The 144,179-nt window shown below is 35.9% G+C and overlaps 3 protein-coding genes and 2 long non-coding RNA genes across 6 annotated transcripts; 3 read left to right on the plus strand and 2 right to left on the minus strand.

Moving 5' to 3' along the window:
* Positions 1 to 7,341: 7,341 nt before the first annotated feature.
* On the minus strand, positions 7,342 to 28,027 carry LOC100369536 (tRNA (carboxymethyluridine(34)-5-O)-methyltransferase alkbh8-like). Its single transcript, XM_085498080.1, has 11 exons — positions 27,822 to 28,027; positions 18,815 to 19,061; positions 17,967 to 18,107; positions 16,777 to 16,980; positions 16,626 to 16,696; positions 13,661 to 13,767; positions 12,415 to 12,536; positions 10,866 to 11,084; positions 10,352 to 10,398; positions 9,095 to 9,244; positions 7,342 to 8,519 (listed from the first exon to the last, which is right to left on the minus strand). The coding sequence occupies exons 1-11, from the start codon at positions 27,966 to 27,968 to the stop codon at positions 7,791 to 7,793; spliced, it is 2,184 nt and encodes a 727-aa protein (XP_085354206.1). The 5' UTR covers positions 27,969 to 28,027; the 3' UTR covers positions 7,342 to 7,790.
* Positions 28,002 to 101,041, plus strand: LOC100372106 (THO complex subunit 2-like). Of its 2 annotated transcripts, none has more exons than XM_085498078.1 (39): positions 28,002 to 28,090; positions 34,447 to 34,511; positions 35,096 to 35,187; positions 45,269 to 45,320; positions 45,435 to 45,514; positions 55,611 to 55,732; positions 58,148 to 58,281; positions 58,395 to 58,555; positions 58,858 to 58,953; positions 60,775 to 60,918; positions 61,320 to 61,492; positions 64,750 to 64,945; positions 65,035 to 65,073; positions 67,230 to 67,360; positions 67,744 to 67,930; positions 68,143 to 68,236; positions 70,490 to 70,570; positions 70,767 to 70,863; positions 73,652 to 73,769; positions 74,274 to 74,453; positions 74,905 to 75,069; positions 75,411 to 75,571; positions 76,109 to 76,235; positions 76,591 to 76,747; positions 78,785 to 78,942; positions 80,258 to 80,386; positions 80,593 to 80,724; positions 83,392 to 83,460; positions 83,974 to 84,089; positions 84,369 to 84,447; positions 85,152 to 85,305; positions 91,668 to 91,797; positions 93,915 to 94,240; positions 94,405 to 94,460; positions 96,211 to 96,249; positions 97,717 to 97,897; positions 98,089 to 98,303; positions 99,241 to 99,344; positions 99,453 to 101,041. In XM_085498078.1, exons 1-39 carry the CDS (start codon positions 28,026 to 28,028, stop codon positions 99,481 to 99,483), a joined length of 4,836 nt encoding a protein of 1,611 aa, XP_085354204.1. In that variant the 5' UTR covers positions 28,002 to 28,025; the 3' UTR covers positions 99,484 to 101,041. The 2 variants fall into 2 exon arrangements, with proteins under 2 accessions (XP_085354204.1, XP_085354205.1); XM_085498079.1 differs by having other exon boundaries at positions 76,591 to 76,732.
* LOC146747360 (uncharacterized) lies at positions 32,284 to 33,710 on the plus strand. Its single transcript, XR_014929212.1, has 2 exons — positions 32,284 to 32,376; positions 33,418 to 33,710. It is a non-coding gene; the product is annotated as an uncharacterized LOC146747360 (long non-coding RNA).
* Positions 101,042 to 113,009: 11,968 nt separating the features above from the next.
* LOC100372254 (uncharacterized) lies at positions 113,010 to 139,554 on the plus strand. The gene is made up of 16 exons (XM_085498081.1): positions 113,010 to 113,192; positions 120,826 to 120,996; positions 122,919 to 123,047; positions 123,823 to 125,280; positions 125,546 to 125,675; positions 126,794 to 126,953; positions 127,214 to 127,319; positions 127,858 to 127,960; positions 128,637 to 128,771; positions 130,706 to 130,815; positions 130,971 to 131,214; positions 132,258 to 132,463; positions 136,726 to 136,834; positions 136,993 to 137,123; positions 137,433 to 137,542; positions 139,367 to 139,554. The coding sequence occupies exons 2-16, from the start codon at positions 120,833 to 120,835 to the stop codon at positions 139,537 to 139,539; spliced, it is 3,468 nt and encodes a 1,155-aa protein (XP_085354207.1). The 5' UTR covers positions 113,010 to 113,192; positions 120,826 to 120,832; the 3' UTR covers positions 139,540 to 139,554.
* LOC144352617 (uncharacterized) lies at positions 118,693 to 119,588 on the minus strand. The gene is made up of 2 exons (XR_014929213.1): positions 119,366 to 119,588; positions 118,693 to 118,871 (listed from the first exon to the last, which is right to left on the minus strand). It is a non-coding gene; the product is annotated as an uncharacterized LOC144352617 (long non-coding RNA).
* Positions 139,555 to 144,179: the final 4,625 nt, after the last annotated feature.

The raw sequence follows: 144,179 nt of genomic DNA on the forward strand, positions 1-144,179 counted from the left end.
TTCCCACAATGACTTCTTTTATTCCAATCACCATTTGGAGATTTGGCGAGTTCATTAAAGACAAGCTTTTTATGTTTTGAATATCTCTTCAAAGTTCGAGGAAAGATCAAACGTCTTTCCAACAAGACAACGACGCTGCTTCGTGGAAGAGAAGAAAAATTATTAGTTACAACACCTGCTGGGCTTCATTTTTTGAATTAAAGAAAGTTTACATTTCATAATGCATAACCTGGCTCTGGAAAATATATCGCTGTTTTTTTTAATTAAATATTTAATATTTTACCATAATAATGCCGCTGACTCTTGACTACAGTGCCACATCGATGGCTTGCTTATTCGTTATGATAAATACCGTTCTGACACTTTTTAAACTCATTCATAACAAGTGGCCTTCATACTGTATTATCGCGACCTAAAAGGGGGAAAGATCGGGTAATGTAGTCAATGTTCTCGGGGGAACGTCTTTAGTTGCCCCAGGGCGTTAGTCATTGTCATAGGACGCGCGCCGGCGTGTTCCATCAACTATCAACCAATCACGCAGAACGACGCGCGCGAACAAGGAGTGAATGAGTGACGTAACAAAACAACATTGTACTAGTCATCAGCAATAATGTCATTGTTTATAATACAACCCATGTCACTCAATCTTAACAACATTACAATTTCGTAACCCAAGTAATCAAGACACAACCTAACGAAGTCTGCCGTATCTTATAACTCAAGCACTTTAGACATACAACCGTAATCTGACAATGTTGTTCACAATTGGTATAATGGTGGCACACTTCTGGACGAAGAAATCAAAGACAACTTTTGATTTCGGAAGTTTGTCGATTGAGAGAGATCTCCAAAGGTTCGTATGAAGCCTCGTATTTGTCCTGACCGTATTAAACAAACTGATCAATATTGTGAATGTGACCACATTTATTTGTTCATATTCGCTTCCAATTACAGATAATGTCAAACTTTGTTGAAAACAGCTTATGCCTATCTAACGGGAACTGTGTGACATCATCAACATATTCAATAATACATACACCCATGTACTTGAGACTAACTTCTACAATTCAAAATACAAAGCCTGTCTTTTTGGATGATTTGTATTTTGAGATTTAAGACATTTCTCTCATTGTATGTTATTATTTTCACGTATTTAGAATGGCCGACTACATCATCAAAACACAAGAGACGAGAGCTTCTAACGATTCTAATAAAGGGGAGAAAAATCCAGTCGATGCTTTCTCGTCTGTTGCGACGCACGAACACGAGATCTCGTCTGTTACGACGCACGAACACGAGATGTCGTCTGCTACGACCCACGAACACGATATATCACAAGTATAACGTACAATGATGTGAATTCGCGTATAATAAGCGATAAAGAAACACGAAGACAGTCGACGACAGTTAAACAGTCGACGGCGAGGGATGCGACTATGGAAGTCTTTCGCGAAGATACCATGAAACCGAAGGCCCCGACGGTGGTGACCTTCGAGGTGTTGACGTTGTCCATCAACAAGTTAGAATATAATTTGATGAAAGGTTTACAACCACGGACAAAACGAACACATTAGTTATTTTAATGAAGAGAAACATTTGTTTACAAGTGTATTTTGAAACGATTGTACAAAACAATTATTTAAATAAATAAATTAATACATTAAGTGAAAAAGAATTTCAGTAGTTCAGATCAGTAATTTATACAACCATGTACACAGGGTAACTCAAATTGTTGTATACGAAGAGTACCACTGTAAAACACTTTATTTTAGCTGGAAATAATTTTCGATAACAAGACATTTTAGCTGTTTTGTATGAAATTCATGAAACGTATTTTCACTGATTTATTCTTTCAGCGACAATTGCGAAAATAAATTCCAAGTGAAAATAAAGTAATTTACATTAGTACACTGTAATTAGGTGGTTTGTCCACAGTGGTGATGTGTGTAAGAGGTCATCATAGAGGGTACGACATTCCATCGCAACTCACACAAGAACACGTGGCATATCGCATATCTCACACCTGATGCCAACCCAGAATTCAGAAAATGTGCATATTTTATGAAACTCTAAGAAAACCCCTGTACATTGAATGTGGGTTATCTCGTGAGTGTCTGCACAAACCTTTTATGTATTTTGTCACACGTAAGAGATCTGTATTAACCAAATTGAGCAAGCGATACAACAATACTTTCATTGAATTGTGTATTGGCGATTATAGTTAGTAGATATTTACGAATATTCGTAAACTTTCAAATATGAGCTGGGTGCCTAAAACAGAAACCAAAAAACAAACATTCTTGGCATTTTTAAGCTGGACACCTAACTATGTTCATAAAACTATGCATACAACCTACTAACACGAGATCGGAACTAGTGTATTGAAGCCATGCAACTAGTGAAGTGGAAACTTGGCTACTTATATCTATAATCATTGCTGTTATTATTACAGGAATTTGCAAAATGTCCATAAAATCAGCGTTAGTCATTGTCATAAGACGCGCGCCGGCGTGTTCCAACAACTATCAACCAATCACGCAGAACGACGCGCGCGAACAAGGAGTGAATGAGTGACGTAACCAAACAAAATGTTGTTTGGTTGTACTAGTCATCAGCAATAATGTCATTGTTTATAATACAACCCATGTCACTCAATCTTAACATTACAATTTCGTAACCCAAGTAATCAAGACACAACCTAACGAAGTCTGCCGTATCTTATAACTCAAGCACTTTAGACATACAGCCGTAATCTGACAATGTTGTTCACAATTGGTATAATGGTGGCACACTTCTGGACGAAGAAATCAAAGACAACTTTTGATTTCGGAAGTTTGTCGATTGAGAGAGATCTCCAAAGGTTCGTATGAAGCCTCGTATTTGTCCTGACCGTACTAAACAAACTGGTCAATATTGTGAATGTGACCACATTTATTTGTTCATATTCGCTTCCAATTACAGATAATGTCAAACTTTGTTGAAAACAGCTTATGCCTATCTAACGGGAACTGTGTGACATCATCGACATATTCAGTAATACATACACCCATGTACTTGAGACTAACTTCTACAATTCAAAATACAAAGCCTGTCTTTTTGGATGATTTGTATTTTGAGATTTAAGACATTTCTCTCATTGTATGTTATTATTTTCACGTATTTAGAATGGCCGACTACATCATCAAAACACAAGAGACGAGAGCTTCTAACGATTCTAATAAAGGGGAGAAAAATCCAGTCGATGCTTTCTCGTCTGTTGCGACGCACGATCACGAGATCTCGTCTGTTACGACGCACGAACACGAGATGTCGTCTGCTACGACCCACGAACACGATATATCACAAGTATAACGTACAATGATGTGAATTCGCGTATAATAAGCGATAAAGAAACACGAAGACAGTCGACGACAGTCGACGGCGAGGGATGTGATTATGGAAGTCTTTCGCGAAGATACCATGAAACCGAAGGCCCCGACGGTGGTGACCTTCGAGGTGTTGACGTTGTCCATTAACAAGTTAGAATATAATTTGATGAAAGGTTTACAACCACGGACAAAACGAACACATTAGTTATTTTAATGAAGAGAAACATTTGTTTACAAGTGTATTTTGAAACGATTGTACAAAACAATTATTTAAATAAATAAATTAATACATTAAGTGAAAAAGAATTTCAGTAGTTCAGATCAGTAATTTATACAACCATGTACACAGGGTAACTCAAATTGTTGTATACGAAGAGTACTACTGTAAAACACTTTATTTTAGCTGGAAATAATTTTCGATATCAAGACATTTTAGCTGTTTTGTATGAAATTCATGAAACGTATTTTCACTGATTCATTCTTTCAGCGACAATTGCGAAAATAAATTCCAAGTGAAAATAAAGTAATTTACATTAGTAGTGTACTGTAATTAGGTGGTTTGTCCACAGTGGTGATGTGTGTAAGAGGTCATCATAGAGGGTACGACATTCCATCGCAACTCACACAAGAACACGTGGCATATCGCATATCTCACACCTGATGCCAACCCAGAATTCAGAAAATGTGCATATTTTATGAAACTCTAAGAAAACCCCTGTACATTGAATGTGGGTTATCTCGTGAGTGTCTGCACAAACCTTTTATGTATTTTGTCACACGTAAGAGATCTGTATTAACCAAATTGAGCAAGCGATACAACAATACTTTCATTGAATTGTGTATTGGCGATTATAGTTAGTAGATATTTACGAATATTCGTAAACTTTCAAATATGAGCTGGGTGCCTAAAACAGAAACCAAAAAACAAACATTCTTGGCATTTTTAAGCTGGACACCTAACTATGTTCATAAAACTATGCATACAACCTACTAACACGAGATCGGAACTAGTGTATTGAAGCCATGCAACTAGTGAAGTGGAAACTTGGCTACTTATATCTATAATCATTGCTGTTATTATTACAGGAATTTGCAAAATGTCCATAAAATCAGCGTTAGTCATTGTCATAAGACGCGCGCCGGCGTGTTCCAACAACTATCAACCAATCACGCAGAACGACGCGCGCGAACAAGGAGTGAATGAGTGACGTAACAAAACAACATTGTACTAGTCATCAGCAATAATGTCATTGTTTATAATACAACCCATGTCACTCAATCTTAACAACATTACAATTTCGTAACCCAAGTAATCAAGACACAACCTAACGAAGTCTGCCGTATCTTATAACTCAAGCACTTTAGACATACAACCGTAATCTGACAATGTTGTTCACAATTGGTATAATGGTGGCACACTTCTGGACGAAGAAATCAAAGACAACTTTTGATTTCGGAAGTTTGTCGATTGAGAGAGATCTCCAAAGGTTCGTATGAAGCCTCGTATTTGTCCTGACCGTATTAAACAAACTGGTCAATATTGTGAATGTGACCACATTTATTTGTTCATATTCGCTTCCAATTACAGATAATGTCAAACTTTGTTGAAAACAGCTTATGCCTATCTAACGGGAACTGTGTGACATCATCGACATATTCAGTAATACATACACCCATGTACTTGAGACTAACTTCTACAATTCAAAATACAAAGCCTGTCTTTTTGGATGATTTGTATTTTGAGATTTAAGACATTTCTCTCATTGTATGTTATTATTTTCACGCATTTAGAATGGCCGACTACATCATCAAAACACAAGAGACGAGAGCTTCTAACGATTCTAATAAAGGGGAGAAAAATCCAGTCGATGCTTTCTCGTCTGTTGCGACGCACGAACACGAGATCTCGTCTGTTACGACGCACGAACACGAGATGTCGTCTGCTACGACCCACGAACACGATATATCACAAGTATAACGTACAATGATGTGAATTCGCGTATAATAAGCGATAAAGAAACACGAAGACAGTCGACGACAGTTAAACAGTCGACGGCGAGGGATGCGACTATGGAAGTCTTTCGCGAAGATACCATGAAACCGAAGGCCCCGACGGTGGTGACCTTCGAGGTGTTGACGTTGTCCATCAACAAGTTAGAATATAATTTGATGAAAGGTTTACAACCACGGACAAAACGAACACATTAGTTATTTTAATGAAGAGAAACATTTGTTTACAAGTGTATTTTGAAACGATTGTACAAAACAATTATTTAAATAAATAAATTAATACATTAAGTGAAAAAGAATTTCAGTAGTTCAGATCAGTAATTTATACAACCATGTACACAGGGTAACTCAAATTGTTGTATACGAAGAGTACTACTGTAAAACACTTTATTTTAGCTGGAAATAATTTTCGATAACAAGACATTTTAGCTGTTTTGTATGAAATTCATGAAACGTATTTTCACTGATTTATTCTTTCAGCGACAATTGCGAAAATAAATTCCAAGTGAAAATAAAGTAATTTACATTAGTAGTGTACTATAATTAGGTGGTTTGTCCACAGTGGTGATGTGTGTAAGAGGTCATCATAGAGGGTACGACATTCCATCGCAACTCACACAAGAACACGTGGCATATCGCATATCTCACACCTGATGCCAACCCAGAAAATGTGCATATTTTATGAAACTCTAAGAAAACCCCTGTACATTGAATGTGGGTTATCTCGTGAGTGTCTGCACAAACCTTTTATGTATTTTGTCACACGTAAGAGATCTGTATTAACCAAATTGAGCAAGCGATACAACAATACTTTCATTGAATTGTGTATTGGCGATTATAGTTAGTAGATATTTACGAATATTCGTAAACTTTCAAATATGAGCTGGGTGCCTAAAACAGAAACCAAAAAACAAACATTCTTGGCATTTTTAAGCTGGACACCTAACTATGTTCATAAAACTATGCATACAACCTACTAACACGAGATCGGAACTAGTGTATTGAAGCCATGCAACTAGTGAAGTGGAAACTTGGCTACTTATATCTATAATCATTGCTGTTATTATTACAGGAATTTGCAAAAAGTCCATAAAATCAGCGTTAGTCATTGTCATAAGACGCGCGCCGGCGTGTTCCAACAACTATCAACCAATCTGACATTTTAATATGCTGACCAATTCTGACATTTTAACACGCTGACCAATTCTGACATTTTAACATGCTGACCAATTCTGACATTTTAACATGCTGGCCAATTCTGACATTTTAACACGCTGGCCAATTCTGACATTTTAACATGCTGGCCAATTTTGACATTTCAATATGCTGGCCAATTCTGACATTTTAACAGGCTCACAAATTCTGAAATTTTAACACGCTAATAATTTCAAGAGATTTTTTGACCGATTATGAAAACTTTATGCCCAATTTTCGTCTTGTGACCCTAAGATTTCCCAGATGACCTTGACATTGCACTAGACTTTTTTCGTGTAATGGTTGATATGCCTGGCAACATTCATTATTATAATGTTACATTTTCTGACATTACAAAATTGTGTCATATTTTGTGCCGTGCCGTGCCATAACTGTAATGAACGTTTATCACAGAACCAAATGTTTTTTTCTAATTACTTATATATCTTCCAAACATAAGGGTGCAACAGGAAACCCCATCCAGAAAATTTGCAATTAGATCTATTAACACTCAATTGGCAAAATAGCAATGTTTTCCATTAATCAGTAGAATGTTAAATTACATGTGAGCTACTCAGATCAATTTGAACCAAAGTATCTATGTCATCTGTCTTTTTTATCGTTCATGAATATATAGAAGTGCAAATACAACACTTAGTGTGGTTGATAAACTCCAAACTTGTATTAATACACAATAACCGTGTATGAATTCAAAAAGACTATATTGACAATATCCGCTACTCAGTATTCAAATAAAATGGAGATATCATAATTGTAATCACTTTTAATGAAAATATATGCATTACATGGTGAGTTATAGGAAAATTCAGCAGTTTTTAGAAAATATATTATTAAGGCACAGATTAGGAAAATATAGGTACACAAAGGAAGTGATTCTTTTCAACTGGTAAGTGACATTCACATACATTTTATTTTAAATTACTGTGTCTACACATTTGATCAAACTTGCAGTCAAAATGGACAAAAACCTACACAACTTTATTTATTGTCGTCTTTATTGAATCGTATCATTCTGTGCAGTACAACAATGAATTCTTACATTCACACTGAGAGTACACTTTCTTAAGTGAATCATTCATTGTAGGTAGTAGGTAAATCTTACAATTCTATATAAATATCATTATAAATTTGACACCAAATCAGGAATTTTGGAGACTCAAAATGTAAATCATTAATATGCACACCATGAGAGAATGTTCATTCTTTTTTTATAATAACACACCAATTTCCCTCGTCATAATAGCCTTCAACTATCCGCACACCGCTGCATTCTTGACACAGACTTTCTAACTCGCCTTCTTTGTAGACGTGATAAAATCTATGAAAGACTGTCTTAGTGCACACATTCTCAGCGACACTCTGATCTTTGCTTGATGCATTTTCTTCTCCAATATTGTTTCTCTTTCCATTTTTTGATTTCAAATGCCACGGCACCAGCAGGTCTTGTTTCGCAAAAGCGGTTCTGTTAACATGAACTGATAATGTATTGGATGAATATATTGAGTCTTTAATTGGTTCTGCTCTTCTTGCTCTATTTGTCTGCTCATTATCCTTAGCAGACTGAGTATCGTTCTGGATCTGTGAATCATCTTTTGAATTCTTTTGACAGGAAGATGAATTCTCGCCACCTCCGATGCAACACTCATCTGGCTCAATACTCTTACATAAACATGCATCATGTCCCTCTTTTGTCTTATTTCCAATACTATTTTTGGCTACCACAGCAACAGGATCATCACCGTGTGCTGTAAGTTTTCTGTGATGAAGGTTTTCTCCTAAGTCACCAGACATCTCATGTTTACTCTCTTTTAGATATTTGGATTTTATTCGATTTCGTTCCTGCTCCATGGCCCACACATAAATCAATGCATGTCCACCATAGCTGAGAATTCTTACAATCTCACTCACAGCTTTCTTCCTCCTTTCCTGAAAATAAAAGACAATATAATCAATCATCAATATAACATCAGAATCCTGTATGAAGCATTGTTTGGTGGCAGTGTTCAGTGCTTTGAGTGAATATGCAAGTTTTCACATGTCCACAGAAGGTGTCAATCATAGATTTATACATGTTGACATGTTGCTGCTTGTTAGAATACATGACTTGTGACATATGCAAAAAACAGTACAGAGATTTGAGATGTAGATCATATGATTTTTAAATTGATGTGATGTTTTTATTAATATTAAATATTTGGTTGAAATTAAAATATATATAGACCAACCATCTTGGAATTTAAAAAAAATAAAAACAAAAATTCACTTTCAAAAGGAACAATGTTTAGAATATGTAGAATATTAAATTCATACTGTAACTATTCCAGCTGAATACAATACATTTGCTTCATACTATTGATTAGTTAGCTTTGTTAGAATTTATTTTTTTCAGTTTGGAAAAAATGGCAACAAAAGTTCTCAATAAAACTACACAATATCTTCCATATCCCCCAATCTTTTTGTTGATAAGTGGTCATTTCTAAAAAAATCACTGCACACATTACCTGTGTTGAAAGATGGTGTATTACCGCTATAGAAATAACAGCGTCACAACTATTATCCCGTATTGGTACGGACAAAGCATCGCATGTAAACGCTTCATAATCTCTTTGTCTACAAATTTCCACTAGATTAGAACTTCTATCACAGCCAATCTGAAAGTAAACGTTATTCAAGTCGTTAATTCAAGTTCTCACTTTATAATAGTAGCGTTCACACACAGCTCCTTAGCATGTGCTAAGAAAACTAAGTACGGATTAAATCTGACCTGTTTTTAAGACTCGGCCTAGAGCCTTAGCACAGGATAACGAAGCATGGGTAAACGCTTAGCATGGGCTGAATGCCCAAAACTCTGTTGTATTCAATGTTCATTTGAAATATTTTCTATTATTTAGGCCATTTCCGACATGGCAATCAAAGGGAACACACGTAGAGAAATTTTTCTTATACGATTTAGGACTGTGGGGGCTGAATGATCAGCAGTAGGAGGCCAACTCACAGGGCTAGTGCAGGTAATTATAATTATATAGTAAGTATCAAACTGTAAGAAATCATATTAGAAGGAATCGTTAGGGTGCTCTAGTTGACAACACTGCATTCTTGCCAAGTATTCTGTACTCAGACCAATTTCCAGGTCCCTATTATAATAAGAAAACTTAGCACGGGCAAAGTACGGATTAATCTGGCCCATCTTGTCCAGAGCCTTAGCATGGGCTAACAAATCATGGGTCATCATTGGCTAAACACTTTTCTATTATATTCATAACTATTCATTTCGGTATGCCATTTTTGTTTATTATTAATAAGTTTTGGCGTTTCTTAGACCGTGCTAACCATTGTTCCCTCCCTTGCGTGAACCCAATTGGGTCCATTCGATAAGCAAACATATGATATTAGCTTAAGTCTTAGCCCGTACTTTGTGTAGACTGAACACTACAATTATATGCACTAAATATTGTTTGTGTCCATACAGGGATATGTGATGAAGATCTAAATTTGATGGAATTTCATTTACATATCATTAATCCGGTATTACACCAGAGAATGACATGATCGCTCATTAGCAACCAAGGGATAGTTCAATTTTGGAAATAGGAATGAGTGAGTATATCACCGTATATACATTATAAACAGCCTGGAATTTTCTCAAGATATTGGGATCATCTAACACTTAGCTCAAACTCAAATGGGATCTTCATTCATATCACACATGTTCTATGTCCTTAATATTTATCCTTGGTGAAACATATAAATTGACTTACTTGAAATATAGATGTATTGATCCCCAAATATTTACCATTTCCACAGCCTGTTAAACAATATATACACAGGACTTTATGTCAAAAACTATTACACATACATGAATTACAAAAATGTACAAAAGGGTTTATTTGTTTGGCAGAAACAATAAGTACAGAAATGGTATTAGGCATTCTAGAGCTTTGAAGAAGCATTTTGTGGAGGCCATCTACAGGCTTAAAGCAGAAAGGGTCAATACTGCCAAATGACCAATGTTCTTGAGATAATAATGTAACAAGATTTATTCACAGTCGCACATGATGCATGTTAGTCGGACACAGAGTCCTGCTTTTTCTTCTCTGCAGATGTATTATATAGTTTAAAAATGTTGAATAAGTTCTGAGAATCCCTTCAACTTAAGTAGTAATAAGTTAGTTGTAAAAATCATGCGTTTGATTGAGAAAAGAACTAAACAAACAAACAAACAGACAAACAGACAAACAAAGCAAGCAACAAAGAAATCATAATAATACGCACCAATGTCAGCAAAAATCGATCCATTTGGTAATTGGTTTATAAACTTAGTAACTTTAGGCCACTGTGAATGTCTGGTGTCACTAAAATGTGTAGCAATGGTTTCATACACTTTATGTACATGTTCTGCCTCTAAAGCCGAGGCTTGGTCATCAGATTTAGGCAATAACCTCTCTTTTTCCTTCATTTCCTTTTGTTGAGAGTCGCACTGTGCGGGAAAATCTATAAAAATCAAGATAGAGAGAATTACATTGAAAATGACACTTACCATAGAATTCACCAAATGATTCAAAGGTGTGCTACGGTGTGCTACCATTAAAACATGCAAAAAATTGATCACAGTAAATCATTCAAAAAATATTGTTTGATGATTCACATACATGCACTTCTTTCATATTTAATGTTTTTATAGCAAAGAAGGAAAGAAAACGTATGCAAAAGCAGCCATTTTAGAACATTTTCCGTAGAATTCCATGTAAACACATTAATTTCCATGGATAACTTGTACTATAATATTCAAGAAAATTCTTCCTCATAACCCTACATATAATTTTTTGACCATATATTTTTACTTCAGAATTCTGGATAATACAGTACTCAACCCCTCTTGCTGGATTTCAAAAATTTTTGAGTATATATTTTTTAATGGTAACAAACTACCCTAATATAAAGTGTTAAAAAGAATCCCGGATATGAAGATAATGTATTAACTGTAATTGTTAATTTTCCAATTTGTATTAAATACAAAGTCCATCAGTATGGTACTGTAAAAGTCCTAATATAAACCGCATATGTAATAATAACCGCACTTCCAATTCCGGCTTCAGGGTTAAATAATTCTTAACAAAAATTTAAAACATGAAAAGTACCTCATACTTACTGCACCCCCAATTAAACAAGACTGTGACTGACTACATTGTTGGTCCAAAACGGCATTACTAGTATTCCTAATCTTAATCAATCGTTTTGACCACATGCCCAAAAAATATTCACAGCTAGCGATTGTTCAGCGGTGATAAGATGTCACATACTGAAACAGTTTTTGTTCTGGCGGCAACCTTTGACAATACACCTAATGAGTACGTCCATGTTTCGTAAGTTTTCAACAATAAGCCGGTATTAATGTAAAAGTGTTAAATTCTCCTCAGTTCATCTTTTGAAAAAAAACTTATTTCTTGATTCGAAAAAAAATCATGCCGTTTTCCCATTCTGTCACAATAAACATCATACTCTTGAATAGGCGTCAATGACTACGGTAAAACTTAAATTATACTCTATTTTAGGTATCAGGAATGATGGAAAATATTCTTTTAAAAATGTTGAAAAAATGCCCCAATTTCTTGGTCCCATTTTATTTTTTTTTTAAAAACCAAAACTGCCGTTTAACAGCCCAGGGCAAATTTACGGCAGAATCCGGTACTATAAAAATGTTAAGATTGTTACACGAACATGTCGATGCTATGTCATCATTCTTTATGTTTCAATAAAAGTGATGTCATCATGTTTTTGTATTTCAGTGAAAGTAATGTTATTATTCATGATGTTGACCTACCACAATCACAAGGTGCATGTCTTATAGCACGAAATGTAAATGATGTTCTCAGTGTCCGTTTGGTTAAAGTCAGTCCAGTGTCTGTATCAGCTGGAGCCACGTCATGCTTCCTTGGTGTTATCCTAAACATAGTAAATGAAAAAACCTTAAAATTATAATAAGTCAATGTAAATTTTAACAAGTCATGCATGGCACAGTCCCTGTTAGTTATCAAATTTAAGATGTATAGTTTTGTTTATAGTAATATAGCTGGAATATAAACATGTCAGGAATATGATTATGATGATTTTTTAACATTAAAATGATTGACATTTGTATCTGATCAACAATCTAGTACTTGTCCATATTGAGAGATATTGTGTATTATTATAATAACATAGAATTGTATCAATGATACATATCTTTTTATATTGCATATTTTGGCCAATGTAATACAGCAATTGTATATTTTTATAAAATTGTTTAGTCTTTCCTTTTTCTGGTTTATTTAGATATCACATTCCTGAAACGAGGACATGCTTTCAGCCTTATATATTATTATCGGTATTATTATTAATTTGTGAAAAAATTGAAAAAGAGGAAAATATCATACATACCATATTTGAGAAAAAATATATAAATCAATACACTAGAGTATCTGTGGCATACACATATAATTCACAATCTAGGAGGAAGTGAATTTCATTCTAGCATGTAATCTTTTCTTCCTCTTCCACGCTTTTACCTAATTTGATTTTCAAATTATGGTTACAATTTTGTCAAAATTCCTCTCATGTTGTAGTCTTTTTTTTCATGCAGGCATTTTCCCAAAGTCTGTTTTTATTAATCTGAAAGTTGGTAATTTGTTTCCCTCATTTTGACAGATATTTATTTATTCCTTCCTTCCAGGACTATTTATATTCAATCATTTTTTAGTAGATTGATATATTTTCTATCTTGTACTATGAACACAACAAACCCATTTCCTTTATTTTTACAAACATTTATAAATTTTATTGACAGTTGAATCCAACCTGCCAATCAATGCACAGTGACATTATTTGTAATTGTTCCAATGTTATTCTAAAATTTGAATTATTTCACTTTGAATTGTGAAATATTTATTAAAATAAACGGGACGGGACAGGATGGGATCATTTCTAACCAAGATTTTTTCAAAATTGTGTTGCCAGTTTGTATTATATTGATACATACATTTACAATAAAAGCAATAAATTGTTTTCTGACAGCGTGTTTATGTACATACCCATGTGTCCATAGATATCTACTTTCTCCTGTCATAACCAGTAAACTCCTCTGTGGAACTAACACTGGTATATGCTGTCCATTAGGATGCTTAAAATCCATAATAACCTGACGGAAAAGGAAAAAAGTCATTTCTCATTTTCCTAAATATATAGAAAGATACAGAACGATATGAGTCATTATCAAGTGTCATAGTGTAGCAAAGTGTTGGGTTCAACTGTTGAAAATGATGAATGAACAGATTCAACAGGTGTCATCCTGGGCTAGTCTAGGGTTGTGTTTAACCCTGGGATGAGATGTGTGTGAACATTTCTGGGTTAAAACAATGTACTGTAATGTCAATCCAATGGTAGGTGAATACAGGTAGGTAATGTAAACTAATGCAATATATACATGTATCCTTGCATTGAAATAGCCCTCTATTGTATCCTTGCATTGAAATAGCCATCTATTGTATCCTTGCATTGAAATAGCCATCTATTGTATCCTTGCATTGATATAGCCCTCTATTGTATCCTTGCATTGAAATAGCCATCTATTGTATCCTTGCATTGAAATAGCCATCTATTATATCTTTGCATTGATATAGCCCTCTATTGTATCCTTGCATTGAAATAGCCATCTATTGTATCTTTGCATTGATATAGCCCTCTATTGTATCCTTGCATTGATATAGCCCTCTATTGTATCCTTGCATTGATATAGCCCTCTATTGTATCCTTGCATTGAAATAGCCCTCTATTGTATCCTTGCATTGAAATAGCCATCTATTATATCTTTGCATTGATATAGCCCTCTATTGTATCCTTGCATTGATATAGCCATCTATTGTATCCTTGCATTGAAATAGCCCTCTATTGTATCCTTGCATTGAAATAGCCATCTATTATATCTTTGCATTGATATAGCCATCTATTGTATTCTTGCATATATAGCCCTCCATTGTATCCTTGCATTGAAATAGCCCTCTATTGTATCCTTGCATTGAAATAGCCATCTATTGTATCTTTGCATTGTTATAGCTCTCTATTGTATCCTTGCATTGAAATAGCCCTCTATAGTATCCTTGCATTGATATAGCCATCTATTGTATCTTTGCATTGTTATAGCTCTCTATTGTATCCTTGCATTGAAATAGCCCTCTATTGTATCCTTGCATTGAAATAGCCATCTATTATATCTTTGCATTGATATAGCCCTCTATTGTATCCTTGCATTGATATAGCCCTCTATTGTATCCTTGCATTGATATAGCCCTCTATTGTATCCTTGCATTGAAATAGCCCTCTATTGTATCCTTGCATTGATATAGCCATCTATTGTATCCTTGCATTGATATAGCCATCTATTGTATCCTTGCATTGATATAGCCCTCTATTGTATCCTTGCATTGATATAGCCATCTATTGTATCCTTGCATTGAAATAGCCCTCTATTGTATCCTTGCATTGATACAGCCCTCTATTGTATCCTTGCATTGAAATAGCCCTCTATTGTATCCTTGCATTGAAATAGCCCTCTATTGTATCCTTGCATTGATACAGCCCTCTATTGTATCCTTGCATTGAAATAGCCCTCTATTGTATCCTTGCATTGTTATAGCCCTCTATTGTATCCTTGCATTGTTATAGCCATCTATTGTATCCTTGCATTGATATAGCCCTCTATTGTATCCTTGCATTGATATAGCCCTCTATTGTATCCTTGCATTGATATAGCCCTCTATTGTATCCTTGCATTGATATAGCCCTCTATTGTGTCCTTGCATTGATATAGCCATCTATTGCATCTTTGCATTGTTATAGCTCTCTATTGTATCCTTGCATTGAAATAGCCCTCTATTGTATCCTTGCATTGATATAGCCATCTATTGTATCCTTGCATTGAAATAGCCCTCTATTGTATCCTTGCATTGATATAGCCATCTATTGTATCCTTGCATTGATATAGCCATCTATTGTATCCTTGCATTGATATAGCCATCTATCGTATCCTTGCATTGATATAGCCATCTATTGTATCCTTGCATTGATATAGCCATCTATTGTATCCTTGCATTGATAGAGCCATCTATTGTATCCTTGCATTGATATAGCCATCTATTGTATCCTTGCATTGAAATAGCCCTCTATTGTATCCTTGCATTGATATAGCCATCTATTGTATCCTTGCATTGATATAGCCATCTATTGTATCCTTGCATTGATATAGCCATCTATCGTATCCTTGCATTGATATAGCCATCTATTGTATCCTTGCATTGATATAGACCTCTATTGTATCCTTGCATTGACATAGCCCTCTATTGTATTCTTGCATTGATATAGCCATCTATTGTATCCTTGCATTGATATAGCCCTCTATTGTATCCTTGCACTGATATAGCCCTCTATTGTATCCTTGCATTGATATAGCCCTCTATTGTATCCTTGCATTGATATAGCCCTCTATTGACCAACATGTGTGGCTATATATTTGATCACATATAAAGACTTTGTTTTGACTAGGACTGTTGCATTGTTTGACCAGCCATTAGAATAGTGCTGGTAATTCATGATTAAATGTTACTAGTAACTTCTATGGTTATACCTTCATAATGAGCATCAAATGATAATAACCTTTGCAGTCACTGATCATTGAAATTTACGAATGAATGTGTAATGTCACTTTGTAACTGGAGTACTGACAGATGGCGGACACCCAACCACCCAGTTACTTACATGTAATAGATTCTAGAATCTATTTAGATTTCTGTTTTTCTGATTCTATGATAAACTCTAGACAGTGGCCGAGACAAAACATGAGTTTGTGTATGTTACTGTGACAGTGAGTCGATTCACAAAGTTAACAGTAGTTTTTTATTTGATTTATATTATTTGATATTGTGCATGTTTTCTATCAAAACACCTTCTTGTATCAGAATGAATCCTTGTAATAATTGTGTTGTAGACAGTAGGCATACTCACATTAGAGCCAAGACTCAGAGATATAATCTCACCTTCAAAGGCAGAATGGGTATCAATATGAGGAGGAATTCCTGAAATTGAAATAAAAACAGTTGTAAAAATTATTTTCATGATCAAAATGGTGCTACACGACAATAATATGGTATGGTACCTTGTCCTGGTTGGTATTGATTCACTGTTATTTGATTAGGCCCGTGCTGTATATTTTGAGTAGCCATGATGTCATCGATAATCTTCCTCAAGGCTGCAGGTATCCCATCATGCAATGGTTTATCCTTGTCTACATTGTTGTTATCATATCGGAATTCATACCCATAATGCTTCACTTGTCTGTGCTTTAGAGTTTTTGGTGCAACTGGCAAAATAAATGAGATCAAAGAAAGCTTACAAAAAACTACCATGTGCTGAGAGTATTGAATATTAAAAATTAATTCAAGATTTAATATTAGCCTTTCAAACAAGAAGCCTGGCAACTGATATTGGTTTGCTATTTGAGATGTACAACATGAAAACAATGTGATCCAGAGTGGTGAAGTTTATAATACTTGATTGATAAGTTTGATTTCTCAAAGTATTGAAGGCATGACATACAAATGTAGAATACTGTATTTACTAGTTTCATTAAAACCTGATGAGTGATCCTCAAGTTTTCTGTGAAGAACCTGTAAATTAGTTAATTTATGCAAATTAGATGATTAGTAAGCACAAAATTTAACTCTAAACTAAACATGTATATGACTTATCCTTGAGCATATATGTACCAAGCTTCATTGAATTTAATGGGTGGTTGAAATATTGATGGAATAATTAATATGCGAGTAAGGCAATTAATATACATGAATTTTAATCCAAAACTAATTACCATGTTTCATTAAAATCTGTTAAGTGGTACTTGAGAAGCAAGTGAAAATGCTAAAAATTGGCTAATTAATATGCAAATGAGGTAAATAACATGCACAGATTTAAAACAAAAACTAATCAGGTCTGAGCAAATTTTAAATTTCATTAAAGCGGGGGAGTTGTGACCTGTGTATGCGTCAGATGGCCATAGTGTGTCATTGTTTACAAACAAGCGTCCCCCCCCCTGAGCCTTTGCGTTTTAGTGTGTGTTGTTATCGTCGCTTGTGACTCAATTCCCGCATGTGCAGGTGATGACCCTCCTGCTTTAAAATTGATAATTAGTTCTTGAGTTATAAGTGGAACAGACACACACACAGACACAATAGCCACAAAGACTCTCATTGTGTGCTTCACATACAGGAGTAAAAAATAAAGTATTTAGCAAACTATCATCTTGTCAAAATGGCTTAAATGATTAAAATAAAAATGAGATGAGCTAACCATTTCCTGCTTCACTCAGCATCTCTTCATTCCAATCAATATTTCTCAACAACATGTCTTCCATCTCTGCATCTATAAAGTCTTTAACAAGTACAAGCCCTGGTGGAAGGTTGTCATTACTTTGTAAGTTTTCCTTTGGTACTGAAGTTGAAGAATAACGATATGTGAAAATATTAACAGGTCAAAGGTAAACACATTTTCAAGATTATGATAGTTTGTTTTTCATGAATCTGGAATGTTATAAAAACTACAATCTGGAATTTTCAAGGAGAATGTTCCGCCAAAGCACTCCACTATCACCTTGAAGTATTTCGTTAGGACTATGTGGATGTGACAGTGCCCTCACAGTTTAGAATCAGCTTATCAACAGCCAATCAGATTGCTTCTTTCATCAATGTGCTTGGCCAAGCTTTAAAAAACAAATATGGCTGCACACAGTGGAAGCTGTAATGGCTTGGATGTCGAGGCAATACAGTGAAGATATCAAGACATCACTGATATTTAGTGTGATGTGTTCGTTGTTAGTTGCCTTGCAACCATTGAGTTAGGTAATAGTATTGTCACCACTGTTGAGAATTATGGAGGAGCAGGTGTTATACCTCAAGAGCTCATAATGCAACATATATCGACAGAAATGAAGCTGATGGTGAAGAAATCAGAAATTGAAAAATCCAAGTACATTTTGGCAGTCATTTGTAACAAAGCCTTCTATAAGTTAAGAAAGGAGTTGCCACACAGGGATGGGGAGGGAGGATTGTCCAAACAGAACAACAACATAAAGGACAAATTTATTTCATACACTATCAGTCAAATAGCAAACTTCTTGGCTTCAAAGAAACAAAACGTACCTTCCTTCAGAAATGACAAATACAAAGTGATATTTTCAGTTGACATTTCTGTGGGACGTGTCAACACTGTACCATTGATAAGAGCAATAGCTGTTTCTGCATCTTTAATTTCTTGGAAGCATACAAATGCATATGGCTTTCTTGGAGGCATAGCAATGCTAGTAACCTTCCCGTGGACAAAGAAAAGTTGCTGCAGTTCCTCTCTCTGCACTCCATTTCCTAAGCCTCCATTTGCTACAAGTAGACTCTGCAAAATAAAAATTTATGTGATAATCCATCAGTTCTATTTGCTTTACACTGACATACAATAAGCTGCCAATTTTTAAAAGTACTTTCAAAACAAAATAGACATATCACATAGACGAGATAATCTTACTTGGGGCCAGGGGGGAAAACATTTTTGCCTCGTCTCATGGAAAACTGATGTGATTTTACATTTTAATACATGTATTTTTATGATTATTAAATATCTCATCAACATGATCCACGTTCATTGTTCAATATTTATCAAATACATGTTCTGAATACATGCATTAAAAAAGTAACATATCTATTGATTTAGATTGACAAAAGCATTCTTTTGTGTGTATTATACCAAATGGTCTAAGTCATGATTGCCCTGGCAGAAAAGCTTATTATAGCGAGCACAGCTTTGGTTGTTTGCGAGGCAAGCTCTATAGATAACATGTGTATATAGAAAGTATGGAATAAATGTATATACCCTAAGAGTTAGAAAACAGTGCACTTCCCGTCAATGGGCAGCGCCATTTTGTTTGATCACTTATAGTGTTTCGGGTCATTTTTATCAAAGGTGACACAAGAATCATGTGTGGTGCCATCTTGAATCCTGCTGAACTAATGACTCAATTTCTGCAGTTCATGCTTACTCGCCAGGCAATTCCTCAATCTCCATCGCAGAGTTCATGTATCTGCCACTATGCGATCTTATCTCTTTGATTCGTGATTGTGTCTTAGTGGTACTACTTTCAAAGATGCCCATCAAAACCTGCAGGTGTTCGTTTTTTTAACCTGACTAAATGTGTTCACAATGTTTGTAGATTCTGTAGAGCATGGTTTGCCATCAACACCATGAAGTGCTTTCAGTTGTTTATATTTCTTCACCTGGGAATCAGCAGGGTGGTCAGCTTGAAGTACAAAGTAGCACCATAGTAACCGTGTTATTCCGTGGGCAGGACTACTGAAGACGTACCTACACTATATGCAATTTTTTTTAAATTATGCTAATTTATTCAGGACGTAGCAGTTTCTGTGCTCATGAATATTCATTGATTTGTGGGTCAATATATATTATTTTTGGGGGAAGAGTTAGAAAGGGGCATTAGCAATCCTTAGGGGGTCAATACAAAAGAAGGGACCCATTTGGAGAGCAGCATTGATCTTCGTGTCTGTTGTTGCACGTGACCTGCAGCTGTCAACTGTGTTCGTACTTCGACGACTTCAACTGGCTTCCATGTGAGGTAGTATGCTTATGTTTTGTTTTTCTGACTTGAGTTCTTGATATACAGAAGTTGCTGTTTATGTTTTTAACGTCTCTTTCATACCTTGTCTTGTAGAAGTGTCCTGTCCGTGATTTGAACTTGCAATCTTTGAGTTCCCAGCGAACTGTCCACTGTACCACGAATGTCTTCACAAAAGTGATAGCATTCAAAAATCGTGCTAACTGTACTGGATTCAAACCAGCCATCTCTCACATTGCCTACATTGTACATATCCACTGAACCATATGGGTAGTCATGCAAATGAATGATTTGTTTTCAGATTTAGCTTTATTGCAAATTAGTGTTTGCCAGAAAAGACTGGCAGGCATAGGAATTGACCCGTGGACGACTAGACAACCCACAAGACCACAATGGATTGATTAGATGTGTTTGCTTTTGATAAGACTATATAGTATGTATATATATAGAAATACAACATATTTCTATTATTGAGTTACAATTGTCCAAAAAATTGCCAATTTGGTGTTTTTTACTGTGTAAACTATATGCATGCCATAACCCGTTAATGTACATCTTGCCAATTGGGTGTTTGCCATTTGCATTGCCCATACCTGACTCGACCCTAACCCTAATGCCAAGACACGTTCCTGTTAATAATTGCTCAATAATGATACTCTGTTGTGCACTGTCTGCGGGTAAGTTGCATTGATGTCAACTGATTAAACAAGTCGCATTTAAGTAATTTCCACTATTAACAAGTGGTTAAATTGTGAGAATAAATGTGTGGACAAATATTTGAGATTTATTTTGGTGTAGACAACTCTCGTTTAATTAATTTACACCATTACAAGTTGCTAAATTGAGAGAATAAATGTCTCAACAAATATTTAATACTTAGTTTGGTGAAAACAACTCGCGTTTGTTTAATTCCCATAATTACAGGTTGTTAAATTGAGAGAATAAATGTGCGGACAAATATTTTAGACTTATTTTGGTGTAGACAGCTCTCGTTTAATTATTTTACACCATTACAAGTTGTTAAATTAAGAGAATAAATGTGCGGACAAATATTTTAGACTTATTTTGGTGTAGACAGCTCTCGTTTGATTAATTCCCACAATTACAAGTTGTTAAATTGAGAGAATAAATGTCTGGACAAATATTTGAGACTTATTTTGGTGTAGACAACTCTCATTTAATAATTTTAAACCATTACAAGTTGTTAAATTGAGAGAATAAATGTGTGGACAAGTATTTAATACTTAGTTTGGTGTAGACAGCTCTCGCTTAATTATTTTACACCATTACAAGTTGTTAAATTGAGAGAATAAATGTATGGACTAACATTTGAGACTTATTTTGGTGTAAACAACTTGCGTTTAAGGTAGCGGGACTATTATTTGCATACTTGATTTCATCTTCCAGTTGTGACTAAATGACTACAAATAGACCCAGGAAAGTATATATTTTCAGAATCGCCAGACTTCAAACTTTTCACAAGTGTATTTTGCATGCCCGTATCTGCATTCTACGACGTGTTACTCAATCAAAGGTGAAAAATTACTTTTTCTGTAAAAAAAATAATTACGCATTTATGCTGGCGATAAGAAGTATTTTTTTCACTTTTCCTAGTTGTTCAATAATCAGGTAATGTGAATGTGTCTGGTCAGTTTTATTCAAGCAACGTGTTTTAAAAAAATAGTGTGTTGAATTTCAATTACTGTTTTAGTCGCATTGCCCCCAACTCAAACCATAACTCGTTGGTAAATAATCGATGCAATAGTTTGTCTGGACACATTCAAGTTCCTCTCACTGTCACCTTAAAGCTGTGAAAATTTGGTGTTAATCCGACGACAATAAATATACGTTATTTTTTGTTAAAGACCTTGTATTTTGAAAAACATAAACTCCTAGAAAACGTCCATGAAGTAACAGCAAAGATTTTCAAGCTTGTTTATCGGCACAATCAATTTGTTTTCCCATCAAGGTCTGTTTTAACATGTGTAGGGACATCCAAATGTGTAAGGCTATTGGAAACCAAAAAAATAAAGGAATGGGATAGCTATAATTGGATAAATTCGGCATATGAAAACACCAAAATCAATGATTTTTTTTCAGTGGCTGTGTGACCTTGTGTCTAAAGCATTCACATGCAAATGACTAATCTGTGAAACAAACAGGGGTGGAGACAAACCACTCAAATGTTTGGAAACACTCATTGTGTGTCAGATAGCTACTGATAACACATCCTAACATTGCATTGTCTTGAGTTTATCTTTGAAACTTATAGGCACACAGATTAAACCTGTGTTGCTGATTTTGGAAAACACTACTGAGGCTGCCTTGCTTCCCTTCAGAAAATCAACATTTTAACCAACTTACATGACATTCTATGTTATGTTGACTTTATCACATGAAAGTTTATAGTGCATTTCATCAATTAATAAATAAATGTGAAAATCGTAATTTTCAACACAAATAATATTCTCGCTACCTTAATTTACTTCCACCAATTACAAATTGTTAAATTGAGAGAATAAATGTGTGGACAAATATTTGAAACTTATTTTGGTGTAGACAACTCTTGTTTGATTAATTCCAACAATTACAAGTTCTTAAATTGAGAGAATGAATGTATGAACAAATATTATATTTGTGAGTAAATACCTGTTGTTTCATTAATTTCCACCTCTACAAGGTTGTTAAATTGAGAGAATAAATGTGTCGACAAATATTTGATATTATTTAGGTGTAAGAACTTGTGTTTGACTAACTTCCACCATTGCAAGTTGTTAAAATAATGAAATAAATATACTGGTATCATTGGATATTTGATTTAATTGTGAAACTTTCTAACAAAATGTTAACTGCTGACTTCGAACCCTCAATCAACAAATCCGCAGACACAGTATAAATTCCACAACACCACAGAAGATATTCGTCTGTTACCTGAATTGTTTTCGTAATATAGGGAACACCATCGACACTTCAACAAAACTTACCTTGACTTGGGTCTTGTTTATCTCTTGTCACAATCTGGAAACTGTTGAACAAATTGCGCGTCGTCCAGTTTAAGACGCAAGTTATTTTATTATTCATTCAGTTTTGCATGGTGGAGTTTTGTGAGGTTTATTATTTTTTCGCGCCGTTCTTTGTTTACTTATTACGGTTTGAGGGATTTCAGTTCATTTGATTTACGTTTTTACGGTAGCTCTGAGCGGGACTCGAACCCACTGTCTTTTCAAGCTAATTTGTTTTATTTTGATGGCATGCTTGTGTACTACGCCACGACATTGGTCATTGAGCGGTGTTCATTTTTCTAACTACTCCAGTGTTCCGATGAGTTGAACGGGAAAGCCAAAACGATTGCTGGTTTCTGATTGCTTCGGTTCTGGTGAGTGTGTATCCAGTGTGATTCGAACCCATGTAGTTTGTATTGGGCGTTTTTTTTTATTTCCCATGTTGGCTACGCCATAATATGCAACCACTTCCCCGTTTTATTGTGATTTTGAGAGTGTTTAATGATGTCTTCCTCACCTGTCACGCCATGACCCAGTTTCAACCACACGGCCATTTTGCAACAAAGTGCGTGACCCTCGGCGTGACCCGACTGACTATATGACCATTCTGTTCAACTGTTAAGCTAGGATTTATTACCGTTATTATCATTATAATGTAACATGATTTGTTTTACCTTATGTGTAATGTCTTAAGTATCTTTATTGTAAATTTGTATATACCAATTCGTATATACCGAGGAAACGACCACGATTGAAGGTCATGTATTTTGTGACGTCACCAATTCGTGTGTAGGTACGGCTTCTAGAACTGTGCCAAGGAAAATGGCATTGCCCTCTACATATTAGAAACTAGAGGTTCGTTGTACGATCGTAAACAGAAAAGCACCCCATCTCAGCCGTGTAGAGAATACCGGGGCAGAGCTCCAGAAGGAGTACCTACACTTTATGCAAATTTTTTTAAAATTATGCTAATTTATTCATGACGTAGCAGTTTCTGTGCTCATGAATATTCATTAATTTGTGGGTCATTACATTTTAAAAGGGGCGATATATTATTTTTGGGGGAAGAGTTAGAAAGGGGGATTAGCAATCCTTAGGGGGTCAATACAAAAGAAGGGACCCATTTGGAGAGCAGCCATGCTCCTCGTGTCTGTTGTTGCACGTGACCTACAGCTGTCAACTGTGTTCGTTCTTCGACTGTGTTCGTTCTTCGACGACTTCGGCTGGCTTCCACGTGGGGTAGTATTCTTGTGTTCTGTTTTCCTGACTTGAGTTTTTGAATCCGCTGTTTATGATTTTAACGTCTTTCATGTCTTTTGTAGGAGTGTCCAATCCGTGATTCGAACTTGCGATCTTTGAGTTCCCAGCGTACTGTCTTGTCCACTGTACCCCGAGTGTCTTCACACAGGAGTTAGGATTTAAGTCCTATTCATAGGACACTGTCTTCACTAGCATTCAAAAATCTAACTAAACATACTGGATTCGAACCAGCGATCGCTCACATTGCTGACATAGTACAAATCAAGTGAGCTATGTGGGTAGTCATGCAAATTAAATAATTTGTTGTCATATTTAGCTTTATTGCCAAATGGTGTTTGCGAAAACAAGATGGGAAGGCAAGGGAATTGAACCCAGGTCCTCCTGGTCACTATGTAGAGAACTGACCCACAAGACCACAATGGATTGACTGGATGTATTTGCATTTGATAAGACTATATAGTGTGTATATATATAGAAATACAACATATTTCTATTATTGAGTTACAATTGTCCAAAAAATTGCCAATTTTGTGTTTTTACTTGTGTAAACTATATGCATGCCATAACCCGTTAGTGTACATCTTGCCAATTGGGTGTTTGCCATTTGAGTTGCCCATACCTGACCCGACCCTAACCCTAATGCCAAGACACGTTCCTGTTAATAATTCCGTTGCCCATACCTGACCCGACCCTTACCCTAATGCCAAGACACGTTCCTGTTTATAATTGCTCAACAATGATACTCTGTTGTGCACTGTCTGCGGGTAAGTTGCATTGATGTCAACTGATTAAACAAGTCGCGTTTAAGTAATTTCCACTATTAACAAGTGGTTAAATTGTGACAATAAATGTGTGGACAAATATTTGAGATTAATTTTGGTGTAGACAACTCTCGTTTAATTATTTTACACCATTACAAGTTGTTAAATTGAGAGAATAAATGTCTCAACAAATATTTAATACTTAGTTTGATGTAAACAACTCACGTTTGATTAATTCCCACAATTACAGGTTGTTAAATTGAAAGAATAAATGTGCGGACAAATATTTTAGACTTATTTTGGTGTAGACAGCTCTCGTTTAATTATTTTACACCATTACAAGTTGTTAAATTGAGAGAATAAATGTGTGGACAAATATTTTAGACTTATTTTGGTGTAGACAGCTCTCGTTTAATTGTTTTACACCATTACAAGTTGTTAAATTGAGAGAATAAGTGTGCAGACAAATATTTTAGACTTATTTTGGTGTAGACAGCTCTCGTTTGATTAATTCCCACAATTACAAGTTGTTAAATTGAGAGAATAAATGTGCGGACAAATATTTTAGACTTATTTTGGTGTAGACAGCTCTCGTTTAATTATTTTACACCATTACAAGTTGTTAAATTGAGAGAATAAATGTGCGGACAAATATTTTAGACTTATTTTGGTGTAGACAGCTCTCGTTTGATTAATTCCCACAATTACAAGTTGTTAAATTGAGAGAATAAATGTGCGGACAAATATTTTAGACTTATTTTGGTGTAGACAGCTCTCGTTTAATTATTTTACACCATTACAAGTTGTTAAATTGAGAGAATAAATGTGCGGACAAATATTTTAGACTTATTTTGGTGTAGACAGCTCTCGTTTAATTATTTTACACCATTACAAGTTGTTAAATTGAGAGAATAAATGTGCGGACAAATATTTTAGACTTATTTTGGTGTAGACAACTCTCGTTTAATTATTTTACACCATTACAAGTTGTTAAATTGAGAGAATAAATGTATGGACAAGTATTTGAAACTTATTTTGGTGTAGACAACTCTCATTTGATTAATTCCAACAATTACAAGTTCTTAAATTGACAGAATGAATGTATGGACAAATATTGACCATTATATTTGTGAGTAAATACCTGTTGTTTAATTAATTTCCACCTCTACAAGGTTGAGAGAATAAATGTGTCGACAAATATTTGATACTTATTTAGGTGTAAGAACTCGTGTTTGACCAACTTCCACCATTGCAAGTTGTTAAAATAATGAAATAAATATACTGGTATCATTGGATATTTGATTTAATTGTGAAACTTTCTAACAAAACGTTAACTGCTGGCTTCGAACCCTCAATCAACAATTCCGCAGACACGGTATAAATTCAACAACACCACAGAAGATATTCGTCTGTTGCCTGAATTGTTTTCGTAATATAGGGAACGCCATCGACACTTTAACAAAACTTACCTTGACTTGGGTCTTGTTTATCTCTTGTCACAATCTGGAAACTGTTGAACAAATTGCGCGTCGTCCAGTTTAAGACGTTAGTTATTTTATTATTTATTCATTCAGTTTTGTATGGTGCAGTTTTGTGAGGTTTATTATTTTTTGCGACGTTCTTTGTTTACTTGTTTACGGTTTGAGAGATTTCAGTTTATTTGATTTACGTTTTTACGGTAGCTCTGAGCGGGACTCGAACCCACTGTCTTTTCAAGCTAATTTTGTTTTATTTTGATGGCACGCTTGTGTACCACGCCACGACGTTGGTCGTTAAGTGGTGTTCATTTTTCTAACTACTCTAGTGTTCCGATGAGTTGAACGGAAAAGCCAAAACGATTGCTGGTTTCTGATTGCTTCGGTTCTGGTGAGTGTGTATCTAGTGTGATTCGAACCCATGTCGTTTGTATTGGGCGTTTTTTTATTTCCCATGGTAGCTACGCCGTAATATGCAACCACTTCCCCGTTTTATTGTGATTTTGAGTGTTTAATGATGTCTTCCTCACCCGTCACGCCATGACCCAGTTTCAACCACACGGCCATTTTGCAACACAGTTCGTGACCCTCGGCGTCACCCGACTGACTATATGAGCGTTCTCTTCAACTGTTAAGCTAGGATTTATTACCGTTATTATCATTATATTGTCACGTGATTTGTTTTACCTTATGTGTAATGTCTTAAGTATCTTTATTGTAATTTGTATATACCAATTCGTATATACCGAGGAAACGACCCCGATTGAAGGTCATGTATTTTATGACGTCACCAATTCGTGTGTAGGTACTGCTTCTAGATCTGTGCCAATACCGGTACCATGTATTTGTGTGTGTGCGATCGCCTATACCTATACATGTCAGTAGTGCGTCCCTTAAACGCAGCGCTATACGTGGGCCACAGTGGTAGTGCTACCCCCCCCCCCCCCCAACCACTCCACTGATTGATCTACTTTTTACAATGTGTGGCGAAATACAATGAAATTGAAAGCTTTCAATTACTATATTCCTACCTGTGTTGGAGTCGCAGAGACATGTATGCCTTCGTGTTTGAGCAGCATATGATGCGATCTGAGTTGCTTCCGTTGTATTTTTTTCAGTTGGGATTTGCTCAAACCCCTGGTCGGCGTCGATCTTGACGAGTCTGTGGGCGCAGCCATTTTGATTAACAATGCACCCTGGGATCGAAATCCGGGTACTTAGTCCGTGTTTGCAAGATGGCGGCTCTGTGTGTTACCGCAGACAGCTGCAGAAATTGGGAGAAACGCGGCAAGCACGATTTGTAAGTAAATTGATTTTAGATATTTATGAAATTTTCGCTTATTGTGAAATTTGACAAATCGGAAGTTTCATTTCCAAACGAGTCGATTGTGGCGTTTGATCGAAATGCGACTTTCTCTTTTGGGTCAGTCACCGGTCATGCCACTCTGTATCACGTTTTATGGTTTCGTCACATGCAACACATGTCGTTGTGTGTTTTGTATGAGTGTTCGTTGCAGGACAGCCATCGCGAACTAACCACAAAGTGATCACAGACGCCAGTCTTGTTCAGATATAACGGAATAAAATTTTGAAATCGATTAATGACGATGTATTTCTGGCATGCGAAACTGAAATATTGGGTTAATATTCCATTTTAATTATGTTTGCCACAAAAAAACCTCAAAAAATAACAAACATTTTCATTTCCTTGTTGGCTGATGTAATCTTTACCATGGAAGGTACTAACGGAAGGAGCCACGACGCCTCTTAAGTGGCCTCTTAAGCTTCTTAACCTTCTTAACGGACTTATTTTCCTTTGTTTCAACCCTAGCCCTGCGTACAGTGCTGTGTGTACAGGGATGCGTTCGGTTGGATAGATGTCCCCACCACAGCCCTGCGAACTTCCATAGACAAAGTCCGGGACTTTGAAAAATATAACTTTTTTAATGAAATAATATGCCCAGGTACCAAAAATGATGATCGGTTACCAGATATATCCAGAACTCCCAGTTCGGAGTCCAATTGTGGATGAAATCGGCTACTTTGCCCTAAAAACAAACGCATTCTCTCGCGTGAATGAAATTAAGAATGGCGGCGTTTGGTGGATAATTCCTCCGGTACCTACGTGTTTACAATTTGTTCGTCTTTACTAGTCGTTTTTTTAAAGACATTTCAGTTTCAGATAACTTTATAATGGTTGTTATGGATAACTATCGTCATTTCAACCGATTTCGGCTGGGAAACTACTTATTTTTAACTTGCGCACCAATTACGGTGCGCTCCCGGACTTTGTCTATGGAGGTACGCAGGGCTGTGGTGGGGACATCTATCAACCGAACGCGTCTCCGTACACACAGCACTGTACGCAGGGCTATTTCAACCCAAGTTAATCCTGATGAGGACATTGTCTAGCTCATCTTTGATGTAGATGATAGTTTATGATTGTTTACACAAGTAGCAAGTTAGCGCAATATGAGTTTGTTTAGATGTGAAAGGACAAAATATGTATTTCACAACTGGAAATTCAACAACAGTTTGACTTCACAGATTTCACATGTTTTAATTATTAGCAACAGTAACAAGAACAAGATTTCAAGTGTCTACAACAGAAATTCCTAAGGACTCCTAAAAAATATTATCACAGAGAAAGTGTCTAGGCATGCCGTTCTTTCAATACTATCTTTTCTGGTGGTGTTCACCGATGGTAAAAAATTTCGATAGTTTTGGGCGTCAAACCCACGCACTGACAATGGTACCATTGAATAATGCAATCGTTATTGTAACAGGCAATCATTGATTAATTCTCATCACCATTACAAATACAAAAAGATTCACGATAGTTCATCAGTTCTTCTTCAATCGATGTTATATCTGTCAATTTTTCATTAAAGTTCGCCAAGATCCCCAGAAACAACAGCATTCAAACAAGACACCATTTTTAGTCCTTTGGACCAACGGTCCAACGGACTAATGCTATCACAATTTGTAAGCCGTAGGCCGTAAGCCGTAGGCCGTGTGCTGTAGACAAAGATATCTCAAAAACCCTTCAGTCTATTTTTCTGAAACTTGGCATTATGATAGCTTGTGTGAATATCTCCAGGGCATTTTTTTTTTATTTGGCTTGAATCATTTTAAAATTACTTTTTGGCCCAAAAACCTTCCAAAATCAGGCTTTTCTAGTGTAGGTAATCTCTGTCCAATTATCATACATGGTGAGTGGCACAATTTGCATAGTAAACATTTTGCGTTATTTTTTCTGATACACACTTCTCTTATCAAATTGTAGTTTCATAATAAAGAATGTATATTATTTGATGTGTTCATGTATGTTGTGATGGTTTATCGCATAAATTATTCGTTTAATGATAGATTAAATAGTACTAATTCGAATTTATCACGCATGCGCAGTTACGCATAAAATCACCATTGGACGATATGGCAGTGTGATTCGATGTCTCAAATTTCGCTATGAAAATTAAAGTATAATAATTGTTTTGATAGAATACAATGCGTGATGTGTATTTGTGATTACATGGGCGCCGTCTTAATAAAGTAGTGTGTGTTATTGGACGAATTGAACACTTGCTGCGCTGTTTTATTGCACGAACTGGTCACTGACAGGCAACAACCAGCGGCTATATCCATAGCTGCGGTTCCATAGCTCTTTTGTACGACTGACAACTGATTTTTACATTTTTATTTATGTTCGTAGTATGGTTTTGTATCTTGTCAGTCACCTCTGGGGACGACCAATACCGTTGAGCAATAAAAAAAAGACGTGCGCCGACAAGAGAGCTATGAACCACATACGGCTATTCATCGAATCACGATGGAATAAATACACGAGGTTACAGGAACGTGTGTTCAGGGTTAACCTCGATACAATGCTAGTAATAACTCCCAGCGTATCCCGGGTGTCTTGCATCATAGAGTGCATTTAGAAGATAAGTATGTTTTTACGGCGTGTCACTGAGAAAATATTAAACCGGTACTGATAGTGCGACATTGCACCGAGTACCGTTGCATCGCCTGAGCGTGGATGGTCTGTGCGAATGCACATGAAATCGCAATGCGGTCAATCATGTCAGTCGTGTCTGAGCGCAAACATTTTATTCAACATCATCAGAAGGTACTGACATGTTTTACGAAGTTTAACTGAGAGAATATTACTAACAGTATGACATTGCACAGCCCTGTGTAAATGCCTGTTGTTACAGCCGCTAAAAACTGTAGGGTGGCGTACACATTGCACATGGCTACACATTTCACCGGAAGTACCGTTCGCTTCGCCTGAGGTGGGTGGTCTGTGCATGGATTTTTTTTTAGCTCCATAGTCTGTGCGAAGCACACACAATCGTAATGCGGTCAATCATGTCATTGGGTAAATGGAATCAAACACAAAAATATTATTCAACATCATCGGTAGGTATTGACATTGTTTTCTTGGCCCCGGGAATCATAAAAACCGACCGAAACGCGACTCGATGTTGTCAACTTGTCGTTTTCAAATTAAAGATTTTGAAGAAAAAAACGAACTCTAGCGTTGACGATAACATTATGCTGATATATATACAAAACTCGTAAAGACTAATGTACTTTTATTAAATACAGCCTAAACAAAATCAGCTTGGACATTCAGTTGTGAGACATGACAAAATAAACAGTGCCAGCGATGGATTTCGCGAATGCAAGAACAAAATAAACGCAATCAAAGGCACCGACCACGCGCGTTGGAAATAAATAGAACGCGTTGCGACGAGAAATCTCACCTGCATCTTTCACTCACGCAAACGCACACACATCCTATTTCCATATATTGAATACGATCGCAACGGAAGGAACAAGTTTAAATCATCTTTGTATTATTAAACACAACTTGAAAGCAACAGTCTCACACTGGATCAATCAATGTTTATCAATTATCAAACTAAACATTCAATGAAGCAGACTGCGACGGTTAAGACGAAAAATGAATTGAATATCCATCTTCTGAAAAAAATCAGCTAAACAGTTTACCACCACGATTATGGTGAATTAGCGAGTTGTCGACAAAGACGACCGGACGTCTCCGGTCATGAGCTGGCTGGTTCGAATTTATCCACTTTTACAGTGATGAATATTGCGTTCGAATTGAGTTACTTGTAATTACAAGCTTGATTTACATTTTTGCTTGTGGTGTTTTTCGTCAATGTATTAAATACAAGTGCGTTGGGAAATAGCATAATTATATTGCGTCAGTGAAAGAGGCTGGTGAGACTGTGTCACAACGCGTTCTATTTATTACCAACGCGCGTGGTCGGCCCCTCTGATTGCGGTTATTTTGTATTTTTATTTTCGAAAAGTGTCACTGGCTGCATTTTTTATACGTCTCGCAACTGAACGTCCAAGCTGACCTTGTTTAGCTGTAATGCCAGGCAGGGAATTTTATTTCTTTTCGGAAAACACCTCCATCCAGCCACCTTTCATGGCACGTGAGGACATGACAGTCAACTCACTGAACTCTTGAAGTACACGAAACGTGATTGGTCATTTTTCGACATGATTGGTCGCGACCCGGAAGTAGTTCACTCTCGCCCAACTTTCCTGGTAAGTAGCGTGAATTTATCGTTGCCTCTGCCATTTTAATAGTGTGTCGTTTTATCGTGGATTTTTTTCTAAAGTCCAATTATGAATATTTGTGATCGAACGACTTTTGTTAATACTTTTCTGATAATTAATGTTGTTAATATCTATTCTGAGTAATCCTGTAATTTAGCAATTTGGACCCCTCACGCGAGTCAGAGCATGTGGCTCCCGATGCGATGTGGCCACCCATGCTCGATCGGCTTAACGGTATACGTGTTTGTGGGTGTGGGGGTAAACTAAAATACGTTTGTAACCGCGGTCATGAATAGAAATAATTATTTAATTCATTACACATGCTTTGGGACACTCCTCGCACCTTTTGGGCTAAATCTGTTTTATATGCACAATATGTAATTTATCTAATTTCCATATTTTTCTTAAATTGGGATTATCTCTTGAAGAATTCGACATATTTGCCCTTTGAGTCAACTTTGATAGGGATATGCATTGTTGTAATAGATGCACTATTAGGGATAATTCACTAATTGGATTAAATCCTAAACAACTCGACAGACTTTGACCAAATTTTATAGAGATGTACATTGATGTAATCTGTGTGCCATATTACTATTGGGGTTAATTTGCATATGTAAATTGTCAATAGCATATTGTTTTTTTACTAAATTTGAATTATTTCTTAAATGACTCAACAGGTTTGGATCAAATTTGGTAGGCATATACATTGATGTAATTGTCATGTCATATTATTGGGAGTAATTTGCATAGGTAAATTAGCTAATGAACATCTCAACAGATTTGATGTAATCTGCATGTCATGTTGCTAGTGTGGATGATTTGCATATGCAACTTAATAGCTAAATTACATATTGTTTTGATAGTCGATGAATGCGTGGTGAAAAAATATGCCAGTATTTTATTTGTGCAATCATTATTTTTATTCAAATTCTAGTAGGCCTCAAAATTTATGTGCTACAAATTCATTGTAGGTATGAACGACATGGTGCTTTCATTAAACCTGTTTGTGTTTCTTCTTTTTTTCAGAGAACATGCAGATGAACCAAACAAACTGAGGAGACTGCCCTCATAAAAAAACAGTCACCCAATTAATGAGGAGTCTGCCTTCACAAAAAAGAGTCACGCAATTAATGAGGAAACAGTCCCAAATGCAAAATTGAGGGTATAACCCTTACTAATGAATCTCATAATTTACTTTGCAATATATCTTATAATAAACTTGACACTGAACCTGATAATGTACTTGATAATGAATTGAATGGAACTAAATATAAAGCAAGTTGATAGCACTTGTGCTAAGACTAGCAGTGTACGTATACTGGGTAACAAAGATGATTCTTTGCATTCATCTGAAGATTACTTGCTGAATTTTGAACATATTAATAGTCAGAATCTTGAACAGTAGCAGTTAAAATCATGTATGTCTGCTTCCCAAGTTCTACTTAATTCCAAAGGACTTCGGTGCCCCTGGGCCCCATGTTAGTATTGTACAGCGAGGTTCGTCTATCGCTTCCGAACATGCTCTGAATATATCCAAATGCTCGAGATTAGCATAACCCATTGTACAAAGGTGCTAAGAGCTAACGAGAACCAATGTTTGTGAACAAACATTGACAAAAGATCATAGGGTAAAGCTTAAAACAATAGTGTCATGGCTCCTCTCGTTAGTACCTTCCATGTTTTTACTAAACCATTCAAGTCACAAGAGCCTGATGATCTATTCGTGTGGTTGGAAGGCAATATATGGACGCCTATGGGGTAGTCACGACTATGTCCGGGTACAAGACAAGAAATTAAAACCGAGTGAATATTAATCAATACATTTTAAGTAGTGTAAAATCTGTATTAGAAGCCGAGGGGATGCGGCTTCTATTAGAGCATCTACACATATGAGAAATGATGAATTTTTGGTTCTCAATTGTTCAAAAAGAATGGGTGCGACTTCTATTAGAGATGCGGCTTCTAATACAGATTTTACCGTAGTATCATTTCACACTGAATACATTATGATGTATAGCAATTAGTGAATTACATTCCTTTATGTTTACTTTCTAGCATCGATTTGTGTCGCCGTTTTCTTCACCACGAACCTGATGGGATATTCAGTGCAGATACTAAAGGTGAATGGCCATATTTTCTCTATTAGTGATGGCGTATATAATTACTGTACAGTGTTCTTCCCAGAAAAATTGCATACAGTATCGGCCAATTTACATAACAATGTAATATGTTAATTACTTCTAGTGTATTCATTGTTATGCTAAATTGGATCTATTGTTTATCCAAAATTTAACAGTTTGGAACAAATATTCTATAATGCCCTGGGGAGAACCCTGCTGCATTTTCTCTTTTAACATTTTGGGGGGTTAGAATTTACCTGCCGTGTAGTAAGTATTCTAGGTTTCATATTAAAATTCCAGGGCCAAAACGCACTCCATAGAACATATGCATAAATGGGTGCCGCGCATGACAAAATCAACAATTCTAGTATTTCTAGTATTGCTTTTATTCAGAAATACACTTCAAATGGTATATAGGTTATCAACGTATCAACATTAAACACATGAATCAGTTCCTCTAGATAATGTGTCGCTTGTATCTTTGCTAAAGTACAAATGTAATTAGCTTATACAGTAAGGTGCAATAAAGTAGTAACTTGCATTTAAATGGCTTAACAAGCACAATACTTTTCTACTTTTCTTAGATTTAAAACGTGCCTTATTTGAACTGGCATGGCATGAGGTGGAAGGTAATTTGAAGCAGGAGCAAGCTGTTGCAGTATTGACAGAAGTCTCAGTGAGTTGTATTTCTATTCATATTTGCTACACAATAATATACCTCAATGTTCCTGCATTAATTCTTGAAAACAGATGAAAACAGGAAGTCGTTTTACTTTTTATTCATGTCTGAGCTGCATGTTTATGTGATATTCTCAGCTGAATACACCATGTTATGTTTTCCTGTGATATTCTCAGTCGAATACACCATGTTATGTTTTCCTGTGATATTCTCAGCCGAATACACCATGTTATGTTTTCCTGTGATATTCTCAGCTGAATACATCATGTTATTAGTCCCAGTTCGGACAAAGTCCGAAAATGGAGACTTATAATTCGGTCTCTGTCCGTCTGTGCGTCCATGCGGCCATCCGGAGTCGTATCTCAGAATCCCTTGGACTGATTCCGTTCATGTATTGCATGTGCCTAGTACTTTATGTGGGACATAGCGATTCAATTTAAAATGGCCGACTGGCAGCCATCTTGTTTTTTGGAAATGTTGTATTTTGGACATGCTTTGTCTGTTTTCATTCAAATTTAGTACATAGATCATACATGTTAAGATGCATGTTTCCGACCGTCCGTGAGTTCCTGAGTCTTTCCGTCCATCCGTCTGTGTGTCCGTCCGTTCGTGTGTCAGTCTGTCCAGAGTCATATCTCAGAATCCCTTGGACCGATTCTGTTCATTCTATGCATGTGTCTAGTACCTTATGTGGGACATATGCACATGCAGTGGTTTAGCGATTCGGTTGCGTATTTGGCACATACATGTACTTTATAAATGTTAGGATGCATGTCCATGATAATTTGTTTCAAAATCTGGTCAAGGATGGCCGATTGACAGCCATTAGACTTTTTAGCCTTACTACTATATTTCCACAATTTATGTACTATTTTCATTCATATTTGGCACATACATCATACATATCAGTGTTTCATAATCAGATCAAAGATGACTGAATAACAGCTGTTTTTATTTTTGGCCATAATACTAGAATAGAATAGAATTCTTTATTAATACCGTAAAGATAATGTGACATTTCTTTTTTGGTTACAAGTTAATAAAGTTTTTACATAGTTGAGCGGACATAAAACTATCCGTGAATAGTAAGACAATTTACAATATGTAAGAATATGGCATGTGTTTTTTATTTATGCCGGTAATTTATTTCTTATGTTGTAACACTGTTCGATGTACTTTATGGTTTCTTTGATTAGTGATGTGTTCTTATTACTCATTATTTGTATGAATTTAGTATTGTTTGTCATATCTTGGAATCCATATAAACAGGATTTGGCTGTTGAATATAGAATGTCTCTGTTGTTTGCATATAAGGTGCATTCTGTTGTGAAATGTTGTTCATCTTCAATTTTGAGACAATTTTGACAAATTCTGCTTTGTAGTGGTATTTTCAGTTTTTGATGGCGACCAGTTTCAATTTTCAGTTTGTGGCCACTCAATCTAAATCTAATGCTTTTCTGTCATTGAGTTTTTGTAAATAGGTTTCCTGTTGGATGTTATTTTTCAATAATTTAAAAGTATTTAGTTTTGAATCAGTACTGTTCATGTTAGACATCCATGTATTTGTATAGTGTTTCTTACATAATTCTTGAAAATGCTGTTTTGTTGTTTGTATGTCAACAGGTTTGTTGTATGTTTTTTTCAAATCATGTAGTTTTGACAACCAACTGTTTTTCAACACTGTATTCTCCATCTCTTTAAGTGCATAATATGCTATGTTGTTTTCATCAATGGATTTTAGGTGTTTATAGTATCTGAGAGCTTTGTATTGAATGCTACATAACAGTGGTAGTCGCCCTGTATCCATTCTAACAGCTATGTTACTGGTAGTGTTATTTACATTTACTATATGTCTAAAAAAATTCAGGTGGTATTTTTCTGTGCTAGTTTTATCCCATCTACTCCAGTTTGTGCATAGTCCGCATATTTCTCCAGCATATGTTAAAATTGGTAGTTGAGTTGTTTCAAGTAATTTTGTTTTCAATTTTACATGGTTGTTGTTACTACCACTGAAAAGATGGAGTTGAGCCCTTTCAGTTTTCCTAGCCTTGTCAGATAACCTGTCCATTGTTGCATCCATTGAGCCATTTGTATTAAAAGTCACTCCAAGATATGTATAATGTGTTGTTTTTTCTAGTTCTCATTCCCAACTTTGATATGCATCCCTTCTGTGTGGTGTCCATTTTTGGCAAATATAATTGATTTGGTCTTCGTAATGTTGATTTGTAATCCCCATTTATTCAGGTAGTTGTGTGTAGTATCCATCAATTGTTGTAGTCCTGGTGCACTCTCAGACATAAGTACAATATCATCTGCATCTAACAGGCATGGGATTGACTTTTTATTCAAAGATGGTTGATTTAATGGTTGTTTGTTTAGTTCATTGATAAGGTCATTGATGTATACAGTACTCATTTCACCCAACCTCCCGCCCGCTTCCGGATTTCGATCGCTTTTTTTTTCGCTCGCTTTGTTCAATTCGACCGCGCAATTTCCGCTTTTTTTTTGACCGCGCAAATCCGGAAGTATCCGCTCGCGCAATCGCCCGCATTTACAGTTCATTACCTACTGTTTCATGTACAAGTGTATCATTTTTGTTTTTATGATGTTAAAATAAGAATAAATACAATCAGAAATTTATAGAACAACCGTTGAAAAAATACGGTGGATCACACGGCCATATAAAATTGGTAATAATACATACGCGTAGTAATAATGTCCACCATGAACAAGATCGAACCAAACATGTGAAATCAAATACGACACTGACACAGACACAACTAATATGAAATAAAACCATTCTATTTTTGGTGGAGAGCGAAAAATGTCTACTGTAGAGTATGGTGTTCGTTGAGTAACCGTGTGTAGGGTGACGGTTGTCATGCACCCATGGTTTGGGTTTAACACGAGTCAAGTTGTAGTTATGTTAAAATCCGTGGCACCTATAACAATTGAAGAATATCTGCAGAATAGTAAGACTGAAAAAAACGACTGATCGATTGTTATAGAATGACCGTAGTGTACGATTTGTCAAACAAATACAATACTTGCAAATGTAATGTCGGCCAGCGCTCATCTTACTTGTCCGAAGTTGTCGAAGCCGACATCAATGGAGATCACATTTTTTAACTCGGCGGCTGGCAAGCGGACTAACACGTTACATAAACTTGTTGAATTACAATTATGGTTTTTATTTTTGCGCCCAATGTCTCGTTATAAAATAAAGGATTCAAATTTTGCAGGGTATTCTGTTTTTTGCGAACTCTGGGCGAAATACTTTCATGAGCTGTACGTAGTTCACTTACAGCCAAAACAAAGTCAGCTTGGTTATTAAGTTGTGAGACGCGACAAAACAAACGGTGCCAGTGATAGATTACGTGAATAAGAACAAAATAAACTCAATCAAAGGCGCCGACCAAACACTTTGGAAATAAATAGAACGCGTCGCTAAGAGGAATCGTACCTGCATCTCGACGACGTCTCCGGTCATGAGCAGGGTTTGCTGCGTCTTAGAAAAATTGAAAGTTAAAAAGGAATCGGTGTCGGGGAACCATTCACAATGTTTGCATGAAAAGTCCCACGCGAAAGCGTTTTTTTTTTCTGTTACAAACACTATGGTACCTGAATCCCGATTAATTCATAAATATGAATCGGTAAGGGTCAATTTCCTGCCTCTGAAAATCTTTCTAACGATGACCTGGAGATTGCCATGATTGAGTGCCACCATTTCTGTTCTAAGATTTATTCAGTATAATAATACAAATGTTCACCCCAACAGAGGTGGACATACAGTTTTAGCGACCCGAAGAGCTCATTGTCAACCGAGGCGAAGCACTACGATAGAAAAGACTTTCCGTTCCCAATAAATAATAATAAAAATAAAACTTCTCGTTCCCGACATTATGAAATTCTTTCGTTTTGGGGGAAAAAACCTGGAAAAAAACTGATTTTGACAAAATAATTTAGAAATTAATATTAAGAATAATTCATAACGAAATGTATTCCATATGTACCCATAATTTTTTTCATAATTACTGATTACACACGAATATTACAGAAAAAAATAATTTGCTATATTATCTATATTTGTGACTTTTATTTGTCTTGAATCATGACTGAAAGGAGCTGGATGAAATTATAAACTATGTAGTGTGTTCGACAACTCATGTATGAACAACAATTTTAATAAATATGATTTTACTTGGTAAAATTACTGTATTTTTCTACATAAAAACAAAAGAATTTCACAATGTCTTTATTATCATAGCGTTGTTGGTAATAGTTGAAAATGATACATCCACGTGAACCTGCTTATATGAGATCGAAGAAGTCTCTGTTTTCAACAGCCGTATACATCTAACTGCGTCATCAAGTTTCCTTGTGGACCACGAGCTCTGTTCCTTGTTTGCACGTTATCATGTTCACACAATCGCAGACATTATTTGTAAGGGTGCCCTTTGAAATGGCACATTTTCTCGATGTTTTAGCGAGTACTCCGCGGGTATATGGCTTGTTCTCACATCAGCATAATTTTCCTCGAGTTCACTCATCGCTTTCCCGCATGCACTTCTCGTTCTTTGCTGCTAACTTTTTTTGCACTCTAATATGTTGTTGTTTTTGTCTTTCTAAACATCAAGTTTATTTTTGACATTCAACGAGATCGCTTGAATTTTGAATTTGGTGACGGTTCGAATTTATCCACTTTTACAGTGATCAACATTGCGTTCGAGTAGAGTTACTAGTAATTACAAGCCTGATTTACATTTTTCTTGCGGTGTTTTTCGTCAATGTATTAACTATAAGTGCTTTGGGAAATAACATAATTATATTGCGCGAGTGAAAGAGTTTGGTGAGACTGTCACAACACATTTTATTTATTTCCAACGCGCGCGGTCGGCGCCTCTGATTGCGTTTATTTTGTATTTTTGTTTTCAAAATGTATCACTGGCTGAGTTTGTTTTGTTTTCCTCAACAAATTAACTGTTCCGAGATCTCTTTCATTTTTCGTCCGGCTGCTGCCAATCCAATAATTCGTCGCCGCATGTACTCAGACAAGCGATTAATCGTCACAGTCATTATACTAGTAGTTTAAGTCCAATTGATCTGTAGAAATTCAGCTATGCAATAATTATATGTGCAGTTTTGTTTTGCGCACCCAGACACGAGCAAATGTTAACCAATAGATTTTCTGAACTACAGCATTCGTATTACTTATGCAAATTGAGTAAGGGTCATAGTGTGAGTTGCGTTCGCAAATAACAAAGTGTCAAATTATTTTGAGCGTCGTTCGGAATAAATTTAGTCAAAATCACACACAGAAACACACAAGTACTAGTACTCAATACATATCGCGATTGACCAGTTATATACAGGGTTCTCCCCACGCTGGACGGCGGTGGACGGCGCCGTCCGGCACTCAGAATTAGCGACCGGCACTTATGGCTGCCGTCCGGCACTATTGTTTTTGTCCATGACGCAACGAACGTGCTGGGAGACAAAAGAATGTTTGAGAGGGTGGATAATCAAAGCTTGGGTTGTGTCACCAATTAAAAAAAAAACAATAGGCGTGAAACTCAACGAGTTGGCGACGTAAGAGACCCTGTGACAATCGAGTGTGGGTGAAACCCTACCCTGAAACCCTACTTAGCACGGCGGTAACGCATAGAAAAGAGGATTACTGTACCCATATTTTTACTGCCAGGGTGACGTCAAATATATAAAATCGATATCGGTAAAACCATTCGTTAAAACATAAGGTCTATGGTTAAAACCCAGTTCACGCCATGACTTGTAGCGGCAACATCGTCACCGCCGAGTGGAACAAAGGCAGCTATGCACTTGCATGATCGGCAAACGACCAGCGCAGCTGACGTACCATCACAAACATAGTTGATCACCAAAAAGTCCAGACAAATGCTTGATTAAAGATGTAAATGTTTATATTTCAACTATTTAAAGTTGAATTTTCTTTAAATCACGATTTAAAAACTCCGGTAAAACGTCCATGCTTTCAACTCGCGTCATAAGTGGAGAAAATAAATTTACTTGTGTTTTTATTGGATCAAATATTCTGATTGGTTGTTTTTCGCATCAATGCATGGCTTTGTCCAATCAAAAGCATCGTTACATAGTATTAGGGTACACGCAGTAATAGCTGTTTTCAACGAAGCAGACATCAACAAACTTTCGATTCGAATGAAAATTATTCTTTTAAGTATGTATTTTATGTATTTTTTTTTTATGCTATTATTTTTGCTAGAAACTGTTAACTGCAGATCGAAAATCTTCTATTGTGTAGATTTTATTTCGTTTTATCATCTTTTTGGCGCCGATGACGCACATTCATGCAAGTTTTTAATGAACCAATACATTACGACAACTAAATTTTATATTGCCACGTCCAAATAAACAAAATATACAAACATTAAATTTCCAGTAGCTATTGACTTTTCTCAAAACAAAAATATAGAAAATAAGTTATAGTACTTTTTTGAAACATTATTTTATTTTGGCTGACTTCATAAAACATTAATTTTAAAAAACGATTTAAGTTTTCAAAGATGATTTGTTTGTGTATTATTTATCCTGTGTTGTGTTGTAATCTTCCATATTGTATAATATATATCATTACATATGACCTGTCTTCTGTTAGTATTTTGACTCCTGTCGAAAGAAATACCCATTCCCTGTGGCCATTTTGAATATTAATTATTCATGCATATTCATACCGTCCAGCACTCTCTGTACATGCTCGCGACAACCCTTCCGCTTTAATATGACGAGCACAAGAGAACTTTTAAAAATTTAACGGGGACTGTGTCTTTTTCAATGACTTGTGTTTTCCTGTGATATTCTCAGCTGAATACATCATGTTATATTTTCCTGCGATATTCTCAGCTGAATACATCATGTCATGTTTTCCTGTGATAATCTCAGCTGAATACATAATGTTATGTTTTCCTGTGATATTCTCAGCTGAATACATCATGTTATGTTTTCCTGTGATATTCTCAGCTGAATACATAATGTTATGTTTTCCTGTGATATTCTCAGCTGAATACATCATGTTATGTTTTCCTGTGACATTCTCAGCAGAATACATCATGTTATGTTTTCCTGTGATATTCTCAGCTGAATACATCATGTTATGTTTTCCTGTGATATTCTCAGCTGAATACATCATGTTATGTTTTCCTGTTATATTCTCAGCTGAATACATCATGTTATATTTTCCTGTTATATTCTCAGCTGAATACATCATGTTATGTTTTCCTGTGATATTCTCAGCTGAATACATCATGTTATGTTTTCCTGTGATATTCTCAGCTGAATACATCATGTTATGTTTTCCCTGTTATATTCTCAGCTGAATACATCATGTTATGTTTTCCTGTGATATTCTAAGCTGAATACATCATGTTATGTTTTCCTGTGATATTCTCAGCTGAATACATCATGTTATGTTTTCCTGTGATATTCTTAACTGAATACATCATGTTATGTTTTCCCTGTGATAATCTCAGCTGAATACATCATGTTATGTTTTCCTGTGATATTCTCAGCTGAATACATCATGTTATGTATTCCTGTGATATTCTCAGCTGAATACATCATGTTATGTTTTCCTGTGATATTCTAAGCTAAATAGATCATGTTATGTTTTCCTGTGACATTCTCAGCAGAATACATCATCTTATGTTTTCCTGTGACATTCTCAGCAGAATACATCATGTTATGTTTTCCTGTGATATTCTCAGCTGAATACATCATGTTATGTTTTCCTGTGATATTCTCAGCTGAATACATCATGTTATGTTTTCCTGTGATATTCTCAGCTGAATACATCATGTTATGTTTTCCTGTGATATTCTAAGCTAAATAGATCATGTTATGTTTTCCTGTGACATTCTCAGCTGAATACATCATGTTGTGTTTTCCCTATGATAATCTCAGCTGAATACATCATGTTTTCCTGTGATATTCTCAGCTGAATACATCATGTTATGTTTTCCTGTGATATTCTCAGCTGAATACATCATGTTATGTTTTCCTGTGATAATCTCAGCTGAATACATCATCTTAGGTTTTCCTGTGATATTCTCAGCTGAATACATCATGTTATGTTTTCCTGTGATATTCTCAGCTGAATACATCATGTTATGTTTTCCTGTGATATTCTCAGCTGAATACATCATGTTATGTTTTCCTGTGATATTCTCAGCTGAATACATCATGTTATGTTTTCCTGTGATATTCTCAGCTAAATACATCATGTTAGGTTTTCCTGTGATATTCTCAGCTGAATACATCATGTTATGTTTTCCTGTGATATTCTCAGCTGAATACATCATGTTATGTTTTCCTGTGATATTCTCAGCTGAATACATCATGTTATGTTTTCCTGTGATATTCTCAGCTAAATGCATCATGTTATGTTTTCCTGTGATATTCTCAGCTGAATACATCATGTTATGTTTTCCTGTGATAATCTCAGCTGAATACATCATGTTATGTTTTCCTGTGATATTCTCAGCTGAATACATCATGTTATGTTTTCCTGTGATATTCTCAGCTAAATACATCATGTTAGGTTTTCCTGTGATATTCTCAGCTAAATACATCATGTTAGGTTTTCCTGTGATATTCTCAGCTGAATACATCATGTTATGTTTTCCTGTGATATTCTCAGCTAAATACATCATGTTATGTTTTCCTGTGATATTCTCAGCTAAATACATCATGTTATGTTTTCCTGTGATATTCTCAGCTGAATACATCATGTTATGTTTTCTTGTGATAATCTCAGCTAAATACATCATGTTATGTTTTCCTGTGATATTCTCAGCTGAATACATCATGTTATGTTTTCCTGTGATAATCTCGGCTAAATACATCATGTCATGTTTTCCTGTGATATTCTCAGCTGAATACATCATGTCATGTTTTCCTGTGATAATCTCAGCTGAATACATCATGTTATGTTTTCCTGTGATATTCTCAGCTGAATACATCATGTTATGTTTTCCTGCAATATTCTCAGCAGAATACATCATGTTATGTTTTCCTGTGATATTCTCAGCTGAATACATCATCTTATGTTTTCCTGTGATAATCTGAGCTGAATACATCATGTTATGTTTTCCTGTGATATTCTCAGCTGAATACATCATGTTATGTTTTCCTGCGGTATTCTCACCTAAATACATCATGTCATGTTTTCCTGTGATATTCTCAGCTGAATACATCATGTTATGTTTTCCTGTGATATTCTCAGCTGAATACATCAGTTATGTTTTCCTGTGATATTCTCAGCAAAATACATCATGTTATGTTTTCCTGTGATAATCTCAGCTGAATACATCATCTTAGGTTTTCCTGTGATATTCTCAGCTGAATACATCATGTTATGTTTTCCTGTGATAATCTCGGCTAAATACATCATGTCATGTTTTCCTGTGATATTCTCAGCTGAATACATTATGTTATGTTTTCCTGTGATAATCTCAGCTGAATACATCATGTTATGTTTTCCTGCAATATTCTCAGCAGAATACATCATGTTGTTTTCCTGTGATATTCTCAGCTGAATACATCATCTTATGTTTTCCTGTGATAATCTGAGCTGAATACATCATGTTATGTTTTCCTGTGATATTCTCAGCAGAATACATCATGGTGTTTTCCTGTGATATTCTCAGCTGAATACATCATGTTATGTTTTCCTGTGATATTCTCAGCAAAATACATCATGTTATATTTTCCTGTGATATTCTCAGCTGAATACATCATGTTATGTTTTCCTGTGATATTCTCAGCTGAATACATCATGTTATGTTTTCCTGTTATATTCTCAGCTGAATACATCATGTTATGTTTTCCTGTTATATTCTCAGCTGAATACATCATGTTATGTTATCCTGTGATATTCTCAGCTGAATACATCATGTTATGTAGACTGAATTCAGAATCAGCTGAAAATCTTTGTTCAATCCTGTGTATGTAGAGTGTCTACAGTAATTCAGTGCCCTGAGAGAGATTTGATGTTAAAATTACTGATTCATATTTTTGACTTATTCAGGGTCTAAGGTCTGATGTCTCATCGGTGATTGCTGACGTCTTAAATGTTATTGGTAAGCATGAATATATATGCATCATAAGATTCACTGAAATCAAAAGTATTATTCAACTACATAGTTTGTTGTTTCTATCACTCTGCATTACTGTTATGTGCTTGTTCTCCACAGACATCAAGACATCAGCTATTGATGATAAACCAGAGAGAGCTCAAAGAGAAAAATTCCTATCTCTTCTAACAAGTTGTATGGTGAGTCAGAATATCCACTGTGTTCAACAGGGTTTACTACAAACCGATCGCAGTTTTCAGTTTTTGACTCCCATGTGTGAAGCACATAATGGGAGTCTTTGCAGTTAGTGTGTCTGTGTACTTGGATTGCTATATGTTGCGAGGACAAAAATACAGATATATAGCAACTTCCGAGGACATACACACCTTCCGAGGACCTTTTTCATAGTCCTCGGAAAACATAATTTATATTAATACTTAATTCGATTATTAATACGTTTTGCGTAGCTTAGGTTTAGTATCGGGGGGAAAGTATGGTTCACGTTATATTAATATTAATATAATTGTACCATACCTTACCCAGATGCTAAACCTAAGCTTCGCAAACATTTCTATGTTCAGTCACGGAATATTCAACTCTTGTTTACTGTATTTATCCGGGTATAAGCCCAGGGTCTTGAACATGGAAAATTGCCAAAAAGAAGGGGTGGGCGTTTGCCAGGAGATCCCCGGCAAAAAAAACGAAAATTCGCGAAAATCGGCAACGCGCAGTTCGATCGAACTGCGGCAGGGAATAGAACGGCAAATGAAAACATGCAACGGAAATAAATGAACAATATGCAACACTAGAAGTAGAACAAAAATAATGTATTGCTTATAATGTGACAAAAAACCAGAAATAATAAAAATCGACAGTGAGGAATCATTTGAATTAGGATTTTCCCGCCGACAAACACGCGTGAACTCAAAATTAATTAAAATGTCAGGGGTTAAACTGCGTAAAATGATTTCCGGTCTCGACAAATTACGCATCAACCGTCATACAAGGTCAATAATAATTTACAAATTTACACAGTAAAAATTATAAAAATTCATAGCTGTTTGAAAAAAACTTCTCAGATCTTTATTTGTAACGTTCATTGCCATCTTTGTCAAACTCAAAACCCTCAAAGTCCAAGTCGGCGTCACTGTAGCCGTCGAACAAAATCCCTACAACTTATTCCTGAAGTTCGTCGATATCGTCCCACACAATTTGGACTTAGCACTTTTAATTCACGGATTTCGCAGTCTGTCAGCTTGGCACTTTTCATTCATGTCTAATCATAATAAAGAGACAAGAAAAATGGGGTCGCTCTGCTGCCATGGCACACGATGCTTTTGTTTACAGTCTCGCAATCGTCTTTGACCTTTATGCATCTGCTTTACTGATTGGCTAATAATGACATCACTACTAGTATTTCATCATAAAGGTCAAATCGTGACATTGCTTTTTTATCAGACTCAACGCTTATTAACCCTTTTCCGGTCAAGTCGGTGAAAAACCGCCGTCAATATGGGTATGCTAGAATTTCCCACTCCAGCTAGCTAACTGGTTAAGTCGTTGAAAAACGGCCTGTTATTTAGGTTGCTCAGACGGTCAAGCGTTTATAATACGTTGTACGGAACCTGATATTTTACACTTGCGAAATTATGGAGGGAGAGAAATTGTTTTCGATTACGCCAAGTCAAATAAATTAACCAAGTAACAAAGAATGTAATTCTATACTCTTGTCTGCTCATTTCACTATTTTACCGTCACAACGCGACGTTTGCGACGACGTAAAAAAACCGCCTTGACCACATTGCAAACTGCAGCATTACAACCGTATTTGAACGACACGATTCACGGTTATAACGGTAGTAACATATTTTGACCAGCTTGGCAAATAGTCCCGGCACTTAGAATGAATAGCATAACGGATTCCAACGGCTGAGCTTGGAATGTCGGCAATCACCAACGTAAAATGACCGGGACAGCTGGTGGGAAATATTAAAGTCCACGTGATTTCACCGTCTGAGCTAGCATATGCAATTTTATGTGTATGCAAATTGTAACCAATCTGTGTTCGAAAAAATAACATATTTATTTACATAACAATAAATATTCAAATTGTGGGGAGATGCAGTCTTGTGGACATCTGGTCGTTCAGTATAAATATGGCCGAAGAAAGTGAGATAAAGCCCAGACTCGCTGTGTGCCTCCTTTCCGACACATACGTTAATATGCCGTCCTATACAGATAGAAAGTGTTTTATGAAGGCAAGAAGGAAACTGAAGAAAACGCGTCAATCGTGCAGTGGCACGGGGAGTGATAAGTTTGACATTGACACGACAGATTTTTCACCAGCAAAGCGTGGAAAAAGAAAGAAATCCAAAGCAAAGGAAACATTTGACGTCGGTGAGTTACCAGCTGAGCGTACCACGGACACCAGTGTTAATAGTCCACTCAAGAAAAGGCGTAAAAAGAATAAGAACAAACGCAAGTCGGAGACTGTCTCCTCTGTCAATGAACATGCGATTACAGAAGAAAACCGTTTGAAGGACTGCAGGGGCAAACCAGGAGGCAAACGTAAATCGAAGACGAACCGTAAAGTGGTTGAATCGCCAGCTGCCGACAAAGCAGATGCCGAAGAAACGGAAGTTGGTCACGCTGAAATACAACGTGTCGTCGAAGATGTGATACAATTTTTGCAAGACAATGTTTGCGATTCGGAACCGTCGACATCCGCCACAACTGCCAACGCAGAAAAGCAGGGGCCTGAACATATCGACCCAGCGAGTACGCAACAAAACGTCGATGTCACCAAAGAAATGGTACAAAAAAATGTATGCGGTACAGAACAATCAACACTTGCGAGTTTCTCCGAAAAACAAACTATTAAAAAACGTGTTGTGTATGCACACGCATCGCCAATGGACACGCGTGATGATGAACTTGTATTGGACGAAAAAACGGGTGAGCTACGACACAAAATACCAGATGATTTCATAGTTGCAACTGACTACGATACAGATTCAGAAATCGATGAAGATCGTGCTGAGAATGACGATTTTTTAGAGCAACGTTACCCACCTGTACTCGATAGCGACATTGAAATTGAATCCGACACAGAAATTGGTGCTACATTCGATTATGTTGCCTCCGGCACTGGTGAATGGAGAATGGCCACGGAGGAAGACGGCGATATATTTACTATTCCAGTTTTTGAACCCGAACCTGGACCAACTTTCGAACTGCCTTCATATGCTCGTGAGGTGGAATATTTCTACAAATTTATCCCACCAGAACTGATAGAACTGGCTTCTACCGAGACTAATAAATACGCCAAATATCATCAAAAATGCATTGCAAAAAAATTAAATGCCCGCTGGCGTAATACAAATTTCATTGAAATGCAAGCATTCTTTGGTGTGATGATATGTATGGGTGTTGATCACAAATCAGCAATCGACGATTATTGGTCGAGTGACCCCTTTCTGCAGAACATGGGAATTGCATCAGTAATGACTCGGGCCAGATTTCAAATGCTAATGCGTTATTTTCATTTAGCTGATCCAGTAAATGACCCACGGCGGGATCCTGACATTGAACGTCGCCGTCAACGATCAGAGGCCGACCCGTTGTATAAAATCAACCCGTGGCTGAAACCCGTACTCGAAAATTGTCGGCGATACTACCAGATGGGACAGGAAATTTCGATTGATGAGGGTATGATTAGATTCAATGGACGGTCCAAGTTTAAGCAGAGATTGCCCCACAAACCCGACCGTGATGGCTTCAAAATATGGCAGGTGTGCGACTCGACAACGTCTTACATTGCAAACTTTGAACCATATTTGGGGGTGAAATATAAAACTACAATTGAGGGGAGAAAGAAAGAAACTGGGACAATCAAGAAGACAACACACCGGTTGCTACAGCCCTTCACAGAAAAAAACCATATTCTTTTCTGTGATTCGCTTTTTACGTCAGTTAACACAGCCCTTGAATTACAAGACAAGAAAGTGTACATGGTCGGTAGTTTTAGCAGACGAAATCGGAAAACCATGCCGCCGCAATTAATTCCTGAAGGGAAAAGCAAGAAGCTGAAATTGAAAATTGGTGAAATGAAAGCAGCAACTAGACCGGACGACACTATCAATATTACTGCATACCAGGATGACAGCGCGCAAATATTGATTTTAAATACAGTCTATCCCCCACTGGCTACGTCGGCAGAAGCAGTCGATGACGAGAGACACGTGCCTGTATCGTTACAATGTTACAGACATCACATGGGTGGCGTGGATCGTTCTAACCAAAGGCGAAAATACTATCACACGGGCAGAAAAAACAATCGTTGGTGGATCTACATGGCCTGTTACCTCATAGATGTTGCATTGGTCAATGCTTATGAATGTTTCAAGGCATTGAATCGCACGACTAAAGTAACGCACAAATTCTTCAATATCCGCACAGGTAAACAACTGATTGGTGGACACTCGAGTAGAATTCAAAAATCCATAAGAGAAGTTGGCTCTCTTCCAAGTAACACGTCATTTATTCGTAGTGAAAACATGGATTCGCACGAAATATGCAGACTATCCGGGCGTCAAAAATCGTGTAAGCAGTGCAGCAAGGACGGGAGAAAAACTGCGAGTGGCCGATTATCAGAAACATCAAAAGGATGCCCAATTTGTAAAGTTCACCTTCACGCGGGCGAATGTTTCGCTGCTTTTCATCACAACATGGCACTGAGGGGAAAACGCACCGTGGGAACACAAACACGAAGTACAGAAGAGCAGCCCTCGACATCAGGCAGACGCATGGGAGCAGCCCGCCGGGGTGGACGACTAAGAAAGGCGTACAACAAATAAATTTGGGACTTATTACAGCGTCACGAACTGTACAATAGTTTGAGTTGGTGAAAATACGTTATCGTTAATTTAGTTTCATGCTCAGTCGGTATTTATACGTTTTAATGTCAGGATAGTTCATCGAGTCTAGTCGGTGGAAATACGTTTCTGCGTGAGTATATATACACGCCAAGTCCCTGCAGTTACGTTCTCGCTAGTTCGTTTTATTTCAAGTCGTTAAATATACGTTGAAATATTTAGTTGGTTAATGTGGTCATGTCGGTGAATATACGTTGCTGTGTGAAGGTAACCCCGATCAAGTCGTTGCAGTTACGTTCTCGTTCGTTTCAGTCTCAGTTTGAGTCGTTAAATATACGTTGTAAGTGTGGACTTACTCATACGGTCAAGTCGGTTAATATACGTTAGAGCTTGAATATAACATCAGTTAAGTCACGGAAAGTACGTTGTAATATGTTACACATGTAGTTCAAGTCGTTGAATATACGTTGCAATTTGAAATGTACGCTAACGGGTCGAGTACGTCAAACACGTTTTCCCCCGTACATGTCCCAAATATCCCCATACTCACGCGTTTTTTTTCTTCTTACTTCGAACTTGCATTCATGTAGTGACCTTGTACTTGCTTGTAATGTGTTTTCAATTAAGCAATATTTATTTCAATGTTTAACACGTGTTTATTGAGACTGTACAAAGGGCAAAACATCGTTACTTAACGACAGTAAAAAATGTGTATTGAAATAAAACGGTGATTTTTTTTATACGAGAAATTGTTGTCCATGGTGGTAATGAAGTGTGTATGCAAACAGATTGCAAAAAATGTGAAAACTGTGGTCGATACAGTCTGTTAACTATGGCCTATTTTTGCAAAAATGTCTGGCAGGATAGCATGCACAGATGCTGGCTACTGGAGTGCATTGAATCATGACCGTTTTTCAACGACTTAACCTGATAGCGTGAAACTCCCCTGACCGGAAAAGGGTTAATCACGGTGAAAGTTACCATTCAGCAAGTTCAGGCGGTTGGAATGTCTCACTATATGGATATTGCAGTGGACTTGAAATAGGAAGTTTTTTTTTATCCAACGACAGAAGAATGTTTTCATGACAGTGATGAAAGATGGTAAAAAAGTTGGTAGTCTTCGGCGTGACATTGCAAAATTGCTGACCCCAGTCGCAAGCTGCTACAAAATATTTATAAAGCCAAAATAACGTGATTTCAACCACTCTCTCAGGTACGGGTTGCTACAATATTGCAACATTGGTTTCATTGTCGACTGCGCTAAAGCCGATCGAGTGCGACACTTGCGGCTCTCCTTTTACGATTTGCCTGAATCGTTACTAAGGAAGCACAAACCAAACGGCCGGCCATTTTTAGGGCCACGATATATTTTAAAAAGAGAACTACCGTTTCTGCTTTAATATATATTTTTATAGACTTGCTGACTGTTATGATTCAGAACGCGCTGCCCTGAAGGCAGAAAGCTGTCATAGCTATTTTGCGTTCACCCCTTGTTTTACGCAATTAACATTTTTTATAAGTATCACGACAGGCTTCAAGAAAGTCAACTGTTAATACAACCACAGTCAACGAATAGAAAATAGTTTTTTTTTTGTAGAAAAAGACCCCCTGGGCGTGTGCCCGGATATGACCTCAACTCCTTTATTGTGTCAAAAGTGGGGGGTGGGCGTTTGCCCAGGCATGGGCTCTTACCCGGATAAGTACGGTAATTAAACTTAATTAAAATGCAATTCTCCATTGTATTGCATTGTAATTGAGTTTAATTAAACTCCAATTAAAACGCAACCCTATATAGGAACGCGTTTTAATCGAGTTCATATCGCAACTATATTAAAAGTTAATTCAACTATATTAAAAGTTAATCCAATGAAGTCCTCGGAACATATAGCAATACAAGTATGTGTGTGTGTGTGTATGTGTGTCCGACTGTTCCACTGCTATCTTAAGAACCATACATCGGTTTTTGATGAAACTTGGTGCATAGATGCTCTGGTCCAATGCGCAGATTTGATAAGGTTTCGGTAAAAATCCATGCTCGTTAATTACCTAATTTGCATGATAATTAGCTGATTTTTAGGTGTTCTATGACTGTTCCACTGATATCTAAAGAACCACTCATTGGATTTTGATGAAACTTGGTACATGGATGCTCTGAACATATGCGCAGATTTGATTAGTTTTTGGTAAAATTCCATCAGTGTTCTCCCCAGCATTCAATTTGTGTGCGGGGCCGCCACGCTGCTTTTCCTGCCCGCCACTGTGGTCTCGAGCCGCCACGGTGATTAGTAAGACCGCCACAGTGCTTTTTTCATTGTTCATCCTGTGAACTGTATTACGAAATATAGAAAGAAATACGTAGCTATCAGGGATCGTGCCACGCTTCCGACAGGACTATTGTCCGACGTACCGACCGACAGGCATCCTGCCAGTCGTGGATTATAATTTGTAAACAATAGACGTAGTCGCACGAAGTGGTAGTGGCTTATAAGGCTTACAAGTTAATTTTGTAAAATTAGCACCTCTTTGTTCGTAAGTAAATACTTTAACAATCGACGCAGTCTTTAGATTGAAAGCTAAAATTTTTTCAAAATCAATTCCACCCCGATATAACATGGGCAAAGCGGAGTTCAAGATCTGTTTACGCTACTCAAGAAAAAAACGTGTTTATTGCGTGATTGGGTAAAATACATTTGAACTTTTATCATCGTGAATCATGTAAAAACTCTTTCAAGACTTCTTTTACCTTTTAAAAATTGCTTATCACCTATTTCGAAAACCATCATGCAGTTTTCATCTGAAATCCATACCATATCCATACACATCGTGCTACGACATCGCTTTACTTCCGCAATGTAATTTTTATGATCACGACCATTCGGAAAACTTCGGGTTCTGCCGGCATTACCATGCGGTATTCTGATTGGTTAATGGCGTTTTTGACCCATCGGGTCAAAGGACACATGCCGGTCAACTTATACGTCACAATTATCATGGCGGTCTTTGTTTTTCACCGAAGCGATCGAGTGATCAAAAAGAATCGCTCAAATTTTACGTTTATTCCATATAAAAAAATAAGTAACATTTTTTCATGGCATGACTGAGTATGAGGAATTATTGATATAACCAGTGTATAACATCGCGAAGTAAGTTAAGTCACGTCGTAACTTTGATGATCGTTTGGAAGTTTTATTTGTTCATTCATTACTGTAAATGTAAACGTTGTAGAAGCTGATGGTACGAATAATGAACAATTTTTTGAAGGAGAATGTTTTTGTAGTAAATAAGATATGGAAGTCGAGAACATATTCCTGGCTGAAACGTTTCAAATGCGTTTCATTTAGCCTTTTACAATTTATTTGTTTGTTTTTAATAGTCTGCAGCATTTCCATTTCGATTTGACAATTTTTCATTTTTAAATTCAAACTCTTCTAAATTGTGAAATGTAATATTTTGACTCCAATAGAAAAAATATTTGCACTGTGACTGAGCTCATTAATATCCCAAAAGAATAGTGTTTATAACATTGTATAAAACAAATATGTGCCACATTGTTTTTGAAAATATATGTTGTTTGTTATGTGGATGTAAATATGCTTTGGTCAATCTCTATTATTATGTAAATGATATGCAAATGATATGCAAATTAGTCCGCCACAGTGGTTTAAATTCCTGGGGAGAACACTGTCCATGCATATTAATTACCTAATTTGCATGATAATTAGCTGATTTTTAGCTGTTCCATGATTGTTCCACTGATATCTGAACAACCACTCATTGGATTTTGATGAAACTTGGTACATACATGCTCTGAACTAATGCTAGGTTTTGATTAGTTTTTGGTAATAATCCGTGGATACTAATTACCTAATTTGCATAATGATTAGTCAATTTTCCGTTTTTCCACTGATATCTCAAGTACTAATCATCACATTTAAATGAAACTTGGTACATAGATGTCATATGACACTGCACAGACCTGATAGTTTTTATGGTAATATCAGTACATAATAATTACCTAATTTGCATAATTAATTAATTTTCAGCATTTGATATAAGTAGTGAGCATTACATTTCAATGAAACTTGATACTTACATACTCAAGGACTATGCAGAGATTGATTGTTTCCGATAAAATATTTGTGCATATTAATCACCTAATTTGCATAATGATTAGTCAATTTTCGGTTTTTCCACTGATATCTCAAGTACTAATCATCATATTTCAATGAAACTTGGTACATAGATGTCATATGACTCTGCACAGACCTGATAGTTTTTATGGTAATATCAGTACATATTACCTAATTTGCATAATTAATTAATTTTCAGCATTTGATATAAGTACTAATCATCACATTTCAATGAAACTTGGTACATAGATGTCATATGACACTGTACAGACCTGATAGTTTTTATGGTAATATCAGTACATATTAATTACCTAATTTGCATAATTAATTAATTTTCAGCATTTGATATAAGTAGTGAGCATTACATTTCAATGAAACTTGGTACTTACATACTCAAGGACTATGCAGAGATTGATTGTTTCCAATAAATATTTGTGCATATTAATCACCTAATTTCCATAATTAGTTAATTTTCAGCTTTTCCATGGTTATCTCAAGTACTAATCATCGCATTTCAATGATACTTGGTTCATAGATTTTTTAGGACTATGCAGAGACCTGATTAGTTTTGTGGCAAATAATTGTGCATATTAATTAACTAATTTGCATAATTAATTTTCAGCTTTTCTACTGATATCTAAAGTACTAATCATCACATTTCAATGAATCTAGAATTATGCAGACCCAATTAGTTTCCGGTAAATATCTGTGCATATTAATCACCTAATTTGCATAATTAACCAACTTTCACACTGATCTCAGGTACTAAACATCACATATCAATGAATGTACATGGATGCTGTAGGACAATAGACAGACCTGGATAATTGTGGGTTAAAATCTGTACATATTAATTACCTAATTTGCATAATTAACCAATTTTAAGCTTTCACACTGATATCTAAAGTACTAATTATTCCATTTCAATGAAACTTAGTACAAAGATGCTCTAGGACAATGTACAAACCTAATTAGTTTGGGGTAATAATCTGTTCATATTAATTCCCTAATAAGCATAATAATTCATAATTTTTTGGTTCTAATCACATTTCAATTAAACTTGGAAACATAGATTTTCTGTTACATTGCGCAGACCTCATTAGTTTTACACTCAAATCTGTTCATATTAATTTTCTGATTTGCATAATTAGTTTTCAGCTAAGTAATTTCGAATTATATTTAATGTGTCTCCAATACTCTCAGCACATGGGAGTTCTTTCTAAGCTTTCTTTGATTATATGAGCAGCTAACAGGTCGTTTATTTATTCATTAATTTAATTTTTATCCTGCAGGGTTTTCTACCAGAAACTGTCGTCAAGGAGCGGTTTGATTTAGAGACCCTTGAATCTGTGAGTCTTATTGCAACACGGCAGGCTTTCAATGCAAAATATGTCAAGCTTAAAACAAAACTTTTGTAAGTTTATTTAATTGTATTGTTTCAGTAAATTTTCATATAGACAAAAACACATCCAAGGCAGTCAGCCATGACACTTGTCCATTTCAATAATTGTTTTACTCAATTTATGTGTATCATAGACAGTATGTATGGACTACCAGGGTCATGTGTACATGTGGCATGTGTATCATAGACAGTATGTATGGACTACCAGGGTCATGTGTACATGTGGTATGTGTATCATAGACAGTATGTATGGACTACCAGGGTCATGTGTACATGTGGCATATGTATCATAGACAGTATGTATGAACTACCAGGGTCCTGTGTGCATGTGGTATGTGTATCATATACAGTATGTATGGACTACCAGGGTCCTGTGTGCATGTGGCATGTGTATCATAGACAGTATGTATGGACTACCAGGGTCATGTGTACATGTGGCATGTGTATCATAGACAGTATGTATGGACTACCAGGGTCATGTGTACATGTGGCATGTGTATCATAGACAGTATGTATGGACTACCAGGGTCATGTGTACATGTGGCATGTGTATCATATACAGTATGTATGGACTACCAGGGTTCTGTGTGCATGTGGTATGTGTATCATATACAGTATGTATGGACTACCAGGGTCCTGTGTGCATGTGGCATGTGTATCATATACAGTGTGTATGGACTACCAGGGTCATGTGTACATGTGGCATGTGTATCATAGACAGTATGTATGGACTACCAGGGTCATGTGTACATGTGGCATGTGTATCATAGACAGTATGTATGGACTACCAGGGTCATGTGTACATGTGGCATGTGTATCATATACAGTATGTATGGACTACCAGGGTCCTGTGTGCATGTGGTATGTGTATCATAGACAGTACGTATGGACTACCAGGGTCCTGTGTACATGTGGCATGTGTATCATACAGTATGTATGGACTACCAGGGTCCTGTGTGCATGTGGTATGTGTATCATAGACAGTATGTATGGACTACCAGGGTCCTGTGTACATGTGGCATGTGTATCATCGACAGTATGTATGGACTACCAGTGTCCTGTGTGCATGTGGCATGTGTATCATATACAGTATGTATGGACTACCAGGGTCCTGTGTACATGTGGCATGTGTATCATATACAGTATGCATGGACTACCAGGGTCCTGTGTACATGTGGCATGTGTATCATATACAGTATGTATGGACTACCAGGGTCCTGTGTACATGTGGCATGTGTATCATAGACAGTATGTATGGTCTACCAGGGTCCTGTGTACATGTGGCATGTGTATCATATACGGTATGTATGGTCTACCAGGGTCCTGTGTACATGTGGTATGTGTATCATATACAGTATGTATGGACTACCAGGGTCCTGTGTACATGTGGCATGTGTATCATATACAGTATGTATGGACTACCAGGGTCCTGTGTGCATGTGGTATGTGTATCTTATACAGTATGTATGGACTATCAGGATCTGTGTACATGTGGCATGTGTATCATAGACAGTATGTATGGACTACCAGGGTCCTGTGTACATGTGGCATGTGTATCATAGACATTATGTATGGACTACCAGGGTCCTGTGTACATGTGGCATGTGTATCATATACAGTATGTATGGACTACCAGGGTCCTGTGTACATGTGGCATGTGTATCATAGACAGTATGTATGGTCTACCAGGGTCCTGTGTACATGTGGCATGTGTATCATATACGGTATGTATGGTCTACCAGGGTCCTGTGTACATGTGGTATGTGTATCATATACAGTATGTATGGACTACCAGGGTCCTGTGTACATGTGGCATGTGTATCATATACAGTATGTATGGACTACCAGGGTCCTGTGTGCATGTGGTATGTGTATCTTATACAGTATGTATGGACTATCAGGATCTGTGTACATGTGGCATGTGTATCATAGACAGTATGTATGGACTACCAGGGTCCTGTGTACATGTGGCATGTGTATCATAGACATTATGTATGGACTACCAGGGTCCTGTGTACATGTGGCATGTGTATCATAGACAGTATGTATGGACTACCAGGGTCCTGTGTACATGTGGCATGTGTATCATAGACAATACGTATGTACTACATGTTTAATTTGCAGTGATAATGCCCATATTGGCCTGTTGTACATAAAATGTAGAAACATGCATGTGCATATCGCTCAAAAACAACACACAGAGCCAATCATAAACAAATATTTAAGTTAATACATGCTTCATATGAAGGATTTTGTTTGTGTTGATTAGTACTTATATGGTTTTACCTTTAAATTATAAACCCTGCAACGCCAGAAATTTAACGTTTGAAAAGTTCAGATCTGTTATAAACGCAGTCATCTAATATAATACACCAATGATGTAACAAAATATCCAGTAACTTGACCATTGTCATAAATTATTCTCAGTTACAAACAACAGAAGTTCAATCTGCTACGGGAAGCCAATGAAGGTTATGCTAAGCTTATAACAGAACTGATGCAAGAGATTCCAGGAAATGAAGCCAGTGTGGTTATTATAGAAAATATAAAGTCACTTATAGGTAAGACTAATTACGATATAAATCCAGTTCTCAGGTTACCCATCATGCACTGAGACTTACTTGTAGAGGTATTGTACATATAATATTTTAACATCATGTTTCTTTCTTCACAGGTTATTTTAGTTTAGATCCGAATAGAGTGTTAGATGTCATATTAGAAGCCTTTGAATGCCGACCGCATTTAGATGAATTTTTTGTGTCATTAATACGTTTATATGTCGGTAATCCTCTTGATATTTGTCAAATACTGGGATTCAAGTTTAATTTTTATACGGTATGTACATTTACAATTGTTCAGAAAATACTATGAAATACTTTATTTTTGCTATTTTTCCTGAAGGAGTGAGTCGATGAAAATAAAATCTAGCGAATATACCATTTTTCCTAAATTCCATACAATACACCAAAAAAGTTTTTTCAGCAAAAATTAATTCCAGCTAAAATATTTTACAGTAGTTACAATTTTCAATGAATACAACACTGTTAAGAAATAGTTTTGGAATGCATGCATGTTTTGTGTGACAGTAAGAATCAGTGTTGTCAATTTCATTGATAGATGTCTTATTTTATTTACAGACAACACCTGACATGACCACTCCGGAATCTTTATATAAAGTTACTGCATTACTATTGCAATATGAACTTATAAAACTTGAAGATATTTACCTACATGTAAGTAGAATTATTCATTGCTGAAAACATTCTATTAACACTGGGTACTCAATGAACCACGCAAAATATCTTATTCACTTGACAATGGGTATCATCATGTTGTTTTGCTGTCAAACTACATCAAATACAAAACATTAATATCATGGCAGAGTGTGTTCCAAAATTTGCGAAGAGAAAAGCTGTAGTGTATAAATGCTAGCTCTTTATTAAGGTAGCGGGACTATTATTTGCATACTTGTTTTCATCTTCTAATTGGGACCAAACGACTACAAATAGACCCAGGAAAGTATATATTTTTGGAATCGCTAGACTTCAAGCTTTTCAAAGGTGTGTTTGCCATGCCCGTATCTGCATTCTACGGTGCGTTACTTAATCAAAAGTGAAAAAATACTATTTTTGTAAAAAAAATAATTACGCATTTATGCTGGTGATAATAAGTTTTGTTTTCACTTTTCCTAGTTGTTCAATAGTCTGGTAAATTGAATGTGTCTGATCAGTTTTATTCAAGTAACGCGTTTTGAAAAGTAGTGTCCTGAATTTTAATTTCTGTTTTAGTCGTATTGACCCCAACTCAAACCACAACACATTGGTAAATAATCCATGAAATAGTTTGTCTGGACACATTCAAGTTCCTCTCATTGTCACCTTAAAGCTGTGAAAATTTGGTGTTAATCCGACGACAATAAGTATACGTTATTTTTTGTTAAAGACCTTGTATTTTGAAAAACATAAACTCCTAGAAAACGTTTATGAAGTCACAGCAAAGATTTTCAAGCTTGTTTATCTGCACAAGCAATTTGTTTTCCCATCAAGGTCTGTTTTAACATGTGTAGGGGAATCCAAATGTGTAAGGCTATTGGAAACCAACAAAATAAAGGAATGGGATAGCTATAGTTCGATAAAATCGGCAGTTGAAAATACTAAATCCAATGATTTTTTTCAGTGGCTGCGTGACCTTGTGTCTGACACATTCATATGCAGATAACTAATCTGTGAAATAAACAGGGGCAGAGACAAACCACTCAAATGTTTGGAAACACTCATTGTGTGTCAGATAGCTACTGATAACACATCCTAACAATGCTTTGTCTTGAGTTAATCTTTGAAACTTATAGGCACACAAATTAAACCTGTGTTGTTGATTTTAGAAAACACTACTGAAGCTGCTTCCCTTCAGAAAATGTACATTTTAACCAACTTGCATGACATTCTAGGCTATGTTGACTTTATCAGATGAAAGTTTATAGTGCATTTCATCAATTAATAAATAAATGTGAAAATCGTAATTTTCAACACAAATAATAGTCTCGCTACCTTAAATCAATTAGTTTTGAAATAATTTCTTGTGACTGTAACCAGTGTGCAAGTTAAAAAATTAAAAAAAATATTACATATTTTTGATTTTTTTGAATGGAACTAGAAAAACATCCAAAAGCATTAGAGTACCAGTTTACCATTTTCACTGACGGAGTATCTGAATATTTTATCAGCGGAAAGAGATATTTGATGTTAATTGTTTTTGTTTTTTTTATTGTGTGCCAGCACAAAAATCAACCCCTCTGTTGACATCCAGGTGTTTTGTTGCGTCTTCTAGCATTGGTTCTTCAAAAATCAGGAACTTAAATTAAAAGTCAAGTCTATTGAGTCAGTCCTACTTATAGAAGCAATATGATATGTAGATAAAATGTTAATCATCATAGAGCAATATTTGTTATTGAAATGATCTTTTTTATTTTTAAGATTTTAATATTGGTGTTTGCTATACCTGTGTATGATACACATTGCTAATGACTCTATGTTGAATTATTTCTCTATATTCAGTTGTCACCTAGCAACAGTGATATGATACAGCAACATAAAAGTCTGATGGTGGAAGCCCGACAGTATGCACGTAAGATGAGTATGATGATATTATCTGATAAAGGAAATGAGAAAGATGCAGACAAAGAAGAAAAAAATGATCAGGTTAGTTTACTTTTGTCTTTAGTTAATGTAAATTCCCGGTCAAGATTAGGAGTATGCAGTCTTGCACTTACCTACCGACGACTTTAATATTTCATATAATTCACTAGGACCTCAAGGTGGAGTCACAGTAGATATTTCATTGGGGTCCTCAAGATTGAGTCACAGTGAATATTTCATTGGGGTCCGCAAGGTGGAGTCACAGTGAATATTTCACTAGGTTCTCAAGGTGGAGTCACAGTGGGCTTTACTAACTTTTTATTGTGTGAATCTAATCTTAGAGTGTACAGTCTTAATACTTTCATTTCATTATGAAACCTGTCTGCATTTAATGTTAAGTAATGTTGCCAAATTAAATCTCACTTGACATTGTGCTCACAATTAGTTTGCTGTGTCTTTCAAAGGAGACTGATTACCAGAAGCTTGGTCTGTGTGAAGCATTACTGCAGCTTGGTGATTGGCATCACGCCAAGTTATTGATGGATAAACTGCCACCATTTACAGCAGCTCTAAAGAAGCCCATTGCACTTGCTATGTGTCATCTTATACATGCAACAATTGAACCACTCTATAACAAGTAAGTATCAATTACAATATGATTAAACTAACATAAATTCTAGTGTCAGCATTAGACTTGATGTCAAGTCTGTGTATTGTCTTAGCTAGCTTTCCAGTGTTGTTATTTCTGTATGCTGCACACACTAGTATAATTTGAAATGCTGCGGCAGACTGGGAAAAACAGTTCTAATGACCTGATAATTAACATAAACTGTATCTCTATTGTCAACCAATCATACAAATGAAGACTATCATGGTAATATTTACTAAACCAGACAACATTGTTTAAAACTATGCCAGTCAGTTACACAAGGTAAATAAAAACAAACTTTCAGCTTGCAGTGTATGTAGACACTTTGTCATCATCAGAAACTCATTAGAAATTGGAAAACATAGTGAATTGTTTTTTCTAAAACTGATGACATGCTGTTTGTTGCTTTCAGTTGTGCTTTGATAATACAATCAATCTTCTTTGTGTTTCACGCAATAGTACCTCTGCTACAGACAGCCTTCAATTTTGTGTCCAATCACCTCACTACGCACTTATGTGCATGTGTCTGTGCGTGCGTCTGTGCGTGCATCCGGACCTGGACCTAGAAATGCCTGGACCAATCACAATCAAACTTCACACATACATGATATTATACATATGCACGTCAATTTGTTTCACGATCTGATTCAAGATGGCCAAATGGCGGCCATTTTTGTGCTAACAAATCCTAAAACTCAAGCATTTCTCGGCTGTTTACAGATGGATTTTGTTCAAACTTGGTATATACATTAGACATTATGGGACCTTGGTGCAAATAATTTTGTTTTTCAGATAAGATTTAAAATGGTCGACTGGTGGCCATTTTGTTTTAATGAATGTGGTTCTCGTGCCATATGTCTGACTTGCTTTCACTGATTATGTTCAAATTTTAAATATTCATTATACATCATGTCATAGATAGACAGATTTATTGGTTTGACGATCCTATTCAAAATGGCCAAATGGTGGCCATTTTTGTGCGAAAAATCCTCAAATATTAAGCATTTATGGATGGATTTCGTTCAAACTTGGTACATATACCGTATTTGTCTTCAGTTAAGCGCCACCTTCAATTAGGCGCCAGTGCCACAAAAACTTTGTATTTTACACCTCAATTAAGCGCCAGACAAAGTTGAAATTTTGGCACGTAATGATCGTGAATTGGGCGCCGGCGGATCGACTACCGGTTACCGGTTCGTAGCGATGGACGCGATCGCGGAAGTCCCTCGCTGTTACTGTACGAGTGGCTTTTATGTAAAAAAAAAAATTGGTTTTGTTTCTAACAATTTTTAAGAAATCGGTCTATAATCTCTTGAAACATGTCTTTTTAGTCTACTGTAGAAAATATCAGCGTGGTTTTTAATTTCGTAGTAAGTCCATAAAAACGAAATTAAAACAACGTGAAAATGTTCTGTTTCAAATGCGCTGTTGTCACAGTAAACAGTGTTAAATTATTCTTTAAATGCTCAGTTTACTTTCCAAAAATAACTAATTTCTTGATTTGAAAAAAAAATCATGCCGTTTTTCCCACCAAAATCAAAGCCAAAATATCGCAAACATCGGCAAATCACTTCCGCATTGCGTTCATACATTATTTAAATGAGCTATGGTAATTTGATCACGTTGGCATCATCCAGCATTTTGATTGGTTAATTAACGACTTGACCTATCAGGTCAAAAAACGCGTTCCAGGTCAAGTCCTAGACAGGAAGCATGGCAGACATCGAATCGCGCCGAGCGTTTACATGCGACCAGAATCATTCGCTTACGATGAAATTAAGTTGAATTTTACTTGCATTTTATTTTTTGTACGTTATTATAACTACTACTGAGTAATAATCGTAACCGTGGAATGCAGCATGACCAGATTTTGCTACCGTGATCATTGACTACTAAGCGTTGAATTTGTGTTTGTTTTATTTTTCTGTTGATTGTACGGCAAACTGTGAATGTTTTCTAAAGAATGATATTTTTTGTATAACTTTCTAAACTGTCTGAAAACGGGTCATTTACTCAGTATTTAAAATAAAGGCTACAGTGACTAAGCGTCAGACTGTAATGTAAAATATTGTCAATAATCTATCACCAGAATGGAGCAAAAACAATGGCTTGTAACACAGTTACTGGTACTAGAACTTGAAGTGCTTGAAATAAGCGCCATTTGAAACAAAGTTGCTCAAATTTAACCACAAATAAGCGCCACCATGACATGAAAGTGTAACAAAGTGGCGCCTAATTGAAGACAAATACGGTATTAGACATTACAGGTTCCTGATGCACATTATTTATTTTTTAGATCGGATTCAAAATAGCTGTCTGGTGGCCATTTTGTTTTACTGAATGGGCTTCTAGACCCATATCTCAGACTTGTTTTGACTGATTATATTCAAATTTTAAATATTCATTATACATCATGTCATAGATAAACATATATTGGTTTGACGATCCTATTCAAAATGGCCGAATGGTGGTCATTTTTGTGCTAAAAAATCATCAAATATCAAGCATTTCTGGCATTTATGGATGGATTTCGTTCAAACTTGGTACATACAGTAGACATTACAGGTTCCTGATGCACGTCATTTTATTTTTTAGATTGGATTCAAAATGGCTGATTGGCGGCCATTTTGTTTTAGTGATTGGGCTTCTAGAGCCATATCTCTTAAATGCTTTGACTGATTAGATTCAAATTTTATATATTCGTTATCATGTTATATATATACATGTATTCTGAATGGCTGATTTTGAATGCAGTTCCAGAGCAATATCTCTCAATATGGACAAGTACTTTTTTGACGATCAGATACAAATCATATTCCTAACATGGTTATATTCCAGCTATATCACTATAAACAAAACTATATATCTTAAATTTGATAACTAACTGGGACTGTGCCATGCATGGCTTGTTTATCATATAATGCTCTAACTCTGAGGAGACTACTTTTCCAATGTAAATCATGTATATTTAATCAAATTAACCAAATATTTTATTTAGATTTAAAATGTGTTATTAAACTTATCAAAGTAAGCAGGTGTCCGGGTAACTGTGTAGTTTGAACATATTCGAATATGCAAATGAGTAGGGTGCAAATCTGTTTCGCAGTTCTTGAGATCCATATATTACCATAGAAACAGCAAAAAAAATAATTCTTGTTAAACTAGTATCGTTTCTTGTCGCCGTTTTATAATGATTTGTGTTGCTGAGCTATTTATTACGATTTATTCTTTCATATTTTATCTAGGTCATGTGTTCCCAGGGGTGCTAAGAGGAAATGTGTGAAACTGCTGAACAACAGTAGAGCTCCTAAGCCTGTTACTAATTTTCCAGGTCTTTTACATGATGTTTTTAAGATGTGTGGATATCTTGGTCCGCATATGTACCAAGATCCAGTACTTATGGTCAAGTTACTCAGAATCTCAAAATCTTTTATGAAATATGTAAGTATTGACAAGACTGAGATATTGTAATTCAATACGGCTCTTCTAATAAATAAATGAATAAATTTGTATTTTTTTTTTTGGATTAGTTCAATGCTGCCACAGATGTTGGGAAAGACATTGAAAAGGTAATTATTTATTTGAGCTTTTAAGTTTGTGCACAGAAATGGTTAATACGAGGGATGTCATAAACTATATCAAAAAGCTCTGCAAGCAATAACCTCATAAACATAGCATTATGCAAGAATTTATCACATGACATGACTCCATACGTGTCAGAGATGTTAAAGCTGCACTCCATATGAGGTCAATCACAACAATGGGCTGCACTGATATTCATACCATTAAATATTTCACATACTGTGGAATACTTTATTTTTGCTGGAATTAATTTTCGCTGAAAAGGCTTTTTGGGTGTTTTGCTTAGAGTTTATTTTCACTGATTTTTGATGAGATTAATGTAAAATATAGAAAAAAATGTATATTCGCAGAGTTTTCCACGGTTTGAAAATTAAACAGGGCGCGCCAATGTGAAGTGGGCGTGGCACATTTGTAACGTGCATCATTGGCAAGGATGTTGAAAAATGGAAACCAAAAAATCTATTAATCTACATATTATTACATATGCATAATATATATTTATTATTACAAAATGAATAGGAATTTTGAAGAGCTATTATTAAGTAAACGTCAGCACGTACAATCAGTTGATTTTTCAACTTCAATCAACTAAGTTAGCTGCACGATTCCTCAAGCGGCGACATCAGTTGTTTACAAGTAATGATCGCGTCCAGAAAAAAACGTAACAAGTTTGTTAATTTATTTTCCCAAATAGATACATACATGCTTTATTTAATTATTAGCAAAAATGTATATTTATGATTTATATTTATTTGGACGAAGCAAAATAAAATATATGTCGCACAAACGTTCGTAATTGGTTCATTAAAAAACTTGCATGAATGGCACCAAAAACCAAGGTGATCAAACGAAATAAAATGTACACAATAGAAGATTTTCGATTTGCAGTTAACAGTTACTATAAAAAATAATAGAAATAGGTATAAAAAAAAACAAAATACATATTTAAAAGAATAATTTTCATTCGAATCGAAAGTTTGTTGATGTCTGCTTCGTTGAAAACAGCTATGACCCGGAAACAGTTCATTTTACTGTGTGCACCCTGATACTATGTAACGATGCTTTTGATTGGCCAAAGCCACGCATTGACGCGAAAAACAACCAATCAGAATATTTGTTCCAAAAGAACACAAGTAAATTTATTTCTTCCACTTATGATGCGAGTTGAAAGCATGGCCGTTTTACCGGGGTTTTTAAATCGTGATTTAAAAAAAATTCAACTTTAAATAGTGACATTACATGTTCAAGCAAGCATTCGTGTGGACTTCTTGGTGATCAGCAATGTCTGTGATGGTACGTCGGCTGCGCTGGTCGTTTACCGATCATGCAAGTGCATAGCTGCCCGGTTGCTGCCTTTGTTCCACTCGGCGGTGACGATGTTGCCGCTACCTAATCACGGCGTGAACTTGGTTTTAACCATAGACCTTATGTTTAACGAATGGTTTTACCGATAACGATTTTATATATTTGACGTCACCCTGGCAGTAAAAATATGGGTACGGTAATGCCCTTCTCTGGGCTACATGTTCATTTTTAATCGTGTTGAAAACTTGTAACTTTTTGTTTGGCGGTGTTATCACCTCACGGTGACCTGCTACGATAACAAACCGGAATTTTCACAGTTGCACCTTAAAACAATGAACCAGTTACCCTGAGCACGATCACAGTCCCACAGCGTTGAGGGACTGTGTTGAGGGACTGTGGCACGATGAATCATCTTCGGAAGACAATGAGTGTTGACCTGTTTTGTAAACAATTCTTTGTATGGGACCATGCAGGGCGCACAGGAAATATAACAGGGCGCTGACAATTTAAACAGGGCGCCAATTTCAGATAACAGGGCGCGGCGCCCTGTAAAAACCCCTCGTGGAGAACCCTGATTCGCTGGATTTTATTTTCACGAAATCATTCCTTCAGCGAAAATAAATTCCAAGCGAAAATAAAGTATTCTACAGTAGTCACAAAACCCAAATAATGCTATAAGAATATCCTCAAATACACAACTTCAATATTCAAATATTGGGCTTATTGAAACAACACACAACTTGTGTGCATCCAATGAAGGACACATCTAGATATGATTGTTTGTTCATTCAACAACTCCAATTAGTAATGGTCTTACACTATCATCTTGTATTCTCAGGATGAAATATTTTACAGTATATTGTCTTTAGTGGATGATGTTTTACTGCCTTCACATTCATTATTGGATTGTAATGCTTGCATGTCTGAAGAACTATGGGGTTTGATAAAAACATTTCCATATGAATTTAGGTAAGTCCATAACTTGATTTGCTCCAATTGGCTAAAAAAGTTGCTGATGTCACTGATGATTACCATTATCACCTGTGAAATATCTGATTATTACCACTTTCAAAGTTAATAATAGCGACTTTTGCAAATTTTAATAATTTGTTAATGCTTCTTGGCATATAATTGCTGACTAGCTGTTTACAATAAGTAGTAAGAAAGACACTTCATGCAAATCTGATATGTCCGATTTTTGTCTGAGTAAATCTTTGTCAGATCTCTACAATTGGATTTCTGATCAGATGTCACCAAATCTGTTATCATATTTTGTTATTTATATACCATAACTAAAATTTCTTTTATTTTTAACTATAACATAGTGTTATCAATTTTTCCACTGCATTCAGGTATCGGCTTTATGGTCAATGGAAGAATGAAACTTATGCCTTGCATCCACACTTAATTCGAGTCAAAGCCAACACAATAGACCGATCTAAGTACATCATGAAGCGATTGACGAAAGAGAATGTGAAGCCGCTCGGACGACAGATTGGTAAACTCAGCCATGCCAACCCAGGCGTCATGTTTGAACATGTTAGTTATGCTTACTTTTTGTCATCAATCTCTCAAAATCATCAATATTTCTGAGCATTTTTTCTTGGTATTTTTTGAGAGATATTGATCGCTACCAGCTTGTTAGGAGGGACTTAGAAGTTGGGTTAACATTAAAAACATTTATGTTGTGTCATAATGATTTTTGAACATTTTCACCTTTAACACATTATTTGTTTTTGTATTTCTTACAGGTTTTAGCACAGATTCAGATCTATGATAATATTATTGTACCAGTAGTAGACTCTCTGAAATATCTAACGAATCTCTCATATGATATACTAGCATGTATCCTTTATGAGCCATAACATATTGTGTACATGTGGTACTGTGTTGTGTACATGTGGCAGTGTGTGTTGTGTACATGTGGTACTGTGTTGTGTGCATGTGGTACTGTGTTGTGTGCATGTGGTGCTGTGTTGTGTACATGTGGAACTGTGTTGTGTGCATGTGGAACTGTGTTGTGTGCATGTGGTAGTGTGCTGTGTACATGTGGAACTGTGTTGTGTACATGTGGAACTGTGTTGTGTACATGTGGTACTGTGATGTGTACATGTGGTACTGTGTTGTGTACATGTGGTACTGTGTTGTGTACATGTGGTACTGTGTTGTGTACATGTACTGTGTTGTGTACATGTACTGTGTTGTGTGCATGTGGTACTGTGTTGTGTACATGTGGTACTGTGTTGTGTACATGTGGTACTGTGTTGTGTTGCGTATGTGTGGTACTGTGTTGTGTACATGTGGTACTGTGTTGTGTACATGTGGTATTGTGTTGTGTGCATGTGGTACTGTGCTGTGTGCATGTGGTACTGTGTTGTGTGCATGTGGTACAGTGTTGTGTACATGTGGTACAGTGTTGTGTACATGTGGTACTGTGTTGTGTGCATGTGGTACTGTGTTGTGTGCATGTGGTAGTGTGTGATGTGTGCATGTGGTAGTGTGTGATGTGTGCATGTGGTAGTGTGTGATGTGTACATGTGGTACTGTGTTGAGTACATGTGGTACTGTGTTGAGTACATGTGGTGCTGTGTTGTGTACATGTGGTGCTGTGTTGTGTACATGTGGTGCTGTGTTGTGTACATGTGGTGCTGTGTTGTGTACATGTGGTGCTGTGTTGTGTACATGTGGTGCTGTGTTGTGTACATGTGGTACTGTGTTGTGTACATGTACTATACGTGATGTGTACATGTGGTACTGTGTTGTGTATGTGTGGTACTGTTGTGTACATGTGGTACTGTGTTGTGTACGTGTGGTACTGTGTTGTGTACGTGTGGTACTGTGTTGCGTACATGTGGTAGTGTGTTGTGTATGTGTGATACTATACGTTTTGATTACATGTGGTACTGTATGTGTTGTGTCCATGTGGTACTGTACGTGTTGTGTACATATGGTACTGTGTTGTGTACATGTGGTACTGTACATGTTGTGTACATGTGTAACTGTGTTGTGTACATGTGTAACTGTGTTGTGTATATGTGTAACTGTGTTGTGTACATGTGGTACTGTGTTGTGTACATGTGGTACTGTGTTGTGTGCATGTGGTTCTGTGTTGAGTACATGTGGTACCGTGTTGTGTACATGTGGTACCGTGTTGAGTACATGTGGTACTTGTTGTGTACATGTGGTACTGTGTTGTGTACATGTGGTACTGTACGTGATGTGTACATGTGGTACTGTGTTGTGTACATGTGGTACAGTACGTGTTGTGTGCATGTGGCACTGTGTTGTGTACATGTGGCACTGTGTTGTATACATGTGGTACTGTACGTGTTGTGTATATGTGGTACTGTATGTGTTGTGTACGTGTGGTACTGTACGTGTTGTGGAACTGTGTTGTGAACATGTGAAACTGTGTTGTGTACATGTGGAATTGTGTTGTGTACATGTGGAATTGTGTTGTGAACATGTGGAACTGTGTTGTGAACATGTGAAACTGTTGTGTACATGTGGAACTGTGTTGTGAACATGTGGAGCTGTGTTGTGAACACGTGAAACTGTTGTGTACATGTGGAACTGTGTTGTGAACATGTGATACTGTGTTGTGTACATGTACTGTGTTGTGTACATGTGAAACTGTGTTGAGTACATGTGATACTGTGTTGTGTACATGTGAAACTGTGTTGAGTACATGTGATACTGTACGTGTTTAGTACATGTACTTTGTTGGTCAAAACAAAATGAACTCAAAGATTTTGGGTTATAAGTTTCTACAGGAGATCTTTATTTTTTGGATTTTGTGAATTGTACTTAATATGTATACATTTGCTTTGGGATGGTTTAGTGGAAACATGATTACATTGAGGTATTTTTATTCCCTGTAGTTTGTCTCTAAATTTTAACTAGTTCCAATGAATTTGTATGTGTGTATTTTTTTGAATTGTTTGAGCATGTGAAACTGCTATCCCAAATTATGTTTTTGTACAAATGCAAATCATGTTATGATGCAGATCTTGAAAACCTGACAGGTTTCACTAGTAACTAAAGGATAGAATATTCATAACTGCTGTATTTGAGCGAGTCCTTGACCTTTGAACCAAGATTGTATAATACAAGCCTTAGCCAATCCAGAGAAAGAAAGGATGAAACATGAAGATACAAACTTGTCACCATGGTTACAAAGTAAGTTGCTCTGGAGGTGTCATCAACTGATTCAAATTCAGAATTAAAACCCCAGTATTTCTATGAGAGTAAAATTGCTTGATTTTGAAACTCAAGTTAACTGTTAATTTGCATAACAGATTTTCAAAGGCCATGATTTTGTCTTCACTCCTGTATGAGATTATCTGCTGTTAACAGCATTGTCTATACTTGACAGGTCTTGCAAATTTTTGTGGTGCTGTATTCAGAAAATATAATATAGAGTTATCGGGTTTGTTGCAGTATGTTGCCAATCAACTGAAAGCTGGTAAAAGGTATGTGATTATAGAGTGTATGATATACATATGGATGGGCTCTGTATTGGAAGGTCCGGTGTTTAGCACTGTACCTAGATATTGGAAGGTCCGGTGTTTAGCACTGTACCTAGATATTGGAAGGTCCCGTGTTTAGCACTGTACCTAGATATTGGAGGGTCCGGTGTTTAGCACTGTACCTAGATATTGGAGGGTCCAGTGTTTAGCACTGTACCTAGATATTGGAAGGTCCGGTGTTTAGCACTGTACCTAGATATTGGAAGGTCCGGTGTTTAGCACTGTACCTAGACATTGGAGGGTCCAGTGTTTAGCACTGTACCTAGATATTGGAAGGTCCAGTGTTTAGCACTGTACCTAGATATTGGAAGGTCCAGTGTTTAGCACTGTACCTAGATTTTGGAAGGTCCAGTGTTTAGCACTGTACCTAGATATTGGAAGGTCCGTTGTTTAGCACTGTACCTAGATATTGGAAGGTCCGTTGTTTAGCACTGTACCTAGATATTGGAAGGTCTGTTGTTTAGCACTGTACCTAGATATTGGAAGGTCCAGTGTTTAGCACTGTACCTAGATATTGGAAGGTCCGGTGTTTAGCACTGTACCTAGATATTGGAAGGTCTGGTGTTTAGCACTGTACCTAGATATTGGAGGGTCCGGTGTTTAGCACTGTACCTAGATATTGGAAGGTCCGGTGTTTAGCACTGTACCTAGATATTGGAGGGTCCAGTGTTTAGCACTGTACCTAGATATTGGAGGGTCCAGTGTTTAGCACTGTACCTAGATATTGGAAGGTCCAGTGTTTAGCACTGTACCTAGATATTGGAGGGTCCAGTGTTTAGCACTGTACCTAGATATTGGAAGGTCCAGTGTTTAGCACTGTATCTAGATATTGGAGGGTCCAGTGTTTAGCACTGTACCTAGATATTGGAAGGTCCAGTGTTTAGCACTGTATCTAGATATTGGAGGGTCCAGTGTTTAGCACTGTACCTAGATATTGGAAGGTTCAGTGTTTAGCACTGTATCTAGATATTGGAGGGTCCAGTGTTTAGCACTGTACCTATATATTGGAAGGTCCAGTGTTTAGCACTGTACCTAGATATTGGAAGGTCCAGTGTTTAGCACTGTACCTAGATATTGGAAGGTCCAGTGTTTAGCACTGTATCTAGATATTGGAGGGTCCAGTGTTTAGCACTGTACCTAGATATTGGAAGGTTCAGTGTTTAGCACTGTATCTAGATATTGGAGGGTCCAGTGTTTAGCACTGTACCTAGATATTGGAAGGTCCAGTATTTAGCACTGTACCTAGATATTGGAAGGTCCAGTGTTTAGCACTGTACCTAGATATTGGAAGGTCCAGTGTTTAGCACTGTATCTAGATATTGGTGGGTCCGGTGTTTAGCACTGTACCTAGATATTGGAAGGTCCAGTGTTTAGCACTGTATCTAGATATTGGAGGGTCCAGTGTTTAGCACTGTACCTAGATATTGGAAGGTCCAGTGTTTAGCACTGTACCTAGATATTGGAAGGTCCAGTGTTTAGCACTGTACCTAGATATTGGAGGGTCCAGTGTTTAGCACTGTACCTAGACATTGGAGGGTCCAGTGTTTAGCACTGTACCTAGATATTGGAAGGTCCAGTGTTTAGCACTGTACCTAGATATTGGAGGGTCCAGTGTTTAGCACTGTACCTAGATATTGGAAAGTCCGGTGTTTAGCACTGTACCTAGATATTGGAGGGTCCAGTGTTTAGCACTGTATATTGGAAGGTCCAGTGTTTAGCACTGTACCTAGATATTGGAAGGTCCAGTGTTTAGCACTGTACCTAGATAATGGAGGGTCCAGTGTTTAGCACTGTACCTAGATATTGGAGGGTCCAGTGTTTAACACTGTATCTAGATATTGTATGGTCCAGTGTTTAGCACTGTACCTAGATATTGGAGGGTCCAGTGTTTAGCACTGTACCTAGATATTGGAGGGTCCAGTGTTTAGCACTGTACCTAGATATTGGAGGGTCCAGTGTTTAGCACTGTACCTAGATATTGGAGGGTCCAGTGTTTAGCACTGTATCTAGATATTGGAGGGTCCAGTGTTTAGCACTGTATCTAGATATTGGAGGATCCAGTGTTTAGCACTGTACCTAGATATTGGAAGGTCCGGTGTTTAGCACTGTACCTAGATATTGGAAGGTCCAGTGTTTAGCACTGTATCTAGATATTGGAGGGTCCAGTGTTTAGCACTGTATCTAGATATTGGAGGGTCCAGTGTTTAGCACTGTATCTAGATATTGGAGGGTCCAGTGTTTAGCACTGTACCTAGATATTGGAAGGTCCAGTGTTTAGCACTGTACCTAGATATTGGAGGGTCCAGTGTTTAGCACTGTACCTAGATATTGGAAGGTCCAGTGTTTAGCACTGTACCTAGATATTGGAAGGTCCAGTGTTTAGCACTGTACCTAGATATTGGAGGGTCCAGTGTTTAGCACTGTACCTAGATATTGGAAGGTCCAGTGTTTAGCACTGTACCTAGATATTGGAGGGTCCGGTGTTTAGCACTGTACCTAGATACTGGAAGGTCTATGAAGGAATCAGTTCTGTTATTAGAATTGCATTTTAATAGAATTGCATTCACAAAACGACTCATAATGTAACAGAATTCCAAAAAAAAACATCCAGAAGACAGTGTTAAATTTATATTTTATGCTCATTGACAAGTTTTGAGAGGGTCCTCCCTATCAAGTACTTTCTGCCCATACATCTATACTAATATACCATTATCCATATTCATTCTTGCAGTTTTGATTTGTTAATTTTAAAAGAAGTTGTACAGAAGATGTCTGGTATTGAATCTACAGAGGAAATCACAGTAGATCAGTTGGATGCATTGGCTGGTGGTGAACTTTTACGAGCTGAGGTAAGGTCATCATACTCTGCATCAAGTATTTTTATTGGATACCAGTAGTATATTTTTATGAGATTTGTTAACACATTACTTATATGAACGGGTACATTAACAGGATCAGTCGATGACATGTTAACAAATGAATATTAATTGCAAAAAATCTGCTACACTGACTTGTATTACTGTGTCATTGGTTGTTCATTGATGGTGGTCGTCGCAACCTAGCATATTCAATATGGGCCAAATACTATGAATATTAACATGTGGTGACTTGTTGGTCAAATGTGTAGTTTCTTTGCACAAAACGTCAAGTAAAAAATATGCTAGATCAGAAGATCTGTGTTGGTGTGTCAAGCTTACTACTCAAATGTGGTTTACCCAACAAGAAGGTTCTTTTTTTTTGCTCATGACTTAATCTACACTACAAGTCTAAGTTCACTGCTTATCTTATAATTGCTCTGTTAGTGTATTTCATACTAGCGAACAGTGATATATTTAATATATTTTACTTTCTAGGGTGGGTATTTCTCACAAGTCCGTAACACCAAGAAATCCTCCCAGCGATTGAAAGATGCACTGTTAGAAAATGACTTAGCAATACCAATATGCCTTCTTATGGCACAGCAGAGGAACTGTATTGTTTTCAAAGAAGGTCAAGAGAAACATTTAAAGCTTGTTGGCAAACTATTTGACCAGGTGAGTACACCTACAAATGATTTGTTTATTCTATTTGACCAACAATTCTAGTTATAAGTATACTGTTAGCGATAAATTAAATAGACAATGAATATTGACTGCCTGGCTACCACTATTTACAAGATTGACTAAAAAGTGAAATGATTTATTTCTGTGCAAAGCAAAGCAGACAATAGGAGTATTTGCAGCTACTCTGTATTTATGTGTGTGTGTGTTTCAACATTATCTAAAGAACCGCTTGTCAGTTTTGGGTTCTTTCTTGACTTTCTTTGATTTTCGATTTTTTTATTGTTTTCTCCTAAAAGCAGTCGGTGACTGCAACATCATTTGTTGTGTACCACATCATGTTTCATTTTGCTCAGTGATACTCAGTGATATATGTGTTCACAGTGATGCATAGATTGCACCCAGTATACCAAACTCACTGTGTATTTTCTATGTGTTTTCACAGTGTCAAGATACCTTAGTGCAATTTGGTGGTTTTCTTGCCACTCAGCTTGGTACAGAAGACTACACTAAAAAACTGCCACCACTTGGTGAAATGGTGGAGAAATATCATATCACGGCAGATGCCGCTTTCTACATGTACAGACCAATGTTTGCACACGCAATTACGGTAAGAATTCAGTGCTCATCTATTAGCAGACGTGTAGAGTACGGTCTGTGTGTAACTTAATATTTAGCTTACTTTCAAAACTTTCACATATCTAAATTGTTCAGAGTAATCTACATAAATATGTTAATAAATGAATTTATTGATGGCAATAATACTGTAAGTATTTATGCAAAGGCAAAACCAAGATTGAATATTAACTTGTACCTGCGCTGTACTGTAGTTTCTATATGTCGACTATGAATGTGTTTCTAATGTTAGGAGCATTGAGTATTGACTCAGAGGTGGTTTAAGATTGATTTTTTCACACAAGTATGATTCATACATTTGTATTGTTTTGATAGGCCAAGGTTGATGAACTGAGAAAAGCTGAAAAGGGCAGTAAGCAATCCTCATCAAGTGGTCAGAAATCTCAGCGCTATGTACAAGCTGTTGAAATTGTCATGACACCAGTGATTGAATCTGTTAGATCTTTACATGTTACTAAAGTGTGGGACGATATCAGGTCTGATTTCTCTTTACATTACATTACTTTCATGAACAGACAAATAGAAGCACATTTTTTTAATATATTTATTTAAAACTAATACCATTCACCTATGCATGTATCACAAGTTAGTATAAATAAGATCAGTGTTCTCAGCTATTACTGTATCTCCTTGATCTAGCTTGGTTAAAATGTGCACAATAATTTTTCATGAGACTTCATAATTTGATTCAACTGATAATCGTTGTCTGTAGAAATAGAAAATTTTGAAAAGATTTTCACTTGTGCTTTGTCACACTTTGCAGTATGGTCGATTGTGAAACTGGGAATGCGTGTTTGGGAGATCACACATTGAATAGTTGATATGAATTCCCATTACACTGTTCATTAAGTCACTTGCTCATCCATTTTTAATCACCATTTAATAAATTCAGTTGCAATGGCGTTGTTATGTCAAGGGCTGTTTATGTACATTTCTAAGATGTGCTTATAAACAGCCAATCCCTACATTGCTAATTTTCTTGGTGAATTGCTAATTTTTTTTTTTTTCTACAGTCCACAGTTCTATGTTACATTCTGGTCACTGACGATGTATGATTTGTATGTGCCAAGCGGTAGTTATGAAAAGGAGATCAATAAAATAAAGTCACAGCTATCAACACTAGAAGACAATAGAGATGTGGTGAGTTAGATGAGAGAATAGGCTGCTTATCTGTTTCTTTGAGAAGTTATATTGTATTTAATCTTGCATTCTTGTCATTAGATTTGCATCTACACTTTTGTCTGTACGTCTTTTAACATCTTCACTGCCTGCAACTAGATAAAACATTACTTTGCTCTGTTTGTTATCTCCATTGATAATGTCTTGTGGTGTTAACTGCTACCATGAAACAATAAACCTGTCAAAAAATAAGAACAAATTAAAGCAAAAAACTTGTCAAAGATCATCTGTGCAGTTCATAAGCTTTGAATGAAATGGTTCAGTGTGAGTTTTATTTATTTTTTAAGTGACATCCTGTCGATTATTTTTGTTTCAGGCACCCAGCAAGAAGAGAAAAGAGAAAGAGAAATACAATCTATTGATAGATAAACTGAAAGATGAAGAGAAAAAACAACAGGAGCATTGTCAACGAGTGGTTGCAAGACTGAAAAATGAAAAAGACAACTGGTTTCAATCACGTAAGTATACAACATGTAAGTACACTTTCTAACTACACAATGGATATAATGTAATCAAAGACACTATCATCTTGTAAGTATGCTCCAATTGTGCCATTGCTGTCTTATATACAACGCTACAATGGCTACAATGTGCTAAGGCCAAGTGTTTCATGGTATTTGACTACAAGTTGACATAAAAAGTAGCTCTAAAATGGTGATCAGTTCTTGGATATACTCCCATTTCTTTGGTTAGAGTCATCTAGCTTTCAAAAAAATCATCGTATCAATTTTTGGAGTATACCTATTTCTAATTTTGGTCATGCCTGTGGTTTTAAAATTTCCAATTTAGGTTAATCTGGCATAAATGATATTAAAAGTGTAGTTACTGTGTAAATACTTTGTTAGTAAATACCTGCCTTGTCAAATTTCGAAATGATTCTCAGCAATGCAAAAATCGGACTTTGTTATTAGCTCTGCTGTTCACTTTGTCGAGCGGAGCTTATCATATGAGTGTTTGTTCAGATTTGTTCATTTTCTAATGATATCTTCAGTTCTTTAATTGAAATGTGCATTGCTAACAGTGGAGCTATCTCAGCCGAGAGACTGCTTGATAATATATTTTGTAATATGGATGTAATCTGACATACATTTTTTGACATTCCAACTCATTATTCCCGTCACTGTTGCCTACACCATATTGTTTCATTTACCAAAATGGCAGCTAGCTAAATATCTGACTAGTTTGCTATGAGTGTCGCAGTATTCCAACAGGTTGGGTCAAACTAACCACAATACGAGACATCAAACTAATACACAGGAACACAATATAAGTTGCAATTATCTTTCAATTTATTTCATGCTGTAACAGTAAAGTTATCCAAACAATGTATGCATGTAGCAAGCCAGAAACAAGTCAGAAACTGGCAGTGTTGCTGTTTGGGTGTCGTATATAGCAGTGACAGTAATTGTAGTGCTGTATGTTTAGATTTATCAGAGTACTGCATTTGCTCTGTCAGACGTGTGTGTGTGTGTGTGTGTTAGCACTGTCACAGTGAATGTATCTTGTTTGACTCAAGTGAAGTAGATACTGATCTGTCACAGTGAATGTATCTTGTTTGACTCAAGTGAATTAGGTACTGATCTGTCACAGTGAATGTATCTTGTTTGACTCAAGTGGTACTGATCTGTCACAGTGAATGTATCTTGTTTGACTCTAGTGAAGTAGGTACTGATCTGTCACAGTGAATGTATCTTGTTTGACTCAAGTGGTGCTGATCTGTCACAGTGAATGTATCTTGTTTGACTCAAGTGGTGCTGATCTGTCACAGTGAATGTATCCTGTTTGACTTTAGTGAAGTAGGTACTGATCTGTCACAGTGAATGTATCTTGTTTGGCTCAAGTGAAGTAGGTACTGATCTGTCACAGTGAATGTATCTTGTTTGACTCAAGTGGTACTGATCTGTCACAGTGAATGTATCTTGTTTGACTCAAGTGGTACTGATCTGTCACAGTGAATGTATCTTGTTTGGCTCAAGTGGTACTGATCTGTCACAGTGAATGTATCTTGTTTGGCTCAAGTGAAGTAGGTACTGATCTGTCACAGTGAATGTATCTTGTTTGACTCTAGTGAAGTAGGTACTGATCTGTCACAGTGAATGTATCTTGTTTGACTCTAGTGAAGTAGGTACTGATCTGTCACAGTGAATGTATCTTGTTTGACTCTAGTGAAGTAGGTACTGATCTGTCACAGTGAATGTATCTTGTTTGACTCTAGTGAAGTAGGTACTGATCTGTCACAGTGAATGTATCTTGTTTGGCTCAAGTGAAGTAGGTACTGATCTGTCACAGTGAATGTATCTTGTTTGACTCTAGTGAAGTAGGTACTGATCTGTCACAGTGAATGTATCTTGTTTGACTCTAGTGAAGTAGGTACTGATCTGTCACAGTGAATGTATCTTGTTTGACTCAAGTGAAGTAGGTACTGATCTGTCAATTAGGTACTGATTTAGTTTGGGGAACAGAGTTTAGCATACCGGTATATTGATTTAACTATTTTGTGATGTTGGTAGGTTCCACAAAGAATGAGACTATAACGCAGTTCTTACAGTTGTGTATATTTCCTCGATGCTGTTTCACTGCCAGTGATTCTGTGTACTGTGCTAAGTTTGTCCACACTGTTCATGGTCTGAAAACGCCAAACTTCTCAACTCTATTGTGCTATGATAGGGTAAGTCAAATAATAATATCCTTGTTTAGTTCAACTTGTTTTGATTAACCTTTTTACCAACTGGCTTGGTTCCCATCATTCAGAGGAACTAGTTTTGGTGGAACTTGCATGGTCCTCACCCCTAACGTTAGACAGAACAATTTCTGGTCCAGGCCATTGAATTTTGTGGTTCCCAGCATTCAGCCAAATTGGACTTATTTCAATTTAAAAAACACCACGACAAAGTATGGGTTTAGAAATATAAACTCACTGTTTTTGTCAGAGTCTGGTAAATTTCATGAAAGCGCAAGCAATGAAAAAGGATTCAGCAATCTGTTGCACAGCCCTGAACGCATGGTAATTTACATTAATACGAAAGATGTAGGTTTCGTCATTTGCTTATGAATAATTCACTGTATAACACTCAATATTGTACATCTGCCACCGTAACGCCATAAGTCACAGCGTGCCGATATTTTATGCGGTGTTTTCATCCTACCATACTTATTAGGAAATACGAATTCCAAATATGGAACGATTACGCACATAAGCCTCCTCTAAAAAAACAAACATGGCTGCCACCAAAGTTTGACCAGACTCCACACAAAGCAGTTCGCTGATTCTGTTCTAAACATTTTGGATTACGACATTCCCATGGTGTATCCTTGGAAGGAAAGATGTATAATATAACAATACGCCCCGCATTGATTTGGCTGCGCGTCGGTCAATACTACAGCTGTACTGTCTTCATGCATACTTTGAGGTATCCTCGCAATAACGTCATAGTACCACTCTCATCCCAAACCATGTCAATTTTGTACTTGAAAACTGTATAATTGCGTTGACCTCTTTTAGATTAAAATATTTGTTGACAGTATCTTTAATTCTGTGATTTTATCAAATATGTTTGTTTTTGGTCAAAAATGCTGTTGGTTTGATATTTGTTATATATAAACATGTAGCTTGTGTTGACCTTGTATTAGATCAGTTCATTTCCTGACATTAGGGGAACTCTATTAATTCACAGATATATCTTTTAATTATGAATCCAAAACACTTTAATAGAATGTAAACAAAAGCAGTTATGTCATTGGTGTCTCTGCTATGATGTTTGTGGATCATGTTTACCTCAAGCAACACTTGAGCAGGATTTTAAGTTACCTGAAAATTAGGGAAGAAAAACAAAAACTATTCAGGACATGAAATCAATATAACACCATTCACTTATTGCAAGACTACTTCGCTGAAATCATGAAGCTTGTTTCGATGACCTTTGACCAAGTGGTGCGTAACAAACATTGCTCTGTGCTGATATACTATTACTTTTCTGTTGCAGATGTTTTCCGATATATCATACATTGTTGCCAGCTGTACTGAAAATGAAGCCAGTCGTTATGGTAGATTTCTATGTGCTATGTTGGAAACTCTGATGAGATGGCATAGTGATAGACACATATATGAGAAGGTCAGTCATTGTTTTCTACTGCATAAGTAATGCTGGCTGAGATATAAATATTGTATTGTGTGTGCCACATCACAATCAAACTGTACAACTACATTATACATCATGTAATTAGCTTCATGTCCTGATTCAAAATGGCTGCCTCAGTTTTGTTTACTATTGAACTAATGGGGACTTTGTCATGTCATGACATAACTTGTTTCATCTAGGAATGTGGTAACTATCCTGGTTTTGTGACGATTCTTCGTGCCTCGAATACCGATGCCAGTAGCAAAGCTGATCAGTTGGACTATGAAAACTTTCGACATGTCTGTCACAAATGGCAGTACAAGATAACTAAGGTGTGTATGATTTCATCTGTTCATCTACAATTTTAGATGTATTAGACAACTAGTTGGTTTCAGTGTAGTGTGGTATTTGTGTCTGAGTACATCAGACAATCTGCTCTCTCATTTTTCAAGTTGTCTTTTAAATATCACTTCATTGCATGGTATTAACAAGGTTAGTCGAATTGAATATTATACTTATAGGTCATGTTTTTATTGTGGGCTTATGCTATAAAATCATGCAATATTTAGAGATACATAAGTCTGAAAGTCATGTTTACAATTAGTATTTTCACACTGGTTTCTATGGTGAGATTATTTCTTCATATCTAAAAATTTTGTTTGGTGACATTGGATGAAAAAGTAGTATTTTTAGTATGGATATAAATTGTAATATTGTTCTGAGAATTATTCGGACAGTCAGTTAGCAATATATGTTGGAACTTTGCAAAACACTTGGGTCTTTTCCAATCTAGACTTGATGGCGCCGTTGTATTGGCACGCCCACAATTGGAATCATTCCATTATCTTGCAAGATGCGGGTAAAACGCTGTTTTCAAAACGACACATGCTGGTTACCATATATTGACAGGTTATATGTTGTATATGCATTCAAAGTGTTATTTTAAATTGTTATACCCATCTGAGTCCACCTGACATAGCGTAATTTACAAAACAACTCCCGAGTGTTGAGTAACCCCAGGTATTAATGAACTCGTTGTTGGCGGGAAGGCTCAAAGTAAAGTTTCTTAGCAGGACGCGCTGCAGTTTCGCGCCAAACTAAAAGTTGTTTTTACATTACCCGTGCTGTGAGTATGTCAGGAATATACGGAAAACTCTATTATAACGGGGTATAACGACCGTTATTATGTCTAGTCCATTTTTGTAACAGGTACAACCATAGACCCTCAACAAAAGGATAGGAAACAACACGAGACAACAAAGGATGTTTATTAATCAAGTGTACGCTGTTGTTTTGCATACTAATTATCTTGTCGTGTGCTCGACATCCGGATGACGTCATCAGCTGCGTGTACGTCCTGTCTCCTTATCAGTCTAGTCATATATGTTTGTCCACCCATTTTTTCCACAATCACCGACGCAACGCCTATAAAATTGACCAACAAATGTTTATTAGGTGTTTGCGGCCGCATTGATTGGCTGTATTTTGATAAATAGTGTGTAACTTTTCGAAAAAAAAAACTGTTGATGAGCGTCTTGTTGCGACCGTGTTGTCAAGCTTGACTTCCGCTGTCGCCATGTTTACTATTTGACACGAGTTGAGGCGTTGCGTTGTCCACCCATTTTTCTCCCATCCATGAGTTCGACATCGATAAAACTAAAATAAATGATGTCCGTATGTCCCCGTGCTCGCATTGACATGCGGCATTATTACAAATGTTTGGCAATCTTCTGAAAAAACGACCGTCATTCTCCCTTGTGTCTCAATGTATACGGTGGTGTTTTATTTCGATCGCCATTTTGACCGTCGATGCGACATATGTTTGTCCACCCATTTTTTCCACAATCACCGACGCGACGCCTATAAAATTGATCAAAACATATTTATTAGGTGTTTGCGGTCGCATTAATAGGTGGTATTTTGGTAAATAATGTGTAACCTTTCGAAAAAATGACTTAAATTAGCGACCGTGTGCTGACTTCCGCCATCGCCATGTTTATTTACTATTTGACATGATTTGAGACGTTGCGTTGTCCATCCATTTTATCCACATGCATGAGGTCGACATCAATTAAAAGTTTTTTTTTTTGTATGAGTTCTTGTGCTTGCATTGACATGCAACATTTATTACAACCTCGAAAACCTCCTCGTCATCGCAAAAATATTCCCAAGCATTCTGATCGACCTCCATTTTGAAAATGACGCATGTAGCTATTTAGCATAATCTCGTTCTCGCGAAACCCCGTAAATCGTGAGAATTGACCTAATTACCATAATCGCGTTCGGGATTTTGCGAGATTTTTCGTGACCAGACGATGTGTTTACTAGTTAGTTTATTTGCCTTGTACACCCTTATGTAAACTCGCACTAATGTGTTTTTAATTATGCAAAGCAACATCGTACAAAGAAAATAGCCTTGTTTCCTATCCCTTTGTTGAGGGTCTATGGTACAACTGACTAAAATGAGCGAGGGGTTGACATTTTTCGACAGATTTAAGCAACATCTAACTTGTGATTTTCAAAATTACTGAAAATAATTACAATATAATTATAAAAATAAAGAATGGTTGCTGTGAACGCACGCTAGATAATACTTACAATTCACCAAGCTGACAACCCCTATGAAATAGTAATCCCAAACCATGCGCCCGTCACTCAAGTGGCGCCGACAAGTCTAGATTGGGCAAAGAGCAAAGTGTTTTGCAAAGTTGCAAGTCATTTTGCTAACTGACTGTCCGAATAATTCTCAGAACGGCTGTAAGTGAGTTTCCAGAATAATAGTGTTCTGTTATATACAATGTGACTTTTCCTTCCATGATGCATTGTATATGTGTGTACAGTCACATACTCAGTTGTGCAGAATTTGAATTCAGCTCAAATGTATCGGATTTCAATGAAATCCTGAAAAATTTTCATTTATTGGGCTTTTTTTGAGTCATGAGTGTTTCTGATTGCTTCCAATTGCGGCTTCATTTCCTAATTTTTCTATTTTCCTGTAGGCTGTTGTGATATGTCTAGAGTCTCATGAATATGTACAGATAAGAAATACACTCATAGTTTTAACTAAGGTATGTATTGAACACTATTTTCTAGTCTGCTATTTTTAGACTTGCATAATTTATAAATGAACTCAAAAACTGACCAATTGTTTCTGTCTATTTGGTATTCAACTCTCAACTTTACAGGTTTCACTGTTTAGTAGTTAAAGAAAAAGTTAATAGTTAGAAGTGCATCGCCTAATGAAAGCACAAATGAACTACAAATGTTTTGTACACTAATGGTAACATTTTGATTTGTAATGTGAAGTGATAGTCAGTGCTTTTACTGATCTTATTGTTCGGTAGTATGAATGATGGCAACCACACTGACTAGTGTACAGTATTTGTATACTTAGTATGTAGGACGTGAACAATACATAGGATCAACTATATTGGGAACATTGCTGTCAATCTTTCAGTTAAACTTGGGACTTAATATGGAAACTGAATGTGCTGTGTGTATGCCATTCCCATATTTGTTACCCATGCATACCCAGAATTTACCTTACTCTGTGTCGTATTATATACATTACTATTCTACAGATTCTGCAATACTATCCAATGGTACAGAATCTAGGGCAGGCATTGGAGCGGAGAGTTGATAAAATAAGACAGGAAGAGAAAGATAAAAGAAAGGACATCTTTGCTCTTGCTATGGGGTATGTCAATTGCAATTACTGTGTAGTTTACTTTCATAAAGCAGAAGCAGGATTATGCAGTTACATTTGGTATTTGCCAGCAAGTCACCTGTGTTATATGTTACATTACTGGGGATTCTTTACTCCCATCATGTTGTATAAACACTGTTGTTAATTTTTACGAATTGACTATTTCACTGACTGTCACCCAAGCCAGTAAATGCTGTTGAACAAATATGGAGTGTGCCTTCTGTGTTATCCATGTCCTACTGTATTGTTTAACAAATTTGTTTATTGTAGATATTCTGGACAATTGAAAAGTAGGAAAGGTAGCATGATACCAGAACACCAGTTTCATCAGAAAGAAAAGGAAAACCAAGTAAGTGATTCAAGTATCCGAACGCCAAGAACAACGGGCAGAACGGACATGGGTAAAAGCCCCTACCTCTTATAATGAACCCAATGTTGCAATACTGAAGTAATCCATATATATTTTGAAACACTAAAAAAGTGACTGTCAATTCATGAAACAAGGTCTTTGGACATCGTTTTACTTGTCCGAATAATCAGTGTTCATTGAGACTATCATGATTGGGGTGTGAACGGATAGACTATTCTTCGACATGACCTGTTGATGACCGTGAAAGATGTTAAATACTTCTTCCACACTGTTTACCTTTCACAGTTTTTTTGTCAAAATCAGTGCCAAGAGAGCATATTTTACATGTAACTTCCCCATTGCATTAAAAAAATGCCATCTCCAATATTGGATGTTTGAGAAAATTTTTTATTAGTACATGTACAACACAGCATTTTTATTGGTTAATGACAGACTCGACCTGTTCGGTCAGTGGACGTTGTTTCAGTTCAATGCATGCAGAAAAGCATCATGGTGAAAATTGCTTTGCATCAAGGGTTTGCATACAAGCAGAAACATTTCACAGCAAAGATAGTTATAAAGATCTTGCCTTTGACTATTTTCTGGTGTAACATGAAATGCTAATTACTTCTACTTCTGTCTTGACATAGATCTCAAAGATACACCTCAGTTTAATATATTCTCATTGATGTGTGTCCTTTCAGCCAAAGTCCACTACTCAGTCAAGTTCACAGCAGAATGGTCCGGTAACTAAACCAGATGCAGTGAGTCAGTCATCAGGTACTGCTGCTGCTGTTTCATCTCATAGTACGGGTTCCAGTCTCAATCCTGAAGCACGATCCTTCACATCCAAAACAGGTATTCTAAGTCACTCTTCATTATAGTGATAATACATCTTGAAATACTGCTGTCAGCAAAGGCACTCTTCCCAAACATGGCAAAAAATGTTTTCAAATTGAGAGAATTCACCAGATTGAGACACAATTTTTGACTCCCGTGTGCGAAGCACAAAAAGGGAGTCTTTGCAGTTAGTGTGTCTGTATGTGTGTGTCTGTATGTGTGTGTGTGTGTGTGTGTGTGTGTGTGTATGTGTGTGTGTGTGTGTGTGTGTGTGTATGTGTGTCCGTCTGTTCCACTGATATCTCAAGAACCATACATCAGTTTTTGATGAAACTTGGTGCATAGATGCTCTGGGCCAATGCGCAGATTTGATTAGGTTTTGGTAAAAATCCATGCATATTAATTACCTAATTTGCATGATAATTAGCTGATTTTTAGCTGTTCCATGACTGTTCCACTGATATCTAAAAAAACACTCATTGGATTTTGATGAAACTTGGCACACAAATGCTCCAAACTAATGCACAGATTTGATTAGTTTTGGGTAAAAATCTGCAATATTAATTACCTAATTTGCATAATGATTAATACATTTTCGGCTTTTCCACTGATATCTCAAGTACTAATCATCACATTTCAATAAAACTTGGTACATAGATGTCATAGGACACTGCGCAGACCTGATAGTTTTTAGGGTAATATCAGTATATATTAATTAGCTAATTTGCATAATTAATTAATTTTCAACTTTTGATATTTCAAGTAGTAATCATCACATTTCAATGACACTTGGTACATAGATGTCATAGGACACTGCACAGACCTGATAGTTTTTAGGGTAATATGAGTAGATATTAATTAGCTAATTTGCATAATTAATTAATTTTCAGCTTTTGATATTTCGAGTAGTAATGATCATGTTTCAATGAAACTTGGTACATAGTTACTTGAGGACTGTGCAGAGACCTAATTAGTTTTTGGGTAAAATATTTGTACATATTAATTATCTAATTTGCATAATTAATTAATTTTCAACTTTTGATATTTCAAGTAGTAATCATCATATTTCAATGAGACTTTCTACATAGATCTTCTAGGATTATGCAGAGACCTGATTAGTTTTAATTGGATTTTATTTACCTAATTAGCATAATTAATTAATTTTCAGCTTTTGATATTTCAAGTAGTAATCATCACATTTCAATGAAATTTGGTACATAGATGTCATAGGACACTGCACAGACCTGATAGTTTTTAGGGTAATATGAGTACATATTAATTACCTAATTTGCATAATTAATTAATTTTCAGCTTTAGATGTTTCAAGTAGTAATCATCACATTTCAATGAAATTTGGTACATAGATGTCATAGGACACTGCACAGACCTGATAGTTTTTAGGGTAATATGAGTACATATTAATTACCTAATTTGCATAATTAATTAATTTTCAACTTTTGATATTTCAATTAGTAATCATCACATTTCAATGACACTTGGTACATAGATGTCATAGGACACTGCACAGACCTGATAGTTTTTAGGGTAATATGAGTACATATTAATTACCTAATTTGCATAATTAATTAATTTTCAGCTTTTGATATATCAAGTAGTAATCATCATATTTCAATGAGACTTGCTACATAGATCTTCTAGGATTATGCAGAGACCTGATTAGTTTTAATTGGATTTTAATTACCTAATTAGCATAATTAATTAATTTTCAGCTTTTGATATTTCAAGTAGTAATCATCACATTTCAATGAAATTTGGTACATAGATGTCATAGGACACTGCACAGACCTGATAGTTTTTAGGGTAATATGAGTACATATTAATTACCTAATTTGCATAATGTTCCACTGATATATAAAGAACCACAAATTGGATTTTAATGAAACTTTTAAAGAGAACTATGCAGAAACCCAATTAGTTTTTGGTGAATATTTATGCTTATTAATCTCCTAATTAACATAATTAATTAACACTGATATCTCAATTACTGATCATCACATTTGAATAAAATTTGGTACATAAATGCTCTAGAACAATAGACAGGCCTGATTAATTTTGGGTTAAAATTTGTTCATATTAATTCTCTAATTAGCATAATAATTCATAATTTGTTTGTTCTGTTCTGTTCATATTTGTTACCTGATTTACATAATTAGTTTTCAGCTTTTCCATCAATATCTCATGTACAAATGATTTTTAATTAATTTTTAATGTGTCTTAAATACTCTCAGCACACAGGAGTTCTTTCTAAGCTTTCTTTGATTGTAGTTATCAAGAGGGACTCTTTTCCTCAGTTCATGTACATTATTGTGGCGTGACTTTCAACTACCCTTAATCTAGATCTGTAAGTGGGTGTAAGTGTTATCTATATATATGAAGTATACAAATGCTGTTAGTGCTACATACAGTACAGTTCTCGCGGAAGCTTTGGCTTCACTTCAGCTTCACCTTCGCTTCAGCATCGCATCATTATGGCATTGTTATGGCTTCAGCATCGCTTCAATGTCGCGACATTAAAAAGTTAGGCGATTATCGCTTCGCTTCATTGTGGCCTCATTATGGCGACAATGTGGCATCAGCATCGCTTCATCAAACAAAGAAGTACTGTACTCATTTCCCCCAAACCTCTTGACCGCTTCCGCTTTTGACCGGTCAATTTCCGTTTTATTTTCGACCGTGCAAAAATTCGGACTACTAAAAATTTTCTGGTTTTCATAGATCACGGTTACTAGTTTAGTTTAGTAACCGTGCATAGATGTTGAACAACCGTCAAAAGTTCAAATACTTTTTGTTTTAACTATCTATAATTATATGCACGCAATCTGACCCTTTGACCTAGATTTGGCTGGGATTGAATATTTTATTTTAGACAATATTCTGACGTGACGCACTGCTACAAAATGTATTCAACAGAAGTACAACATGGTTGTGTGGGTTTCTTTTCCTGATTGTGTTGAGTTTACGATTTGTATAATTATTGTTGTTTCCCCCCAAGCAGAAGACAAGCCGAAGGACCATGAAGCTAAATAGAATTCCCACGCATGGACGTGGACTGAGTGAAAGAAAATATTTCTAAGGCTAAAATAAAAATGACCTACTATTACACCTCTTTGTGTATTTGTCAATTTTGTATATATTTGATATGACCGTATGATCGTAAATACCTAGAAAAATCTCGTCTTTCGTTAATAATTTCATTTGTTTGAAATGTCTACCGATCGTAATTTGTTTCTCAAAACGGTCCCGACGTCCGTCATTCAACACAACCAGCATTTATTTATCGCAATTCATGGGGATCATGTCCCGTAATTTGCGGGCTGTACAACCAAATAATTAAACAATTACTACTTATTGTATTTTTGTTTTACCTCGCGAAACTACAACAGAGCGTAGAGTTGTCGCGGTTAAATAGTCGCCTTGAAATCGATGGAACTTCAACTACTAGTATCCATTTCTCACCTTGAAATAAAAAAAATCGAAGAGCATTGGGGGATATATTATTAACCAGTCTTACGAATCGCTAGCTTTATTTTATTCGAATTCATAAAATTCACGAGTTTTCGACATTTGTTGGCAACTTCCGCGCTAAAATGGTTGAAAATGTGGGTGTGGTTTTTTCGCAAAGTCCTGTTGATAATACGGACAAATATGGTTCTGTGACCCAGGTCGTGCTCCGATCAGGTGACTTTCAGCCAATCAATGATGTTGTAACAAAACATATTTAACGTAAATTGAAGGGTCGTCGTACCATCCAATCTCCATCGTCGATTCACAAAGTTTTGTTTGTGCTGTGACAGGCTTCGCAATTATTCACTGAAAAACATCGGTATATTTTGACAAACGGATGTGATTTTACCTCAGTTCAAAAAAAGAAAGAAAAAAAACAGGGCTGAGATACAAACCAGTTTTGCAAGTTGGGAAATAAGGTAAACCAGACTGGGGTCGATAATTTTCAGTATCGAAGGACTTCCGTGTGAATCATGATTTTCAAATTGTTCATCGGCTGGTCACCAAATATTTACGGCCACACTAAATGGACACGTTTTTTTTCTGAAGCCCAATAAATTATTTCTGCATGTCAAGCGCTATTCGATTTTTTACAGGGCATGTGGCTCGTTTTCATTCGAAAATATGTTTGTGAGAATACTTTTAAAGTACATATAGATCGAGCTCAGATCACTGATCGTGACTTAATTTTGAGAATTGTTTGTCAAATTTTACCAGACCGACGCCACTACAACCATCCAATCATATGTTGGAAATGTACGCACTTGTTTTGGAACTTTGTATCAAGATGACTGGCAACGACGCCGACGCTCCAGGCGGCATACGCTTGTATTGCATGTTTTAGTAGTCCGGGCATGGGGTCGGACTCGGCTAAAACTAAACGAAACACAGAAAAATACCACCGAAATGAGGAATCCGAATCTGCTCTTCTAGCAGCAAATAAAATGAGCGAAAAAAGGTAAATTTATAACAAGAACAGTTACACTTCGTATACAGCAAATTGTGTTGTATCAGAACGACGATTGCATCGTGTGATTTGAATTTTTCACGATTTTCCTTCTAGTCAATATGGAACTCGTCACCTTGCCGATTGTAATGTACTTCGCAAAGTTTTTGGTGCCCAATACTCGCAACACTAAAATAATTAAACAAGATATCTTTTTAAAATGTCATTTTACTCTTGATCATATTATTTTATTCGCCTTGAATTTCAAATCGATTACATATCGAACTTCTGTACATGTTTTTGTTTACTGCCCTTCTGCGTGCAAATAACGAGGTCATACTCATGTCACAATAAGTTGAAGCTGATGCCATGTTGATGCCATGAGACTGCGAAGCTGAGGCCACGATGATGCCACAAAATAGCGAGGCGAACATAGCTTCAATTTTCAATGACGCGAAGCTGATGCCACAATGATGCGATGCTGAGGCGACAATGAAGCCATGCGTAGGCGACAATGATGCCACAAAAGCCAAAGCTTCCGCGAGAACTGTACTGTACCTTATTAGTCCCCGTTCGGACGCAGTCCGAAAACGGGGACTTATGTTTTGCCCTGTGTGCGTCCGTGCGTCCGTGATCACCTGTATCTCGAACATGCATGGACCGATTAAGTTCAAACTTCACTCATACATCACACATTATATGGGACATATGCACATGCATTTTTTTCATGATCCGATTAACGATAGCCGAATAGCGGCCATTTTAAGGCCGAAAATGCATCAAAATCACACATTTTCACCATTCCGGACCCGGATCTCAGTTATGCATGGACGGATTTTGTTCAAATTTGGTACATACATTAAACATAATAGGACCTTGATGCACGTCATTTTTTTTTTTGGATCGGGTTCGAAATGGCCGACTGGCGGCCATTTTGTTTTAAAGAATTCAGTTCTGTATCCGTATCTGAGACATGCTTGGATTGATCGAGTTCAAACTTCACACACACAAGGTACATCATGTCACAAATATGTATGTGCATTTGTTTCATGATCTCATTAACGATAGCCAAATAGCGGCCGCTTTAAGGCCGAAAATGCATTGAAATCGCACATTTTCACCATTCCGGACCCGGATCTCAGTTATGCATGGACGGATTTCATTCAAATTTGGTACATACATTAAACATAATAGGACCTTGATGCACGTCATTTTTTTTTTCGGATCAAGTTCGAAATAGCCGACTGGCGGCCATTTTGTTTTAAAGAATTCAGTTCTGGATCCGTATCCGAGACATGCTTGGATTGATAGAGTTCAAACTTCACACACACAAGGTACATCATGTCACAAATATGTATGTGCATTTGTTTCATGATCTCATTAACGATAGCCAAATGGCGGCCACTTTAAGGCCGAAAATGCATTGAAATCGCACATTTTCACCATTCCGGACCCGTATCTCAGTTATGCATGGATGGATTTTGTTCAAATTTGGTACATACATTAAACATAATAGGACCTTGATGCACGTCTTTTTTTTTTTCGTATCAAGTTCGAAATGGCCGACTGGCGGCCATTTTGTTAAATAATTCAGTTCTGGATCCGTATCCAAGACATGTCTGGATTGATCGAAAATGCATCAAAATCACGTATTTTCACAATTCCAGAACCGGATCTCAGTCATGCATGGATGGATTTTGTTCAGATTTAGCACAATGTGTTGTACATATGCAGGTGCATTTCGGTCATGATCTGCTTTGAATGTATATGTCACTCAAATATGAACGGAACGGGGACGTGTCATTGACAATGACTTGTATTTTACCTAACACTGCCATCAGTTATAGACAGTTAGGAGACATTCAAACATGATATTTTTATGCTCAAAATTAAGATTTTCTCTTTCAAGATAAAACCAAGGATGGAGCTGTGAAGTCATCATCAAGTGTCAGTACATCTAGTAAATCACAACCTAGTAAAGGCAATAGTGCAGGATCTGGAAAAACATCTTACTCTAGTAGTGAGAGGAAATCAACAGGGTGAGTAGTCATCTTGACATTAAATAGGGTTAAATATAAATGCAGGTTCGTGAGCATGTGAAGTGAAAACAACTTTTTTTAGCTCCGCTGTGGACTTTGTCGAGCGGAGCTTATCATATGAGTGATTGTCCGTTGTCGTCCGTGTCAATGTTTTACTTTTTCGACTTCTTCTTGAAAACTACAAGCCTGAATGCTTTGATACTTGGTGTATATGTACCTTGGGTAGACCTCTCTTAGGTTTGTTCATTTCATGTTGATATCTTCAATTCTCTAATTTTGGTGAATATTTTTGTCATTTTTGGTAAAAAGTGATATTTTCGACTTCTTGTTAAAAACCGCAAGTGCAAATGCTTTGATATTACATATATAGGTACTACATGTGAACCTCTCTCAGATTTGTTCATTTTGTAATGATATCTTTAATTCTCTAATTTTGGTGAATATTTTTGTCATTTTTGGTCAAAAGTGATATTTTCGACTTCTTGTTAAAAACCGCAAGTCCAATTGCTTTGATACTACATATATAGGTACTACATGTGGACCTCTCTCAGATTTGTTCATTTCGTGATGATATCTTCAATTCTCTATTTTTGGTGAATATTTTTGTCATTTTTGGTAAAAAGTGATATTTTCGACTTCTTGTTAATAAAAACCGCAAGTCCGATTGCTTTGATATTACATATATAGGTACTACATGTGGACCTCTCTCAGATTTGTTCATTTCGTGATGATATCTTCAATTCTCTATTTTTGGTGAATATTTTTGTCATTTTTGGTAAAAAGTGATATTTTCGACTTCTTGTTAATAAAAACCGCAAGTCCGATTGCTTTGATATTACATATATAGGTACTACATGTGGACCTCTCTCAGATTTGTTCATTTCGTGATGATATCTTCAATTCTCTAATTTTGGTGAATATTTTTGTAATTTTTGGTAAAAAGTGATATTTTCGACTTCTTGTTAAAAACCGCAAGTCCAATTGCTTTGATACTACATATATAGGTACTACATGTGGACCTCTCTCAGATTTGTTCATTTCGTGATGATATCTTCAATTCTCTATTTTTGGTGAATATTTTTGTCATTTTTGGTAAAAAGTGATATTTTCGACTTCTTGTTAAAAACCGCAAGTCTGATTGCATTGATATTACATATATAGGTACTACATGTGGACCTCTCTCAGATTTGTTCATTTCGTGATGATATCTTCAATTCTCTAATTTTGGTGAATATTTTTGTAATTTTTGGTAAAAAGTGATATTTTCGACTTCTTGTTAAAAACCAATAGTTCAACTGCTTTGATATTACATATATAGATACTACATGTAGACCTTTCTCAGATTTGTTCATTTTGTGATGATATATTCAGTTCTCTAATTTTGGTGAATATTTTTGTCATTTTTGGTAAAAAGTGATATTTTCGACTTCTTGTTAAAAACTGTAAGTCCGATTGCTTTGATACTATTCATATTGTTCATTTTCTAATGATGTCTTCAGTTCTTTAATTGAAATGTGCATTGCTAACAGCGGAGCTATCTCAGCCGATAGGCTGCTTGTTTCTGGCTTATTCTTACTCAGCCAGTCTTGGCTAGAGACTGTTAACATTTCTGAGCTCTGTCAATAGTGGAATGTACTAAAAACACGACAAACCTGCATCTATTACTCAACCAGCTTCATCTCTTATTCCACGGCTTTACCTTACCACTCAGTCAAGAGTCGAGGGTCAATGTATGCACAAATATAGAAATTTTGTAAATAACTAACAAACAGAAAATTTATGTGTGATAATATACAAGACAATTGTTGCTTCTCACAGCCAGGAACCGTCTTTGAGACACTAAGACTAATGACATGAACCTTTTGCATGTGTGATAATATACAAGACAATTGTTGCTTCTCACAGCCAGGAACCGTCTTTGAGACACTAAGACTAATGACATGAACCTTTTGCATGTGGGGTCTTGAAAACCTCTAGAGTCCAAATCCAGTCAAGTTAGACGAGAGTTTATAGGTGACCTTTGACATTGTTTTACTCAGACACACTAATTTGATATCACTGCATTGGACATGATGTGAGCTTGTAAGTAATATCCACTGTATATATTCTTGTTTTAGCTCTACCAAGTTAAACACAAGCATAAAAGAGGATAGAACTGACAGTGATAAATCTCAGGGAAAGGATGAGAAAGAAAAAGATAGAAAGGAGAAAGAGCCAAAGCCATCAAAAGATGATAATCTACGGTATAAAGAGGAGAAAAATTCAAAAGATGATCGAGATGATGATCGCAAAGAACAAGAAGATGGTAGTAAAAATCACAGCCGTCACAGAGAAAAAGATCGGGATGCGCGAGATGGAAGTGCTACGTCTACGTCCAGTCACAGTTCCAGCAAATCTTCAAGAAAACCTGAATATTCCCCAAGAAAAGAAGAGTCTGAGAGGGGTGAGTAGTGTGATTTATTCACGTTCAATGTAAAATCTTGATAAACTTAAAAACTGGTTCAAACACAGGTTTTAAATGAAAGTAGTTTTCAAATAATTATGTATATGGAGCACTATTCAGTATGTAGAACTGTCAATAATCCTGAAATATTTTTCTCCTGACAGATACTAAACGCCGTAAAGTGGATGGGCAAATGTCATCACCTTTGTCTGCTGGAAAGGTTAGTAATAGTATGTAAAAAGTAAAAATAAAGAATTAAACAAAGTGTGATTACTCTGACAGAAGACAATCAATCAATCAAGAGAAGTGGTAATGGATGTGTCAGTTGTATGGTTTAGAAACCCCCTGTGGATTAATGGAATGGTCTTTCCATTGGAACTCTATTGGTGGAATCTTGGATTAGGGATATTGGATCACTTTACAGTAGGGGATGGAAGCTGGGATATGGAGGGGTGTAGCTTCAAGGTGTCTCATCGTAGGTAACTCTGGTAGCCAAAGTACCCCCCCAGATCTACATAGTGAGTATACACAGCACCAAGCAGAGAAAGGGAGAGAGCGGAGGAGAAAAAAAAAGGGAAAACAAAGCAGGGTGAGGTTCAATTCCTAGTTGCAAGTTGGTTGATGGTGATTGTCCTCAACTCCACACCACACCACGGTCTCCTCCTTCACAAGTTGCTGTCAAGATTTCCACTCTTTCTCAATCCTTTAGTAGAATTTTCAAACCGTTCTACAGGTGGGTAAAGTGCAAACTCACTCACACACACATACACATATATTGATGTATTATTAGCTGCCAGTATTTGTAATGATCATTAATGTTAGACAAACTTTACTGCCAAGTATCAAGGAATTATAATTCATCTTTCCTTTTTATACAAACTGTTTGTTTCATTTTAAATTTCTTTGATTTGTTAATATTATTATTCATTCATTTCAGAATTTAGTTTTGATATTTTTTAAATGATGATAATGTGAAGATTATTACATTGTACATATTGTGGTGATTCTAATTTGCATTCGGTTTTGACAACTTAATGGTTGTTCCATTGTATGTATAAAGGAGTTGTATGAATCAAGAGTACTATGGAAAGTACTCTAAGATTAGATGAGTGGAAGTCTGTTAAAAGTTTACAGTCTCACACAAAAAATTCTGTATTTTTCATGTGATTGTTTTTTTTTAAGTTGATTATCACTCAGTTGCGATTATAATAATATGAAAAAAATCATTTGTTGATTTGTTATGAAATGCAAGTCAAATTCAACTAATTCATCGTGAGTGAATGTTTTTAGTCGTACACAGTCACTTGATGTGAAAGTACATCCACCATATTTTTGTCCATGCAAGAGTTGACCTGTAACTGATAGTTCAAACCAGGTGGTGCCATCTGAACCAATCCATGAATTTCCAAATAGTTTCAATGACAAACTCAGGAGTAGTTTGACAACATTGCAGTATGTTATTTTGACATTGATTTTGTTGGAAAACGACATGCTTTGGAAACAAATTGGAAATTAGACATTTTTTCGAACTGAGCTTGAAGAAGTACTTGACACTTTTAATGGCATTAGCTATAAAGATTTTATTCTTGAATAGGTGACTACAGAAATACTCTAGTGCACTCTGATTTAGGTGTCAGGAAAGATTGAAATTTTTCAAAAGTGGCACCCAAATTATAATACTTGTGGTAATATGCTTAGCTATTGATGTGGTGAAATATTTGCTTTAGGTTTTGACTGTACAGATGGTTTGTTTATAACTATCACTCATTATGTATATGGGTTTTGACCAATCAGGAAAACTGATACTAGTGATGTTAGGTTTTTTCCCAATCAGAAGCACTGTAGTGCGGGTTTGACCAATCAAGAGCCTTGTACTGATGGTTTGGTTGTAATTATCACAGTATTTAGGACTAATGGGTCATATCATATTTGAAAACAAATATTCATTTCTTTCTTAATTTTAAATACAGGACAGACAAGAGATTGTTATCAGTCGTGACAATAGTAAGGTAAGAATTTGAAAGTAAATAAAATGTGTTTGACTTAGAGGGGGGTTAATGGCTCCAATAATAAAAAATACCAAATAAACTAGCTGCTACTAAGATAATTTATTTACTTGACAAAGTTACAAAACAATCATAAATAAAACTGACTGATGCAAGCATACTGTAGAATACTTAATTTTCGCTAAAGGAATGTTTCATTGAAAATAAAATCAAGCGAATATACCTTTTTTTCTGTTTTACATTCAACTCATCAAAAATCTAAATGGCTAAAAGTGTTTTCAGCGAAAATTATTATTAGTATACTGTAAATGATTTACTATCAAAAACATTTTAACAATTTTCAGGTGAACCTGTGCAAGAAGTTACCATCCTTTGTTAGTTCCCGTTCGGACAAAGTCCGAAAACGGGGACTATTAATTTGGGTTCGTTCCGCCCGTTCGTACGTACGTACGTCCAGAGCTACATCTCGGACACCCATTGACGAATTTCATTCAAACTTTACATGAAGACAATACATAATGTCTTACATATGCGCGTCAAGTTACTTTACTTTATTTTGGATGTAAAATTGACAATTTCTGATACCTAAACGTGTCTGCAGCATTTTCTCGGAGATTGCTGGGCCGATTCAGATCAAAGTTGGTATGATGATCATACATATTGGGTTGTAGGTGCACGTCATTTTTTTTTTGATTCGAACAAATTTGGCCGACTTGCGGCCATCTTGTTTTTCTTGGTACCCATGCTACTTTCTCTTGAATGCAATGATACATCAACATGAACATTATTTTTATAATTTGATTCAATATGACTGCCCAATGTCCAATTCTCGTGTAAAAGCACTAAATCATAATTTTGTACAAATTCATCTCCTATTAATGGTTTTAATCTAATCTCAATGACTTCATCAGCATCAAATTGATATGTCAGATCACAAAATTTTGGACTGGGACTGTGTCATTAACAATGACTTGTTCATTGTGTAACATGACTGGCAGGCAAACACAGTAATTACGCTGTGTATGTCTTGCTACTACTGTCCATTCTGGCTACAGCAAGTCTGTGGGTTTGATTACAAAGTTTCATAACGTTTATGTGAAGTAAAACAGATATATTAGCATAGCTGTAATGAAAAATGTCATCACTAAATACTGCTATGGGTCAAAGTTCATGTGATTCTACTGATGACATACAGTGAATGTGACAATGCTTCACAAACCACTTTGTAAACCAAGATAATATCATTAGATGCATGTGCATTTCATGTTCAGCTTTCAGTTTGAATGCGTGATGCATCTAACAGAAACAGTACTGATTGCGTAATTGATTTTTCTTGTTTCATTTAAGAAATATCCCAAAGTTGTATATGCTGCCTTTATATGCTGCATTTCTACATGTATGTTGTCTTTATATATCACTATTGCACTCAATATCGAGTGGGCTGCTTAATTTCTGAATTGTTTGTTTCAGAGTAACCATAGTGACCATAGCCATGATAGTCGGAGTAGAGAAAGAGAAAGGGGACGAAGTAATGACAGGGAAAGAGACAGGGATCGGGAAAAAGAGCGCAAATCTGAAAAGAAGAGAGAATACCATGCTGATGGAGAGAAAGAAACCCATGAAGTTAAACGACGAAAGGATGATGATAGAGGTTTGTTGTGTGAATTCTGGACATCCAATATTAGGAACATAAAGTTACTCAGAATGAATTAAATAGGACTCTGAATAAAAATGCTGTGTCAAATGTTAACACAAATACAGTGTAGCAATATTGCTGTCGAAAGTGATGTCTCAAGTGTACTTGGATTTACAATTGATAAGTCTTTTAATTTTTTTTTCTAGCTTCTAGTAAATCACGTCACAGTACTGATGGGAAGGAGAAAGAGTCTGAAAAGAATCGTGAACGGGAACGAGAAAAAGAGCACCACAGAGATAAAGAGAGGGACAGAGGAAAAGACAGGGAAAGAGGAAAGTCTAAAGACAGGGATCGGGAGAAAGACAAGGACAAAACCAAAGTGAAGATTATCAAGACATCAAAATCTAGTGGTAGTAAGAAGGTAAATAATTTGAACAAATCTCAATCTCATGCTATCAAGGTAGCAATAAAATAGTGGAGTGATTGCAAAAACAAACAAATTTGTCCTATACATACACCCTTCCAACACCACGATTCTCCACGATTTCACAAAATGTTATAATTTGTTATCACATTTATTAATTGTCGAAGACTTGTAATCAACTCTTGCATACACAGTTTGTGTGGTTTCTGAAATTAACATGTCATACAAACATACAGATGAATGTTTAATTAATTAAGCCACTAGAAGAAAATGTTAGATGTACCAATTGTATTCAAACTTGTAGGAACATCTCATACAATAGATTTTCACAAAATAAATCTGCATAACCCCCCCTCCAAATATTTTGATCAAGATCTTTATAATACCAATTTGAAAGAATTGAAAAATATATAAAAATATGCAAACTGAAGTGAAAAAAAGATGATGCCAACGGAATACAGCAAGCCTTGGTATTGGGACTGCAATTTGGAAAACTTAACTCATTAACAGAGAGTCTCAGAAGTAACTGACTGACTAACTGACTAACACCTTTTCAAACTTGCTGGCAATAGCTAGTTGCCACACCCACTTCAGTTGAATGACAATGATTTCAAATAGCAGAATTGTCTATACATGCTCTTCACATTTATCAATAACGATGACATTGAAAGTAACTTTGGTCAAATCAAACCTACCTTGATATGGTGTTCATAAGCATGGTAATCAACTGGTGCCGCTAATTCTTAGTAAGACAAGTTTCAAGGTAATTTGCCAACTATCTTCCCCAATACTTCTGAGACTTGTTACAAATTGCTTGCTCTTACAGTTCTGTATCATGCATGCTACTATTTATGTGATACCAATGTGCAATCCTTCAGTGTCTGCTTTGTTGCCATGACAAACATTAAAAGATGATATACATATGATTTTTCAGGAATCCAAGGACAAGGATGGCAGAGATGAGAAAGAGTACAAGAATAAAACAAAAGACCGAGATTCTTCTCGTGATAGAGAGGGTAAAACCCGTGAAGATAAACAGTATCCTTTATCATGCAATGGGTTAATATGAAAAGTTACAAAACAAATACCAATCACCAAAGTATTGTGTTAGCATTACTGAAGGATTCCTTAACTCTAATCTATCAGCTCCAGCAGTTCACGGAAGAAAAGTCGATGAATGTAGTGTGAAATGATGTGTCCTGGTTTAACCAACAATTGTAAAGTACAACAACCTTGAAGCTACCTGGAAAGCAACCCAACCCAGCGTGGATCTCAGTTCACAGCAACCAAACCCAGCAACCAAACCCAGCATGGATCTCAATTCACAGCAAACAAACCTTGGATGGAGTGGCAAATGATCCAATACTGTTAATTTTTCTTGTTCTGCTTGCCACTTTTTACAAACTTTGTAAAGACTCATTTCATTGTCAACTTACATTGTCATCAACATGCTTGGAACATTCCTATTATAATACAATGAACCATATTTGCTCTCTTAGTAGAACACATAAACCAAAAATGTCGTTTATTGCATACTGGTTCATTAAAATAAGCACAATCACTACTAATATGGCAAATACAGTAGTTGTTCCATAAGCCCTAAGATAGTTCCAGTAATTCACAGGGAAATATGGTTTTCTTATTTATTTAATTATTCATTTTTTATCACAATGTCTGTGACACAGAGCAATGTCTCTCACAAATTACAGAATTGCTTGCAAATAGTAGCATCCCATATTTGTATATGAAAAGTATTATCAGCCAGGCTTATATGGTGTATTTTGTGCTACTTCATCTACTTTGTTTCTTATATTTACAAGTTTGTACTTTGCTGACAATTTCTATGTTTTGTTCATTACTAAGAAAATAGCAGTAGACTGTGAATATTATTTCATCACTGATTTGCAAAAAATATTGTGAACAGGGCTTTAAATTATTCACTGTTATTTTTGTTTAGTTGCTTTCTAATGTTTTATAAGTTTGGATCAGGGTCTTTGTACCATTTTAACTGAACTTTTTGCCATTGGTGACTCAGACTTGTAGAAGTCCAACTATTTCATCATATTGTTGTTCACTTCGCATATTGTGCGGAATGAATTAACCCATTGAATATCCATAAAATTTTGGACACATAGCTTAAGAAGTGTAATAATGTACATTTTTTGTCCAAAATTAACAGTTGAAAATGATTGCACAAATTTTCATATTTTTGTACTAATTTTTGTTTTGGGCGGGAAAATGAAAAGTAAAAACAGCTTTATTGCGAGGACTCTCTGTAAGGCAACTGTTCTTTTTTAATCTTTATGTACAGCATTTTGGTGAGCTTTTAGGAACTTTTTTTATGTTACATTGATAAACCATATAATATGTAAAAAAAAAAAAAAAAAAAAATATATATATATAATTATACTGTTCTGTTTTGTGGATTCTCAACACGTGTAAGAAGTGTTAAAAATATGAAACCTGCCAGGCTGTGTTATATCTCAATACAACCTGCAAAGGTTAAACCAAGTGTGGAAATTCTTTAGGAAAAACCATCAACACTATTAATGTATATATTCATGAACTGGTTGCTTTATATTGGTGTTATAGGGTGTCCACATGGAAATAACATTACAGGCAATCATGAGAGAAAGATCAACAACATGTTACATTGTAAATCATTTGTGAAGCGAGAATATTTTGCATTTGTGTACAAGTATAATAAAAAGAAAAATTTTCTTTCTTAAATTTAATTTGTTATAATTGTACTTTCTTTCTTTCCCAATTCGGTATCAATCTTTTGATAAAACAATAGCCATATGGGTGGTATTAAGCAGAATGAGCCTTCTCTGAAACACTGGCCCTATGGGTGACATTTGGTAGAATAGACCTTTTTTGAGACACTGGTGGTATTTAGCAGAATGAGCCTTCTCTGAAACACTGGCCCTATGGGTGAAATTTGGTAGAATAGACCTTTTTTGAGACACTGGTGGTATTTAGCAGAATGAAACTTCTCTGAAACACTGGCCCTATGGGTGACATTTGGTAGAATAGACCTTTTTTGAGACACTGGTGGTATTTAGCAGAATGAGCCTTCTCTGAAACACTGGCCCTATGGGTGAAATTTGGTAGAATAGACCTTTTTTGAGACACTGGTGGTATTTAGCAGAATGAGCCTTCTCTGAAACACTGGCCCTATGGGTGAAATTTGGTAGACCTTTTTTGAGACACTGGTGGTATTTAGCAGAATGAGCCTTCTCTGAAACACTGGCCCTATGGGTGAAATTTGGTAGAATAGACCTTTTTTGAGACACTGGTGGTATTTAGCAGAATGAAACTTCTCTGAAACACTGGCCCTATGGGTGACATTTGGTAGAATAGACCTTTTTTGAGACACTGGTGGTATTTAGCAGAATGAAACTTCTCTGAAACACTGGCCCTATGGGTGAAATTTGGTAGAATAGACCTTTTTTGAGACACTGGTGGTATTTAGCAGAATGAGCCTTCTCTGAAACACTGGCCCTATGGGTGAAATTTGGTAGAATAGACCTTTTTTGAGACACTGGTGGTATTTAGCAGAATGAGCCTTCTCTGAAACACTGGCCCTATGGGTGAAATTTGGTAGAATAGACCTTTTTTGAGACACTGGTGGTATTTAGCAGAATGAGCCTTCTCTGAAACACTGGCCCTATGGGTGAAATTTGGTAGAATAGACCTTTTTTGAGACACTGGTGGTATTTAGCAGAATGAGCCTTCTCTGAAACACTGGCCCTATGGGTGAAATTTGGTAGACCTTTTTTGAGACACTGGTGGTATTAAGCAGAATGAGCCTTCTCTGAAACACTGGCCCTATGGGTGAAATTTGGTAGAATAGACCTTTTTTGAGACACTGGTGGTATTTAGCAGAATGAGCCTTCTCTGAAACACTGGCCCTATGGGTGAAATTTGGTAGAATAGATCTTTTTTGAGACACTGGTGGTATTTAGCAGAATGAAACTTCTCTGAAACACTGGCTCTATAGGTGAAATTTGGTAGAATAGACCTTTTTTGAGACACCGGTGGTATTTAGCAGAATGAGCCTTCTCTGAAACACTGGCCCTATGTGTGAAATTTGGTAGAATAGACCTTGTTTGAGACACTGGTGGTATTTAGCAGAACGAAACTTCTCTGAAACACTGGCCCTACGGGTGAAATTTGGTAGAATAGATCTTTTTTGAGACACTGGTGGTATTTAGCAGAATGAAACTTCTCTGAAACACTGGCCCTATGGGTGAAATTTGGTAGAATAGACCTTTTTTGAGACACTGGTGGTATTTAGCAGAATGAAACTTCTCTGAAACACTGGCCCTATGGGTGAAATTTGGTAGAATAGACCTTTTTTGAGACACTGGTGGTATTTTGCAGAATGAGCCTTCTCTGAAACACTGGCCCTATGGGTGAAATTTGGTAGAATAGACCTTTTTTGATACACTGGTGGTATTTAGCAGAATGAAACTTCTCTGAAACACTGGCCCTATGGGTGAAATTTGGTAGAATAGACCTTTTTTGAGACACTGGTGGTATTTAGCAGAATGAGCCTTCTCTGAAACACTGGCCCTATGGGTGAAATTTGGTAGAATAGACCTTTTTTGAGACACTGGTGGTATTTAGCAGAATGAAACTTCTCTGAAACACTGGCCCTATGGGTGAAATTTGGTATAATAGACCTTTTTTGAGACACTGGTGGTATTTAGCAGAATGAAACTTCTCTGAAACACTGGCCCTATGGGTGAAATTTGGTAGAATAGACCTTTTTTGAGACACTGGTGGTATTTAGCAGAATTAGCCTTCTCTGAAACACTGGCTCTATGGGTGAAATTTGTTAGAATAGACCTTTTTTGAGACACTGGTGGTATTTAGCAGAATGAAACTTCTCTGAAACACTGGCCCTATGGGTGAAATTTGGTAGAATAGACCTTTTTTTGAGACACTGGTGGTATTTTGCAGAATGAGCCTTCTCTGAAACACTGGCCCTATGGGTGAAATTTGGTAGAATAGACCTTTTTTGAGACACTGGTGGTATTTAGCAGAATGAAACTTCTCTGAAACACTGGCCCTATGGGTGAAATTTGGTAGAATAGACCTTTTTTGAGACACTGGTGGTATTTAGCAGAATGAAACTTCTCTGAAACACTGGCCCTATGGGTAAAATTTGGTAGAATAGACCTTTTTTGAGACACTGGTGGTATTTAGCAGAATGAAACTTCTCTGAAACACTGGCCCCATGGGTGAAATTTGGTAGAATAGACCTTTTGTGAGACACTGGTGGTATTTAGCAGAATGAAACTCTGAAATCCTGGGTCTATGGATGGAATTTGTTCTCTACTTTCAATATGATGCAGTAATGTTGGATAAGATCAAACATCGAAAAAGCTTCCAATGCAATTTGTCCCCCCCCCCTGCCATCATAACTGCACTGGACTAGTAATCAATAGTTCTAAACATGCAGCATCCAGAGTAATCTCATTTAATAAACTTTCACTGTAAAACCTATATCCCAATTCACAAGGGACGCCATGAACCACGAACTTTCGTTTTTGAAACATCGTTCTGGGGGGATTGGCACGAGAGGGTGCTGGCGGTTGCCCATAGCCAATCGTCGAAGCAACAATGTCTCGTTTACAAACAGATGAAATAATTTCTGCGATTTGTTGACAGAATAATTTTCAACGAAATATAGAAACATAGTATAAGTAATAACTTTATTGATTTCGTATCCTTATTCGGATCTTGAAAATAATACAATAAAGAATGTTGTTTAAATAAACAACAGCTGGCTAAAAAAGTAACAAAATAGAGTAAACAATTAGAAAATTACATCAATAAGTAAAACAGAACAAAAGTAAAAGAAAAAATACAAGAAATGTAAAATTGAGTGATTATTTTGGGGCAGCTGGTGGTTTTTTCAGTGTAATATCTCTGCGGTCAAAGCAGTTAAAAATGTATTTTGCATAGTCAGTGATTTCTTTGTTGTCGGTAGAGGTGAGAATTTTTATCATATATAGTATATACAACTGTAATTGCATATCCACAATACTATTTTAATACAAATTTTAATACCTAAATTTAAGTAATATCTGGAAAGATTGGCAAATTAAATACAGCAATGCTGTTATTGAAGACATTACAGAAAAACTTAAAATGCAATTCCAGAAAAAAAGGGCGTGCATCACAAAAACAAATTGAGAACATACAGAGAAATAAAAACTGATTTTCATTTGAGAAATACCTCCAAATAATTAAAATCCACTATATCGTGCTGCAATGACTAAACTTAGAATAGGTGCCCACCGTTTACAGATCGAGCATATTAAATAATAAAAACGATCACATAATTAAAGACATTTCAAAACACATTTATACTTGTTTCATGCTAGGAGAGCAAAAAAATCAAACCATAACTTCAGTACCAGCTGCCTCAAAAACAAAAATTTACATTTATTTACATTATATTACAATTATTCATTTATTATCTCTTATTTTGAGATATGTATTTATTTATTTCATTTATTTACAGTGTTATTAATATTGCCTTTTATTTGTGTTTTGACTATTTTGACTATTGTATTTTATGTCAAGATCTCAAATGGGATACGATAGCAGTAAAGATTTACTTACTTACAAAGGAAACACACTACCAAACACCAATCCCATTTAGTTACCTAAAGCAATCAGAATCATAACTGACTAAATAGAGATAAATTACAGAGAAATTCTAGACATTAATGAGTGGTCAACACAACAACAAAACAATGTCACATTAAACTAATGATAACAATATTGCTAGCATAAGAAACAAATGATAGCTACTGGTCCCAATAAACTCACAAAATTACAAATATTTTTTCTACACAAATATCAATGAAGCGACGACATTGCGGAGTGTATCCTGTTTCCGGGCCTGTTTCAGCTGTTTCCTCTGTGACACCTTACACGTCAGCTCCGCCGGGATTCGAACCTAGATTCCTCATTCCATTGCGAGTGTGCTCCCGTTACACCACCAGTTACGTTGTAGTTCACTAGTATGCAGACCAGACTAGTAACACAATGTACACACCAGCTTCTATCTCAGGCTGGTGTCCAAGTAGTCTTTTGTTGACACCACGATACCACGTTTCCAAAGCGTGCTCCATGCCACACGATTGTCTATGGTCAAATAAATGCATGGCAATAGCCACAGTCCCTCAACACGTGCAATAGCAAACTAGTTTACTTCCTATGACAATAGGTACATTCAAGGTTCATTTATTTATTTGTTTATTCAGTTTATTCACTCACTCGCTCGCTCGAAAATGGTCACAAGGTAGAAGAAAAAAATAGAAAACACTGGTATAGTAACTGCTACTGGTATAATATTTTTTTTCATTCTGTAATAATTCCATAAAATATTTCTCTGTAGTTTTGTTTTCAAATGCTGGGATCACACCCTTAGCTTTATCGAACAGATTGGTACGAAACTCATTATATTTGTTGCATTCCATCAGAAAGTGCATTTCATCTTTAAATTAGACCCTTGTTACACATGTCACTAACCTTGATTTTTTATGACAACCCATTTCAATTTCGAGACTATAGTATTATCACTAATACGAAATTTGGTAAGCATACTACGAAGTTCAAAGTTTTTTAGCTTGACTAAATATAGCCAATATGTTCCCAGTTTGTTTTTTCATTATTAACCTCGCCTATGAAAAAAAGTAAAAAAAAACTGATAAAATTTCATCTGATCAACTTGCTCAGGTTGTGAGTGTTGACACGAGGCAAAGACTTTATTTAACAACCAGGGTAACTTGTTCCGATCCCGTCAATTCAAAATCATTAAAATTACAGTTCACTTATTTCATTGTGACTCAACTCACAGCGTAGATACGACGCCGATCTCAGTGCCGAAATTGGGAATTTATAGTGAGTTGGGTTGATATCCTATCGATTCATTCATTAAAAAGCAGTTAATAAAATATACAAACCACCTAAACAAAACTCAAAACCCCATTATTAAGGAATCCCTCCTACATAACAAGACTATAAAAAGTAAGTGGTACAATGAACTTAACTCGGTACTGAAATCTACAAATACAACGCTATCAGATATTGACAATAATGAGCTAAAATCGTCACAAATGTCACGGATATATGATAACATAGAAAATGTATTTATAAAGCATTGGATTAACTCAATTAATGATGCTAACAGACAAAACACTAATACAAAAAACAAACTTAGGACTTACAACAAATTTAAAACAAACTTCATTTTGGAAAACTAAAAAATAAAGAACTGAAAAGTACCCTAACTAAATTCAGACTGAGCAATCACAGTTTAGAAATTGAAAAAGGAAGACACAACAGAATCAAAAGTAGCGACAGGATCTGCAAATTGTGTAATAAAAATTATATTGAAGATGAACATCACTTCCTCATAATATGCCCAGTATATAGTAAAGAGAGGGTTGTTTTATACAATGAGGCTGAAAAGATTACTTCTGACTTTACTTTAATTTATAAAATAATGTCAAATAATAACTTAATTCCCCTGACACAATATCTGAAATACAGCTTTGTTATTAGACAGCAGCACCTACTTAGTCATTGACTTTTGTTATACCTATTATGTGGTCATTTGGTTCTTGTTTTTATATTCAGTTTATAGTGTTTTTGTTGGTATTTCATTTTACTTTTTATATATTTCCGTTACTAACTTCATTTTAGTCTGTTTTTGGTTGTCTTTAAACTATTAGCCATTGTAATTTGATTAATTTTTATCTGTGATTTTGTTGTTGTAACCTTTAACCTCCGAGTCCTTCATTTGGGTTGTTATGAGTTAATAAATTGTAATAATGCCCCCACCCCGAGTTTGTCATTTTTTAATGGTATTTTATTGGGTATCCTGCATAAAGTTATGTTACATTTCTCTTGTAAAAGTTACATTCCTGTTTAAAGATATTTAACAAACAAATGTTAAGATTGGAGACCACTTTTTCAAATGAAATTCCATTTTGTTATTTTGTTTAGCATTAAAATTCGCACATTGATAAACACGTTGGATATAGGACTGTAGACCCTTAAATTTTGGTTTGATTCCTCTCATCTTACACAAATATATATGTTTTCTTGTTAGTAGACATATGAGATTAACTAACAATGGTTCTTTTGGATCTGAAATAATCCTACACATTTTGCTTGGTGGTGATTCCATATCAAGTGAGTCTCCCCAATAGAACATTATACAATACAATACAATACAATACAATACAATTTTATTTCACCAGATAAATTACATTACAAAGTACAAAACGAAGATAGAGATATACATATCTATCTGGCGAGGACAAGAGAGGTAGTTCTAGTAGAACTAATCTAGTCTCTAGCCCTTGCATATTCACTGATAGCAGAAAAAAACTGATAAGGACAGTGAAATCATAAATCATATTAATATATTGTTTAAGAGTACATAATACATAAGGAGAAAAATTATATGAAATATGGTGGTAATAGTGAAATGACAATACTGTAAATTGAATGATAGAGAAATAACAATAAAATTGATGTTCAATTATTTAAAAGAAATTGTTTTAGGGTAAGCTTGAAGCGATTTCTTGATGTTAATGTTTTAATGGAAATTGGAAGATCATTCCAGTGTTTTACTAATGAATATGTTAAACTGTTTTTAGTTGAGCTTAGTTTTACCTTTGGAATTTCAAGTTTGTCAGAAATAACTGAACGTGTCAAATAAGAGTGAGAGATTGAAGAGGCATAATGACCCAGAGAACGAGCATAACGATCGCCCTTCAGGTCATAAATAAACATGCACGTTTGGAACTTGCATAATTTATGCACATCAAGAATGCCCAATCTTTTAAAGAGTTGTGAGCTACTTGCACGGGGATTTGAAAAAGTGACTAAGCGAATAAATTTTTTCTGTAATTTTAAAATTGGATCTATAACGGTACTAAAAGTGTTGCCCCATATTTCAATGCAATAGCTTATGTGTGGAAGAATGAGTGAATTATATAGTAATATTATAAGTGATTTGGGTAGGTAGTGACGCAGATATGAAATCATTTTACTATTTTTTTTAAACAATATTATTAATGTGAGGTCTCCAAGTAAGTGATCTGTCGAGAGTGACACCAAGATAGCACAGAGGAAGCAAGTTCAATCGGAGAGTTATCAATATTTTATAAACTTTGCATATTTGTCTTTTTTTGAGCAGTTTTGAAAACCATAAAATTTGTTTTATCAATATTTATGGTTAGTTTATTTGCCTTGCACCATGTGCAAACCTTATTCAATTCTGAATTAAGTAGGCCAATATCAATAGAATCATTTTTAACGGAGTGAAACAGATTTGTGTCGTCAGCAAAAAGCCTAAACTGGAAAATGTTGGATGATTTTACAATATCATTTATATAAATTAAAAACAAAAGTGGTCCAAGAATGGACCCTTGTGGGACCCCACAAGAAATTACTTTATAATCAGAATTACAATTATTTAAATTAACATATTGCTGGCGGTCTTCTAAATAAGATTCAAACCAACTCAAAGTAGACCCTCTTATACCATAATAATGTAATTTAGACAATAATATGGTATGGTTAATGGTGTCAAAAGCCTTTCTGAGGTCTAGAAAAATACCAAATGTGATAAAACCGTCATCTATTTGTTTTGAAATCTCAGCAGTAAGGTCAGCTAAAGCTAATTTGGTGCTGTGATGCTTACGGAATCCATATTGGTTTTCATCAAGAATTTGGAATTTTTCTAGAAAAACACACATCTGTTTATTTACTAAAGATTCAAACAATTTGCTAATAATGGGTAACACTGATATCGGCCTATAATTACCAACTTCAAATGCACAACCTTTTTTAAATAATGGAGAAACCCGGGCTATTTTTAATTTAACAGGGAATATACCCGTATACACAGAACAGTTAAAAATATGAGCCAGTGGTTCAGCAATTTGTTCAGCAGCCTGCTTGATAAGTTTAGGGAACATATTGTCATAGCCAACTGCTTTATTAGGATCTAATTTATCGATCTCTTTTAAAATATCATGAGCACAAACTGGGCGGAAAAATAATGAATGTGATTGTCTACTATCAAGGTAATCATTGAAGTTGGCATTACAATTGATTTTAGATGCATAATTTGGACCAACATTAACAAAATACGAATTAAACTTCTCAGCAATATCCCTACCCTCTGTCACAAATTCATCTGGGTTAGTACTCACTCTAAGTTTATGTGGAAAACGATTATTACATGACTGATTATTCCGCAGTTCGTTTATAACCTGCCATGTTTTATTGCTATTTCCAATAACATTTGCCAGCTTGCCAGAAAAGTAAGACTTCTTAGCAATTTTTAATAATTTTGACAGAGGGCTACAGAGTATTTACAATCATGGAATAGATGCTCTAAACTTTCCACTTCATTTTTACAGATGGAGCACATTGGGGAAGAAAATTTTTGTGGATTCAACTTATAAAGTTTTTCATTGGTATAAAGAATGTTGTGGAGAGTTTTAAATTGAAATTCCCTTGTTTTGCTATCAATGGACATCTTGAGCATCAATTTGTAAAGCCTTTTCCAGTGTAATGGACCAGAGTTTAGGATATCTTCCAATTTATTTTGGCTCACCGGTGCAGCAAAGACTCTGTCTTTAAATTCATTTTTAATCTTTTTCTTTGATAGATCTCCCAATGGAGTTGGTGTTCCAGTTATTTGAAAGCATACTTCAAAAAGATCAGAGATGAGCATTATCTCATTCTGTGCAAATTCCTCAAAATAAACAGATTTACCGCCAATAAGAATATTTTTCTTATTCCAAATAATTTGTTTTTTTCCTCTGTTGATTTTTTTCAGTTTCCAGTGACCATATATCCAAACATTCTGTGACAAACAAGTCTGTAAACTGCACCGGTAATCTATCTGTTTTATAGTTACACTGAAAAATGATGTTACCGCCTATATTTTTTAGTTTCTTTTGCAAAAACAATTTCCAAAGGGTGACTTTGCTGTTTCTTCATAATGTACATGTCTGGTATATTCAAGCCACCCTGGCCCACACCCCCCGTCTTTCTTGCTATTTTATCCCTGCCCTCCCAAAGAAATTCATACATGATTTTATGAACTTCCTGAATTGTATTTTTGTCAATCACTGTTGTATTTAGTATATAAGAAAATTGAGAGATTCCAAGTGTTTTGATTATTTGAACTTTACCGAACTACGACAGTTTCCTGTTTTTCCACGAGTTCAAGACAGTTTTCATATTATTAATTGCTTTAATTACATTTTTTGTCTTGACTTCATAACTGTCATAAGAAAAATATATGCCTACTATTTTGATAGAAGATGTTGGCCACATAACCCCAAATTTTTGCTCTTTTCTACCCCTCCATCTACCCAGGCAAACCCATTCTGTTTTGTCAATATTAATTTTTAATCCAGAGCACTTATGAAATATATTTAGTAAGTCCAATAGCACACCGACTGATTCCTTATTAGATGTAAAGCAGGTCATGTCGTCTGCAAATGCTGCAGTTTTAATTTCTTCCCCCGGAATGGTTATTCCCAAAATATCCTTGTTATCTTTGATGGCGATGAGAAGAGTTTCCAATACCAGGATGAAGAGCATAGGTGATAGTTGGTCCCCCGGTACCGTTCCTTTGACTTTTCCTCTGACCTGCCTGTCTCCCAACCACCCACCCACCCACCCACGGTCGTAGCCTCACCCCCCCCTTCCCAGTTTGAAATAACCTGTACTGATGAAGCCCCTGTCCATGACACAACTCTCCGGGTTAGAGTATAACGTTTTTATCCACTGTTGGAAGTTTTGTCCAAATTTAAATTTTTCAAGCACCTTGAACAGATAGGCCCAACTAACAGTGACAAACGCCTTTTTAAAGTCGATTGCAATAAGTAAGGCTGCTAGGTTGGAATCTTTTGTGTATTGATAATTTTCATCAATCAACCTCACGTAATCACACATGTTACAGCCTTTTACGAATGCTGCCTGTGTTGGACCAATTAATTCTGGCAAGAGTGTTTCAAGCCTTTTAGCTAAGCATTTTGAGGCGATTTTCACATCTACATTCATCAGAGATATCGGTCTCCAGTTTCTTAACATTAACGTTTTTTCGATTAGGGTGATCATGCTTTGTCTCTGCGAGGTTGAGAATTCCCCGTTTTCGAAGGCATAGTTCAATGAGTTAACTAGCAGTTTACCAATCAAAGGCCAAAAAGCTTTATAAAATTTAATTGTAATGCCGTCGTTTCCGGGGCTCTTGTTTTCTTTCATTGATGCCATCATATTGAACACTTCTCCTTGTCCTAATAAACCTTCGCAAATTTCCTGTTTTTCTTTGGTAAGTTGTGGGATCTTTAACTGATCTAGAAAGGTTAGATTATCTAGTTCGCCTAAATTCTCCTCTGCATACAGATTACAGTAGAAACTTTTTATTTCTGCTAGAATTACCCTTGGATCATCCAGTGTTAGATTTTCTCCCTTACTCAATTGTTTAATTTTTGACCTCTTTTTGTTATATTTTTCCATTCCCAGAAAGTATCGATTGTTTTTTTCACCTTTCTTGTACCATTTTGCACGTGATCGTATAATAGAGCCCTCAGTAATATGGTTGTGATAATCCTCTAATTGACCCACTAGTTCTTCTAATTCAGAGTAATTCATTTCTTGGGGATCTTGTGAACATTTTTGTTGTGCTATTTTCACTCGTTTCTCCAACTGCTCAATTCTTTGTTTTCTCTCTTTTGCCTTTTCTTTTCCAAATTTGATTGACATGTGTCTGATTTTATATTTGATCAAGTCCCATAAAAGTCCTTGTTTTGCATTTCCCCTAATTCTGCTACCCATTTTTCCAGATTTTCTTTTACAAATTGTAATATATTTTATCTTTTGCCAGAGAGGAGTTGAATCTCCAATATGATGGGCCATGATTCTGGTGCATGTTTTTGAGTCTTAATACAACTGCTGAGTGATCAGAGCTTAACCCAGGAATTATTTCGATTCTATTGGTAATATTTTGTAGTTTGTCTGATATAATAATATAGTCTAATCTACTTTGCTGAATGAAAGGGTGCCGTCTTCGCCAAGTGTATTGCCGCTTTTTCTCATTCCTAACCCGCCAAATTTCTATCAGGTTGAACTGTTCCTGAATATCTTTCATTATACAAATTGAACTTTTCCATGGCCGAGAATTACTCTGCCGAGTTTGTCATTGCTCATAGACGACTTTACTTACCCGGAAGTAGCGAAACTGGGGTGCAAAACTACTCCTGCTTTGTCATGGCGGAAAATACTAACATGTCAGTTTGTTGATAGTCGATAGAAGGTAATTTTATTTTTGTGATGTCGGTTGGTACACTCAGAAGCACAATATCACGCGTGTGAGTTTACTACCCCCCAAAACAGCTTACATGCGATACGCCGTAACTTTGACTTCCGGGAAAGTCGCTATGAATATTAATATTAATTTGGTTATTTAGTTAGTTGTTTTGTATTGTTATTTTTTTTTTATTTTTATTTTTTTTTACTTTACTCAAGCTCTGTGTTGTGTACGTTCCAAATAAAATATCTTGTATCTTGTACCTTAATTTATGCAATTTATGCAATTGAAGATTATTTCAACCCCCGTAGAGGGCGTTACTCTACGACGTAAACTAAATTCTGATTGGTTGATTTATCGTGACCAAATTTGAACCGAGCGGTCAACGTTACAGAGTTGTGCATAAGCGTTGTGACTGATTTTGATGTCATTTGTGCTTCGAATCGCAATTTATTATAGTTTTGATGTCTTTCTATTATAAAAGAAAATCACTGAGGCATTGAGGACAATTGTTTAAGGTAATTAACTATTATTATTTAGCTAAAATGTACATTGCATTGTGATGTTGGCATGAGAAACATCAGCATGACGATTTATTTGCAGTGGTAGTTGAGGATTTGAGAATATTTTTGCGGATTATAAGGTGGGGAAGGCAGATAATTTGTTTATTTACATGTGAGACTATGGACTCGTTAAGTTTTGTCGTTACAGTTTTACAAGAACGAAAACGTTCTCTTTGTTGCAGACAGACGCTCGGGTGTATTTTTAAAAGGCCTTGACTGAATAGTTAGCTTCATTTTTGCAGCCGGTCAAACCACAGGCGCTCGGTACGTTTCTAAGATAAAAACAGTAGCTTAAAAGGTGAGACATACATAGTCAGTCTCAGATATAGTCACCACCGCCACTAAGAAACAGGAATAAGTAAATCTTTTTAGCTCCTGCTGTCCCAGAAACGTGCCGAGCTCCTGTAAGTCAAATAGAAAAACAAGGAAATGTAACCGCGGTATTTTATATGATGTAACGTCCCAGGGGATTCGAATGCGATTTTGAAAGTACAACGTGCAAGATAACGTCATAATAATCCACGAGAAGTTGCATCTCACACGTACAAAATCGAGGAAAATATTAATTATGTTTTAAAGACTACAAATTTCAGATCAAAAACATACCTACTCAACACATTAACAGTATGACATAGTCTAGTGGAATTTGAACTAATTTGGTATACCGTGATTTCAAAAAAGGGGAACAAAAACAAGTCTTTGTCACGGTACATAAATAGCAATACTCAAACTGTTGTAGACAACATCTTCTAAATTTGGTGATATAAACTACTGGATAAATTGTGATAGGGCAGGGCAGTTGCATGTACCTAGACGCTTGCATTATGGATATTAAGGGGTACTGGTTGCTGCAGTTTAGCAGCTCTTATTGGCCGCTTAAGCTATTTTGATATTACGTTGCGGCCATAGAGCTGCAGATCGCGTCCATTGAGAACCGCACAGTTCGCCGCCCCGGGATCCCGGGGCGCACGCTATTTTTGATGTTATTGAACGATTTCAATGAAATTTAAAACGAATAAAAGTTATCCTTGCAAACACAAACATCTTAGGTATCTACTGACCGAAAATGAAGGACTATTTCTTCTTGAAAAGTATATATTTCTGTGTATAATTAGACCGAACGTAATTTAATCGATTGAACGACGGATTTCAAGATGACCTCTGTCATGTGACCTGATCATATGACAATGACGAAGCATGCGCAGTTGACATTTTAACTGAAAATTGAGAATGGCAGGTTCTTGCATTCATTGTTGAGATGAGTTCCAGAAGAAAGTTAAAGGGTATCGCAGGCAATCCATTGCATCTAGACTTAAAACCTCAGAAACTGTTGACAATGCATTAGTGAATGTTCTAAAGCTGAAACCCATTACCCCGTTGGCTTGTTGTCTCTTTCCGCATAATATTGAGGAGCATTGGTGGTAAAATATACATCATAGTTTTTTTCATACTTTTGCCATACCCTGTTGGTAATATGGCCAATGTGTGTATATTATTTAAAATACAAGTAGTACCTTCTACTTGTTGAGCTTTTAGGTCAAATTAAAAAATATCTTTCAGATTCTGGTCAAAAGACTCAACAATTTTGTCCTTTGTGAATTCCATGCTGTCTGCTGTCTGCTCCTGTCACTTGTAACACTCTTTATCAAGTTACAAGATTATTTTTAGATTTGTCACAATATATAAATAAAACTGCTTGAAAAAAATATTTTTAATAATACATGTACTTTATTTGATTTTTTCAAAAAAAGATGAGTCACTTAATGATGAAATGAAATTAAAATTATAAAAAGCCGTCTGCCGTTGTTTCGTCACATGAAGCGCTGTCCCAGACAGGCGCCGATGGCCGTCTGCTGTAGTCACGTGATTACACTCGTCACTAAAAGAGCCAAGTCACATGATAGAGGTCGGCTTCAAAATGGCGGCGTTCAATCGGAGGTTTCACTTCGGCACAGTTTTAACGTGAAATAGTCTCATTTACACGGGCAAATTTGCTTAAAGCTTGCTGTAATCAGTAACAGATATATTTGTGAGAACATATTTGTCTATTTTTTCCTGCAAGTCAAGGTAATTTTATTACAATCACAATTTTAATGATACAGAACTGGCATATTTAAAAATCTGTGCATTTCTTTAGGGAAGGGAACTGCAGCTCTCTGGTCGCCCCGCAACGTATACCACGACCAAGAGAGCTGCATAAACTGCAGCAAGGGGTACTGGACGTCTCAACCCAAAACAATTTTGACCCGTTTTTTATTGGACAACTCGACCCAGTACCCCAAGACATCTTGACCCACCGTCTCGACCCGATCTCAATAACGTCGTTATTTTTGAATTATCCAGTGCTTGCACATGGAGCCAAGGAACTATGAACAACTATACACAGTCTCTAGGAGTGGGTGTATCGGCTGGTATCTAGTGTAAGAAATAGACAAGGGATGAAGGCTCCAGCGAGCTCATATTTTTGAAACTGGAAAAAAACAGACGAACAGAATGAAAAAAAAAATCAATAAAATCTATAAAAAATACCAGGTTGAAGAATATTACCGTAAAAACTCTAGAATTTCGTCCTGTTTTAAATAATTGGTGTTGAAGATCTGACATGTTTTTAGAGTGCAAAATTAGGGTGCATTTTCGAATGGTCAAATTTTTCAGAATAGAAATCGGCAAATGAAAAAAATGGGGACGATAGACAGTGTGCTTCGTTAGTTTTTAAAAAATGGAATGTCCGTCAAATTGACTTAACCTTCCCCATGTTTCACGGTAAAAGCAAAGGTCGTGGCCGAATTGTAGGCTAAACAACTCAAAATCAAAACAAAGTCATCAATCAGTAAGTATTATGACGAGGAAAACAAAATATCAAGACGGAGAAGAGGTCAGCACAAAACTAATAGGTCAAAATAATTTAGCTGTCTCACGTACACCACCTAGGAATACTTGCGAATGTTCGTAGTACAGGTTCCCATTGGACAAAAGATACATGGAAGTTTAGCAGCTGGGACAGTTTGTATTTCCCCGATCCAGTGCAATATGTCCGGTTAGAATCAAAGCCCACGTGTCCCTTATTTCAGGGACCAGATTCTGCCGCAAATTCGCCCTGGGCCGTTAAATGGCAGTTTGGATTAAAAAAATAAAATGGTATTTAAAAAAATTAAATGGGACTTTTAAGGTGTATTTCGGACATTTCAATCATTCCTGACGCCTAAAATAGTCTAAGTTTTACCGTAGTCATTGACGCCTATTCAAGAGTATGATGTATATTTTGACTAGCGTGAATGGGTAAGCTTTGTTTGGACATTGAGCTGTTATCACTGTACCCCAGGCGCTGGAAGTTGTAATGTTCCACCTGCCAGGTAGGATAATGCTACACAAACAACACTCCAGTCTGACTGCTATTGTAACTGATTAAACTAATTAAATGCATGCGACCTTTGCACTTTGAACAATAGCCAATCACGCGCGACTCTTGACATAGTTGTTAATAAACAACTGAATATATTAACCATGGAACTATAAACCCCAGGAAGAACAACGAAACTAAGAGGATTAAAAAAACCTTTGTCTTAGTTTATCTTACAGTGCTTTCGCTTTTGTTTCCATGACATTAGTCATACTCCATGTTAGTTGCCGCCGATACGCCCGTTTCAACCGCTTTGCTGGAAACGGAAAACTTGAAAAAAAAATTTCATATCTGCGCAGTAAAATATTTCGTTCACTACGCATGCGCAAACAAGTCGGTCTGCAGGGTGACCTTCAGTGTACCGGAAATCATGCAACGGGTCGGAGTTTTAGCGAGTTTTCATAATTTTTAATGTCGTTTTTAGATTACTTCTTGTTTTTTTCAACCCTCGAAAAAATAAGGTTGCGAAAGTTTGCGAAACATGGGGTTTGGTGAGCTGTTTGTTGTTGAGATATCCCGACTAATTCCGTGTTTCCCTTCGATCGCCAGAAGTGGCAATGTGTTTTTTTTTCCCGTTGAATGTCGATCATTTATCAGTGTTTTTGTCTTGGCGCCATTGTTTTTTTATGCTATAACCGGAACAACTCGGTCACGTGATCTCCCGGAGTTGTCCGATTGACTCCGAAAATGACCGATAGTCGGAGATAAACGTTCATTTGCGTAAATCGGCTTATTTTTTAATGCGACAAAATAAACAGTCAAAATAAACATTCGACATCGCGGCAACTATCATAGTTCAAAGGAAACGAAGTGGTTGTTCTTCCTGGGGTTTATAGTTCCATGTATTAACTAACCATATATGGGAGACGGCGGGTAAAATCAACGTTGATAATGTTAGTGTCTTTATCCCAGTTTCTCCAGCGCTGTCGTCGATCGTAAGTGGTTGAGTTCATTTGAGAGTTATTTTTGTCGTAGTTCGTGTCGTACGGTTTTCTACCACGATCTGGATTTAGTTCATCGACAAACTCGTTTGAGGTTTCTCGTGTCAGACTGGAGTTGTAACATGTTTCAATATAACTATTGTGTATTGCAGTTCATGACATAAATGCTAGAATGTTGTATGTAAATTATATGCAAATTAATATGCTAATTTATGCCTATTAGACCACCCACCAGCTATTTTGGATTGTGGAGAACACTGTTGTTGAAACCGCTACAAAAATGTGCTGAAAAACGAAAAATTACAAGAACTTAACAAGAAATTATCTGATTTTCAAAATTCCAACTTTCCTGTACTCACAAACGCGATTCCTGTAAGTACAAAAGGTATTCACATGCCTTCATGCCCTTCAGCATTTACTGCGACACTGTAAAACTAGACCTTGGAGTGTGTATTATACGCAGCAACATTTGAGAGTAAATGACACGTCGGTGGCAGTCCTGGGGTGAAAGGATGTTTAAAACAAAGCGAATTATAGGATTAAACTTGACTAAAACAAAAGAAGTTTAAGACGATTATTTTGGCTGTGATATTCGTTTTTCACCTCCATGGATAACAGAACCTCACATTGTTTTTTCATAATTTGTCAGTAGACAATGATTGCTGCTAGCGGTTTGTGCTTTGTACAGTTACAGTTTTACAGTAACCATTCATGACTTCATGGCACAAACTATTAATATAACCGGATAATAGAAAATATGGTTAGAATTTTATATTTTTTTTACATTCATAAATTCATCCAATCTGATTAAAATCTGATGTAGTGTACGGGCTTTAATTATTTTGGCTTTAAACTTATTTTAATTTTATATTTTATTATATTTGTTTTTAATGCCTTTTTATTTTATTATTTTACTTTGATTTTGATTTTGTGATTTTTTTAAATTCCGCCCTACCTACATCTGATCTACCTATGTAAGTCCCGTTCAAATCTCGCGTAAGTAACAGCCAATCACAGCCCCCCTTTTATACAGGCTGTCGGTTGCTTACTTTTCAGTGTATAAGGGCAATCTTTCTATACATTATATTTTGCCCATTTGAATAAACCATTAATAGAAAATTGCTAGTATATTTTTATTTGCAAAAGAAATTCCACAGCATTTTACAATTTTTGTCATTACATTGAATATTTTTTTCACTTCCAACAAATGTGTACACTTCCAGATACATCTTCGCCAGCCAAGGTTCGTTCATTCAGTCATTGCTTCAATTTTACATCACTGAGCATAATTATCTAGAATGGAAGCAAAAAAATAAGTAAATCGTAATGATTAGAACACTGTAAACAGCTATAGAAAACAATGCAAACTGATTTTAAATTGTATAACGGTCACCGGCCCACGGCATCGATGCAGACAGTTGGAGCAAAAAAATATTTCCTGATCAATTGCGATGTGTTCCAATAAAAAATATTTTATTCCAGTCCAAATCAGCTCAATTACTTTAATAAAGAGTTATTGTATAATGTACAAAATGTTGATACAATTTGATGAATATTTACAGCTACGGCTTCAATACCGTAGACGATGTTGGCCCGATCGTCAACAAAACATCACCCATCTCCAGGGCAGGCGACTGGAAAAAGACACTGGTGTTCGGTCGAACCGGTGGAAACAAAATCGTCACTCCCAGAATAACTATGCAAAATAACGATCTAAAGTCGAACTATTCAAGCCACAATATTAACATAAAAATGACTTTCGTTGCATTTGACAATGATAAACTTACCGAAAAGCCGTGTTATTCTCGGTCGGTATAATCCGCCATTTTATTTGAGTCTGTTTGCTACCTGACTCTGCCCGGTGACGTCATCACGTGCGCTATAGAAGGAGGTCTGTGATTCGTTGACTAAAATCGTCGATAGTGGGTCTCGTTGAAATCTCGTTACATAGGCATCGGATCAGATGTAGGTAGGGCGGAATTAAAAAAAATCACAAAATCAAAATCAAAGTAAAATAATAAAATAAAAGGGCATTAATAACAAATATAATAAAATTAAAATAAGTTTATAGCCAAAATAATTAAAGCCCGTACACTACATCAGATTTTAATCAGATTGAAATTCATCATGATTTGCAAATTGTTAATACATGTATATAGCCTATAATTGAACATGGTAATTTTTAAGTATGTCATTAACCTACTATTTTATTCACTGTAGCTAGTGTAAAATACAATGTTGTCATCAATCTATCAAATTACCAATCTACTGCTTGGCTTCAAACAAACCTTCAGCAAGTCAGTGAAGTCATTAAATAAAATATCACTTGATCTAACCATGGACCCAATAAGATCTATGATCTAACAGTGATTTTTTTTTAAACAAGAGAACAGGGGTGCAATATCCTCATGCCATGGCCATGCATCCCCTCACCCTGGGGAGCTGATCCTCTGGCAACCATAACATTTTGTTTGACCAGGGATCACATGTGGCCACAGTCTTCAACTGTGACCTGTCCAGTAGTAATTTTGGCCCCAGGGAAGCCATAGAATACTTCATTTCAACTTAGAATTATCAAAAACTCCACACCCTGGTAGGGAGAACCCTATCTTCCCCACTTGGTGGCGCCGCTGAATTGCAGTGCTCCCTCTTGCAGTTTTTTTCTAGAAATAACCCTGATCTAACCTTGCGTACTGGCTATTTTAGAGCTGATACATGTATGTGCGTTGTCACTTGACAGAACCCTGTGTGTCCACTTGCTGACAATGTTTTAATAATAACAAGCATCTTAACATTGACAAACTTGTACACACAGTTACTTTTGATCCAGAAACCTGCAAATAGTAAATAACAGACTTACACCTTGTCTACATGTATATTCCTACTGACACTTCACTTTCTGCAATTCACAAGAAATAATTTAATTCACAACCAGTATTTTTTTAGTAGGATGGGTTACTTTTGAGCTTGGTATGTATGGACAAAGGTTATCACTGCATAATTCCTGTTTATAATTAGATGTTTGCTCAACTCAACATGTTTATTTTAGCTGAAATTAATTTTTGCTGAAAAGACATTTATTTTCACTGACTTTTTGTTGAGTTGAATGTAAAATATAGGAAAAAAGTAATCTCAACATATTTTATTCTGACTGATTCAATCCTTCAGCGAAAATAGTGAAAATAATTTCAGTATATCACAGTAAATGATTGTAAAAGTAATCTTTATTTTGTGTTGCCTTGGTCAGTTAACTAATGAAGATGGCAGCCTCTGTAGGGATGAGCCCCCCAGTAGACCCAGGATTTTCACTGCACTTGCTGACTTCAAAAAAAATTAATGAGTGGACACTCAATTTTGAGACTGATCATATGAAATGGTTGGATGAAATTCTAATTGTTGCCAGGGAGACCTTTAGCAGGTAAGTATATGAATGAATGAATGAATCAGTGATATGATTAGAAACACATTTGTGACATTCCTTTTTGTATGCATCAGGTGACATTCCTTTTTGTATGCATCGCGTGACATTCCTTTTTGTATGCATCACGTGACATTCCTTGATGTATGCATCACGTGACATTCCTTGATGTATGCATCACGTGACATTCCTTGATGTATGCATCACGTGACATCCCTTGATGTATGCATCACGTGACATTCCTTGATGTTTGCATCACGTGACATTCCTTGATGTTTACATCATATGACATTCCTTGATGTATGCAGCACGTGACATTCCTTGATGTATGCAGCACGTGACATCCCTTGATGTATGCATCACGTGACATCCCTTGATGTATGCATCACGTGACATTCCTTGATGTTTGCATCACGTGACATTCCTTGATGTATGCATCACGTGACATTCCTTGATGTATGCATCACGTGACATTCCTTGATGTATGCATCATGTGACATTCCTTGATGTATGCATCACGTGACATTCCTTGATGTATGCATCACGTGACATTCCTTGATGTATGCATCACGTGACATCCTTTGATGTATGCATCACGTGACATTCCTTGATGTATGCATCGCGTGACATTCCTTGATGTTTGCATCACGTGACATTCCTTGATGTTTGCATCACGTGACATTCCTTGATGTATGCATCACGTGACATTCCTTGATGTATGCAGCACGTGACATTCCTTGATGTATGCATCACGTGACATTCCTTGATGTATGCATCACGTGACATTCCTTGATGTATACATCACGTGACATTCCTTGATGTATGCAGCACGTGACATTCCTTGATGTATGCAGCACGTGACATTCCTTGATGTATGCAGCACGTGACATTCCTTGATGTATGCATCACGTGACATTCCTTGATGTATGCATCACGTGACATTCCTTGATGTATGCATCACGTGACATTCCTTGATGTATGCATCACGTGACATTCCTTGATGTATGCATCACGTGACATTCCTTGATGTATGCATCACGTGACATTCCTTGATGTATGCATCACGCGACATTCCTTGATGTATGCATCACCTGACATCCTTTGATGTATGCATCATGTGACATCCTTTGATGTATGCATCACGTGACATCCTTTGATGTATGCATCACGTGACATCCTTTGATGTATGCATCACGTGACATTCCTTGATGTATGCAGCACGTACCATTCCTTGATGTATGCATCACGTGCCATTCCTTGATGTATGCATCACGTGACATTCCTTGATGTTTGCATCACGTGACATTCCTTGATGTTTGCATCACGTGACATTCCTTGATGTTTGCATCACGTGCCATCCCTTGATGTATGCATCACGTGCCATCCCTTGATGTATGCATCACGTGCCATCCCTTGATGTATGCATCACGTGACATCCCTTGATGTATGCATCACGTGACATCCTTTGATGTATGCATCACGTGACATCCTTTGATGTATGCATCACGTGACATCCCTTGATGTATGCATCACGTGACATCCCTTGATGTATGCATCACGTGACATCCCTTGATGTATGCATCACGTGACATCCCTTGATGTTTGCATCACGTGACATTCCTTGATGTTTGCATCACGTGACATTCCTTGATGTTTGCATCACGTGACATTCCTTGATGTATGCATCACGTGACATTCCTTGATGTATGCATCACGTGACATCCTTTGATGTATGCAGCACGTGACATTCCTTGATGTATGCAGCACGTGACATCCTGTGATCCATTTTTGCATCTTTTCAAGCTTATCACTTGTGTCAAATACTTTTGAAACAAAGTATGTGATTTTATTTAATAGGATAAATGATTGCGAATGGCCTTGTGGTGGTTTACAGTAAATTAAGTTGTTTGCTTTTTTTTCAGGACAAAAGAACCAGAGTTGCTTCCTAAAACACCATCTGTAAAGAATAAAAGAAGGCGTGTTAAAACTAGGAATAGTTTTCAACCTGGAAAAATTGAAGAAGCATCTACACCACCTGCCAAGAAAAGAAGGTTGTACTGAGGCTGCTTATTTTGCTTATTTTACATGATTGTTCTGAGAACCAAGAATCACATATTTTTTTTATAGTAGCCAATTACATGTACTGTAATTACCTGACTTAGTGCCTTGGGAACTCAGCTCCAAAAATCATGTGTTTTAAGGGGCAACCCCTGAAAAAAGCAGGGTTCTCTGCGAGGGGTTTTAACAGGGCGGGGCGCCCCGTTATCTGAAATTGGCAAATGACAATCTTAGTTAATCATGTGCCAGTTTGAGGGGAACATTGTGCCCCTTTGGGAAAAAATAAAAATACTTTTACAACAAAGATAAAACACTTTTACATGTACAACAAAAAATAAGCATTTTACTACAATATTGATTATGTGAGAACACAGCTTTGAAGTATAAATTTACATCACTACACTGTACCTTAAGTGTAGGATGTGTTTAATCATAAATTCTCATGCTCTTTCGCCACGAATACAAAAACTCTGTATCGTTAATACATTGTATTATTGTTAAATGATGCAGTATTATAAAAATATAGCACAAGAGTATTGCTTCTTCTCGTATTTTGGCGTTTGGTCGCTCACTTTTACTTTAGCTAAAGTCGGAAACAATCAACTGTTTCAGGATAGGTGAGCATGGATACAACATGAGAAGTATCTCAATTTACTCTTATACGAGTAATCAATTTCAACCCCGAAAAAATCTGTTTATTTCAGTGGAACACAAATCCAAAATGTGTGGTTTGAAACTTTTCATTGAGTTATTATTTTTGTCATTTAGAGAGACAAGCAAGCCATCAAGTGGTGATGAGGATATTGTGCAAGTTTCAGAAAATGAGAAAGATTCCCAGAAATCCATGTCAAGAAAAAGAAAATCCATGCGTAGCAAAATTGTGGTGGTTGTGTCACCATCCAAAGTGGAATCAATTGAAGAAAAAGTTGAGACTGTACCAGCTCCTCAAGAAAAAGTGAATGTTTCAAAAGTTGTTGAAAAACTAAGTGTACAAACTACTACCTTTTCTACACCGACACAAGAGGAAAGAAATACTCGGAATACTCAGCGTATTGTCACCAAGACTGTGCGGCAGAGAATGAAAGCACAGTTACCAAATGGACAGATGTCTACTCCTCTACAGATGGCTAGAAAATTAAGAACTCGTAATCAGAGAACAAAGCTAGGAAGTTTGAGAAATAAAAAAAAAGAAGCCATTTCACCTAGTGTCACTGTAGAACCAAAAAAGGAGGAAGAGGTTGCAGTTAGTGTATTGGATATTGAGAAAAAGAGCAATTGGTCACCTAAGGTAGAGCTGCGTCACATGATAGTTAACAATAAAGTTAAACAGTTGATTTCTAACCATGAAGTTATGATTGCTAGTTCTTCCGAGGATGAACTCTCGTCTCCTAAGCGAATTAAAATTCAAAAAGAAAAGAAACCAGAAACAGAGAACGTGAAACAGCAAGATGGAGAAGATTCTTCTTTCACAACCATGGAGCTTCAGAAATCAGATGAACCCCTGACTACGGATGTGAAACAGAGAGATGAAGGTAATACAGAAGAGAAATCTCTCTTTCCACCTGTCTCCTGTGATGAAAGTGAGAGTTCAAAGCAAGTGGTAACTAGTAGTGATGAGACAAGTGGCACACATCATTCAGGAACATCAGGTGGGGAGAACTGTGTTGTAACAAAGGCAAAAGATTGTGCCTCAAGTAGTGAAGTGGCAGAGACGCTTTCAGAAAGTGAAGATATTTTTTCTGAAGCTGTTGTCACTTCATCTCAAGATGAAAACAATGGGAAGAGTGAAGTTTCTGAACTGACAAGTGATGTTGTCATGGTAACTGCCAGTTCTGATGTGAAGACTGAGACTGATGAAGAGATTAAAAAGTATGAAGACAGTCTGGATGAGACTAAAAATGTTGAGATGGAACAAGACAGTCTGGTGGAGGAAGCTCCAAGGAGACAGCTTCGTTCAACTTGTCCTGTTATAGAAGTTGTTGAGATTGAATCCGAGAAAAAAACCAAGGCAGAGAGTACAGGCACTAAAACCAAGAGACTCACAAAGAAACGTAGCAGTGTGAGAATCTCCACACGTGCTTCTAAGGATGTTACATACATGGAAGATGACAGCTTGAATGTAGAACCTCAAAGACGACAGCTACGCTCTATGTCAGTTGCTCCTACTGTTGAAAATGAGGAGACAGATCAAGTGGATAATAAAAAACGTCCAAGCAAAGCAATACGGTAAGTCCAAATTCTATTTTATATTCTATTATATATTGCTAGATGCGGTATTTATTTATAAACCTACCGTAATTCCTTTTTTGCCACCATCTTATTTTGCAGTAATGTAACAATAGACTGAATTTGAATTTGTATAACAGGGGTGAGAATATCAGTCTTGGTGTTTAACCATGTGCTTATTAATGGATCAAGTAGTGTTCATTGATGGAAGTAATACAACTAAAAGGTATGTTATGATAACAAGACTTTATTTTATTAAATACAGTACCAAGCAGAGAAAAGGAAGGAAGACTAGTAAAAGAAAATCCAGTATGTCTGCTAAACGTACCACTAGATCTAGAAGTATTATTCAAGTTATTGAAATCCTCTCAACAACAGAAAGTGATGGTGAAAAGGTACATTTATATTCAAATGCTATGCTATGTTTTGTTAATATTGGGAAACTGAAAAGCAGTGTTGTGGTTATGTCCATCTCTATTTTAGTATGCAATGATTAAGATAGATAGCAGGTCCCAATTAATAAGGCCTAACAATTTATCACAATTTCTTGCTTCACAATTTTACAGTTTTACAAAACGTTTTCAGAAAATTGAGGGATTATTCTATTTGCAATAATAAAAAACAGGGTCACTGACCTTGTTCATATTACAGTTATTACACAGGCTCTATGAGAAAAAACTTAAAAAAAACTTTCCATATATAAAACACAGCTTAGGGTAATGGTGGAGAATGTAGAGAACAATATTTTCTACAAATAAGAATATTGGATCACTGACCTTTTTTAAGCTGTATTCAAGTTAGAATTGTTTGTACCACACTAATACATGTGTGATAGAATGTTTTCTTGCATGAAAACACATCCACTTTGAAGGGTTGGTGACACACAGTGTGGGAGTCTTTGCAGTTAGTGTGTCTGTCTCAGTCAGTTCCACTGATATCTCAAGAACCATGTGTTGGTTTTGATGAAACTTGATGCATAGATGCTTTGGGGTAATGTGCAGATTTGAATAGGTTTTGGTTTATTATCCATGCATATTACTTACTTAATTTGCATATTAATTAGCAAATTTTAAGCATTTCCATTTGTTTATCATATACTATTCAACATATTTCAATGAAACTTGGTACATAGATGCCCTGAGATATTGCACAGACTTGTCCAGTGCATGTTAATCACCTAATTTGCATATTAATTAGCAAATTTTAAACATTTTCACTTTTTCTCCAATACCATTGGTCAGATTTAAATAAAACATGGAACTGCCCTGATCATTGCTTGTTATAGAAATGATAAAATGTTAATTGAACATCAAGTTACAATTTTGGTGTGGTTTCTGAAATGTGGGCGTGGTCATTTTTGTAACTATGGTTTCGTAACTTGAGAAATTTAGCATCTCTCCTGACACATAATTATTAATTTTGACACATTTAGTGAACAATACCATAAAACATTATTTATTGAGTGGCAACCAACTACCAACTCTTACTGACATTAATTTCTAATGTGCTTTAGGCTGATGATGAAAGAAGTCCTCACAGAAAGATTCGTCGTTCTGACCCAGATAAAGTTGAAGTTGTGGTGTGTGGTTCTAATAGTACTATTGACTTATTTGAAGACAGTTTGGAACCAAGTGGACAAACTCAATCCCAAGAAGAGGATCATGCTGTTAGAGGTGAGGTTCAACCACGGGATATTGTCATACAAACAGACTAAGCACTCTTTCTATTACTTATTAAAGTTGACTTAGTACTGATCTCTTTCGAAACTCCCCCAAATTTAACTGTCAAGTCATGAAATGTAAGTATCATTTTTTTTACTGAGGATATCACAAATGTTTCAATTCAGACAAGTAAGAACTTTGCTGATGTAAAAATGCACGACTGTTCAGTAGCTTGACAACATTGCTAATTATTTATCTTTTGGAATTTTCAGAGCCTTTTAAGAGACCAGCTGTTGAGTGCACAATTGAGGATGCAGAGGACAGTGTTTCTTGTTATAAAAATGCTAAATTACAACATTCGTCTCCAGAACTACAGAGGTATTGTATACACATAGTTGTAGTGTGCACTATCAAAACTACTTTGTTTTTAATTTTGTATCTAACTACTATTTTTGACCAACACAGTCAGATAAAGCATTCGTGGTTTGTAATGGATTCAGACTATTTTAAACCCAGTGTATGAGTACTTTCTGGTTCTGCTTATTCGTGTGTTAATTCTATTGCTTTATGGTTAATAATGTGTTCATAATACGAGGCCTCATATTTCCTTTTGAATTGCTCTTGGTTGTAACACAAGAAAATGAGTTCTTTACAATATATTGTCTTTGATAGAACAATCACATTTATTTGCAAGTTTTGTGGTGATGTTTAATGTTCTGTAAATTACTTAAATTTTACCATTGTATATTGCAAACTATCGTAGCAGTGAACATTTCTCTGGGATCCTACAGTGACTTTTGATAAATTTTGTCTTCTTGAATCCCATAAAATCTTTAAACATTCCCAGCAGTGAAAATTAAATGCATTACAGTAACCACTTGTGCCAAAGTAATACATGTCATTTGATTTGTTTTAGGCATGCATCTAATAAAATCACTTCACCAACAACTAGCAGTGATACTGGTCACAGTAATGACAGTGAAGCTTATAGTATTTCTCCAGTCTCTGCACCTAGATCAGTAAGTAATCAATAGGATTGATTTTCTAAATATTCAACTGACCATTGGATGGTGTTTAGCACATGAAAATCTATTGACATGATGACTATGTTACACTACTGTGGTTTTTCAGTTTGAATCCCAAGGTAATGTACTGCCGGAACTATTTCAATGCTAAAGGTTTTTTTAATTCCTGTATATCATTGTGTATCATGACAATTTAATATGCAAAATACTCGTATATGTACCAACATACTATTGTGAACCAACTGCCTGATATATGAAAATTATTAGGTATTTGTTGCTGTGAACTTTGTTTTTTAAAGCATCTTTCATCTTGAAATGGAGCATAATCATTCCATATATAGGATGTAGATTCCCCATGCAATACTGCAATACAATTATGGCCTCCTGTAACTTATTATGATACAGTGACAGATGTATAATATGACAGAGCCCCACACACTCTCCGTGGCTTTCGTTACATATGGAAGTTATTTTCACAACTGATGCGGTGTATCCTGTGGCCGTACTTTCACGATTGAAGCAAGTGAAAGTACAGCAGTATACACTGCATTTTGTCGTTTGTGTTTCTGTAACATATTCTAGGTGTGCTCTTAGAAATTATGTTTGAGGTAAACTTCCAATAATATTTATTTCATAATGCAATAAGGTTTCACTGCTTGTATTCTTGTAGAAGTATAGACATCCAGCTTCATTCTTGAATGCTCTAACTAAAACACGTAAAGACAGTGGCAATTATTCTACTAATAATGGGCTTATTACATCATTTATCAAGAGAAATACACCGATTAAAGCTAAATCAATAAAGGTATGTGAATTGCAGGAAATGTGTACAAAACATTCAGTTTTCAAAGATTTTTAGCATGTGTGAATGTTGGAGATTTGATCAGAACACGGTTACTAAAAAAGATGGTTAGGAAACGCTAGTGTTAAAAGGATGCGTGTTGCGTTGTGTACGCCCTCTATCGCTTGAGATTTCAAGGCCCACCATTTTTCTTGTGTCAATCACTTGATTTCCCGCGAATTTGGAATTTTCAGCTCATTTTGGATCAGTACTCTTTGTGACTGTGATAACATTCAGAATCGAGAATCGTCATTTATCGTTTTCACTGTTGTCATGAAAGTAAGCTTGGGTCCTGGAAGAAAAAGTGATGAAAATTCGTACCCCTAAGTCATTATTTCAAAATACATTATATTATAAAAATACTACCAAATCAATTTTTAGTATACTACTGTGCGTTCTTATGACGGTTGTATGCGATTCTGAGGTATATTAGAGTAAATTCTATCGTTGTGCTTTCGCATCACTGTAAGTGTACAGTTGTATCAGCCATTTTGTTTAAAGTCTTTACACTTTTATGTAGACTCTGTAGAAATCGTTAAAAATGTATTCTACATTTTCCATCAGTTTTATAAAATGCCTGTTTAATTGTTCTTGTCTGTCCTTGTTTCAGTTTTTTGGCAAATTTTTCATGTTGCAATATTCAGCCTGCCGTTAAATACGGTTTTAGTCAACACTACAATTTTTGAACACAATAAACTCTTGGTACAACTTTCTTGCAGTCTCTTCGGCAAATCAATTTTTAGAATCCTTTTTAACCGTTCTTAATTTCATTGGAACTGCCTGTTGCTGCATGTTTGGTGTGCTTACATGCATTTTGTAGAGCATGGGTGGGTCATTTCAGTTATCTTATCGCATATTTTGTTTATTTCCAACAAAATGTATGTGGTATGATGACTTTTCATTAAAACTTTCGCATGGCTGAAATATAAACATTTGTATGTTTTCTTTGACATCTTTTTTTCTGATCATGTGTTGTTGGTTTTTTATTTCAGTTTTCTGCTGATCTTGTTTTTTAGAAATGAAAATGCCATACAAGACAGGCAAATTTCTATTAAGTTTAAACTGAGCGAGAGGTTTTGTCAGGATTCACTGGAACAACTTGCACTTTAGTAACTTAAAGCATCGACACAAATAAACAATAAAATGGCGAGCAGTTGCTGATTGCAATGAATTCTGGGGAAAAAATGACATCATATTTGTGTGATTTCCTGTCTACATTTTATGTTAATGATTAGCCTATCTTTATTGCAAATTAGTACGTATTTTGTTACAAATGTTTACCCGCGACACGCATCCAATGAAAAGAACGTGGTTTGTTTCCTAACCGTCTTTTTTAGTAACCGTGATCAGAATGATCTCAGAGGACAACATTAATGTTTTATGTGGTTTAAACATGTCTGTCTTTACTGCTTATTATTAGTCACTGCTTTGCTTCCATATCATTGATCATTCACACATCATTAAACTAACATACAATATATTTCAAGTAATTATGGTTTACAGACTTGATGTTGGTGATATTGCATTGTTCCAACCTTTGTTCCATTACATCATTCATTCATATACATTGACTTCAAATACAGAATTAATTTTTGGACTAAAAGGTCATAATATTCTATTACCTGGTCTTGCTCCGGTCAGGATTACTAAAAGAATTATTAAAAATATACACTGTATTTTTAGTTTTTCTGCTATTATCCAAATTTGTGTTCTTGTCTCATTTGTTGACAAACTTTACTCAAATAATTCACTTGAATGATTCAACTCCATGTCGTGAATTTAAAAATAAAAACATTTGTATTTTCAAATGATTTGATTTTACAGTAAGGTTATGATTTTTTGTAAGTTTCAAAATGCAGTAACCACCTGTAAGATAACACAGATTTGTTGATTTATAGGAACGACAGATAGAAATTAGACAACAGATTGTAAGTAAACAAAAGAAAGATGATGAGATTCGTAAGAAGAGAGATTTGGAAAGAAAACATAGACTTGAAGAACAGAGGCTGTAAGTGATTCTTAAATGCTAAATCCGTGATAGTACTACAATAGTTGTAGATGCTAAATCCGTGGTAGTACCACCTATCTCTTAATACACTTGTATAATGTTCATTACTTGCATTGGTTTTTACAAAAATGCTTACGTTTCAATGTTTTAATTAGCAAACGTGAAGAAAGAGTGAAAAGAGCAGCAGAGGCAAGAGAGCGACGTATTCAGGAGCAGAGAGAGAAGGCTCAGACAATTGCAGAAAAATATGAACAGAAACAAGCTCTAACAGAGAAAGCCAGGGAAGATAAGAAGAAAGAAGAGCTCATCAAGAAGAAGATATTCAACAAAAAGAAAGCTGAGGCTGAGGCAAGACGGAAACATGAAGAAGAGACCAGACTGCAGAAATTCAGGGAGCAGGTACATATATTGACAAATGCTAGTTTTAGTTGTCTGGGCATCTCTAATTAATGATCTAATCAAAAAAGCATAGAAGATTGGCCAAAAATCTGGTGTTTTTGGCATCAACGTTTTTTGCTCTAAAACGCAAGGGCAATAAGACTTGATTTTCACAGACGCAGGGAATTGAGAACAACAATTTTGTGAATATTACTGACTGCGAAAGATGCCCATCACGAAGTGACTTGTGGATAAAATGTCATGATAATTTTGTATTAGCACTAGTGTACATCCTAGTGAACCAAATTGTATTCTCACCAATCATTCCCCACCAATTTTCCTGTACCCATGGTAGCAGAGTAATCAGTCAAAAATTATAGGTGTTAGTGTTGGTGTATTGTTGCACAGAACCTTATTGCATAAGTATTCACTAAAATTAGAGAACTAAATTTATCAGCATGAAAATCAACAAATCTGAGAGGTACACCCAAGGCATCTACATATATTTCCAATAAGAAGTCTTATTATTGATTAAATTAGGGAATTGAAGATATTGTCACAAAATGAACAATATGTATTCTCAATTTCACTTATAAAATAATATGGCATGTATAAAATTTCCAATCAACAGTGCAGCAATATATATATTTTTGAATTATTGTAACCACAAGTAAAATTTATCTTTAAAAATATACAGGACACGCATCAACATCCAAATTTAAACAAACATTTCCCCAACTATACCTTATCATCTATGATAATTGACAAGGTAAAAACTAAGTAAAAGGTTTGAATAAATAAAGTCATGCACATATTAAGAAGACTTGATACAATGTTACAAGGTGTAGTGCATGATGGAGTTGGTGTGTGCAATACTGAGGAATCTAATAAAGCAACTTTGTGACAGTTTGTTAATAGTGGGTTGTTTGTTAGTGCCTAATTAGTCCAGATCTGAGGTGTTTGTGGTCGTTTCTAGTAGTAGTATAGTAGTTGGTTTGTGCAGTTTTATAGAAAGGTTATGTGTGGGTTAAAGTCTTCTTAAATCTCTAATCTGCTACAAATAGGAAGAGGAACAGAAAAAACACCAAGAGATGCTATTGAGAAAGAAAGAATTTGAAGAACAAGAAAGATCAAGAAAACTGGAAGAAGCAAAGAAAAAACAAGAACAAAGATTGGCTGAACTAGAAAAAGAGAGAGAGAAAGAAATTCAGTTGAAGAGAGAACAAGAACTAGAAAAAGAAAGAGAAAGATTGCGATTGAAAGAAGAAAGGTATGAGACAAACTGAAAGTTGTTATTAAGGTAGAGATGCAGTTTATTTGTGCATTTCAATCAAAAATAGTTTTTTTCGTTTTTTATATAGATTATTATCTAAAGAACATTCTGTGAAAATTTGACCAATGAATTCTTATTGGAACACCGTTAAAATTGCTGTTTATTTTCTGATTAAAAATAAAAAACACTCACACGTGGCAATGTTTATGTCCAATTGCCTAATTTGCATGAGTAACCAAACAACAGGACCTTTGATTGACAATATGCAAATCGAGATTGTACGGGTCATAGTTCATTCAATTCACGCGCATGTGCAATTATTCTCAAATCAGTTCTCGCTCGCTAGCAAACCAAACATTGTATTTCCTCAGCGTTTTTTCCTAATTTTTATCATTACATTATGCGTGGTGTGAAAAGAAAGAGAGAAAGTAGATTCAGATGATTTCTATGTCGGAAGAGGCAAAAGCTACACTGAAGGCATCAGCCCACCGAACGAAAAACAAAATCGATGTGAGCGTCCAAACATGACTTTCCTTGAAGGCATGAATCCGAGTTTCTGATTGACTGAGAGATTTTATTTTTAAATAATTGTTCTCAAAAAATAAACTGAGCATGTGAAGAATAATTTAACATTGTTTACAGTGATAACTGCTCATTGTCGAAACGAAGCTTACCCATTCACGCTAGTCACAATAAACATCATACTCTTGAATAGGCGTCAATGACTACGGTAAATTTTAAACTCTACTATTTTAGGCATCAGGAATGATTGAAATGTCCGAAAATGACGCCAAAATACACCTTAAAAGTCCCATTTTATTTTATTTTCTAAATCCCATCCCGAATTTACGGCAGAATCTGGTCCCTCAAATAAGGGACACATGAGCTTTGATTCTAACCGGATATATTGCACTGGGTCGGGGAGATACAAACTTTTGTGTATCTTTTGTCCAATGGGTACCTGTACTTCGATCATTCGCAAGTTTTGCTAGGTGGTGCGAGACAGCTTTGTTTGCAACCGGACGAACTCCGTTTAATTCAATGAAGCAAACAACTGACAATGCTAAAATAAATTGCAGAGGTACGCTAAAATTAATTGAAAACAACCAAATAATTTCAATGAAAAATATATCACAGAGAGAGGTAACTTGATACATTACGGTAACAACTCTTTTGACGCGCTGACCGCTTCTCCACGTCTGATGTTTTGTTTTCCTTGTGATAATACTTACTGATTGATGATTTTGTTTTGATTTTTGAGTTTTTTAGCCTGCAACTCGGCCACGACCTTTGCTTTTTCCGTGAAAAATGGGGAAGTTTACGTCAATTTGACGGACATTCCATTTTTTTAAACTAACAAAGCACACTGTTTAGCACTCCTATTTTTTTTCATTTGCCGATTTCTATTCAGAAAAATTCGACCGCTCGAAAATGCACCTTAATTTTGCACTCTTAAAACATGTCAGATTTCCAACACTTATTATTTAAAACCGTTTGAAATTTTAAAAACTTTTACGTTAGGAGCTGGAGCTCTCTTCTTGCAGGCGACCGTCGCCGGTAGTACAACAGCATGTTTTGTACGTACATCCGTGCGCTGATTGTCTGCGACTGTCTTAGAAAATCCCTGAATAAGGCGTTGCCAAAATCGGAAAAAATAAAAAAAATGCCTCCTTAAAAAACGAACAGAATTCAAATATTTCTTTTAACAAATATGTTGCAGTGGGAAAAATTGGATTGGAAACGAACAAAACTTCTGTGCCTCGCGTTTCGATTCTAGGATTACGCGATTATTCATTATTGTGCGTTCGCTTCCTGTAGTTGGTTCTCAATACTACATAAAAATCATCAAGGATAAATAAGTTAATATCCCACTTTGTACTCTTCACGGTAAACCATAGGCTCTGAAATACTCGTAGATTTGTTATTGAAAATACTTCGAAGAGAAGCCATGATGTTTTGATCGTGATAAAAGGTCACCTTCCTAGGACCGCCTCCTGTTTAATAATTCATGACATGACGTCATATTTACTGGGCATTGCCACGTGTTTTTACCGACCCCATCAAAACACTGGTATGAATGACGTGTTTCTGATTTATATATTCAAGAGCAGTTGTTCTGGTCCAACGATTTTACATAAAATGTCTATGTCTATACGTTAACTTTCAATTTCAATAGTCTAGAAAGTATGACAAAGTATGACAAAGCAGTAATTCCCGGTTTAACGCGCAAATATGCAAATTAGCCTTTTTCTCGTCTTCTATTTTTGGTGAATTCTTGGGTTTTAAATTAAAATAGCTGATAGACGATTTGGCCATTTGCCTCGAAATTCTCACACATTATTGACAAGGTGTTCCCCCTTCAAAATGCGTCCGGACAGTTTATTACGGCGAGTGGAACAAAAATAACAAGTCTGCAATTAACATGGATATATATATTATGCAAAAATAGAAAAGAGTGAACTTTGAGGTCATACTGTGCGACTTTGAAAGCCGTTAGAGAGATGAATGGACGCATTTGAATTAGTAGTATACCAAGGTATCCAGTGATGTAACTTTACTCACAAACGGACTTGAAGTTTTTAAGCTAATTTTTTTTAAACCACTTTTGTCCAAAAAAGCATATTTTTGACCCAAAATCAAAAACGCATTCTGGATATTTAAAATAAAGACAAGTTTTACAAAGTTTGTATAATAAGCTTTCAGAAAATATATAACATGTTGGATATATAATACCATCTTCATTGTCTAATTACTCAATTAAAAAGCAAGCCAAATTAACTGCATCTCTACCTTAAGTTTGTATTTGGCGACTTGTAGTTCCATCTCTGTGCATTCATCTACACCTAACTTCACATGTACACGAACACATACATGCATCACACACATACACGTATTACCATCATTGTAAGGACACACATTGGGTTAACTTTTAATGTTAATATATATGTAACTCTTTGTTATATTGTTAATTGGTTACAAATATATACAATTCATATCTGGAGTTTTGAAGAAAAAAAATCATACCTATGAAATCATCCTTAAATGGGCTGAGGTTGTCGGCCACATATTGTTTTCTATGGAACTCAGTGATCTATACAATGATGTTTACATGAAATTCTAACGTGAGCTGCGCAGCGATAAGAACTATCCATTTCAGTCAGAGCCTGTTATTTATTTTCCTGCTCAAAATGGAGGTTAATTGTGTTAGCTAAACATTTAAACTGTACTCCTTGCTTAATCAGTAAGGAAATAAATAGCTGATTATGAAAATGTGTCTCTGGTAACAGGGGTTTGATCTACCGATAAACTTCCTTTGTCGTGTATATTTCTCCACAGTCAATGATGGAAGTTGGTCACGAATGTAGTTATTTCTTTGGCACTCTTGGGTACCACTTTTACTTCAAAGCTAATTTCAAAGTGATGAAATTTATTGATAATGAATTACTTCTCAATTTCATCATTGCTTTCAAGCAGTCTGGGTTGGCCAAACTTGACTTGTGTTTTTCCGATAATTCCAGTCTAATGCATTGTCATGTTTATTGCTTTCTATTTTTTAACCCAACTGAGATCAAGCTTTATACTTCCTTTCAATCTGCTAGCAAGTGCCAATTCTGTTTTTTGTTTTGTTTAATGAATTCATGAACACCAGAAATAGTAAATGTGCATAACGGCTTGACAATAAAATATAAAAGATTAGATCAGTTGAAGTAGGATTTCTATAGCACTGCGGACAAGCTGTCAGAGTAGTGGCATAAATCTGAGTAGCGGCTCACTACAGTAAAACGTTTTAGGAAGAACACCGTAAGGACTTATGCAACCTTGTATGGCTACAACATATCTTTCCTGTGCTGAGACTCACTACAAATAATGAATGGTTACTCTTTGATGGCTGTCACTTCCTGATGTTCCTGCAATTTGATTTGTACCAACAAAAAAAACGTCAGGGAAGTGAACAACTACATCGTTCTGTCAGGATGTGTTGGATGGCACTCATGTGACTTGTCAGGCTACGAGTGTAAATGGCTAATTCAAATGACTGCAAATGATGTAGTCTGTGATCTACATTTTCCCATGTGACAATATGTTATAAGCCTAGTTAGAATCTATGCCTCTTTCAATGTTTTTCAGACTTGTAATATAGTTTGCTATTATTTTTTGCTTTTTTTCAATTACCATAAGTATGACAAGTTTAATGTTAGTTACTTGTGTCAAGATTTTTTTTTTTATTAATTGAATGATTGAGTTTTGTTGCTTTGAAGGGAGCGAAAACGTGAAGAGGAAAAGAAGAGAAAAGAAGAAGAACGACAACAACAGTTGGAAAGAGAGCGGGAGATGAGAAAAGAAGAAGAAGCTCAGCGGTTAAGACAGGTGTGATATTTGGTGAACATTGTATACTGTACCTTTGTCCCAATATGTCATGGTTATTTATAGCTGTTTTTATAAGGCAAATGCATCTATTATGACCATCACTGTATCAATGACTTTATTTTATTTGTTGAAAGAATATTGTGATTTTGTACTCACAGGAAAAGGAAGAACATGAAAAAGAAGAAAGAGAGCGTCTGAAAGCTAATATCCTTGCCCATAATACAAGTAAAAATGTATTGAATACAACAGTGACATTAGAGTGTGAATCCTATGAAATGACACCAAAAAGGTAAATACTGTATGTGTTGTGCCCATGAATGGGAGATTTGATATTGTCTGTATTGTATACACATTCTATACATGTAGATACCTAATGATACAGTATTAAGGTGACAATGAATGTCATGCCAGGATAATTCTACATTTTATGTTGTGTGCTAAAGTTCAACCGTGGTAATATGGTACCTATGGTACCACCATGATGTATATGAAACCCAGAAAACAAATTATGTTAACAAAGTTTAAAACTAAAAAAAAAAATCAAGTTGAAACTAAATTAAGCTAAAAGTAAGTTGTATAAATCAATTTTATTATGTAGAGTACCTAAACCAGCAAGTGATGATAATTACGATATATCTGATCTAAGAAGTGATGACGATACTGATGATGATGAAGCCCCAAGAAAGAAAATACCTAAATGGGCTACTGGTAAGATCATTTTATTTTGCTTTACATTGTACTTAGTAAACACAGGTCTTGAACATTATTATTCCATTTATTCAAGCATCACCCATTCAATATCACAATTAACAGGGATGAGAATTTTCTGCGGATTCACGAATTTCTAAGCCCAGGGATCAATTTTCTGCAACGTTTTAACACTAAGACAAAACTTTAGGCGGGTAAGAAAACAAATCTTGTTCATTCACCGGAAGTAAATGCGCTGTCAATGTTGTCGGCTGCAAGAGGCCTGTATTCAGTGTATGATCGAAGGGAGACAACTCAGTGTCGGAATGTTCGCGACTCTTTTCATCAGTGCAATGGTGAAATCCAAAGTGGTTTCGAAGTGTTTGAAGTATTATGTAACGATTAACATGATTGGCTGGGTTTTCTCTGACGGGCCAATCATTGAAAAGCTTTCATTTTTCCTTTCACCAACGACGCCATTTTTATTAGCTGCGTTGGATCGTTGTTTACAAGTTTCATGCAGCGATAATGGTGAAATTGGTTACAAAAAAAAAACGAGTCAGTTGTGCGAGAGATCAATAAAAACATTAGGAACAAATTTCGTTGGACATGGAGGTGACTTTGACCGTGTGAAACGAGGAGAAAAATTAAGTGGTAACTGAACAAGTCAGTAGGCTGGTTGGCGATCCGCCCCGCTCAAAAAACAAGCAACATGTTTTCGGCTGTTTCCAACGTGGGACATGAACAGAAAACTAACGTTGGCTTATAACTAAATGGACCCGTATACGAAGTTCGCAAAAAACATTCAGTCTTTTAGAAGTCACTTTACTTTATTACTAGGACGCATTCTCTGTTACATTCATTATTTCCAACCGTTTTGCGATAGTATTTTCTAGAATGAAGGCAGCATTTATAGTTCATTCAAAATTCAAAGTTGCGTTGGGATTACGTCGATACAGTGTAACAATGTAGGCGCCGGTGATCTCTTATCAGTGCGCAACGTAGCCAAAATAAAAAACATGATCATTTGAACACTGCTATTACAAGACTGATAGGAGGTAATAAATTCGGGGCGAAAGTATTCAAAAATCAGTTTTTGGCTGCTATCATGGCAGTGGTGAGTATCAACAAAATCAGTTAAGCCAAAAAAATCACAGAGGAGTTAAAAGCCGTTGCTGGTGAAAAGTTACCCCAACTTTGAGGTCAATTTTCTCGGTAATGAAAATATACAGTAAATGTATACTCAAGCTGAGTAGAATGAGCTGTATGTCTGTGCATTTTAATCCTAGAATTGTAGGGTGTGATACAATTGGTGCGAAGGTATTTTTTGACTGTTGCCATGGAAACGGTGGACCAAAATTTGTTTTCAGATTTTACAACCTAACTTGGGTGAAGGTTTGGACCCCGGCAACTTTACTTTCAGCTGAAAATTTAAATTCTCGTTCTCATCCCAGAATTAATAGTGATACATTGTATTGTGTAATATGTTATAAACCAGAATCTCTGCAAAATGGCTTTACACCATGGCACCCTCTTTGATCAAAATATCAGATGCACTTCACATGAATTGTCAAATATAGTTGTGTTCAATTCCTTATCTTGGTCAGTGGCATGGTATAGACTAGATAACATCAATATCAAACACTAGCTCTAAATTAACACATTAAAGCCAAGGCTTTAATGTACAATTGCAGTCTGACAGCTTAAACTATACATTGGATGTAGAGGTTACCTATATATTACAAAGCAATTACAGAAGTTTATCAATTTTTTGGATAACTTTATTTGAACTAAATGTAGAATTTGAAAGTATTTCCATAACAATTATTTTTTTTTATTTTTCAGGTGCTGCCCTCAAAGCAGCTCTTATTAATCAAGCATATCAAAAACCAGATCTTTACGAGTTGTTTGGTTCTATTGATCCTCCTGATTTGAATACTATGTTTGTCAAGAAGAGAACTCGTTTTAACAAACGTACAAGTTCTGCAATATGGGATTCTCCATTATTGAAAGTATAGTACCTTACTCATTAGATATTTAATTACTGCCTTGTAAATGTATAAATAATTTAAAAACTGCCAATCATTATGATATTTGGAACTGTGAAATCCAACCACATTGCTTAATATAAATTTAAAAACTGCCAATCATTATGATATTTGGAACTGTGAAATCCAACCACATTGCTTAATATAAATTTAGAAACTGCCAATCATTATGATATTTGGAACTGTGAAATCCAACCACATTGCTTAATATAAATTTAGAAACTGCCAATCATTATGATATTTGGAACTGTGAAATCCAACCACATTGCTTAATATAAATTTAGAAACTGCCAATCATTATGATATTTGGAACTGTGAAATCCAACCACATTGCTTAATATAAATTTAAAAACTGCCAATCATTATGATATTTGGAACTGTGAAATCCAACCACATTGCTTAATATAAATTTAAAAACTGCCAATCATTATGATATTTGGAACTGTGAAATCCAACCACATTGCTTAATATAAATTTAAAAACTGCCAATCATTATGATATTTGGAACTGTGAAATCCAACCACATTGCTTAATATAAATTTAGAAACTGCCAATCATTATGATATTTGGAACTGTGAAATCCAACCACATTGCTTAATATAAATTTAAAAACTGCCAATCATTATGATATTTGGAACTGTGAAATCCAACCACATTGCTTAATATAAATTTAAAAACTGCCAATCATTATGATATTTGGAACTGTGAAATCCAACCACATTGCTTAATATAAATTTAGAAACTGCCAATCATTATGATATTTGGAACTGTGAAATCCAACCACATTGCTTAATATAAATTTAAAAACTGCCAATCATTATGATATTTGGAACTGTGAAATCCAACCACATTGCTTAATATAAATTTAGAAACTGCCAATCATTATGATATTTGGAACTGTGAAATCCAACCACATTGCTTAATATAAATTTAAAAACTGCCAATCATTATGATATTTGGAACTGTGAAATCCAACCACATTGCTTAATATAAATTTAGAAACTGCCAATCATTATGATATTTGGAACTGTGAAATCCAACCACATTGCTTAATATAAATTTAAAAACTGCCAATCATTATGATATTTGGAACTGTGAAATCCAACCACATTGCTTAATATAAATTTAAAAACTGCCAATCATTATGATATTTGGAACTGTGAAATCCAACCACATTGCTTAATATAAATTTAGAAACTGCCAATCATTATGATATTTGGAACTGTGAAATCCAACCACATTGCTTAATATAAATTTAAAAACTGCCAATCATTATGATATTTGGAACTGTGAAATCCAACCACATTGCTTAATATAAATTTAAAAACTGCCAATCATTATGATATTTGGAACTGTGAAATCCAACCACATTGCTTAATATAAATTTAGAAACTGCCAATCATTATGATATTTGGAACTGTGAAATCCAACCACATTGCTTAATATAAATTTAAAAACTGCCAATCATTATGATATTTGGAACTGTGAAATCCAACCACATTGCTTAATATAAATTTAGAAACTGCCAATCATTATGATATTTGGAACTGTGAAATCCAACCACATTGCTTAATATAAATTTAAAAACTGCCAATCATTATGATATTTGGAACTGTGAAATCCAACCACATTGCTTAATATAAATTTAGAAACTGCCAATCATTATGATATTTGGAACTGTGAAATCCAACCACATTGCTTAATATAAATTTAAAAACTGCCAATCATTATGATATTTGGAACTGTGAAATCCAACCACATTGCTTAATATAAATTTAAAAACTGCCAATCATTATGATATTTGGAACTGTGAAATCCAACCACATTGCTTAATATAAATTTAGAAACTGCCAATCATTATGATATTTGGAACTGTGAAATCCAACCACATTGCTTAATATAAATTTAAAAACTGCCAATCATTATGATATTTGGAACTGTGAAATCCAACCACATTGCTTAATATAAATTTAAAAACTGCCAATCATTATGATATTTGGAACTGTGAAATCCAACCACATTGCTTAATATAAATTTAGAAACTGCCAATCATTATGATATTTGGAACTGTGAAATCCAACCACATTGCTTAATATAAATTTAAAAACTGCCAATCATTATGATATTTGGAACTGTGAAATCCAACCACATTGCTTAATATAAATTTAAAAACTGCCAATCATTATGATATTTGGAACTGTGAAATCCAACCACATTGCTTAATATAAATTTAAAAACTGCCAATCATTATGATATTTGGAACTGTGAAATCCAACCACATTGCTTAATATAAATTTAAAAACTGCCAATCACAAGGCATATTATAAATATTCAAATTGCTAATTACCATGTACACATGTATCAGAATTAACTAAAACAGCCAGACACGAGACTTCACAGTTCAAGCATATAGAATAAATTACAGTCTGTGTCCTTACATTATTTTAGTACACTGCCAATTTTCTCAATATTTTGTCATAATTGTGTTTTTTGCATGGTATCTGTGATTCTATCTGAATACAACACAAATTTGACTGCCATACCGATATGTACCGCTTTTAACTGCCATACTGATATGTAACACTTATAACTGCCGTACCAATATGTAACACTTATAACTGCCACTTTTTAACTATACATTGAATTCATTGGTATGTATTTAGTTTTTAAAATCATGACAACTTTAAACAATGACCTAATCACTCAATTCAGTCAGACATTAACTAGCCATATTTTGATAATGGTGGTTGTACAAATGTTCTAAACATATTCAGTAGATTTCATGTTTTATTCACATATTTTTATTTCACTGCCTGGTGTGGTTGATAAAAGTTTACTGCAACCCTTTTCTTTTTAATCTATCGTCTTATTTTTTATGTGTTATGTTTTCAAGAATTGTTATTGTTTTAAAAGTTAATTAAAGAAGCGTAATATGTATAAAAGTATGTGTTGTCTGTTCACTATTCACTATTCATGACATTTTTTTAAAATGAGAGGTCCAACAGCAAGAGCAACAGAATGAGAAAAAGTAGGACACCTTGTTTTTGATTTACAGTGCTGGAGTAGCAGTGTTTGGCATTGTGACATTTATAATAAGTTATATTTATGAGTGTAGATGTTTTTTCTAGTGTCTTTGGACTAACCAATGAAAATGTGAATAAATGTAAAAACTGTTCACTTCACTTCACCTTACATCCACTCCACTCCACTCCACCACTGCAATATATATTTGTATTGGTCAACTAAAAGTGTTTTGATTAGCAATTAGTACTTGTGTAGTTGCTAATCCTTTTGAAATGGCTGATTTTACAAATGTTCACCTTGACTATGATAACGAGGATAGCTGGTCAGTCATTGATGTAAACTACAGTGATCTATGTTTTAATGGATTACCGATCATTGTCACAACTGATAGTACACGAAATACCATACCTCGCACAACTATAGGGAAAAAATGTGTTACCTGTAACTCTATATTGGAATTGGCAAAGGATTATGGGATAGAAACCTGTAGAGGTTGATTTTTTTTTTTTTTTTACTCGTTACAAGATTTGGCTGCAAGTTTTGTCTCACTGTAGGAACCACAGAGGTAGGTAAATGTATCTGATTTCTACTCATTCATTCTAATTTATGTTTTCATTATTTTCCATATCATAGAAAAAAACACATGAATTTATCTTGTCTACTGAATGTTTTGTTTAGAACACATTTTAAGTGTAATGACAGCCACGCCCCTTCTGAGGTCCGAAACATTAAGTCTCTAACTGAAATCCCAGTAATAGGATGCAAGACGGCAATATGTTAACAGTTCATTACACAGAATGGTATTTTATTCAACTGCAGGTTACACTAGTCTCAAAAAAGATATAGGTCACTCTTCAAATTAAGCCTGAATTGTGAAGTCTTCCATTGTTTCAATCATGGGACTCCCTAAACGCCCTCTATAGTTTTTTTTTTTTTATACCAAATGTGTTTGCAAAATCCAATATGGAGTTGACACATTTCTTCCCCATAGAGACATTGCGGACAGATCTTGTGGTGTTCACGTTTGTTTTAACGTGAGTGTCGCAACATACTGAGATGGCCATGAGAAAAATGCGGAGGGCACAACTTATGCGACCACCTACCCCTATGTGAATGTTGTTGAATATTGGGAACTCTATGCCTTCTCAGTTTGTACAGTCATTCCACTGCGGAGGGTCTGTGATTTATGCGAGTTGTGAGTGTGTTTGTTAATTTGATTATATAATATACGATGTATAATGTACGAATGCCTGGAAACTTACGAATATTAAAATAAGATGACTTTATGGACATTCTTATTAACATAAGATTTGACTAATGTGTCGGGCGACACTACCCGGATACTTCGCGCCAATGTGTGTGTGTGGGGGGGGGGGGTGGATACTGCAGGGATTGGAAACTCTTCCACCCAAAACCTTTCAAAACGTCTATCATTTGCATAATACGCATGCTCAGAAGATACATTACGCGACTTTCTAGAAAGGATCTATAATGACATCAAGCCCAATCACTGAAAGCTAGATACAAAAATATTGGTCCAGTGCACATACAAAGGTTGGTGCGTGGTCGAGAAAACCCGGGAGATG

The sequence above is a fragment of the Saccoglossus kowalevskii genome, chromosome 4 (genome assembly GCF_978046115.1).
Source record: "Saccoglossus kowalevskii chromosome 4, keSacKowa6.1, whole genome shotgun sequence".
Classification (NCBI taxonomy): Eukaryota; Metazoa; Hemichordata; class Enteropneusta; family Harrimaniidae; genus Saccoglossus; species Saccoglossus kowalevskii.

Excerpts from the sequence above, each read along its gene's own strand:
- LOC100372106 (XM_085498078.1), top strand. The coding sequence starts at position 28,026 with ATGGCGGCTCTGTGTGTTACCGCAGACAGCTGCAGAAATTGGGAGAAA. Across the intron at positions 58,556-58,857 it reads TCAAGTTTAATTTTTATACG|ACAACACCTGACATGACCAC; the intron begins GTATGTACATTT and ends TTTTATTTACAG. Across the intron at positions 64,946-65,034 it reads CAAAATCTTTTATGAAATAT|TTCAATGCTGCCACAGATGT; the intron begins GTAAGTATTGAC and ends TTTTTGGATTAG.
- LOC100369536 (XM_085498080.1), bottom strand. The coding sequence starts at position 27,968 with ATGGCTGCGCCCACAGACTCGTCAAGATCGACGCCGACCAGGGGTTTG. Across the intron at positions 18,108-18,814 it reads TTTGTCATTTCTGAAGGAAG|TACCAAAGGAAAACTTACAA; the intron begins GTACGTTTTGTT and ends CTTCAACTTCAG. Across the intron at positions 13,768-16,625 it reads CTCTGAGTCTTGGCTCTAAT|GTTATTATGGATTTTAAGCA; the intron begins GTGAGTATGCCT and ends CTTTTCCGTCAG.
- LOC100372254 (XM_085498081.1), top strand. The coding sequence starts at position 120,833 with ATGAAGATGGCAGCCTCTGTAGGGATGAGCCCCCCAGTAGACCCAGGA. Across the intron at positions 127,320-127,857 it reads TCGTCTCCAGAACTACAGAG|GCATGCATCTAATAAAATCA; the intron begins GTATTGTATACA and ends GATTTGTTTTAG. Across the intron at positions 137,124-137,432 it reads TATGAAATGACACCAAAAAG|AGTACCTAAACCAGCAAGTG; the intron begins GTAAATACTGTA and ends TTTATTATGTAG.